The 121,896-nt window shown below is 35.8% G+C and overlaps 6 protein-coding genes and 2 long non-coding RNA genes across 9 annotated transcripts; 3 read left to right on the top strand and 5 right to left on the bottom strand.

Moving 5' to 3' along the window:
- Positions 1–288: 288 nt before the first annotated feature.
- LOC123872214 lies at positions 289–18,145 on the bottom strand. Its single transcript, XM_045916399.1, has 23 exons — positions 17,959–18,145; positions 17,657–17,797; positions 16,853–17,071; positions 14,964–16,200; positions 14,148–14,395; positions 13,428–13,623; positions 12,583–12,721; positions 11,860–11,977; positions 11,142–11,499; positions 10,564–10,702; positions 9,835–9,955; positions 9,193–9,695; positions 8,582–8,699; positions 7,306–7,808; positions 6,573–6,690; positions 5,509–5,866; positions 4,938–5,188; positions 4,226–4,418; positions 3,300–3,438; positions 2,672–2,789; positions 1,920–2,340; positions 1,082–1,227; positions 289–620 (listed from the first exon to the last, which is right to left on the bottom strand). The coding sequence occupies exons 2-23, from the start codon at positions 17,787–17,789 to the stop codon at positions 595–597; spliced, it is 5,802 nt and encodes a 1,933-aa protein (XP_045772355.1). The 5' UTR covers positions 17,790–17,797; positions 17,959–18,145; the 3' UTR covers positions 289–594.
- Positions 18,146–18,833: 688 nt separating this feature from the next.
- Positions 18,834–22,756, top strand: LOC123871511 (transmembrane protein 209). The gene is made up of 7 exons (XM_045915349.1): positions 18,834–18,991; positions 19,211–19,339; positions 19,742–19,917; positions 20,155–20,401; positions 21,282–21,340; positions 21,907–22,013; positions 22,081–22,756. Coding segments are annotated over exons 1-7 (1,344 nt in total). The 5' UTR covers positions 18,834–18,989; the 3' UTR covers positions 22,705–22,756.
- Positions 22,757–23,761: 1,005 nt separating this feature from the next.
- LOC123871514 (pachytene checkpoint protein 2 homolog) lies at positions 23,762–25,375 on the bottom strand. Its single transcript, XM_045915353.1, has one exon. It carries the CDS (start codon positions 25,182–25,184, stop codon positions 23,874–23,876), a length of 1,311 nt encoding a protein of 436 aa, XP_045771309.1. The 5' UTR covers positions 25,185–25,375; the 3' UTR covers positions 23,762–23,873.
- Positions 25,376–25,798: 423 nt separating this feature from the next.
- On the top strand, positions 25,799–28,879 carry LOC123871530 (TM2 domain-containing protein CG10795). Of its 2 annotated transcripts, XM_045915382.1 has the most exons (5): positions 25,837–25,879; positions 25,915–26,260; positions 27,030–27,111; positions 27,694–27,859; positions 28,539–28,879. In XM_045915382.1, the coding sequence occupies exons 2-5, from the start codon at positions 26,035–26,037 to the stop codon at positions 28,659–28,661; spliced, it is 597 nt and encodes a 198-aa protein (XP_045771338.1). In that variant the 5' UTR covers positions 25,837–25,879; positions 25,915–26,034; the 3' UTR covers positions 28,662–28,879. The 2 variants fall into 2 exon arrangements, with proteins under 2 accessions (XP_045771336.1, XP_045771338.1); XM_045915380.1 differs by having other exon boundaries at positions 25,799–26,260.
- Positions 28,880–28,999: 120 nt separating this feature from the next.
- LOC123871528 (evolutionarily conserved signaling intermediate in Toll pathway, mitochondrial) lies at positions 29,000–32,889 on the bottom strand. The gene is made up of 5 exons (XM_045915378.1): positions 32,325–32,889; positions 31,605–31,831; positions 30,975–31,182; positions 30,473–30,595; positions 29,000–30,023 (listed from the first exon to the last, which is right to left on the bottom strand). The coding sequence occupies exons 1-5, from the start codon at positions 32,707–32,709 to the stop codon at positions 29,851–29,853; spliced, it is 1,116 nt and encodes a 371-aa protein (XP_045771334.1). The 5' UTR covers positions 32,710–32,889; the 3' UTR covers positions 29,000–29,850.
- A 202-nt stretch (positions 32,890–33,091) lies between these two features.
- Positions 33,092–52,773, top strand: LOC123871529. The gene is made up of 5 exons (XM_045915379.1): positions 33,092–33,420; positions 41,424–41,547; positions 43,325–43,642; positions 50,039–50,153; positions 51,313–52,773. Exons 1-5 carry the CDS (start codon positions 33,363–33,365, stop codon positions 51,448–51,450), a joined length of 753 nt encoding a protein of 250 aa, XP_045771335.1. The 5' UTR covers positions 33,092–33,362; the 3' UTR covers positions 51,451–52,773.
- LOC123871531 lies at positions 48,330–49,451 on the bottom strand. Its single transcript, XR_006797277.1, has 3 exons — positions 49,310–49,451; positions 48,940–49,090; positions 48,330–48,839 (listed from the first exon to the last, which is right to left on the bottom strand). It is a non-coding gene; the product is annotated as an uncharacterized LOC123871531 (long non-coding RNA).
- A 30,302-nt stretch (positions 52,774–83,075) lies between the features above and the next one.
- LOC123871661 lies at positions 83,076–100,800 on the bottom strand. The gene is made up of 3 exons (XR_006797313.1): positions 100,784–100,800; positions 93,593–93,595; positions 83,076–83,303 (listed from the first exon to the last, which is right to left on the bottom strand). It is a non-coding gene; the product is annotated as an uncharacterized LOC123871661 (long non-coding RNA).
- Positions 100,801–121,896: the final 21,096 nt, after the last annotated feature.

Genomic DNA, 121,896 nt, shown 5'->3' with positions numbered 1-121,896 from the left:
GATCACTTCCGCTTCAGCGGAAACGCGCCTAAAAGTTGTAATATCATACAAACATAAATGTATAAGTTTCAAAGTACATAGTTGAATTTAACAGACTTTAACAAATTTTGTTATAAATCGACTACAAACAGAAGCGGACACTTAGATTTTGATAGGGGTTGCATCACTGCATAATATCTACAAATACATAATACATGGTAAATTATTTTGACAATTCAAAAGCACTTGTAAAAGTTTATTTGATTAAAAATATAATTCTAATAATAATTATTAAAATAAAAAATTGAATGTACATTTATTTTTTAATCCATTTTTGATCCTGTCAATATGGGACAATACAAATTCGATACATCTTATTCTATTACTTACATACAATGAAATCGGAGGTAGACGCTTTACAAGCAATAAGTCACTAGTGTTTTAAATCTAATTTTTTTCGGAAATAGGCACCTAAACTCACATTTCGGTATACTTATTTGTACTTACAGTATTAAATAATTGTTTTTCACACATTTTGATAATAATATCAAAGTAACAACAAAACTGACTGACTTAAATGCGTTTTAGTTGGCCGTACACTTTAACACTTCTGACCTAGTAATTCTTCCATACTTTGTGACCTGTAAACAAAAACATAATATAAGCAAAATACCATAAACCTGACTACTACTCGAAAATACCATCACAGACAACATACTGAGTACGAATATAATCATCTTAATTTTCTGTAACTTCCGAATAATTACTTCAAATTCACAAATAATAATATAACATGTAAATCAATAACCCTAAGCCGTACAAATACTAACATTGGTTAAGTATAAAATAAAATGAATTTTTTAAACCTTTTCGCTGCAGGAATGCTTGCCTGACTTTTTTTCTGCTTACTAGCTACACGCGTCTTTAGGTATTTTATTTTTCTAAAATCTTTTCTTAGTGGAGGATCTCGACTATAGACAGAGCCTCCATAGATTGCAATCTTTTTTTTTATCGTATCGGAACGCTAAATCGCTTGGCGGCACGGCTTAACTAGCCACGGCCGAAGCCTCCCACCAGACCAAACTAAACCTGTGCAACTTACATTTAGCATCGTATTTGCGACGCTGGACCGGGTCGCTGAGCGTGGTGTAGGCCTCCAGCACCTCTTTGAAGCGTCGCTCGTGTCTCTGGCGCTCAAACGTGGAGCGCCCGGAGTGCCGGTCCGGGTGATGCACTAGCGAGAGTTGTCTGGGAGAACAAAAGTGCACGTTTAAGGCCGATTCACACTAATTGCGTACACGTGACGTGCGTAGTGACGCGTGTAAATCCCTAACACACTGGGTTACGCATACGTCCACGCTTTACGCAAGCGAGCGATGTGCCATGTTTCATACATTATAACGCAATGGTACGCGCTACGTCAACGCTTACGCAGCCTGTGTGAACGAGCTAGAAACCCTCGAAATTAATCATAATAACCTCCCTGGCGCGGTGGTGAGCGCTTTGGTCTTATAAGTGGGAGATCCGGGGTTCGATTCCCGGCAGGGGCAATTTGGGAATATATAATTAATTTCCAAATCTCTGGTCTATTCTGTTAAGGCTGTGGCTAGTTACCACCATACCGGCAAAGCCGTGCTGCCAAGCAGTTTCGCATTCCGGTATGATGTGTAGAAACTGATAAAAAGTTATGGGTTCAATAAAACTGCCATGCTCCTTCCAAGTTAGCCCGCTTTCATCTTAGACTGCATCATCACTTACCACCAGGCGAGATTGCAGTCAAGGACTACCCTACCTTGCCATGGCTGAAGCATCCCAGCAGACTAAGATTACTTTAACTATAACCTTACTATACAGATACACCCTTTAACTAAAATGTTAGGGAAATTGTTTTAATTTACCGTATTTAGCGAATTGGATTGGAAGTCAGTTAGAAATATTACCTGTAAGCTCGTATGATGTCCGGTTTAGTCGCAGCTCTATCGACGCCTAGAATAGTATAATAGTTCCTGGTTAGCGATTTCTCATTTTGGGACCGTTTGGCTTTCTCCAATAACTGTTTGATATCGTCGCTGGGATCTATTCTGTAGATTTGTTCGTAGTCATCGATGACGCAATCGTATTCTTTGAGTTCAGTGAAGCAAGTAGCGCGTAAAGTCAGGGCTTTCACATAGCTTTCGTCCAACTCAAGAGCCGATGTGCAAGCGTCGGCAGCCAGCTGAGTTTGCTTGAGCTTCCAGTATACTGTCGCCTTGTTAAAGTGCAATTTGGCATTAACTTTAACATGCGTCATGTCCACCGCTAATGCTTCGTTGTACAGAAGTAATGCTTTCTGCCATCGGCCCATCTTAAATTCTTCATTGCCTGCGGGTCACGAGAAATAAGTCAAGGAAATATTTGAATCTACTCAGGTGCAACTTTTTAAATAAACATTTTTTAGGGGTCTGTATCTCCAGAGAGAAAAGGAACCCTAATAGAATCACTTCGTTGTCTGTCTGTCGTGTCTGTGAAGAACCATCAAGGCAATCAAAACCTATAGGGTACTTCCCATTGACCTAGAATCATGGACAGGTAGCGTTTTAGCACAAGTTAAGGGAAAAATTAGAAAACCGTGAATTTAGGTTACACTACGAAAAAATTAAATTTCTTGTTGATGATGCAGTGAGTTTAAAACCCCTATAAAAATGCATAGTACCTTGTTCTTTCTTCTGTTGCAACAATTTAGCCTTTTTGTATGCCGCCGTAGCTTTCACGTGATCTGGCGACAGACGCAAAATTTCTTTGAAATATTTCAAGGCCTGTTCATGTTTTTCCTGAAACAAGTTTAAAAATTAATTTTTTTTTAGAAATGATTAATTTAAAAAAAAAACATGCAAGACGCAGGACATAACGTCACTACCATTAGGGACGTACATACGATTATACAATGTATAATTATATTATATGCACCAATGCGTAATGTTCATCCGATTGAGCTGAAATTTTGTACAGTTGTGTTTATTGTTGTTACTTGCGCAAAATTTTCTGCCATAGTAGCATCAACGTACAATGATTGGCGCTGGAGTCGTTAAGCTGAAAAAGGCATTACAACGCATGCCGCTAGATTCCTATATTTAATTTCCTACATTTATATGCAACCATACCATCAAAATACCAGCTATATATAAACCGTAAAAAATGCCTAAACCATTGAAAGAAAACAATTCTAAAATAAACGTTTTCAATGTGGCTGGGAGGAAGAATGAGAGGGTAATCTTGCTATTGCATTATATATACTCATTACGAGATATGGTTTTTAATATAAAGTTGAATCATATACATACATTATAGTAAATGCACAGTCCTTTAACAAAAAGAGCGTCTATGTCAGACTGATTTAATCTAATGCAATCATCAGCTATCTCTAGCGCTTGCTCAATTTTTCCGAGCATCGCCAAACACTCAGCCTTTATAAGTTTTACTCTGAAACATAAAGTATATAATTTGACTATTAGATTATAAAAAATACTGTTAGGTAACTGGTAAGGCACAACATTTAAATATAATTTTATTAAAAGTGTCAGGCGACTGCAAATTAGTATAAAAAATATATTCTATTCCTATAGTGAAGTTATTAACTTACATGTTCCTTATTTTTTTTCTCTCATCTGGCTTTACAAAGATTAGCCAATGTCAATTTTGTAGTTATTTGTAACATGTTAGTTAAACTATACAAGTATGGACCCCGTCTGTGCCGGCGCTCGCCGACACACGCACGGTACCCCCTTAGAGCGTTTTCCAGTCAGTTTTAACAAAAAAAAACACTCCAAAAAGGCAGAGCACGCCCGCCAGCTAACACCAACACAGACGAAATCCTCATGATCCAAGGATTTAAGGTTCCATTTTTAATGGAAGTATCATTGTAACTTGATTACTTTAGCGGTACCTATACCAATATCATGACGTTATATCGTTACTTAACTGTGAATGCGCGTCGAGCGAAAATGCTTACTTAATACAAGGCATCTGGTAATTATACGGTTCGGTTAATTATCCGGTATACGTATTGTTACTTTTACCGTTATTAATAAGGGTATCCAGATAACGTCAATGAACGTATGAGTATTGGAATTTTTGTCCTTACTATTTAACGTTATAACGGTGTTTTGGTAACGTTACAAAAAATACCGGTAATTCAATCCCTGGTAACTAGCACTGTTCGAGACTTTGATGTTCAGACACTCGATGGATTATAGACGGCGGTACTCACCTAGAACAGAATGGACTAGTTTGAAGACATTGGTCCATGCAGGCAATAGCGCGGTCGTAGTTTTGTTCCTCAACGTATTTCTGAGCCTGCGCGTGCAGCCGACGCAGCGTTTCCAGCTCGCGACGGTCGTCCGTACAATCGAACCCGGCGTCACTCGCTTTAGTAATAGCTCGATCGGCACCAGATAACTCCCCTAAAATATGATTAAGAAAGAGAAAGAAAATGTATTTATGCGTTGTCAATGTTACAGACATACTGTTAATGTAACATTTTCATCAGTGACATCATCCCAAATGAGTATACAACTTAGCATAATGTCTTGCATGAAATGCGCCAATACGCATAAAATGCATGACACATTTTCAGCTGTAACCCGGTAAAGTCACAGATACTATAGAATACTATTTTTCTTTACCTATTTGTACGAATTACCCCTATTAAGAAATTAGTCAGAGTATCAACTAATGTGTGAGTAACATGTCAAACTCATTATTTTGACTTAATTTCTTAAACTGAACACTTTCAAGTAAATATTTTTATGTAAACCTGTGGAGATGATACTGCTATTGGCGCTATTAGAATGCCATAAGCCTACTTTGTCGTATCAGTTTACAAATTGCGGAAAACCAAATTAAATTTGAATTTCGCGGGCAGACCCGTCTAGTGCACCTTAAGAACTTACAGAACTATGACAACTTTTTTTCATACTCACCCAATGCCAAATAACATTTAGCGATACCGTCAAAACTTTGACTTTGTTTGGCATCAAGAGCAACCGCTTTTTTAGCGGCAACTAATGCTTCTTTTAATATCGACAGGTTAATGTAGCAGGAATATGTTTTGCTATAATATTCGGCAGTTTCAGGGTCCAATCTTATCGCTTCTTTATACATGGCCAATGCATCTCTAAACTTTTTCCGCTTGTATAGTTTATTCCCTATTTCGGCTTTTCCTTGAGCAAATCTACAAAATAATACATACGCATATTTAATCTATAGTAATATCTCTTAGAGGCCCACATGAATAGTCTTTTTGAATGTAATTGATAGGTATATTTTAAAAAATCCGAGTACTCAAGGTCGGTGTTATAGTCTTTTTAGTAACAAACCATCTCAAATTGTTGTAGGTTTAGGTTTATAACTAGTTTAATTTTAATTTAGATTGTACCGATGGGGCTGGCATATAGGACACCTATAAAAGGCCCTTAAAAATATTAGAATAAAAAAAAATATAACATACCATGGACCTATCTAGTCAAATGTACCCAAAGAAATATTTTATACCTGTACTTTTGTCCATCGTATGCTGTTTTGGCCATACTTAATAACTGTTTAATTTCTTCGCTTTGATCAATTGTGTATAATTTTTCATAATCTTTAATAGCGTCTTCGTATTGCTTAACGTCGGTGTAACAGTGCGCGCGGCCACGGAGCGCTTCCACGCATTTATTATCCAATACTAAAGCAATCGTATAGTCTCTAATCGCTGCATGTATATTACTTTCACCCATCAATCTAACTGTCGCTGCCCTTTTACAGTACAGTTTGACATTGAGATTTTTGTTATCTTCATCAATCGTTAGTGCCATATTAAAATTATCCAAAGCTTCTTGCCATCGACCTCTTGAAAATGAATCGTTACCTAAAAGTACGTATCGAGTTGAGTTTCTTTGTAGTTGGTTGAAAACAACGCCCTTATACAGGGTATAACCAGAGCGCTAGCAAAAAAGAAGACAGGTGATAGTACTGATGATTACTGATAAGATACCATAAAAAAAACTACGAATTTAAAAAAAAAAACCTGTATTTTGTTAAAAGTTCCCAATAAATATATTGGGATCTTTTAACAAATAAAACATCTTACTGACGCTAAAGGTCACCGAACGTTCCGTATATAAGTCACTCGAAGTCAATACCGCGTCGTAGGTGGGGCATTGACCCGAGTTTTGCACGCTATACAATGCGGGTTTGAAAAATAATAAATCACTACAACTACAAAATAAGGTAAATGGTTATTGGCATTGGATTATGTTAAGTTAAGATTATGTTATGTCAAGCTAAGTTTTTGTTACAGTTCTGGTTACACCCTGTATAAGTTTCAAAAGGTACGCATTAAAAAAAAAAAGAATATTAGCCATGTTAAATGACTAATATTCCCCTTTCCTCTCCAACTAAGCGTCAGGCTTGTGCTAGGAGTAGGCACGACAATAGTGCAACGGGCGTGGTTTGAACCGTCGACCTTTCGGTTTTCAGTCTACTCCTTTACCGGTTGAGCTATTGAGGCTGAAATATAATAATAATTATAAAAATTACAAAAATAATAATTATAAATCAATACTTTACAATACCTTTCTCTATTGTACGTTTTAGGTATTCAATCTTTCGTGTGTCCTTGACCGCCGTTGGATGCCATGGTTCAAGTACTAATACTTGTTGAAATTGATCTAACGCTTGATCATATTGATCCTGAAACAAGCAATGAAAATCATTTATTCATCCTACCATCGATGTCAAAATGAAATTTATATCAGTTTATGCCATTATAATAACATAATATATGCGTAACTATATTACTATACCAGCGACCCATCCCGGCGTCAAACTGGCGCAATTTTTAGGGTTTCGTACCTCAAAAGGAACCCTTATAGGATCACTTTGTTGTCTGTCTATCTGTCTGTCTGTCCGTCCGTCCATCCGTCGTGTCTGTCAAGAAAACCTATAGGGTACTTCACGTTGACCTAGAATCATAAAATTTGGCAGGTAGGGTAGGTCTTACAGCACAAGTAAACGAATAAATCCGAAAACCGTAAATTTCTGGCCACATCATTAAAAAAAAAAGTGTTTACATTTTCAAAGTAAGAAAACTATACCAAGTGGGGTATCATATTATGAAAGGGCTTTACCTATATATTCTAAAAAGGATTTTTATTTATTTTCATGCATAACAGTTTTTGATTTATCGTAAAAAATGACGGAAAAATTATCCAAGTACGGAACCCTCAGTGCGCGAGTCTGACTCGCACTTGGCCGGTTTTTCATTGAGGCTTTTCCAATATCTGTATAATAATCAATAAATAGTACCTTATAATAGAGGCACAATCCTTTAACGCAAAGAGCTTCTGTGTCAGAACTATTGAATTGCAGACATTCTTCCGCAAGTTTCAGGGCTCGTTTCACATTCTCAGTTTCACGACCCTGAATCAAAGTCCGTGCCAGCCTCAGTTTTTCTCTATAAAAAATCTTCCCCTTAAGAAGTTCTATGGAGCTACGTGCGCATAGTTTATTTATTTCGTTCTTATCGATTACGTGTATTTTTTCATAATCTTCAATAGCATTTTCATATCGATAAACCTTGCTGTAGCACTGAGCGCGCTCATGGAGTGCTTCGACACAGTTATTATCCAATTCCAGAGCACTCGTATATTCGTTAATCGCTGATTGTAGATCTTTTAGTTCATAGTATATTACGGCCTTTTTGCAATGCAGTCTAACGTTAAAATTCTTATGAAACACATCAATGGTTAATGCTTCATTAAAACTATCTAAGGCGTCATGCCAACGGCGATTTTTAAATGCATCGTTACCTGAAAAATACATGTCAAAAGATGATAATTTATTTATATTTTGAAGTCGGTTTAAAAGATAATTTTCAATGTTGTGACAAAGCATGGAAACCGCGTTTGTAACAAATTGTCATTCAAAAATAGGGACCACAACCTTACGTCTGTTAACAGGGCTCTCACCGTCACTCGTTTCCACTCGTTTCATACAATCGTAGTTCCAATTTCATTTGAATATTAAGCAACCAAAGTCCATGAAATTTTGCAGACATATTCTAGAAACTAATATCTGTGTCTGTGGTGTTTTAGATTTTTCTAAAAATATGTAGTTTTAAAATTACAGGGGCTCCAAGATTTGTATGAAAATTTTTAAGACCGCGTAACTTTGAAACCGAATATTTTAACAGAAATCTGGAAAACCTCAGACATAGATATTAGTTTCTAGAATATGTCTGCAAAATTTCATGGACTTAGGTTGCTTAGTATTCAAATGAAATTGGAACTACGATTGTATGAAACGAGTGACGGAGAGAGCCCTCTTAAGCACGTAACTTCAACCAATTAAATTGGCGTAAATAGTTTTTTTTTTACCTAATTTATTATTTGCTTTCATCGTATACAAGTTATTAACAAAGTTATGTGACCTATTGTCAGAACATTGCAGTCTCCAACTTCACTATACTACTCGTATGTTAATGTACGCAAATTTCCAAATAAATCAATTAATATTTAAATAATATTTTTATTATTGTAATATTTTATTAATAAAAAAAATAAAAAATAAAATTTACAAATACCTTTCTCTAATGTACGCATGAGGCATTTAATCTTTTTTGTTTCCTTGAGCGCAGTTGAATGCGATGGTCTAAGTCGTAATATCTGTTGAAATAGATCTAGCGCTTGTTCATATAGATCCTGAAACAAAAATTCGTCATATTAATAAATAACTAGTGCCTGTCATCATCATCTGAACCCATCACCGCACTTAGCATGGGTCTACTCCAAAAATGATAAAGGGTAATACTCCCCTTTCCCCTCCAATCAAGCGTGAAGCTTGTGCCAGGACTGGGTACGACAATAGTGCAACGGATGGGATTTGAACCGCCGACCTTTCGGAATTCAGGCCCCTCCTCAACCGTTGAGCTATCGAGGCTCAGCGGCAAATTATGGAGAACTTTCAGATTTCACGATACAAATCCAACAAGTGATCATCAAAAAGTGTGCAATGTTATCTATTTTGAATAAATGGTTTGACTTTTTATTAAATTTTTGATATTTTCTTTCACCATTAAAGCAAGATAAGTATATTTAATTACTTAAAACGCATATTACTACGAAAAATTAAAAGTGATTATCATCATCAATACCTATACGATGTCAAAAATAAACACACTGCGCGTTCAAATACCTTATAATAGAGGCACAATCCTTTAACACAAAGCGCTTTTGTGTCGGAACTGTCGAATTCCAGACATTCTTCTGCAAGTTTCAGAGCAAGTTCCACATTCTCAGTTGCAGGGGTTCTGATCAACGACTCTGCATTCTTAATTTTTTTCTTGTAAGCATTGTTTTCTTTGAGGATTTTTATAAAGTTTAGAGTAGACTGCTTAGTTTTTTCACAATCATCAATGGCGTATATGGTTAGATAATCTTGAATAGCCTTTTCGTATAGCTCGCAATTGCTATACCATTTAGCGCGTTCACGCAGCACTTCTACACAAGTATTGTCAAATTTCAGAGCGGATGTATATTCAGCAATAGCGGCACATATTTCATTTGTTTTTAAGTACGTCTCGGCCATTCTACAATGCATTCTAAGGGAGAGATTCCAATTCTCTTCATCAATTAATTTCGCGTCTTTGTATTTACATCGAGCATCGATCCATCGGTTGGAATTAAATAAGTCATCACCTAAAACAGATGTTGAGTTAGTTCTGGGGCGTACCTCTGGTGACAGGTGACGGGATTTTAAAAACCTAGATCAACGTTGCCAAAGTTACGGGGATGGATTTGTACAGAATAAAAAATTTAATGATCTCAAAAAACTTACCTTGTTTTATAGTAACTTTAATCGATTTTGTTTTTTTAAACTGTGGGAATGCCTTGCGATGTGTACGAGGGTCGATATTTAATACTTTTTTAAAATACTCCATTGCTTTTTCATATTGACCCTGAAATAAAATTTAATAAAATATGTACTCATCTTGATTTATATTATATGGTGTATGTATAACACCTTATATAATAGTACATAGCGTCAATGGGTGTTTTCACCACTGAAATGGACAATATACAAGTACGCTGGAAGAGATGTGCCACACAAAATGATTTTTTATTGTGCTGATTCGAAGGGCTCCATTGAGCGCATTGGTAATCAAGATTGACACTTTGTGTCAATGGTCGTGTTGATAGATGTCTCATAGTTCCAAGTATGCTCACATGACGTTCTCTGCTGATATAATATCAGTGCCAAAATGGCAATGATCAAGTTGCTACAAGAACCCGACGGCAATAGCAAGTCCAGCGTATTTATGAGTATATGATTCCTATGATCAGTATGATGACTATAGACCTTGTTAATAGGCTGCGTGGTATATTTTTAAAAATGGTGTCATTTTACAATTTGATTTACATTTCCTTGGATGTTGTATTGTTATTAGTAGGTTAAGAGACACCGCTTAAATAATAATAATGAAAAAATAAGAGTCAAGTAGGCACCCTACCAAATTAAAATCCATGCAAACGTATCAACACACTATCTATCAACTATCAAACCTACCGTATAATAAAAGCACAATCCTTTGGAGTAAAGAACATCTGTATCAGAACAACGGATTTGCAGGCACTCGTCGGCTAGCTTCTGGGCTTCTTGAAATTTGTGCTCGCGGACCAAACTCTCAACCGACGAAACCATTTCTCTGTAACAAAATTTTCCATTACAATACTGTGAGCGAATGACGCAAAATAATCAGAAATTAACTTTGTGAGCTCGAATTTGAACGATATTTGAGATGCATGGACCCTCTTCTTTTTCTTCTTCCAGACTTTATCCCATGCTACGTGGGGTCAGCACAACATGTCTTCCTCTTCCACTCTCTTCTGTCATCCATCAACTTATCATCTACCCCTTTTATACGCATATCCTCTTTCACGCAATCCAACCACCTTTTCTCAGGTCGTCCTCTTTTCTTTTTTCCTTCCACATGCATATTTAACATTCTTCTAGTGATATGACTCTCTTCCCTCCGCATTAAATGTCCATACCATGCCAGCCTATTACCCCTCATCTTTTCTACCACTGGTGCTACTTTTAAACTTCCCCTTATTACTCATCATATGCCTAGATAAATAGATAACCTGTAAGCTTTTTCTTTTTCTTGCACTAACGCCTTGGCTTTGTTTAGTAATTCTTCGTGTAATACACTTTTATCAATTTTGTAGACCTTTTCGTAGTCGCTAACAGCGTTTTCGTATTGACCAAGTTGTGTATAGCATTTGGCGCGGTTTTTGCGAGCTGTCACGCAGTTCGTATTAACTTCCAGAGCAGCCGTGTACGCGTCGAGCGCTAACTGTATTTTATTTAATCTTGTATAAATAGCTGCATTGCTACAATACAGTCTGACGTTGTGTTCTTTATTAGTTTTATCAATTTTCAGTGCGTCATTATTTATTGTTATAACTTTTTCGTAATCACCCTCATTATAATTTTTCGTACCTGTAAATATTAGAACTCAATTAAAACCAAAGTAACATTAAATAAAATTAGAATTAAAGGTGCTGGCGAACAAAACCGTTAATTGCGAGAAATTAAATGTACCAACAAAACTGAATGTTATTGACACTGCTGTAATTATACCATTTTATTCAAACGAACTTTGAACTCAATTTTTGCACAGTTTTAGGCAGTTTCGCTTGAAAATGAGTACAGATTTGTTATTCAATGATCCAAATCACGAATTTTAGACTCGAATTGGGTACAATTTTAGGCCGTTTTAAAAGCAAAAATATTTTGATCAGAAGCACAATCACATCATTCTGTTCGCTAGCTCCTCACTATTATATTAAAGTTTATTACTTTCTTCTTCAAAACGTTGGATCCTGTTAGCTTTCTCCAATGAATCAACTGCCCCCAAATGTAATGGAAAAACCGATATAACTTGATGGAAATAGTCCACTGCTTGTTGTAATTGGAACTAAAACAAACTTAAGAAATTATAAAACCAGCCATGAAAACGAGAGTTTATCTTACTTGCACCGGAGCGAGGCCAGAAAATATAACATCATTGATAGACTATACCATAGTACCTAAAATGCGCATTTTCAAAAGAAATAGACTTGTCATATCATCGACATGCTAATATTAAACGTGCTCGGAGTGCCGATAGATGAAAAAACTGATTGAATTTTGAAACTGATGGAATGCTGATTAATTTGAAAATCCAAAAAAAAAACTGATTTTGATAGTTTTAAGTTTTCGCTTCTGTCGGAAGTCCCCACTGACTGCCAATTTCTTTATTTACTCGTATTAAGGCTCTATACATCGAGCCGTGTTGGCCCAGTGGTTAAAACGTCCGCCTTCTATTTGGGAGGTCGGAGATTTGATCCTGGGCACGGACTTCTAACTTTCCGAAGTTACGTACGTTTTAAGCAATTCAATATTACATGCTTTAACGGAGCAGGTAAACATTGTGAGGCAACCTGCATGCCTGAGAAAAAAAAAACCATAAAGTTCTCGCCAGTGTAGACTATGGCTTAAGCCCTTATCGTAGCGAGAGATGTATTCAGCAGTGGTACATACACTATAATAGAGACACAGTCCTTTGACATACAGAGCTTCCGGCTCTGTGGCATGGTGTCGCAGGCATTCTTCTGCTATGTCCAATGCTTGCTCAATTTTCCCAAGCATCGCCAAGCATTTAGCTTTTGTAGCTTTTGTGCTGAAACAATGTTGAATTAAATTTTAGTTTTAATTCCGAAAGCTTCAACATATAGTAAGCAAGATTAAACATCTGCTTGAGAGACTTTCTTCGCTTATGCTGAAGGTTACAGAAAATGGATTTTGTCTATAGGAACAGACAAAAAAGTGATTGTAATCAAAGTTTGTCGGAGAATCGAGCGGAAAATCAGTTCGCGGACATTTGGGAGGAGAATTTCACTCAAAACACTACGCGACGAATTATGCTTCGACTTTACGAGGTTGGTAAAGGTAGTGATTAAGACTAAGGCCAGACGATGCGATTCCGGTGCGTTCATCATCATCATCATCAGCCTGTGGACGTCAACTGTTGGACTTAGGCCTTCCCTATAGAGCGCCACCACACCCGGTCCTCAGCCTTCCTCATCCAGCCAGCCGCTTTATATCGTCGGTCCATCGTGCTGGCGGGCGTCCCACACTACGCTTGCCTAAACGCGGTCCGGTGCGTTGCGTAGGATGAACTCAGGCGCCGAACCGCCAACGCAACGTGTAACTTTACTCTAAGTAAAAGTTGACGAAAATCCGCGTCAAATCGGAAAGTGTCGCGAATGTTTTAGAAACGCGGGTGGATAGCACTCTAACTTTTCCATAATATGACGAGCGGGATTCCAAGGCAGACGTCTCGGCGCGATTTTTTCCGGTAGATTAGTCCCGGGGTTTATACACACTTGTTTGCAGGGCACAGTTCGAGAAATCTTTCGCAAGAGGCCACGGCACGAGCGTAGTCCTGGGCCGCGATGGCGCGCTGCGTGTCGACGTGCAGGGTACGCAACTCGCGCAGCGCCTCACTCGCGCGCTCGCCCTCGGCTTCCCCGCACGCCGCGCGAGCCTTGCTGATAGCGTCATCGGCGGCAGATATGTCACCTACGATTCATTTGTTACTTTAGAACAAGTGCCTACGCACAATTGTAGATCCGAGGTACGTCATCTCCAACGTTTAAAAGTGCAGTCAAATTCAAATTCAAAATATTTTTATTCAATTAAACTTTTACAAGTGCTTTTGAATCGTCAAAACAATCTACTTTGAGAGAAAAATGTTTAAAATCGGTTTACTAGTGTTTATCACATAGTACATAATGTATACATATGAGCCCAATATGCTATCTGTTTTTTGAAGTCGATTAGTAAGTCATCAACAATTCATACTCCTAAAGCAAGAAAAAGTAAGAACTCAAGTATAACTTTAAATTACTTTGTTACTAAGGACTTACTTTTCAAAAGATAGACAACCAGAATCAATTCGTCAGATTGCCTATCCAAAAACAAAAACTGTAACATCTTCCTCAGTTACAAATACATCAATGTACTTACTTAATTAAAAACTATTAATTGGTTATTGAAGTTTTTTCCTTTACTTGAATAATATATATAGATTGTGTGATACTAACCTAAGGCAAGATAGGATTTAGCCAAGCAAATATAAGCGTCAATGAAGCTGGGATCGTATATGATCACTTTCTGTACATCTTTTATTGCTTCTTTATACATCCCTAGCTTCATGTAATAAAGAGCTCTGATTGTGTAGAATGTGTGATTATCTGGACATAATCGTATTGCATCGTCAAACATGGCTAAGGCACCTTTATAATCTTTGTATTGGTACAAATTGATTTTCTTTTGGAGTATATTAGTTGTACTGTGGACAAGAACTTCTATATATTAATTGAAAATAATATTACTTAAAATATTTCCTTGTGATTCTAAAAACTTTTAATGCAAAAGCTTGGTAGGTACTTACCTACTAGGGGCAAATTTTTAACTGCAAAATAACCCAATTGAAGAATAAATTTCCTTTACAAAAAGGTTCTAAACGTCAAATCTAGTGTAAAAAAAGGTGAATTATTATTATTTGACACTTCATTTATCAAAATCTAAGTATGGCAATTAACCTGATGAACCAACTTATACTCGAACATAACTACCAGACCGTAGTCAGGTTATTAGTTTAAAATTAAGAAACCGGTTTCGCAGGCAGCGATGTTCCCTTACCTACCCACTAGATTAAATATTATGTACCTACCTCACCAATTTCTATACTTTTATTTTTTATTTATAATAAGTGCCCGGTAAAAAACGACTGCGGTTTTCGTGGCACTGAATGTAATAAAAATGCCCTGTATATTCTTTAAGTTTAATAAATATTTAATATAAAAATAATAAAAATATGTATGACACTGAAAACACACTGAATTATCTGTATTTACCTGGTCACTTGTTGTTGTGCTGGCAATTTGGCCAAAAATGCCGATGGAGGCGCGCCAATTGTAAACTGAAGTGTTGAGTTCTCTGTCTTATCAAATGTATATGCCGTCGATTTTGGTGAAATTTTAAATATATTTTGAGACGTGGAGGTTTGATCAAACATAGATGCTAGGGTTTCTTGACCTCCAAACACGCACACAGAAGTAGCATTTCCTTGAGCTTTACAGAAAGTGGGTATCATCATCTTGAATTCAGTACTTGCTATGAGTGAATTCTTCTGTAATTTCTTTTGAGAACATGATGATTTCTTTGATGACAGTTCAAAAGACGCAGCATATTTATTTCTAAATGGAAAAGAAGAAACTTGAGAGTTTTTGACAGTGGATATGGGAATTTGTAACGTAGATGTTCCAAATAACTTCTGAGAACCATCAAACATAGCCATCAATGCTGTCTTATTGAATACACTTCTTGTATTCTCACATATAGATGACATTATTGTAGTAGCATTTGAATTCACAGTTGTAGTTTGGCCTTCAAAATCTGTCATGTTTGGCTGAGCTGTGTGGAATTTAGGAATACTTGTTTTAACTTCACAACTTGCTGCTGGTGAATTTAATAAGGAAGATCCAATAATTGGAGAACAAAACACTGAGGAAGATACTGAAGTAGTTACATGTCTTACTGCTTTTTTTATAAGTTTTCGAGTTTTATTTGGAGAAATTTCTTGTGTGGATGTTTCACAAGGTAAGCTTGGTGCTCCTGAAGAGATCTCAAATTTTGAAGATGTTATAATTGGACTCCTAGGCATCATTTGAGATACAGATGTTGAATTAGTTAGTGAAGTTTGCTTTTTTTGATCTCCTAACTCTAATTTAGAAGCAGACTTGAAAGTTTCAGTTTGTGGCACTGTGCTGGCTAAAGATATCGTTTTAGATGCAGAATTTGTTGTGGGTGTCCAATTCAATATTGTTTTGGAAGCCTTCGGTTTAGAGTATAACTGTGCGGGAGCTTTAAAATAAAAGATATCAGACGACATAGCATTTCCAGTGTTCGAAATATCTTTACGGTCTTGCAAAACTTTTGACAATAATGATGCTTTTAAAATTGTATGACTTGACTCCACTAAAGAGATTCTATTTATTGGTGCTAAAGCATGTGTTGTACTTGTGACTGAATTTAGGGAGTCCATCTCCTTTTGATTGTCCGGGAATCCATTTTGAGACTTTACTACAGCACCTTAAAAAAATTAATTGAAATATGTATTTATGCTTGATGCAATGATTTCAACATGTTCAAGAATGTTACCTGAATTTTGTGCATTTATTTTTTACTGCTGGTTTATTTCAGTCACCTACAAAGTTTAATAGTTACTTTGTCAATTTATCACTATTTTTTTACTTACTACTATTATTGTTACACATGATCTTATTCTATTACACGTGTTTTAACTTATTCATCTTATAATTAGCTTTAAGTATGATGATTGATGAGTTTAAAGCAGAGATATTGATTTAACAAAATTAATAATTTAACGTTTTTACAAATATTGTATTACATGAATTTATTTAAATGTTGTGTATAATTTTGTAAGTATATATAATATCTGATTCAAAGTCAATTCTTCCGGAAATTAATTCACAGTTTTCTGTAAAGTCAAGGTATTTTTGAAAATGCAAGAAATTTAGAATAATTGTTGAATATGTCAGTTTTATTTGATAGTGAAACCGCTTACAGGCTATATTTTGGCTGTTGCACATGCCCAAACTTCAATAAATTGTTCTTGAGAAAAAGGTGTTTGTATGGTGGAAGAATAGGTACTAATATTAATTATTTTAGTTTAGGTACATATTCATTTGAACAATTAATAATTATGTGGATAGGAACTTACCATTTTCAGTTTCATTTACTACATTTCTATTACTTGTAATATATTTCTCTTGATCACTATTAACTTTTATTGCTGGAATTTTGTAACATGGTTGCTTTAGTTTGTCAGTAAATAAATAATTTTCTTTAGAATTGCTTCTTGGTGTGCCATTCCGTTCAGATTCAGGTGTAATGTGTAATTGCTGAAGCATTTCAGTTACAGTATCCAGAAGTTGTGATCCTGAAATAATGCATTTGTATAAGTAGTAATGTTTTTCTGAACATTTAATAATAATAATGATAATCTATACTACAGGCATAACACATAGCTGAGTAGGTTCCTGCAGTAGTGGAGTGGTGCGCGAGAGGTGTGATGACATGACGCGAGAACTCAGTGATTCTTCAACTTGTGACAACTGTCACCCCTCCAGCATAATATTATAAAGTTTATGCAAACTAGTTTTAACCACAACTTTACTTAGACTAGAAGCAGGCATCAAAACTTTATTCCTATCCTAGTATGTACATTAAGACACTTTTTTTAAAGTTTGTCTGTCTGTGTGTTTTTACTATGCATTCATGTATCTTTCATTAGATTGAGTTGAAATTTGTACAATTGTTGTGCGGACTTGCGGGTAGGTTTCTGACATACTTGTAGTACCATCAATGTACCATACCAGTCATCAGTTAGTAAGTTATACTTAAAAAAGTAAGAACATATTAGATATTGTCTTTTAACAGTTGCTACAATATTACGCTGCCTTAAATCTATCCAGACATATAAAAATAATATTTTAAACAAAAGTCCAAATATCTAGGTTCAAACCTGTACAGCTAGCTGCATCTCTGCCTTCCACTCGACTAGCATTCTTACAACATATTTTATTATTCACTGCACTCAGCTTAGTAGATTTTGTTGAATTTGATTTATCATATGTTTCTTCTATTTTTTCTTTCATTTTTTGGGCTGGAACAAAAACTTTTCATTATAATATATTGGCAGCATTTTTAGCCTATGCAATTCACACCAACAACCAAGTGGAAATCAATGAATTCAAGTATTAATAAGGCAAATTAATCCTAATAGTATGTTTTTGTTTATCATAATCTTAACCAAAACCAACTTACTTGTTAAATGAACATAGCAATCGTCAATCTATTATTACTTAATATATTTATTGGTATAACAACAGTAGATTTTTGCGGCAAACAGAATAAGTAGATACTTTATTAAAATAATTTCGTAATTATTTTAATTTCAAGTTTCTACCAAATACCTATGATAAAATTATTAAAAAAAAAATTAAACTGAAACAAGCAGAAACTTGAATCATAGATAAGTGATAACTTAAAAGAAAGTTTTTTTTTCTCTCGTCTGGCTTTACAAAGATTAGCCAATGTCAAGTTTGTATTTATTTACAAGTTAGGCAAACTACATATATAAGTATGGACTTCGTCTGTGCCGGCGCTCGTCGACACACGCGCGGCGCCCCTTTAGAGCGCTTCCCAGTCAGTTCCACCACCAAAATCACACACAAAAAACACAAATTCCAGCCACTTTTGACAAAAAAAAAAAAACACTCCAAAAAGGTAGAGCACGCGCGCCATGAAACACCAACACAGACGAAGTCCTGAATGAAAGTTTCCTACAAAGAGTCTTTTTTTTTCTCTTTCGTCTGGCTTTACAAAGATTAGCCAATGTCAAGACGATACAAGTATGGACCCCGTCTGTGCCGGCACTCGCTGACATACGCACGGCACGGCGCTTTCCAGTCAGTTTTAACAAAAAAACACTGCAAAAAGGCAGAGCACGCCCGACAGCTAACACCAACACAGACGAAGTCGTCGTGGTTTTTACTTTACCAAGCTCAAAAGAGTTAGAACCCAGAGCCATACATACATACATTTTCTACTACTGGTCTGTGTTCCTCGTCCATAGATTATCCTCGTCATAGATTGTCCTCGTCACAGACCAATAACATGTCCACAGAGTACAGACCACAGACCACGAATCCGGAGACAGGAATCCACCAGGAATCCTCGTCCTGCATCATGCACACTGGTCCTACAGCATCTCTAACAAATTAAATGAAGAATAAAAATAATAAATAGCGCTGAAGCACTAAGTACGATATCAAGTTCATTAATGTTATAATAAAATGTAAGTAAGAGTTTTATTTAGTAAACATTGTATCTAAAAAAGTTGTATTATGAATTAGCCCACTAAGGTTATGTTTTTGTTTTGTTGCTTTAGTAGGCGGCTTCTCAGTTCTCAGTGGATATTTAAATTTAAACTGGTGGTGGTAAAGTTCTTCTTTGAGAGCAGTTAACTTTAATTAGGTCTACTTGGTACTTGATAAGAAGTTTTTTCTGTTTGCAGGTCTCTCAGCCCAAACTCCCGACTGGTGCAACGTACGATTGAGTTGAACTACACAAACAAGAAACGCTCGACATCGTTCAAATGGATCGTCGTCAATGCAGTATTCTTGCTCGTATTTGTTTATGATTTGTAGGTATATTATTTAATTCAAGTTAGTAAGTTTTTGAAACTAGATAAATACTTTAATGCAGTATTTAGTCATTTCTAGAAATTAGTATGCTATAACTATGCAATACTAGCTAAAACCCGCGACTTCGTTCGTGTGGATTTAGGTTTTCCCTAAAAGTCCCACGGGGGGCTCTTAGATTTCCAGGATAAAATACTTTTGACCCCATCCTATGTTGCTCTTCAGGCCTTTACTCTTAACTATATCCATGCAAAAATCATGGCGATCCGTTGCTCCGTTGCGGCGTGAAAAACCAACAAACAAACACACTCGCATTTATAATGTGGGTAGTGATTCGGCATTAGCTCCTGTCAATTTTTTTTTAAATTAAAATTCTACTATAATCAGTTGAGATATTGGTGCAGGTCGTGCAAGTGCCCAGGCTACACGTCCGTGCTGCACTATGTGGAGCTGGGCTGTGCCGTAGTGCTGGCCGCCAACTTGCTGCAGTACGCCGTGCGTCTGGCGCCGAGCCGCGCGCCACGCCTGCCGCTGTCGCCCGAGCAACAGAAGCTGCTCGGCCTCTCCAGCACTGACCTTGGTAGGGGGCTGCATGCCAATTAAAAATAGAAATTTAGAAGACCAATAAATGTTCTCTTTAATCAAATCAATGGTACCCAATTTGAATAAATGATTTGATTTTGAAATAGAGTGGATGTTGGTCACTAAGAGCTAATTGCGGTCGTCACACTGTAGTTATCATTTTACCGTAATAGAACCCCTGTGATGTACTGGTATAATGTCTAGTGTGTGTACAATGCAATGAATAAACTGGCAGATTCGTCGTTCATCCTGACGGAGCACAATGGCAGCGGCCGAAGTGACAGCGGCGCCGCTACAGCCACAGAGGAGCTGTCGCTGTGGCCGGCGCGTTCGCCGCCGCGCACACCGCCGCGCTCTCCACCCTCGCCGCCCCGAGCTCCCTGCGAGCCATCACCGACGTCGCGCCGCGCATCTTCGTCGCCCACGCTGTCGCCCGCCGCCACATTCGCTGACGACGCGGACTCGCTCGCGGAGTACCTTGCGTGAGATTTTGCGATATCAATAAATAGATGATGCCCGCGACTTCGTCCGCGTGGATTTAGGTACATATTTTAAAAATCCGGTTGGAATCTACTCCAGGATAAAAAGTAGCTTCTTTCAATCTCTGGATGTAAGCTATTTTTGTTCCAAACATAAAAACGCTTATATAATATAAAAAGTATATAAGACTATAAGAAAAGTGTGTAATGTTTTTATGTAGGCACTTTTATCAGCTGGTCCGTATAAATTAGCGGGCACAAGCTAGCACGCATGCGTAGGTCCAGTACACATTAACACTACGCTATCCTGTACATTTCGTTTCACAGAAAATAAGACTAATCACGAATAATGCGTAAACGGTCGTGGGATCTTGCTCTATTAGTATGGACTAGCTTATGCCCGCATTTCGTCAGCGTGGACTACATAAATTTCAAACCCATATTTTACCCCCTTAGGTCTACGTAATAGCAATCTGCGCAATGAATAATAATAGCAAACAGCCTGATCCGTCCAGTAGTTTGAGCTGTGTGTTAAAAGATCAGTCAGTTAATTTTACTTTTATTTGCTGATACATGTCAGTCAGCATTTCTTTTCACATACATACTAGATGATGCCCGCGAGTTTGTTCGCGTGGATATAGGTTTATAAAAACCCCGTGGGAACTCATTTATTTTCCGGGATAAAAATGTGTTAATCCAAGGTATAATCTATCTCCATTCCGAATTTCAGCCTAATCCAACCTATAGTTTTTACGTGAAAAAGTAACAAACATACACACATACACATACTTTCGCCTCTATAATATTAGTGTGAAGTGTGATTTGATTTAGATTAGGTTAAAGATCAAAGGTTGATTGTTTATGCTTGTTTATCTCGATGCAGGCGCTGCGCGTCCAGCGGCGGGCCTGCGCCGCTCTACCAGCTGTCAGCTGTCGACACCGGTGCGTACCCACCCGCACCCCCGTGTGTGCACACCCGCACCCCCGTGCGTGCACACCCGCACCCCCGTGCGATCATCGTTATTAGTCAGCGATTTATAAATGTTCCACAAATTATGTGTGGCGCATAAGTAACAGCATGTTCTAACGAACATCGGTGCCTCACAATGAGATTTGATTCACAGGCAGTTAACACCTCTACCATAGATGGCGACCAGCTCTTTATTTGTTTAGCCATTTTTTCCTAATATAGTATGTTTCCGTATAGTATGTTTTCGTATTTACACGTTTAGCAAATTAAAAGAATTTCATCTAGGTTCTCTGGCTAGTTATGAAGTTTATTTTAGTTAGTGTAGTTATATACTTATTATTACTGGATACATCATACATAATGTAGTACATTGACAATTAAATCAAAATCAAATCAAATCAAAACCAAATCATCATTTATTTGCTCAAATGTAGGTTAGCATAGAAGAATAGCATAGAATTCAGAGAAGATTCATTCTTTGCGATGGACACAGGCAACCGTTTTTTATTTTTATTTTGAAATGTATCACTAATGATAGGCGGCGGGAAGCTGGAGGAGAGCTCGCCGCAGGGCTCGCCCGACACCTGGTGGCGCCTTGACCTCGACCCGCAGCGCCTCACGCAGTACAACCTCAACCTGCGCCTGGTGAGTATCGTGTGCTCGCGAGCACCGCCGTCCGCCCGGCGCGCGACTCACAGTCGGCTTGTTGCAGTGGATCCACATCACCATCCTGCAGCGACTGCTGCGCGAGCTGCGCGCGGCGGACGAAGCGCTGGCGCGCGCGGCGCTGTGCGAGGCGGGCGCGCTGCGCGGCGGCCGCGTGCCCGTGGCGCGCCTGCGCGCGCTTGCGGCGCACGTGCCGGCGCTGGCCGCGCTGGCGCCCTTCCTCGAGCCCTTCCCCGACCAGCGCTATGCGCTGCGGCGCATCGCCGAGCTCGCGGATGGCGGCTGCCTCAGCGCCTACCGCTGGGACAGCGGCGGCGCGGACTGGGAGCCGAGCCAGCCGCCCGACGCCGAGCTGCTGCTGCGCCTCGTGGCCGCCTACCTGGACGGGCAGCTGCCGCGCGGCGCGCGCGCGCGACCCTTCAGCGACGAGTACCTGGTGGAGGGTGCGACGCCGAACAAACAGCTGGCGATCGCGCGGCTGCGCGCGCGCCCGCCGCACTTTGCGCTGGTATGGCGCGGCGCAACGCTGGGCGTGGCGCGCGGCCGCAACAACCTGCTGCACACGCTGCTGCTGTTCCTGGCGGCGGCCGCGCGCGCCGACCCGCCCGCGCTCGCGCGCACGCATCTCGGCCGCGCCGGCCTCAACATGCTGTGGATCATCGGCCGCTAACAACCGACAATATATTTTTACAATATACATCTCAATAAATTTTATCATAATTACTAAACACTTTTTAATTCATATTCCCCACTAAATCAATTAATTTTGTTATGTTGGCGACAAATATCGGTAAAAAAATTAGATTTTATTATTGGATTATCAAGAGCGTAACGACAAAGAAAAAGACTACAAGTTCAAGAATCAACTTGGACTAGTTGCACGACACGGTCATCGCACTGCGACCATACATTTTCTAAGTCTATAACTACCTAAACGCAAAATGCTTCTGTAGGTTCTATAGAGTAGCAACTTTTAAAGTTTCTTGGTACCTAGTAAAAATTAATCGCCTATGAAATTGTCTTTGCGTTAACACAAGCTGTGATAAGTTAAGACGCCCGCCTCCTAATTCGGATGTTGGCACCTCTTAACTTTTCGGAGTTGTGTAATATGCAATTAAATGGCGAAGGAAAACATCGTGAGGAAACCCGCATGCCTGAGGGTTCACCATAATGTTTTCAAAGGTGTGTGAAGTCTGCCAATCTGCACTTGGCCAGCATGGTAGACTATGGCCAAAACCCTTCTCATTCAGAAAGGAGACCTGTGCTCTCAAGTGAACCAGCCATGGATCGATCATGATGTTACAAGATATTTACAGACATGAAGATTATCTACTCACCAGAAACATATTGAAGACTATAGATCCAGTCTCAGTGGCCTTACACAGACAGCTTGTAGCACTTAGTAGAGTGCAAATTATTCATCTCTGTTAGTTAATTGAAGTAGTCATGACTGACTCTTCAAGCTGTTCATATATGACCAGTCTTCTATAATAGGGTGATTCCAAAAGTCCTCGAGGCTCGAACCAGCCATAGGCACAAGCAAACTTGCAAAGGTCCTATTACTGGTCCAACGTAGGACTGGGAATAGGACTTTATAAGTTGACTATTTAATTGCAAATTTCCATAACATTATTGTTATATTGCATTGTTGAGATAGATTTCTAGTGGAAGAAACATCTGGTGATTTGGTTCACCTGGGACTATAATAAAAAAAAAACATGATGCACTAACACTTACAAATTATAGGCATATTTATTTCAATTACAAACTTGCTTAAATTAATTAGTAATAAACTAAAATAATGGAATTTCTCAAAAATATAAAATTCTTTTCGTAAAACTAATCACAGGTCCCATTCCTAACGCTACAGTTATTAAGAGCATGGTCTGGATCATCAGCGTCGCGCATGGCGGCAGCATCGGCGGCGTGCTGAAGCAGAGCGGTGTGCAGTGCGTCCAAGAACTGCGGCAGCGTGGGGCGGGTGCGTGGCGCCACATGCAGTGCACACGCCAAGAATGGCAGGCGCCTCAGCGCGCGCCCCGATAGCTGCTCCGCCGCCGCCTCGCGCGCCACGCGCCACAACCGTAGAGATTGCGCCGTGCCTTCCGTCTCACGGAAGCGCACGCTCTCCAGCTCGCGCAGAGGCAGCGGCGCAGTGCACCCCGCCAGCACGCCGCGCGTCGCCAGCTCGGCGCAGCAGCTACGCAGCACGGCGTAGGCAGCGCGCGCCGACGGCGGCCCTACCAGCCGCTTCACGTCAGCGCGGTCCACGAACGCCACGTCGATGGCGCCCGTCACGTTGGACGTGGCCAGCAGCAGCGCGTTGGGCAAGCGCCGCAGCCGATCCAGAGCCGTCAGCACGGCGTTGACGGCGCGCACGGCGTCCGACGGCTCCAGGCCCCGCAGCGCCGCTTGCCGCGCCGCCGCCAGCGACTCCACCTCGTCCACCAACACCACGGCCAGCAGGCGAGGGTCCTCAGCCAGCTCAGCTACGCGCGCGAACAGGCGCGCCACCAGCTTGCCGCTCTCCGAGAACCACTTGGAGAACAAGCTGTGCGCATCAATCTCCAGAAGGCGCGCACGCGGGAAGCGCTCGGAAAGCCGCACGGCCAGCTTCTGAGCGAGCGCGCGGCACAGACTCGTCTTGCCGGTACCGGTAGGTCCGTGCAGCAGCACGACGCGGTTCACGCCCACCACGTTGGGATCCACGCCGCGCTCCGCGAATGAGAAAGCGGCCTCGGCAAAGCGCAGCGTGTCGGCCTTCAGGCGCGTGTCGTACACGAGGCTCTCCCACAGCCCGTGGAACTCTTCGTTGGGCAGCGCCCACACCGTGGCCGCCGCCAGTTCCTCGCCGGACGCGGCATCGGTCAACGTGTCGGTCTCCGCGCCGAACGTGTCGAGGCGAAACACGTGGTAGACGAACTCGCAGTCGCTCGGGGCGACTTCGGACTCGTGCTCCGCATCGCAGAAGCTGATGGATTGAACGTGCTCCTTGAGACTTCCGGCGTCCTCGAGCTCCCTGGAGAGCGTCGCCCCTGGCGTTATAGAAGCGAAGTTTGCCAAATGACAATGCACCGTTTCTTTTATGAAGTCCTTGCTTGCGCGACTTGATCTTTTTTGTACAATTTCTACATGGAGAGGAGCGCTCATGATACGCAATCAATGATCATTCAACACTCACAAGTTATTGAATTCACCGAGAAAGTTTATTTATAAATAAAGAACCTTCAATGAAAAACAGAAAATAGGAATAAAACAAAATAAGAATTGAAAACTAAGGAAACAATCAAATGGAAATGAACGAAATTTCACAAAAGAAAACAGAAAATCCGTTATTTTTGGATCAATTGACAGTTGTTTTTTTCAACTGGGTTTCTTTACGGGTGGTTTACGGCTCTAGATACTCTTGTTTCTTTATGCTCAGGCTCCTACTCCTGACATTTTTGTTTGTTGCTAGAATCCAGAGCCACATAGCCAGTTTAAGAAAAGAAAAAAAAAACTTTCTTAAACTGGCTATACGGCTCTGGATTCTAGGTTTTTCCGTCAAAATCAAAATGTCATGGTGCTGTCACATGCTTGCTACAAATAACAAGCATTCATAAACTCCACAACTTTATGGCTTGCAGCTATTTGGGTCAAACAACAAGTGCTCGTAAGCGTTGGCAAGCATACGCAAACACCCGTCCCGACGCTGGCCAGTGATTGTTGTTTGCTATGTGTTGCAAGCATGTGGCGCCGCCTACCTAACTGTACCTAATTGTCAGCTGTGTTGACATCCACTGCCGTAAAATTAAATAAATCAAAAAAGGAAGCCCAAAATACGTGCAAAACGTGCAAAATACCGTGATACCAAAGACTACAATATTATACTACCACTGCAAACAAAGGAGCAATTTTGTTTTTTAAAATATGTAAAATATCAAATCAAAATAGCAAAAATGCTGTAAAACGGATATTACTAGAAAGGCAAGACAGTGTCTCGTCCAAGTACCTATTCAGCATGTCACGTTTAATATTTTCCCTTGTCTGTTTACTATTTCTCCATAGGGCGGTACACGCTTCTGATGAAGCCAAGGGTGATAAGAACGTAGTCGTTGACTGTAGTACATTGAGATTGGGACAGTATATTTGTCCGGATCCTAACAAAAACCAAATAGATCCTGATACACAACAGTTTGTTGGATGTGCAAAAGGCAAATCTGTTCCGTCGGAAGGTGAAGCTGATGGTAAAAAAGTTACTTACTATTGACTCAAATACATTTTGTCTATATGACATACTTATCATCTTGTGAACTTTGTGTAGCTCACAAAAAGCAAACAAGGATTATCTTACAGCCTTGAAATCTCCTGTGATTCACAAGAAACATTTGCAGCTGCATCTAAAGAATCTGTTCATCATGGTAATGCAATATGTTGCAAATATGCAACATGTTACAATATACATGCAGCTCTGTTTACAACAGCTTACCTAAGTCAAGAGACCTAATCACTATAATAAATAAAAATTCTTAGGTTGAGATCTGTAGAGTGCACTTTGATTTTGCTCAGACTTCAGACTTAATACAATGTTAAATTGAGACAGCTTTATATATCAACTAGCCGATAACTGCGACTTCGCCCGCGTGGATTTAGGTTTTTCAATATCCCATGGGAACTCTTTAATTTTCCGGGATAAAAAGTAGCCTATGTGCTAATCCAAGATATTATTTATCTCCATTCCAAATTTCAGCCAAATCAAAATAGTAGTTTTTGCGTGAAGGAGTAACAAAAACACACACACAAACTTTCGCCTTTATAATATTAGTGTGATATAAGACTTAAATTGCAGACTTAATGAGACTATGTTAACGCACATAAGTCTGAGCAAAGTTAAAGTGTGTTCTATAGGTCTCAGCCTGTGTTTGTTCCAAGTATGATCAAGTACTTGTATCTTCTATTACATATAATCAAATATTGTATATTCTATTATATGTACATTAAATTTTCCCTTACCAGTGCTATGCTTAGCTGCTGATGGAATTATATGCAATCAAACCAATAATTCAACATTTTGGAGAAAAATGCCTTGTAAATGGACGTAAGTACTAGATTTGTTTCCTAATATAACTGCAAAACTACTGAGAACCCAAAAATAAATGACATGGATAAAAATATCCATAAATAGGTAGTGCCTATTTCTTGTTCTATCCATACTATTAAAAAATAAATTTGTTCATTTGTTTGAGGGGCTGCACACAAAAATCACCAATTATATGCGCTTTCACACCTAAATTGAATGTATTTTCTGAAAAACATTTCAACCCACAATAAAGTCAAAATCACAGATATTTGAAAAACTGATTCCTGCTGGGCGAATTACTGTAAATAGCGGAAAAAAAACGTGATTATACCCTGGATATTTCTTTTGTGATGCAACATGCCATTTAACCATAATCACTCAGCTGCAACTACTTTCTTCATAATATCTCAATTTTGACTTGAAGTGTGGGTTTGTATGTTTTCAGAAAATAAATCCAATTATTATAGTTAAATTGCACTAAGTTTGATCAAAATCTGTTATGGTTGTTTTAATTAAAACATTAAAGCTGATAGCAACCTGTTACAATAGCTGCCCAGAGATGGCTACTACATATATATTATTGTGTTTTTGTATTTTCAGGAATGGTTATTCATTAGAAATTGCATTATTGCTATCAGTGTTCCTGGGAATGTTTGGCTTAGATAGATTTTACCTGGGATATCCTGGCATTGGCTTGGCTAAGTTGTGCACACTGGGATTCATGTTTCTAGGTCAACTGTTGGATATTATACTTATTGCTGCTCAGGTATGAAAATATTCTTTTTCATCATACCTATCATGTTCCCTGTAAGTATATTATTAAAATTAAGTCCCTATGCTGAGGCTATTAATCACATTGATGTTCTTAGGATAGTAATGCAGTGGGGTATCTATACTAAGGCTGCATACAACTACAGTAAAACTCCCTATATTTTGTAATATATGTTATGATTTAGACAATTATTTGGATTAGGATGGTTTTAATTTTCGAAGTCAAGCTCAAGCTATCAAGTTGTACTGGTAAAGTCATCAGTACAACAGTTGAGATATTATCTCGGAAACATGATGCTTTGAAAGATTTTGTCTCATACAATACTTGTTTGTATTGATGCCAGCTATTGATTAATACATACAGGTTGTATGCTATTTTGGAAAAAGTAAAATGGCTGACCACTAGGTAGGCCAATATCTCCACCTTTTGGGGGTTTATTAAGTACTAATTTATCAAAGTAAAAAAAGTTTTTACCTGTAATTGACAACCATACTGAAGTTATTTTGTAATTATTTTTTTTTGTCTTATTTGTATGGAAGTTGTTGGTGTAATAATAATAAAAAAAAAGCATGGATTTTAGTCATACCTTTTTCTAAATTTAGACTAGTGCAGGGCTGCAATAAGACCTGCTGTACTTGTTCATGTAAAAACCAATCATTGATGATGATTTCAGGTGGTTGGACCATCTGATGGTTCAGCATACATAATACCCTACTATGGGGCTGGAGTGACAGTTGTGAGAAGTGATAACGAGACGTATCTGTTACCGCAAGCAGACTGGCATAACATTACTTGACAGTGGGGAACCATATCCTTTGAAGTTGATGAGGATTATGAATGGACTTAACATTTATCCTATAAGTTTAGATCTAGTGAATACTCAGGTCTATAATATTATGTGAGGCTTTATACTATACTAGCTGCCAGCTGGTGCCTGTGACTATAATGATCATACCTTTATCACTAGATAAACAGATTTTACTTACATAAACTTGTATTTTTAACCCCTGACCCAAAAAGACGGGTGTTATAAGTTTGATGTCTGTGGCATCGTAGTTCCTAAACTAATGAACCAATTTTAATTTAGTTTTTTTTTTTTGTTTGAAAGGTGGCTTGATCAAGAGTGTTCTTAGATATAATCCAAGAAAATTGGTTCAGCTGTTTGAAAGTTATCAGCTCTTTTCTAGTTACTGTAACCTTCACTTGTCGGGGGTGTTATAAATTTTTAATTTACACTTGTTATAAGAGGCTGTTACTAATATCTAATCTAATAAGTGAGTTAAAATAGAATCGAAACAAGAATGTGAATCTAATCCTAAATAAAAAGTTGTGGAAAACTGTAAAAATGTAAATAAAACAATTTGAACAGAAACAATTGTTTTATTTCTAGATAAATAACAATTTTATTATAATTTGCCATTATGATCCTGTTCACTAGCATAGTGCTGCTATATGTGCAAGCCCACATTTTATTTTTTACTGTGTTTGTCAAGTAAATGTTTTCTATTTTTAAGTATAAAATAGAATATGTACTATAATATCATTCTCATGGTTATTGTGATAAAATGTAAATAATAAACACTTAGGTAGCCACATTATGTTAGTGAACAGACTATACTCATTATTTTGGAGCCCTAAAGGCTGTACTTTTAAAAAAGTCATTGAATAAATATTCTTATCTTCTATCACTTGCTTCAACAATGAAAGAAAATATGTATTGTGAGGAAACCTGTATGCCTGAGAGTTCTCTTTAGAATTTCATGTGAAGGCTGCCAATCTGCACTGGGCCAGTGTGACAGACCATGGGCTAAACATTTCTCATTCTGAGAGGAGACCTGTTCTCAGTAGTGGGCCGGCTATGGGATGATCATGATGATGAATAAGCCGGGGCAGGTCTGATAACTTTACTATAATGGTCCAAGATACATTTATGTGAATATTGATAGGTTTTTGATGACTTGGCTCAGCTAAAAACACTTCATTTTCTATTCCGTCTTTTCATTTTTCTCATTTTGAGTAGCAGGCTGAGTTTCAAACAGCGACACATCACAAGGTGGCGCCACAAGCGTAAATATAACTGGTATACTTGATAATAGGGGGTTATTATTTCTTTCTAGTAACCTTATCCATGATAGCAGGGAATCTCTTGATGATGTTCCTGAAATAATAAAATTTTATAATTTACTAGCTGACGCCGCGTCCGCGTGGATTTAGGTTTCTCGAAATCCCGTGGGAACTTTTTGATTTTCCGGGATAAAAAGTAGCCTATGTGCTAATCCAGGATAATATCTATCTCCATTCCGAATTTCAGCCAAATCCGTCCAGTGGTTTTTGCGTGAAGGAGTAACAAACATACACACACACACACACACATATACAAACTTTCGACTTTATAATATTAGTGTGATTTGATACCAGATGAAATAATATCTGCGACTTCATTCATATGGATTTAGGGTTTTGAATTCTTGTAGGGATCATTTTCCAGTAAAATAAGAAAATTAAACTTGTTGAACTAATCCTATTGCTATTGCCATAGAATTATTCAAATGTAGGTAAATCTGAGTTGCATGTATTTGTCAATACTAATGAAGTTTTGCTTCATACCTGTAGCGCAGATAGCTACTATTGTACCATCATCTTGCTCATGTATTGTGCTCTTGACTTGGGGTAGTGTTATTTTTCCTATAACACCTGGTATTCCTGGTGGCCTTGGAATATTGGAAACATCTAAACAAAAGTTCAATAATAATAATTAATACACAAATAGCGTCAAGGCAGAGACTTTCAAAACACTTCACATCTTCTTGATAACGACATATGGTCGAAGAACGAAAACAACGTGGACGCCTCATGCTGTTTTCAGTGCTTGTTATATCGGTTAATTCAACGCGCCATGTTTTTTTTGTACGCGCAAACCATGAGCGATATAGCATGAGACTCTTGCTACTTGCTCTTGTTCTTGTGTTTAAAATCTTAATGTCATGCATTAATATCTCTACTAACACTGGGCAAACGAATTTTGCTAATGCGACTTATAAAAGTGTAATTTTAGTACTGTAGTGTAATAGTTTTGTATTACTTTTAATTAGTAGGTAATCATTCATACCATCTGTGTCTGATTCATCTTTATAGTCCGGTCGGGTTTTTCCAAGCAATATAAAGTAGGTGACAACTTGGTCTCGGAGATACACATTGAAAGGGCCTTTTATAACCAACGGTTCATTCTGCGGCTGTTCTGCTAAGAGGATCTGTTGTGTTCTACTCTGGGCACTCACAATCCATGTCTTATCTAGGGAGGCTTCGATTTCTTCTGTCTGACAAAAATAAAATGTTATTGAACTCTGCTTTTTAGTTTTCATTCAAGATTTTAGTTTTTGTTTTAGTATACATACTGTTAATTTAAAAAAAAAAAATTTAACAGTATGTATAAGTCACAACATACTTGTCTAGAAAATGCCTATTCATTATTAGCTTAGTTTTTTTTAAAACAATTATTTTTTGCTCCCATCACACTTTTTTTATATGAAAATAGCAAGCAAATGAGCAGGCTGGTCACCTGGGTAATAAAGATCAATAGAAGCAGCAAGTCAAGTGTGTTTCTTGTACAGTGGCACAGAATTCTCATGTGCAAGCCCAACTTAGACTTGACCGATTTTTGCCATTTAGATCTTCACCTGTCAAAATACTTCGAAGAAGCTTTACTTAAACAAAATTTTGCATGATATGAGGTCATCACCTGCCAAGTATCTATCTTTGTGTCTGGGTCCACTGACGTTATCCTTTGTATAGCAAGTCTGGCCAGTTCCAAGGTATCACCAGGCAGCTCTTCAGGTAAGTGCCATGGACTTAGGTTCTTGAACTTTGGCATCCAGTACATCATGCGCCAGAACTTCCGTAAGGGGATCCCTCTTCTGCCAAATATGTTTAATAACATTTGCTCCAATTCTGAATCTGGCATCACACCTGGAACCAAGAAAATAATTTGAAAATTAGTCATTGATGACACAAAAGTTCTTCATCTTGTTGGTTTGGAGCCTATGCATAGCACTTCCAGACCCTGTATCACTTTGATTGTTGCCTATTATTTATTGTGATCACTACTGTTTTACCATTCCTGTCCAATACTAATTGCCACTAGGAACAGCAGCAGCTTGGTCGAGATGTTTTTTGCCTCTTCCTAATGCAGTAGGTGAAGACTGCATTTATGCATTAGTGCCTGAGATTGACAGATGATGTGTAGGGGCATTTTCGTAACGTCTTTACTGAGCCTACACATATCCGTGTCTTGGAGCTTGAGGTTCAACCTCAAGCTCCAAGATATGTGTCTGTTCAGTCTACAATGCCCTGTTAATGCCCTCACTAGTGTGCATAAATTTTTTCTACTTAGCACTAGTGCTTCCGAAGCCTTCTTGTTGAAGAAAATTGGATATTTTGTATTATCCAATGGAAGACTCACCGTTATCCTCCATTTGTTCTAACAAATCCACAGCACACTGTTGTTGTTTTGGATAATGCATAAATTCTGCCTGAAATATATTAGTAGGTATAAACTTCCCTTTCGGCAGAACATCGACCAAAGCTTTATATACTTCCAAGTCTTTCTGAACGCCGAATTCCTTCATTTTACTTAAAGCGGCATATATAAACTCGACATGACCCCGCCGCCTTGTGTCTTGGTCTTCGAATAACTTAATAACTTCTAAGTATGTTTCTTTTGTCTTTTTCGGTTTGGCGAGAAAGGGATCGTATGTGGCCAGCTTCTTTTCTGAACTATTCCATCTTAGAAAGAATATATTTGTAGGTCTTGTCCGTATAACTTTGCTCAATAGGTTAACATTCATTTTATGTTTCGTACCAAGTATTTTCGTATATTTAGCTGTTCACTTAATACAAACTTAGTAGTTTTAGTTCTAATTATACACTTCCTTCAAATGTTTTGATTAAAATTTAATATTCATTTCAATAATTAAACAAATTAGAAGAGAATTGATATTTATTTTGAGGTTATGTTTGTGGTTATGTTGTTTATGGTTTCGGAAATTATGACATTAGACAGTTGACATATGACATATTTATTTATTATATAAAAAATAGGTATTTAACATGTATTTAAATAATAATCAATATTCGTAAAGGGATTATTTTATAAACGTCATAAAAATATAGTGCTAAACTATTTTTTTCATTTAATCATTCATTATTGGAAAATCTTTCTTTGAATCGGAACGCATCCAACCTCTATTTTTCGCGGCATAATCAACCATTCATTCCTTTCCTTCGCATTTCGCAAGTAGCAAGTAGTTTAACTTTTACATTACGAGTGAGAGGTTGTCTTTGCGGTACACAAAGTTACGTATTTAAACACGTAAATAAGTGCTATTAGTTGTGAATTTTACTGTAACAAATATAAATAGTCATAAGTGGCTTAAGTGAACCATATAAATTAAGTGAATTCTAGAGTGGAGTGGATTTTTTTTAGTTTTAAATTTTGAAAATGCCTAAGGAAGTTATTGTTTTGTGTTTTACCGTCGTCTTGCTGTTCAACACAGTTGGTAAGTATTTTATCAACTTCGCATTGATTTTAATCCTTTTTTCGCTCATTATAAAAATAATTATTGTATTTAAATAGACATGATATCGCAAAAAACCTTTCAGTTACCTACCTTCTGCACCAGAATCCTCCTGAAGATGAAAAGTAACAATGAACAACTATTTTTTTGGGATCTCCAGTGGGACCTCGTTGGATAGGCAGATACATTTTAAAATCATTGAGGTTTCTTGAACAGTGTCCAAAAAACATAGCGTTTATATACGAGATAATGAGCCCAAAGTGGCAATTTTATGAGTTATATGTTCCAATTCCCACCCAGACCCTAACTTTATAGGCTTTATTAAAAAATCTGGAAACTAAGAGTACGAAAATATTAAGTAAATACCTTTTAGACAGATATCTCATGATTATTGTGAGTATAATAACTATAATTACTAGTTAACTAGATGACCAAGATAATATTGTGGCCGGTGCATAAAATACCGGTCAAGTGCGAGTCGGACTCGCACACAAAGGGTTCTGTGCCATCGTACAAGAAACAACACTTTTTTTTAACTTCATGGCGGTAAAACAGTTTTTATTAGCATGCCTACAGAACCCTATCTTATGGTTGTTTGATCAATTATTTACATATAATAATTTTGTGCTACGCCAAAAATCTTCGTTCGACCTGCTTCGTTGTCCTTGATCTATCTACTTATAACTTTCGTTTCGCTATCGATGTCGGTCGCTCATTTCGCTTGCCACCTCTAACTTCGCTCCACATCACAGCTCCACATCTACGGACATTCGCAGGACTTCTGGCTTCACGCTTTACAAAAACACTACTTAGTTAGGAGCACAGTTTTACGATCTGAGGGGTAGGACAGTCAGAGTTATCTGACTTCGTTCTAAGTCATATCATCACCACAATAAACATGCTATGATATATTTTGCAATGAGTAGGAAAACAAAAAAAAAATAGTTTTTTTCTGTCTCAAACTCTCAATGCTTAGATGAGAACATAATTCAGAATTGCCTAGTCCAAAGTCGAATTGATAAAACTGAGTTTAGGTTTTGGACGAAGAATTTAGGTAGGTACCTACTCCATAGATGGTCCGAAAACTCGCCAGGCAGAAGTTTTGGCTTAGAATTAAGTGCTCTTAGCATTCCTGAGGTCCAGGTCAATTGATGAGAGGTGCCGACATTTCATCTATGGACTATACCTTCTAAAAGGAAGGCAATAGTCGGTGTATGTCTGTAGGTGTGTGTGACAGGTGACGATAGGACTTAGACCGGACTTCGGAGATACACACAGAAATCCAAATAAATACATATCTATGGAGTTACAGGTTGGGTAAAAATATGAAGACGAACACAGCAATATAATTTGTAAACAACTTACGTCACAATATCACTACGTAGCTAGGTAGGTAGACTTTTTAAATCAGAGTTCCCTAAAATTTATCCAGTGCAGTTGCAGCGAGCGTTTTTAGTTGTTTGTAAAGACGTCATGTTTTTGGGCGCTTTTCCAAACGCCCACAATAGTTACGAGTATTTTGTTGTGCCCGCAGAACTTTGCGTATCACATGTAGTTTTTTTTTGTAATAGATCCAAATTTCATTCAAAGCGGCGTTAGTGTGATGAACTAATTGGTGAAAATGCGTAGATTCTCAAAAAGAAGTTCGATGACAATAGCTATACTTTGACTGCGGTTTCAGCTGGTAGTAAGTGAGGATGCGGTCTAATATGGAAGCGGGCTAACCGTAAAGGTTTTATGGCAATTATAAATCTTGAATACCTACCTACTCCTTATACTCCTAATCGATTTCTACAGTCTACACAGTATCGTACCGGAACGTTGATAAATAACTAGCCACGGCAGAAGCCTCCCCCAGACCAACAGCAATAAAGTCAAAGTCAAAGCCATTTATAGATAAAATAAAGACAAAATCAAAGCCAGTTATTCAAAATAGGTACCTACCATTGTTTACTTTCTGATTGCCAATTGTTGTAGGTACCTACGAGAGATAAAACTAAGAATTTAAATTACCTCTGCCGGGTCTAAAAACCAAGTTCTTCCATATATATTTAAATCCCACAGCGCTCATCGTTGCACCAGGTGACACTAGAGAGGTCGTCAAAATAGGTATCAGTCTACCCAATATATTCGTACCTACCTACTGCATACCCTACGTAAAAAATAGTTTACAGGAAATTCGTTCGTACGTTTTCAGTGTGGGACTTATATTACCAACAAAACCCATAAAATATTCACCAGCGATCTATTACCGTGAATATGATTCATTAAACCATACGTCGACCTAAAAACATTAATTTTGGAAATGGCTTAATTTATTGACCGCCAATAAATCGATGTTTAACAATGGGTCATCATTATGTATACGTTAACCATTGACTTATGTAATGAAGCACGTGTAATTTACAGAAGTATCATGATCATCATGATTAACTCGCTGGCTCACTACTGAGAACGGTTCTCCACTCAGAATGAGAAGAGTTTGGCCATTGTCCACCATTCTGGCTAAGTGCGGATTGGCAGACTTCACACACCTTTGAGAACAGTATGGAGAACTCTCAACGCATGCAGTATCCTCGTGATATTTTCTTTCGCCGTTAAAGAAAGTGATATTGAATTGCTTAAAACGCACATAACTTCGAAAAGTTAGGGGTGCGTGCCCGGGATAGAAACCCCCGACCTCGCGAATAGGAGGTGGACGTCTTAAACTCTTAATCACTAGGCCACCACAGCTATAAATAAGTATAGAACATTTTCTTTATTAGGAGATTGTTAATCCATACTACATACCTACCTACTCATTATTAAGTAAGAAATTAGTACATACGTGATATAGCATGAAATGATGTTATGAAAGTAATTTCGAAACTACTTAGGTACCTACTGAACCTCCAGGAACTATGTACCTACCTACTACCTAGGTATCCCACTTTTTGCATAATATTATATTATGTACTAGTACTGTGCTAGTACACCGTACCTACTTACTTACCTACTTAATATGAAACACCAGCCAAGTGAGAGTTCGACTCCGCACCGAGGGTTCCGTACTGCAGAAGTAAAACGGTGAGAAACACTTTTGTTTACGAACCGCAAAACTAACTTTGTTTGTAGCGGTTTATTGTTAATATCAAAAAAACTATGATAGTTAGTTAGAGTTTTATTTTTTATGTAGGTTTTATTATTGCAAACTCAAAACTAAAGCCTCAAATTGTCATCGCAGTAGATAGGTATTATTTTCACACCTGTAATAGCAGATACGTACCTTTTCTTTAATTCAGATAAGAGTTTGCCCTTGACTAAAATCTCACGTGGTTGTAAGTGACGATGTAGTCTAAGGTGGAAGCGGGCTAACCTGGAAGGGGTATGGCAATTATTAAGCCCATATATTTGGTTAATGATTTGGTTTCTACATGATATTGTACCGGAACGCTAAATCGCTTGGCGGCACGGTTTTGCCGGTAGGGTGGTAACTAGTTACGGCCGAAGCCTTCCACTCATCGATGTATACTTCCACCAGACAAAAGTACTATCCTACCTACGAGTACCTACATGACAGACGTAATAATGTTATCTTTCACGTTACGATAAGAATTAAAATAAGACTTATATTAGGAGACCTACCTAACTGAAAAAAAAAAAATACTGTAACGTCGCAGAATCTAAGTACCTAATACGATTACGCGACACAATAGCGCACACTACTTAAGTAGATATAATCCTACCTATCTATGTATACTTGATAATTAAAATATCTATGTTATTGATACCTAGGTTACTAATAATAACTTATTGTGCACAACGGCATGCTTGAAATAGGTAAGTCGCTAGGTACATAAGCTTAACTCACCTACATACTTAACTGAATACTGTATTTTTCCAAGTAGTTAACTAATGCCCAACATTTGCGTTGAAAATTGAAATTTTGCCACTTTTAATCCCCCTTTCAATTATTTGAACTAGCACGCTGTCGCCTGGCACTTGTACGTTGATGGTAGACACCTATTGGGCGTCCGCGTAACTAAAAAAAACAGGTAAGTATTATTGAAATATTTAAACGAATAATTGAAATGTTCTCCTAAAACATACGCGAGGAACACAGGCAGAGTGAACGAGAGTGAGTGAGCTCCGGCTTGTCCTTGAATTGACGTTCTGTCAATTCCCAGAGATTGCCAGAAACTCTCTCGGGCATCCTCAGATCACTCTACCAAACTTTCATGGTTTAGCAACGCATAGATTACAAACATACAAACATTGATTTATAATTAGATTTACAAAACTTTTTTCCCCACGCTCGTTGCCATGACAGCTTATGCCGCGTAGCCCTATAATTTTAGCCCACTGAAAGTTACCTTCCATTTGTCATAGACACTCATAAGTCATAGGTTTGTTCTGGTTCCAAGTTCCCTAACTGTCGTGAACTGTGATACAGGTCACAGCACAGCGAATAGAGGTTATTGAGAGATTTAGGTAGGTACTTAATGTAAGGAAACCAATAACAAGACAAATTATTTAGGTAATTCAAGCGCATCTAATAATGCAACATCTAATTATTCAGCTCAAGTTCTAAACACCGATGGTATGTATGTATTCGAATATGATCGTTCCGAGTCTCGAAGGGACACTGAAATAAAAAACGTCATTCTGAGACCGTTGTTTTTTGAAATGCGAAACTAGGTAGCTATTCATAGAGCTTTTTCGCCAATGCGACAAGTACCTAGGTACATAGGCAGGTATACATAATACATATACATATGCACCTGTATGTATAATTAATTACCATAGTTATTAAGGTACATATTATATTATAAATTACAATTTATTTAGGTAAGTAAGCAGGTACATGATAGTGAAAAATAATTTTCTATTTTACACCTAAAAATTAGAGCATAAAAAATTCGCTGCCAGAGAAAGTGCAACTGAATGTGCATCACAGCACACTAGATAAGGATCTCAATGGATATAATTATTATTTACGCTGATATTATAAGTTTGAAGTAGGCAGGTATAAATATCCGGGTAAGCAATTAAATGAATGGAAACTTAGCGCTGTGTCAAGGCAAGACTGTTTTTCTAAGGCATCTATGAGATCAATTCAATCATTTGAAATAACAGAACGAAGTCTAAATTAGTCTCCGATCCACGACATCAATATTCAACACTACTCGATGTTAACGTATAAACGACACGCACACATGCAAAAAGATCATACGATGCCAGCCAACCAATAGAAAGAGCTGACGCCGTGGGCTTGGCTCCCCACCACGCCGTTGGAATGTATGGCGATGTAAATGGCACTGATAATAATAAACTGGTTACGCTGGAGACTCATCGAACATCGTGGTTTTGAGGCCAATGCCATGATATAGTGAAAGGATACTCAATTGTATTTTTAGCACATGAAAAGAAGTCCTAGCGGAATTTCTCGGATCGAACGTTCAACACTTGTTTTTTTGTTACGAGAACGTCATGTTGTAACAATCACAATAATATCATGTAACAGTTATAGCTACAAGGTGGTTGGCATTAGCTAACTAGCTATCACTTGAGTGATCGCTTCTTTTAGCAGTCTGATTTGAGGAGCTTACGAGATGCTTTCTTCGGCACAGTTCGGGTATAGGTATGGCCTGGTGCACTTCGACTATCCGTTACGTGCCAGATCTCTTTAACAACGCACATGTAAACTGTGAATTAACTCCCTTCATCAGTGTTCCCACTAGATTTCAACATGGGATTATTCAAATTCAACAAATTCCTGAAAACATTTGACGGTTCCTCTGCTGGCGTTTGCTCACTATTTAAATAAGTAATATAAAGAAGCATTTGAGCTGCCTGCCGTAGAGAAGCTGGAACTGCTTATTTAGACCCTATAAAAAGGTTTGACGCTCAGACGGATAGCAGCTAATCTGAACCTTCCATGATAGTGCTAAAATTTTGCAATTTAAAAGATCTACATATTTAAATATGTTACCCTGCGTCATAATCAGGCAGAATAAAGTTTTAAAAATAAACTATGGTAAATCCAGGTAACAAAATAATAATTGTGTCTGATACCTATAAACACGAATGTAAAAACGACGCACGCGTCATTAAATTTTCCAATCATACTACAGACAAATATTTATCTGCGCATGCGAGCCTCGTGAAACTAGATATGAATGACGTGAGCCGTGAACGTGATAGCTCCTGTGTCTGGTCAGATAACGCTGAACAACTGTTCGATGCATTCATGTAAGACCACCAGCTGTGTAAATGTTGAAGGAAAATACTCTTTATTTCTGGTAACAATAGTAGTACTTACTTTTTCAAATTTATATCCCTGTTCAGCAGTTCTTGAGTTATTGACTTGTTCGTCTCAAATCTTACAATGTCTTTTACTTTTAAAATTTCTTAAAGGTACCACCTACTTAGTTATTATTATCATCAATGTCAGCTCAAGGCTTGATTGCGTGGATGCCATTGAAATGTGGTTGAATGTGGCTGAAATGAATAGATGAAACGTTAATGTTAAATTCCAATTTTCAACCAAATATGTACTTACTTAGGTTACTCTAAAAATTCAATAAATATATAAAAAAGTGTCTTGAGAAATTCAGGCTAAGTGCTTAATTAATCTCTATAAATACATAGTAGAAAGACTCAGGTCCAAATGGAAAGTAAAGATGTAAGCTTGCTGCGATAAAATGTAAAGGTCCAGGTATAGGTGCCAGATATTGATGTCACAGATACAGATATTGAAATATACCTATTGGAATATTGTAATGAATACAATAAATGTATATCTAGGTAGCGTATGCCGAAACATAAGTATTATTATGTTACGTTTTCAGATTGATTTTTGGCAGCTATTTATCTTACTACTTTACAATGAATGGAATTACTATGTCATAAAGTCTATTTTAATTTTCGAGGGCACTGCGAAGATAGAGTTCTGTGATTTAATAAATACAATAAAAGCGTTCGCTTACAACTCAAATGAGTTTAATGTAGACTAGGTATGTTTGCTTTATTGTAAACCACAAAAATATATACCTACCTACCTACCTAGGTATGTATCTCATTTCCTGAGATAATGCAAGCTGATATCGAATAATGTGGTCACTGACTGAATTGAATATTTTTTTCGCCCAGTATACCTAACTGCTTATTGTGTAAGACTTAAAGAGCTTTTTGGCATACTTATAGGTTCAGATAATATTTTAGTCCTCCTATACATACTTTCCTTCCTCTTTTAGCAATCTACACATGGTTAGCGTGGTAGACTATGGCCTAAGCCCTTATTCTGAGAGAAGATTCGTGCTCGGTATTGAGTCAGTGAAGCGTTGAGATGTTTATGATGATGACATGAGATGATGACGATGAGATGATGTCTGCAAACCCACTCGCGTGGATTTAGAGTTATGTATTCAAAAATCAATGAAAAAGATGACAGACACACAGACACCCTTTCTCAATTAAGTATAATAGTAGTATGGATTTTGTGGGCTTCCGTTTTTACAACACCTAAATCCTTTCATATTCCTGTAACCATGAAAAATAATCCTGCACTGTTCGACGCAGGGGGATCGTTACCGCTTTATATTATGTTGGATCATTATCGCTCGCTTTGTGGCAAAAACAGAATTCTCTATTTCCTTTTCACATCTTTTAGACAGCACAACACGTGTAGACTGTTAGGTAGTTCACAGGACGGTAGCTACTACAATTATTTTTAATCGACTTTAAAGAAGTAACATTTTTGAGGCCTAGCTTTTTCGGCGATAATAGTTTTGCATCTTCGTCGAATTTAAAAATGAGAAGCCTGTTGCCTTTTTTTAAAATTGTGGCACAAACGCATGATATCGATAATCTTGCCTAGATTAGTTTTACTGGTATACACTAAAATACTGGCTTGGCCTTTTTATTACGAGGCTCAGCGCTGAAGGCGAAAGTTTGGAGAATGAGTGAATACCACAATAGTAAGTTTTTCGTTTATTTGTCAACAGATGCCATTAAAGCCAACTGTAACAAGGAAGAGGGGCTGCAGCGGTGCTCAATGGCATTACCAGTTCTTAGTTCACCAGAAATATCGTTTGCACTAACGAGAGAAGAATTGGACAAAACTTGTGTGTAAGTATTACACTTATTTTAATACTTTGATCACAAAATCACATCACATAAACCAGGCAATTTTTGTCAACGTTGTGAATCTGTGTATTGATATGCCCATTTCTCAACTGAAGTGGACATCCAGTCTCGGTATAACCTTCCAGCAGTTAAACAAACATACGTATTACATAAATTATTTTTTTGCGTACTATGGCTAATGGCACCCCTGGTAGCCTAAAACAGTAGGTATGTAATAAAACGCTCTGAGACGACATTTATGATCTAGCAAAAAAATCAGATCAAAAATTAGTCTAGTACGCACACAAACATGAAATCTTATTTTTACCCTAAATGTAAGGTATTGGTATATGGTATGGCTTCACTAGTACTGGTCCATGGTCTATAATGGTCACTAAATATACCGTCTTGTCTATATTATGTTCCAACTTTAGTTTTCCGCAATAAGGCGAGGTATTTTATTTTTCTGGTCCGGCATTTTTGGACTCTGTTTTGCAATATTCGTTTTTTTCTTTCTTTTCTTGAACTTGTTTTCTTACCTGATTTTAATGATTAATTCTATGTAAATAAGCACGTTGCCACGTCACACCACACATGATATTAATGAGAAAGAGTCTGCGTCACGTCTCCAACGAGTAGTACACGTCTTGCTCCTTGCCACTTCGAGTTTTGCGCCTTTTCGTTAAAATGACGTTAGCACACAAGAAAGTTCTAATTGAAACGAGGTGGCACGTGGTATCTCGTTAGTCAGAAGTGTTAGAGCATCTGTGAGTTCATCTTAATTTAGTGTTCATGTTGCGGTAAATACCAATTTGGAACTAGTTGTTCGTCTCGCTAACTTCGTTCACCGCTTGATTGGACCTTTGAATAGCCAATGAGGCACTTAGTTGGGAATTGGAATAGTTAGGTCAATAGAGTTATTGTTTCAGACATTGATGGACGTAATAATATTTCGATGCTCTAATTTTATTAGTATTATATTAGATGTTATTAAGTAGGTAGTTCTCGTAAAATGTACCGATCACGTATAGGTACGTATTTTCCTGCTTGATAAATTACAAGTACTATTATTATAAAAAGGTTTTATTAGTTTGTAGGTAGGGGTAATCTCCTGAACTAATCATCCGATTCTAAAATTTCTTTCACTAATAGATAAGGAGCTATAGTATCCTCGAGTGTTATATGTAGATTATAATTTATATCACGCAGACGAAGTTGCGGGCAAAATCTAGTAAAGGTATAAAGTGAACTTAAACGGCGGCCTTTAAATGTCAGCCTACTTGATATGGCGGGTTACATTTATTCTAGAATTTCCCTCGAGATATGTAGGTTTCGAAGAGCGTTTGATCAATTGTAGATATCATAGGGAGTGGGTATCTACCTGGCTCAGTTTTATACAAACTCAAAAAGGATCCGAAAATTTTTGGCAGTGTCATACAGTACTAGCTGATGCCCGCGACTTCGTTCCCGCGGATATAGGTTTTTAAAAATCCCGTGGGAACCTATTGATTTTCCGGGATAAAAAATACCTAACCTATGTATTAATCCAGGGTATAATCTACATATGTCCATTCCAAAGTTCAGCCAAATCTGTGCAGTACCTACTTTAGCTAACATAAAATCTACTTACTAAAACTTACCTGTATTACTTATGAAAATTACTAACGTGTAACTGAAGTCGGGATTCATTAGCATTTTCCCACGCAAGAAGTTTCTAAACAACAAAGCATCAACAGCAAAGTGCAACGTAAGATGTTATAATTAATTAATTTTGTTCCAGCGAGCTGCGAGTTGGTATAAAGTGTATCGACAACTACACCGAAGTTTGTATGGAGAAGAGCGAACAGGTGATGTTTAGGCGTATATACGCAGGTATAACTGATGTTGTACAAGAACTGTGTACTAGAGGGAAATATCAAGACGAATACTTGAAGCATGCGACTTGCGTGAAGAAAGTGAGACCTGAGTATGAAGTGTGCAGCAAGAACTACGAAGGAACGTTGTCAAAAATCAGCAGTCATGAGAAGAAAGAACAGTACCATACAGACAACACGAATGTTGCAGCCAATCAAGAAGATTATTTGAGGACAGTCTGTTGGTGAGTATATAATATAATAGGTATTGTAGAGCTTATAAACTCAATGCTTTTGTAGTTGATAGCTTATGCATACTAAATAGACGAAGCTGCTTTGAATGGATAGAAATTAGATGGACAGAAATTAGATCTGACTATCACAGGATCTATAATTCTGTGCTTACGATGGGTCTACTTAAGTATGTTTAAAAAGTGTTTAACTATATTTTTTACCATTTCTATTTAAGTATAGTAGATAAGTATTTATCAAGATACAGTACAATTGAAATCTATTCTTAGTAGCGTCTATTAAAGCGTGTCACTCAATTAATTAATTATTCTTGACTGTACAATACAATACAGTGTTATTAATAACTTGGTGGTAGATTAGGTACAGGTAGGTTACAATGCACAATTGTTGCAAAGTGACGACCGTGACAAATGCACCGTCTTAAATAGTCGTTGTTAGTCTGTAATTTTAAAGGCTATATCTCCTGAGGATGCTCCGGTGTCGGGACGAAACGTGCGTCGAGTGGTTTTTGGATTTGTGTGGAGCGTGGTTGTGGTGCGTAATGCGTATTGCTTGTTTGGTGGCTGGCTCTTTCTGCATGTTTAGCAGTGGGAAGGCGCGCGGTGCATATCACACGCTGCATATTGCACCATACAGATTTGTCTGGTTTAGCGGATTACAGCAAATTAAGCTTTTGGTTCTTTGTATATCATGGACTTCCGCAAAGTAACGATTGCTTCTATACAACATTTAATTGGTCATCATTAATCTCCCATAAATGGGCCTCGCAAAAGTAAATTATTTATTAATAAGCAGCCCACGAAATATTCGCCTACAATCTTACAAAACACACACGATACATAAGTAATAAAACTTGTTCAACAGGTGCAACTACACCACATTAATGTTTGCTAACTAAAACCGTAGGCACATACCTACGTCTTGTTTGTTCTAAAATATGTGAAGTCGACCGTCTATTTTATAGTCGTTAATAATCGTTAGTTAATTTTTTTTTATTAGATTGAGGACTGAGGTGTATTTGTTCGTATGTTCGGCTACTTTCAATTCTCCGATTGACTTGATATTTTACAAATGTGTGGTTTGGAATTTGGATGACTGTAGACGATTGTATGTACCGTTGGGTGTTTCTTATGATGGAAATATGAGGTGGGCATTGCTCTGATATGCTATATGTAATGATTAGTCGATTTTGGGATTTGTAAGTGGTAGATATATGTTTTCACTTAATGAGTAAACAATATACTTCTTTTGATACTTAGAGTTTATTAATTAGCGAATGATTTAGAATTAGGTAGTTCGATTTTTTTATGGGAAAAATTCCTGTCCTGGGGCTGTTTTATTTTTTGATTACAACCTTGATGATCTCCTTATATTCGAAGATTAAAGAGATTTATTTTGATGGCACATAACTACAGAAGTTTACTTCGGCTTACCTCGGAATATCTTTTTCTCTATGAAAATCATTAGTTAATGGACGGAAAATTAGGTCAATTCATCCATCAACGATTGCAAAGGTCAAGTGAAGGCAATCATGTATAAGATCGCTAGATCGAAGATGAACCCATTGATCTTTGAAAACAACATAATATCAAACTTGGCACAATGTATTACATAAACATTAATAAAATCGAAGTATAGTATACCAGTTCAAAGGTTTTCATTCCATAATAAAAATATGTACAAATTCTATAATTTGGGTTGTAAAGGACACTTTGCTAGATACAATTAGGTTCGCGGGCATCAGCCCGCGAATTCGTCCGCGTGAATATAGGTTTTTTAAAAATCATGTAGGAACTCTTTGGCTTTTCGGGATAAATAGTCGCCTATGTCGTTTTCCAGGTCTTTAACTATATGTAGATTCCCATGCAAAAAATAATGTCGTTCCGTTGCCCCGCTGCAATGTGGTTGACGTACAAATTAAACAACGAACCAATAAACCAACTAACAAGATACTTTCCCATTTATAATAATATGGGTATGTAATATTATGTATGTATGCATATACCTAATTTATTGCACCACAAAGCACAAATGACCGGTTACAAAAAAAAAATGTAGGCACAAATGGGAAGTGATTTCAATTCAAAAAAACTTCCGTTAAATGATTTTATTTGATCAATATAGAACCACTTATATCTAAAGTTGACGTAGTTACGAGTAGGTACCTACTTGGGACAAATTAATTAACTGAGAAGCCGCTTCGATTTACAGAACATTTTGTTCAAGTAGGCTACCCAATTTATGATTCCTGATCTTTCGAGGGCTTCACTGAAATCTCCTTTGCAAAAGTTCCTTTTCATGACAGAATATTAATTTTCTGGATTTCAATTGAATTGAATAGTTATTCGTGATCTATCAGGCATCATATTAATAAATATTTGAATATAATGTTTATTCCCTAACTACGTTTTTCCAAACTTTTCTAGGGTTCCGTACCTCGAAAGGAACCTATTAGGATCACATCGTTGCCTGTCTGTCGTACTGTCAAGGGAATCAACTTTGTGAACTTTTTAGGTACTTCTTGTTGACCTAGAATTATTATGAATTTGGCAGCTAGTAAAACTTACAGCACAAGTAAAAGGAAAAATCCGAAAACCGTGAATTTGTGCACAAAAATAAATTAAAAAGTGTTATTTTTCGTATGATGGTACAGAACCCTTTTTATGCGAGTTCGACTCGCACTTGATCGGGTTTTTTTTTTCAAAAATTCAATTGACCAACTCCTCTAGAATAGCCGGAAATCTAGCAAGCGAGGCAGGTAAAACGAGACTGTCGTACGAATTGGTAGGTATACCTACACCACGTCCGAGGCAAGCGTGTGTACCGCATCGCTCAAATCGATGGATTGGTTTTGACGGCCTCCCAGGCACTGGTGACAGCTGTGGTCTTATAATGGGAGTACCCAGATTTTATTTCCGGCAGGGACAGTTTGGGAGTTTATAATTACTAAATTGTCTCTGGTCCAGTCTGGTGGGTGGCTACGACCGTGGCTAGTTACCATCCTACCGGCAAAGCCGTGTGCCGCCAAGCGAATTAGCGTACCGTTACAATGCCACGTAGAAACGGTTAAGGAGTATGCTGTATGGATTTAATAAAACTACCATACCCCTTCCAAGTTAGCCCGCTTTCATCTTAGATTGCATCATCACTTACTAATAGGTGAAATTGCAGTCAATGGCTGTAATGAAATTATTAAAAAAAAATAGAGTATTTTTTTATTGCGAGATAGACTTGAGCTTGACGAAAATCATGCCTGAGAAACAGAGAATGATGAGTTCTAAGTTTGCCTAGAAGATGCCTATTCAATCTTGCCTTGAAGGTTCAAGTTATACTTGGCAGGAAACAATTCCACACTAGCGGTTCATATAGCTAGGTCGTCGTAGGCTAGTAGCCGCGGGCAAAAAGAAAGTTTTATAATATAATACCCATTCAAATTCATTTTATCGAGTTAGCATAGCAATAAGTAAATAAACTACTGTACCTACCTACCTACTACCGCTTGACATTTCCATGGACGAGAAACACACGCTGGCCTTGCTTTTATTTTACTATGTTAATCAAAGCCATTTTCAATTATCCATGGAGGCTTTCACGTATTTTTTTATTAAAATTTTATTATTTTGTTTCCATGCACGATCCAATATTATATTTTATTGAAATCTAAGATAAACATGTTGTCTATGTGTGAGATAATTGATTCGATGAATGAATAAAACATTATTTCGGAAAAATGATTTTTCTGAACAGAAACAGCTAAAAAGTGATTTTTAGTCACTATAGGTACCTAAGTGGGTAAGCCCGCACTGCAAAATAAATCTGCATACTGAATCTTGTCTACACGTACGGCGAATTTAACTCACGAATTCCTTCACTTTCAAGAAGGTGTGTCAAAAGGTGTAACCATCACTGGATTTACTTATTTTTTAATGCCTCATGGATTTTTATATATATGAAATACTAAGACTTGCGAGGATAGATAAAAGTTTTTCAAGTGTTTTACTTAAAATTCAAAACATTCAATGAATTTAGGTAATTACTACTACTAAGAAATAAAAACGTTCCATAATTTACGACAGCTAGTTGGTCCAGTTACATACTATTATTATTTAAGATACATTGTGGAAAAAAGCAGAGTGAAAACGGCATCAAAATTCATCCAACAGAAAGTTGGATACAGTAGAATACGAGTAGAACCTAAACGCACATGCCGCGCCGGGCCGCACAGCGTAGTTCCGTCGTGGGTCAAAAGTAAAACCTTGTATCAAAATTATTATTTTCGAAGCTTTGGAGAAGTCACAGTTGCGGCCACTAGTAGGCGCAAAACTGTTTTATATTCAGCGTGAATATCGTCGGATTAAGAGGCGCACTTAAGATTTTTTCCTCGACGTGTTAATGACTTCGTTATCCGCACCATTTACTGGGCCGCAATTAAATCTGGTAAAAATACTCGTTCATTTTTGTTTTAGTTATTTCATCATGTTATTTATGAAACTGTATGTATAATGTTCTTGGTCATTGAAAATATTTAAATTTGTTTTTTAAATAACTAACCTGTGTGTGTTATACAAATATCTCAAGGAGATTTTCCTCTCTTAGCAATAAAATGAAGAGAGTTTCATTACTACGTTCTCAAGGCTTCTTTTAGGTGAACGCGTTCCAACCTGAATCTCGTCATAGCTTTCCACCAGGCATAATTTTCGTCAAGCGCAAGAATATCTTGCATTAAAAAAAAAACAGATATCGACTTAAACAGGGTTAAATGTGATATATTAAAAAAGTCGTTCATTTGCTCTGTTTGTCTGCTTAAGCTTGAAATAAAATGTAGTCCCACAAACTCAGTGAGTAAAAGCACAAAGTATGGCATGTCGTATATTTTAAATGCATTTAACCAGTATCACAGGAATTATACATCGCCGGCCATGCAGTTGCTCTATGAAAAGATAAACAAAAACAATACTATTTCCTGTGCAAAAAAAAAGCCCGAGCGAAATGCTGTGAAACGTGTGAACGGCGAAATAAAAGAATCTGAAATCATTTGCACCGGAATAACGTAGAATACTAATTTCAGTTTTGCGCTAGGTATGCAAGATTCCACAAATTTTTTGGACCGTAGCGTAGTTGAGAATCGAACGAAATTGGAACTGTGTAATTGGATGACATCCTTGCGAATTTGATCATGTCCGTAATTAACTGAAAGTTGAGAAGATTGTACCTTAAGAAAATTAAACTTTTTTTGAATCCTCTATTTAGTTAAATATGTACGTAGTTACTTACTTGTAAATATACTTACTTTATGTAATATTATTAATATTATTCATTTTGTTCCTTTCTTCTTAGACGCTAATTAGATTTATCTACGTTATGTCACGCCAACCGCGGAAGTAAAAAATTTAATACTTCATGTTACGAGTGCTCACTTCCAATCACATACCGTCACGTATCTAAATCAAAACATATGACTTTTACAAAGATCGTTTCACCAAGAAAAGAAAACATATTTTAGCCTCGTTCTACGTCATAGTTCTCGTATTAAATGTGCAGTTAGCAACAAAACTAGTAAGTAGTTTTGCTTTTTAGCGTCAAGGACTGCTAGAAAGAGGCGACTATAAATTGTAATATATTCAATTAATTTTACACTATATAAGCGTTGGCAATATTACAATAATATGAACGTTAGCAATTTGATTATTATCTACTACTTCTTCTATGATGTGGAAGTTTTTGGTCGTGCTTGGATATTTCTCCCGACATTTTGCACGATAAATCAATAACTATTATGCATAAAAATAAATAAAAATCTGTTTTCGAATATACAGGTCTAATATGATACCCCACTTTATATAGTTATCTTATTTTGAAAATGGAAAATACAAATTACTAGCCGATGCCCGCGACTTCGCCCGCGTGGATTTAGGTTTTTTGAAATCCCGTGGGAACTCTTCGATTTTCCTGGATAAAAAGTAGCCTATGTGCTAATCCAGGATATTATCTATCTCCATTCCAAATTTCAGCCAAATCCGTCCAGTAGTTTTTGCGTGAAGGAGTAACAAACATACACACACACACACACACACACACACACACACATACAAACTTTCGCCTTTATAATATTAGTGTGATTTTTCAGGAACGCATTTAAATTTTTTTTGTGTGACGTAACCACAAATTCATGGTTTTCTGATTTATTTCTTTACTTGTGTTTTTTACCTTACCTATTACCTTTCATGATTCTAGGTTCACGGGAAGAACCCCTATAAGTTTTCTTGACAGACACGACAGATGGACAGACAGACAGACTCATAGAAAGACAACAAAGTGATCCTATAAGGGTCCCGTTTTTCCACTTTTAATTTATAGAATGTTCGTTTAAACAACCATTTCGTTTACAGTTCATTTCAAGATTACTTGGTGTGTTCGGAGCAGACGGTGCTGAGATCGTGCGGAGATGAAGCCGCTTTGTTCACCAGCGCATTCCTCAAACGGATGGCCTCCAATATCATTAAGGTATGAGTATTGATTTGAAATATGTTCCACTTTGTTACTGTTCCTATTGGTTGAAGAATTCAGTAGTATGGCGATATATTGAGGTAATTTGTATTATTGGGGCTAATGTTATTGAGTTATTTCATAATATTGTATGTCTGTAGTTTATTATATTGAAGTCTCTGTACAGCTCGCGACTTCTTCCGTGTGGATTTAGGTTTTTTACAAATCCCGTGAGTACAAAGTATTCTATGTCCGTCTCCAGAATGCAAGTTTTGATTTATTTTCGAAATGTCAAAATATGCGGCATAAACGGCCGTATTTTTTGATTACTTTCACTAAGAAGCATAGAAGTTTCATTTTTTTACAACTCTATGTAACCGCAGACCTAATTATTGTTATTAATTTCAATTTGATATCTTTACGCTTTCCTGAGGAAAATAATCTTGACAAACAGATAGACAGACGGCGGAATGAATAATAACTGACCGTATGAGGTTCCTTTTTTCCTTTTGAAGTCGGTAGGTACCCACGGAATCCTAAAAGATAATAAAAACCAGACAAAGTCGCGTTCATAGTCAGAGCTATTACTAAATTACCTTAGGAACTTAGAATGTAGCTAGTTTGATTAGTTTGATAATTAATGTATGGGATTTGGAGTAAGTAGAATGGATATTGCTGCAAAGACATGACAGCACAATAACTAATGTTTCCGTTGATGTATAGCGTTGGTTGAGCAACGTTGATCTACGTTAGTAAACGGATGGGTGAAAAAACTTTGTTTTGGCAATTTGCTTTATAGGCCTAGGTAGGATAAAATTATGGTAAACTAGATGATGCCCGCGACTTCGTCCACGCTGATTTTGGTTTTAGAAAATCCCGTGGGAAATCTTAGTAAAATAAATAAAAGTAGTATGTCCTCCGCCTCCAGAGTGAAATCTACCTGAGAGTGAAGTTATTAAAGAAACTAGTTGTATGTTTAATAACTGGTAAAAATATAATATTTTTGCTCTTAAAAATTTCGACACACTGAAATCAAACTTGCGAATCCTTCGCATAGCAGCATTCCCGCGCCAGATTGCCGTCAAGTACCTACAACTCGGCTCGGACGGACGGACGGACTAAACGCGTTTTGACGGACATTATTTTTTACGTTAATCGTTTCTTTTTAATTTTGCAGAACTTTTGCTTCGAATACCGAGGTAAGGAATGCAGTTTGGCTGGCAAAGCAGCGACGTCGGGCCACAGTTTATTATTAATACCTACCATTATAGCAACGTTGTATTCTTATTTATATGGCAACTTTATTCCGACGTAAAAACCAATTAGAGAAAATAATTTCAAAATTAGATCGTGGCTGAAAGCGTGGGTTGCCAGTAATTACTAGACGGAATTTGTAGCTAGTTGCCGTTGGTGCAACGTTTCAGCTGTAAATAATAATTAATTAATTAATGTAAGTATTGTATCAGTTCCTTGGTTAAAGGTGAAACTGAAGTTTGTATTCAACTCTAGAATGAAGAACCCAACTGGCTAAGCCAAGGTTGTGTATATAGGTAGGTGTGAAATAATTTCAAATTAACTATCACCAAAAATGCTATTATTTCATAAAATATCGTCTTTCAATGATACTTATGCCTAAGCGTACTATTTGCGTGCTAAGTTTGCATGACATGCCTCAAACAGAATTTGACATTCGATATTTTAAAAATATCTCTATAGGGAGAAGTAAGACTAGCGCGCTCTCCAACGCTTACCATTCAAACGTACTTAGTTTGGTTCTCATTTGAATATTAACCAATCAATCAAGTTCTAGAAAGAAAACGTCGAAGTTCTAGTCTCTGGTTTTCCAGATTTCTCTAAAAATTTGTAATTTTCAAGTAATGCGGGCTTAAATATTTACGTAAACAAATCTTTGAGCTAGTGTAACTTTGAAACTCGAAATTTTGCTGATTATAGCAAATTGAGCTTTTGGTTCCTAGATCATAGATTTCGCAAAGTAACGTCTGCTTCTATACAACACTACACATTTTCACGGAGATCTAACAGCACACAGATATACCTACTGCTATTTTTTTCTAGAATGTGTCTACAAAATTTCATTTTTGATTGGTTAATAATATTGAAATGACAACTAAACTTCGTTTGTATGGAAAGTGTTGGGCAGCGCGCTAGTGTTACTTCTCTTGAAAACATTTCTATCTATGTATTTGTTATGCAAATCTTCATGCTTGGAAATTAAACCAAAAGTTCTTTGTACTATGAATGAATGAAAAAGATCCTTTATTATATTTGTTTAGTCTACGCATTTAGTGGTAAATAGTTTATGAAATAGGTGCCTACATTTTAAGTTTTTATGTATGAGCCATAATCTAAAAAAGAATGCATGCATCATAATTTTTAAAAAGTTTCATTCACATATTGTCGATCCATGTTATCGATACATTTTATTGTCATTTAAAAAAAAATGTGGGCCATACGTACAAAATAGGTGGAACTGAATATTATTGCCCGTTTTCAACGCTGACGCAGCGATGAAATGAGGCGTAGGTATTATTAGATATTTGATAGGTAGATCCTGTTCGACAACGAAATCGTCGACGAATACACTCCCGATCATCATCACTAATGAGGTCTAATAAAAGGTCGCGACACAAAATAACTCTGTCCTAAAATCGGAGCTGACCCAATCGGTCCAATCATGTTAGACCTTGAAAATTATATTTTATCAGAAGGAGAATACCTATACTTATTTTTATTATATTTTTAGGGAGCCGTATAATGTTATTATGATTCAACGTTACTGTTGTTGTAAGGGCGGCCGCACACGAGCAGCGTGACTGCTTCAAGTTGCAAGTGCACAGCGAACTATATTTTTTCTTTCGTTGTCAAGCATATAATATGAGATCGCTGTGACAGTTGCGATCGCTTCGAACAGTCAGCATATTTTTTAGTGAATATTAAATAGAGGGTTTTCAAAACTATGTAAAATTTACGCCCTCTGTTAGATTTAAATAATAAATAAATAATAATAAATTTTATTGAGCAAAACATAAACACATAAACACACAAATTTAAACACTGTTGAACAATGTACTAAGACTAGATTATTATACAATTTAATTAATTTAAGTTTAATACTTGACCATTTTAATTTATCAATAAGACGAAAAAGTACATCAAATGTTTATGACGTCACACTTCACAATTTTATACAAGCTCGCATAGTAAGCGTGCGCAAGCAAAATAAGTAGTAGATTGGATTAGTAAGCCGTTAATCGACAAGTTGCTGAGATACTGCACTCAACTTCTCGAGCTGTCGATTGCTATAACATAGTTATCTCGGAACCTCGTCAACTGCTAGCGGTGATAGCGACTGCTCGAGCGATCTGTTTGTTCAACGATTAACTGCTCAAGCTGCCCGTGTATGGCCGCTCTAAAAAAAATACCTAATATTGTTTTAATTATTCCAGCCCTAATCTGAATAATAACAGAAATGTTTGTAAATATTTTCTATAATAACTTTTGGATATTAGAAGCGGCGGCCTTTCAAATTACGATAATATTAGTCTCGCCCCCATTCCTATATCTCTTGGTATTTATATTGTAATAAACATTTTCAATATTATCATTATGTATTGGGTTTGTAAATTGATTTTACAGAAATTGTTGAAGTTTAATTTAATTTTAACTACATTAAATTTACGGAAAAATTATACTAACACCTAAGAACTAAAAGTTAACCAGTAGTAACGCCATCGAATGGTACCAAATGATGGTGGGTAGGTAGACACATAAGCATTCTTTGTATTATTTTATAAATTAATGCAACATAACTATTTTCAGAAATAGGAATCTCCAATGATCTTGCCTATGATTTAGTTTTGTCATATTAATAATCTTTATAATTTTTCTGAAATTTCATACGATAATTCTCTTGTATATTTGCCTTGCTACGGGTAAGAACTCAAACAGTCAGGTCTTTACGAATGTCGATTTATGACTCCTCAAACTACCTAACATAACTATTACTGTTGATTATGAATTCGTTTATTTTTAAATATTTAGCTCAGAACGTCCTGTGATAGTTACTAGCTATGTTAAAAAGTTGAAAATTAATGAGATTTTGTTATTAAGCTTTTGCTTGACTAAGTTTGTTGAGTTCATGTTTGTGTATAATTTCTAGTGTAGGGATGCCATATGAATTTTGGTTCACTGAGACATGTCGCCATAAAATATTTATTTTTATTTATCCGGATCAACAAACGGTAGCACGTAGTTTCTAAAAAAACAGTAATATAATGTCATATTTTTTAAGATATTCGTTTTTGATGTCATTTTTGATTTTGATCTAAAAATAAAGCACATTTTTTTAAAAAACTTAAGTTTAAAAGAGTCTCCTAAAAACTTGTGACTTCCACATAGCGGAATTTTCATGCGCAGCGACGATAAGTAGGTAGTTTTAAACAAATTCATTCGACTTGCAAAAACAGGTATCATTTATGAACAGATTTCAATCTTGTTTGTTGAAGTTAGTTTAGAGTTTGGTGGAAAATTATTTTTTACTAAGAAAATCGTTAATCGAAAAGAGATATTCATATAAAGTTATTCATAAGTACGTACATAGTACATAGTATGGGTACTTAATTTCAAAGAAATGTTTTTTAATATTTTTGGCAAAAATCGTTAATTGGCAATCATGGCCAGTAACTTAAATTTAAAGTGCTTTAAAATATTAATAAAATAAACCAACATAATTACATATATTTTGTGTTCTAGAAAACTAAAAATATGGCAACCCTACTATATTAGGTTAGGTTAAGTAAATGTGAATATTAATTTATGTTAAGTAGGTAACTACTAATAGGTATACTGAAAATGGTAGGTGAAATTATTATTGTTAGATAAATTTATTATTATAATTTATATTGTGTACCTATTAAATACATGTTAATTCATTGAAGTCATGAATATATCTTGTCATTTTAGTTGTAGTACGTATCAACAGTTTTTAAGTTGTACATAATCTAGTAGGTAGGTATATAATGGGTACGTATAACCTCATATTAAAATAGAAAGTTTAAATCATGTTTCAATTTGAGAACAAGCAATGCATAGGTAGTTAGTTGAGTATTTTACGTAGCGAAATAAAAACCTGTTATACTTTATTAAGTATGTTTTATTCGAATTAATTTAATGTTATTTTTAGTCTAAAGTATCTTTTGGTTAACATTTACATACATATTTATAAAAACATTACTATTAATTTATCATACTTAAAATATTGTTATAACAGTTGCCTACTGAAAAACAGCACTTAATATTTGCACTTGAATATCCTTCTACTTCTATTATTATCATTTTATTTTATTAATGTGATCTTATATAAACTAGTATTATGCGTGATATTAAAACATCACTATTTTGTAATGTAGTTTGTATAGTATTTGTGTAGTTTTTCCTAATGTATAAGAATAAATTACGTACGTAATATGGAATACAAATTGGTATATTGATAAGGTAGGAGTGCCTAGGCCAACCGCGATACGCCGCGTTTTGGCTTTGGACTATAAAAATATAATAAAAGAGAAAACTGACTGACTGACATATCAACTTACAACTCAAATTGCTTTGTCTAGAAACATGAGGTAAAGAACTTAAGTTTTACCGAAGCCAAGACGAGTCAGCTAAATACTGCCGCACTTTAACTAAAAAGCCGTTAGGTATGTGAAAATTATACTTTTTGAGTTACAATTTTTTTTTTTCAAAAATGAACGAAAGTTATGTACATATGGTATGATCAAGGTTTTAGTTAGTTTTTAGTTTGGTTCTACGAAGATTTTTTTAGAAACACTGTTTTAAAAAAATCCATATTTTTTGGTTATAACTCAAAAAAAATATTTGTTGCACTTACGGCTTTTTGATCAAAAGGCAGAATAATACCTAATACACCATAATAAATTCACGAAAAGTGGCAAAACAAACTTCTCCCCGTCGTTAGATATGTATTGTCGGTTTACCTACTTACGTTAATGAGCTACACGGTCGAAACCTCGTATATTAAATTATACAATTAAATATTCCATTACTTTATTCTCCTGTTTGAACTCGAGTTACATTTATAGGTACTTATTTTATGCTCTTGATGTCTCAAAATGTATCTACGTATACCTTGTCTATTCCTCTTTTCATCTTTAAGACGCAAACACACCTTGTGGATGTGTTGTGAGTGATTGGTGATGAAATAGAGATCAATCGATAAGAGTCATACATTTTGTTCCAACTAAAAGACGAGCAACAAGATTCAACCGCATCACGCACATTGAAGAAATGCCAATAACTTTATGGGAACATCAATACTTACGGGATACTTACGCACGCCGTTCCTGCAGATTCGACATTTTTCGCCCGGTCTGTTATTCGTAACGGTATGCCGTATCTTACGAGCCAATGCTTTGGCCCATGTTGCTACTTCTTGATTCATTGCTGGCCAGAAGAACTTCGGGTGCAGGAACTAAGTAAATATCCTGTAAGTAATGATGTTCCCATAACTTCAATAGAGGCGGTGCCTTTGCTCATACATTTTTGCCCAATGGTGCTGACGTCACTTTCTTTTTAATTGAAAGTTGTGCCTCTTGCGGCTCCCATGGCTCTTTTGTCAGTGTTTCATCTTTTCTACAGTGGATATTTACACTGCATGTTGGTAGAATAGGTACACGCAAAATAAGTAGTCCAATCTGAAGAAGAGGCGCATTGTGTAAAAACAAATCTCAGCTAGGTTTGTGTATTTTAATCCTTAGTATAAATAACATGAATTAATTATTATATATAATAATTAATATTGTAAATATTATTGTAATAAGATGTTGGAAGAGTATATCATGGCATGTGGTTAAAGAATTTATTCTCAGAAATTATAGTAACAAACCTAAGCTAATTTTATTTTTCGGCATTTTGTATGCGAGCCATCTATCCGATCGGGAAAAGTGCTAACTTAAGTAATGAATTTAAATGGCTTAGCGTATTTATCTAAACTAGGCTAGAAAATTATGTAATATGTATAGCTGTTTGTTTTCCTAGTGAAAAAATAAAGCAATAAAATATGATCTGCGTAAATCGCCGTGTTGCAACTTCAGATTGAAATACCTACTTGTTTTGCGGTCACTATACAATCCGTAAATAACATTTTTGTTAGGTACATACCTTGTATGATTCATATATTTTATATTAAGTATGGTTTTTATTATTAAATTTTTTATAAAAAAACTGGTATTTTGTACTTGATTTTTTACCTGATTAACCATGGAAGTAACGTTTAATATATCTACTTAATATTTTAAACTTTTTATACATACATTTAAGTGCAAGCTCTAATCATGTGACCAAGGTATCATAATTATCCTCTATAAACGAATACCATTGTTATGTACCTATTGTAAATATGTACCTAGACGATAAATATCTAATATTTTATAATTCTAGAGAAAGTAAGTCGTATTCATTAGATATGGGAAGAGATTACTCAAAGTAATAAAAGCACGAGCGTTAAAATGAATAATTGAGTTTTATTTTTTATTTCTATCTTTGTGCTGAGAGCTTTATCTACTAAAGTATTAAAGACTACTTCTGCGTACATTGAGGGTTTTTAATAATCCCGTGAGAACTGTTTTATTTGCTGTTACAAGAAATGTAGATACTATGGCCGTTTTCAGAAAAAATTGGTTCCGTAGAGTTCCCTAACTTCGTCTGCTTTTGACCGTTTTTTCAAATTTTCCGCCAATCGGATGTAAAAAAATCTGTTACGTCTGACAAACATCGTCCAATGGTAATAGTTCTTTTTATGTGTGTATGAAAGTGTACCTACTGTTTATAGTTTAGGCAAGCTAATGACCGTTAAAAAAATAGACGAAGTTAAGGTGAAATTCCAAACTTCATCTATTCATAGGAAATTAATTTTTGAACATAATGCCAATTTTATCAAAAAAATATAAATAAGATAAAATTATCCAAAAGTCCAACTACACTATCTTAATGCCTTTTAATTTTATATATTTTATACTTTTATTTAGGTAGACGAAGTTAGGGCGTACTTTGTCCAAAATCGTTCTTAAATTCAGGGGTGGCACAAAGGTATCGTAAATAAAAATGAAATATGATGAATGAATTAAACACTTTAATCGTAGTGATTAACTGTCTTTTTCTTAGGCATTCTAATGCTAAATCCAGCATGTCTTGGCTGTGAGCAACTGTATATGATCGTTTTTTCTTTTTTACGAATTCTCGATTCATGTCTAGAGTTTTTGGATTACCTGTAAAAAAATTAAAATAATCAACTATTGCAAATATAAAATAGTGGTATATTTTGTAATTGTTAATTTTCTTCAAATATAAAAATTGAGTTCATTTCTAGCACTTTTAGTTGGCGCATGTCTGTTAATAAAAGTTTTTTCTTATAAAATTTCTAGGTTTTGCCCGCGGCTTCGCTCGCGTGAATTTTGGTTTATCATAAATCCCGCGGAAACCGTGGATTTCAGGATAAAATATACTCCTTCAGGAGTTCTCCTACATCACAAGTCTCAACTGTTTATCCTATTTGGCTGAAATTAGAAATGGAAATAAATTATACCCTGACTTAACACAAAGGCTACTTTTTATCGTGAAAAAGTCATGGTTCATGCGGAATCAATAAAAAAAACAACATTCACGCAGGCAGCGCCGCAGGAAAAACCTAGTAACTTTATATTTAAAGAAACCTTTTATTATCAAACATTAATTTAAAACACCTTAAATGCGCCAGAAATCAACTCTTTTATCAACTTACTTTACATTTTGTTATGTAGGAAATACATAGTTATTTATACAATATATCTACGTTTTTGTAATTATTCAGATACATAACAGTTTTAAATAGGTATAGAGGGTATAGAGTAAGAAAAAATACAGACCAGGTACTTTTTCATATAAGTATAGTACATAAAAAAAAAGTTCTTATTCTAATTTTGACGACCCTAAGGGCAGACGAAGTTAGAAAAACATCACATTACAGATTGTATCCTAACATTGTCTGCCCTAATATTTCTGTAGTTAACGAACATATCTGAATGATTTTTTTAATTTTGGTAATGGATTATATGAGTAAACTGTAGTAAAGATTTAAAAAACTTACCTCCAAGCAGTATTGAGTAATGACACAAATTTTCGGGGTCGGTAAAAAAGAAGCGTGTGTGCGATCCGAAGTTACTCACGATTGTGACAAAATGGCCACCAATATTTTGACAAATGACATTGCAATGTTGCCATGATTAAATATGTATACTTCCCAAATCACTACAATTAGTGTTTCCATAAAAGGAAAAAAAATATTGATTTTTTTAAATTTTAGCCGATGTTAGGCATATAAGTTGAAGTTAGGAGACTCTACGGTTCCTATCTAGGTACCTCTACCACTGTGCCTTTCGTCAGATAGGTTCAGCAACGTAAAAAGATTATTGATTGTTGGACACGTTTGTAGTGTCAGTATTAATTTAAGACTTTCAAATCGTAGTTTAGATAACTACTTCCATCTTAATAATTATGAAGTAAGTACACAATATAGGTATTCAAGCTTTCCGTATGAAGTCTCAAGAAAAATCATACCTGTGTACTTACCTAAAAGCTCAAATTATCAGCTTCTAGCAATGCTTTACATACGCCACGCGGTCTTTTCTCACGTATTAAAAATGCACGAGATGTGAAAAATCTCGAGAATAAAAAACCTTTCACGGCAAGATATCCGCTGGTCGGTGAGAATGAAAATAGGAAAGTCGGTCAGCAATGGGGAGGCAAAGCTTGCTATCGTCTGTTGTGGAATATTCTACTGTATTTTTATAATAATTACTAGATGATGCCCGCGACATTTTACTGCCCGTATGACGATCACCCCCCTAGGCGCAGTGGTGAGCGCTATGATCCTATAACTGGGCGGTTCCGGGTTCGATTCCCGGCAGGAGTAATTTGGGAATTTATAATTTCATAAGTGTATCTGGTCTGGTCTGGTGGGAGGCTATGGCTGTGGCTACGTACCACCCTACCGGCAAGGCCGTGCCGCAAAGCGATTTAGCGTTCCGGCACGCACAATGCTGTGCTGTTCATCTCGGAAACTATTCATCAGATAGGAATAAAACTTTAATTGGTTTTCTCATTAAACGTTAACGTTTTCTCATTAAATATATTTTGAAAATTTGAATCGGAGGAAACAATTATTGATAAAGACGCCGGCACCATTTTTATGGATTTTTTTTCAAATTTTTGTCAATTTTTTGAATTCATAAAAATCCTACGGATTTATAATTTTATTGTAAATAGGTAGGTAAAGATAGATTTACCCATCATTTATATTATCATATCTATTTATTTATTACTAGGGGATGCCCGCGGCTTCGCCCGCGTGGATTTGGATTTTTTTAATCCCGTAGGAACTCTTTGATTTTTCGGGATAAAAAGTAGCCTATGTCCTTCCCCGGGATGTATCCCAAGTCTGTACCAAATTTCATTAAAATGGTCTCAGCGGTTGGGCCGTGAAAACGTAGCAGACAGACAGACAGACAGACACACTTTCGCATTTATAATATTAGTATGGATATATCCACTGCTGGATTTTTTATGGTAGCGTCAACATTAGAGCGAGCGCCAAAAGAAATTAAATTAATTATATCTGATTAATTAGCGGTAATTAGGTATGCTACATGTAAGTAGATCTCATCATTTCTTTGCTCGATGCTAGTAACTTGTGTTGACTTTTTCAATTAAGTAAGTACTTATCAAGTTCCTTGGTGAAGTTAATTTAGTTCCTCGAGGAACTCTCTTGCCTCTGTTCTCACGTCTGTGGTGTTTTCGGGCGTCCGCGTCGGAACGTTTGGTCCATTTCCTGCCCCTAATTACTTTCGCAAATATACCCGCTTTTCGGCCACATTTCATGAACGCTTTTATTTATGGCTAAGTTAGAGTTTAGACATTTCTTGAATGTTTATGTTGCCGTCTTTTTATGAGATTTATTATGATTATTTTGATCTTTAATATTAACGGTTGCTCGTGACTTTGTTCGAGTTAAATTACTATTTGTCTTCTAATTGTAAATTCATTTACTTGCCTGTGTAAGTTTCGTCAAAATCGGTTAAGTAAACCTTTTCTATGGGTGCTGACAAAAATATGCAGACCGAAAGACAAAAATTTTAAAAACGTAGGTAAGTAATAAATAAGTAGATAGGTATATGTTTTTGTTTTAATAACGTACAATTGTTATAGTTATGTGGACAAGGCCCATTATTTATTGCTTTGATACATAAAAATAGGAAATCTGTCATCTCTCGAAAGTTAGTATCGGCTTACCTACTTATGTTTTCTGTTTTCTAAATATGGCAAACCAATAACCATTAAAAAACTTAATGGACGCTGGGAAAATGTTAGCTCAATGATATTACAATGCATTCACAAATTCCACACTAGCTCCTGTTCGCACGAGTAAAAACAAACAATGCAATGTGTACTAAAGAATAAAAAGAAATTGATTGCAATTTTCATTCCCATACACCACAGGTAAAAATGCATATCATTCTAGAAATAATAATTTTCACTGGGAATTTAATATTTATTTTAGCCAAACAATTTCAACATTTCGCATTGATTGCTATACGGATATAATTCTCTGGGATAATACCTAGGTACATGGGATGGATTTGCAGTTTAATAAAATATAGTCACTATTGGAAATTAAATCTCTTCAAATAGGTAGCCAGATAGTAGATACCTACCTGACCTAACTATAAACCTTTGTATCTACCTAGTCATATTTTAAAATTTTCTCTAGATAGGTACCTTTGTTGTCCTACCCATATACACATTTTGAGATCCTTGACGATTTTTGTAAGTTTTCAATAGCGATCTCAGAGTAAATAAAATAGACCTTAATAGAGATAGATTATATGCCGGGGAGGGAAGTAGGCTACTTTTTGTCCCGGAAAAGTAGAGTTGCCTCAGGATTAAAAAATCTAAAAAAAACATCATTTTGGCAGAAAGATAGTAGGTATGCATCATGTGGAGAAGGGCCTAGGCAAAGGCCTAGGCTGCTATTTTTGTCGGAAAAGTAAAGACTGGGACCCCCCAGAATTTTAAAAACCTAAATCCACACAGACGAAGTGATGGATATCAGTTACTGTAAAATAATAACCTGCAATTTTAAATCTTAGTGGGTCAGTTACCTATTATGTAGACTGGGAAGAGTGGATTAATCATGAATTGTGGGTTCCTAATGACCCCAACACATAATATATGAAACCTGGATAGACAAAGCGGGGTAGATCGCGTACACAAATCAGGTCGACCGATCGCATTCATGTGACAGCGTCTACTAATTTCCACCCTCAATGGCCATTGTGTGGTGTTAAGCCTATTACGACGACATGAAATTGTATATCTCCCATTTCTGTATAGGTATAAGAGTCGAGAGACTCAAATACTTAGCTAAAATGATAAAAATATAAGATGTATAAAAATGCAATAAATTGGATGCAAGCAATAAAGTAAGAACACCCGAAAAAATTAGTGACAAACTTCGAATACATTTTATATTATGATGCCCACGACACTGTCCGTGTGGATTTCGCTTCTTAAAACTCGCGTGGGAACTCTTTGATTTTCCAAGATAAAATGTAGCCTGTGTTAATTCAGGGTACCTACATAAACTATCTTCATTCCAAATTTCAACCAAATCGGTTCAGCCATTGCGGCGTGAGGGAGTAATATACCTACTTTCACATTTATAATGTTATCTCGTAGGATAAATGAATTTTTCTGAAATGTCATTATTCTAAAAAGATCGGTTTTGGAGGTGGATCAGTTTTGTTCTGAAGATATCTTTAGAAGCAAGAAGAATATGTGACTTATGTTTTAATTCATTTAGGTACTTACTACACATAAATGTGGCTGAAATCCAGCTGCATCGCTAAGCTGGCGAAATAAGCAACGGAACTATGTAGTTAATTCCGGTAAGCGGCGCAAACAGGTTTCTCTCAAAGCTACATATTTGTGCTATTAGCAGAAGGGACTTCATAACATTTTGATGCCTTTGGCGCAATAGAGTACGCTGTGGCTTTATGGGAAGGCCCAGGTATAATTTAACGTGGAGGTTAATTAAATATGAAAGCAAGGAATATGCGCCGCCCAGGAAAATAATAAACTCTAGGCATGGTAAGTATTTGAAAGGGTCCATTTTGGAGCCGGTTCAGTTTTGTTCTAATGAGATAACTTTAGATGCAGATAAGTATACCTACTTATGAATAATTATTTTTAGGGTTCCAAACCTCAAAAGGAAAAACGAAAAACGGAACCCTTATAGGATCGCTTAGTCCGTCCGTCCGTCCGTCCGTCCGTAGCACAAGTACGGAACCCTCGGTGCGCGAGTCTGACTCGCACTTGGCCGGTTTTTTTAATATAAAGATACATGCTTACTTACCCATTTTGGCTAAAATTCAGTTGTATAAGGTTGCATCGCTAAGCTGGGGAAATAAACAGCGGAAATAGCTGATTCCGGTAAGCGGCACAAACATGCCTCTCTCATAGCTATATGTTTCTGCCGTTCCCAGCCTGGGGTTTCATAACATGTTGATGACCTCTGGCGCAGTAGAGTTCCCTTTAGAATGAGATTTCGGTGTGATTTCCGCTTTGTAAAGCGTTGTCTCTGTCACTAAATACTTAAATGTGAATTAGTCTCAACGAAAGAGAAAACAAAGATGTATGGGGACTGTAACATTATAATTAACATTTTAATTTAATCATACCCATAGATCATACCTATACAATATGAACGTTGATAAAATTTTTCGTTTTGAATATTAATATCAAATTCTAAGGATACCTACCTACTGATTTTTTAAACCTAGTAAGCGAAACTAAGTTAAAAGTCCATGCATAGCTTTATAAGCCATGGGAATTTCTTTTCCAAACAATACAAATAAAGCTCTTAACAATCGAAATGAGCAAGTATCTTGTTTCGGAAACCAAACCAACAGTGTCTCCAATCAGCTACGTAAACAAAATTGATAACGGAATTGGTACAACGAACGAAGAGAATTTGGCAACAGGTACCTCCAAGCTAAACACAGCAGCTGTTGCTAATAATTTTAAGGGTTCCGTATATTCAGAGAAAAAAAGGAACCCTGTCGTGTCTGTAAACAACACTCGTCAAGGAATTTAGGTACTTCCCGTTGACCTAGAATCATGCAATTTGGTGGGTAGCAATATCTTAGACTTAGTACAAGTATTGGAATTATCCAAAAACCGTGAATTTGTAGCTACATAACAAAAAAAAATATCAATTTTATTTTTTCGTACTATGTATGGTACGGAACCCTTCGCGTGCTAGTCCAATTCTTGACCGGCTACTGCACTAAAACTCAGTATAAAAAGATAAAGTTTGTAAGTTTGGATGTAGGCGGTAATCTTCGGAGTTAATGATCCGATTCTTAAAATTCTTTCACTGATAGATTAGGTACAATATCTCCGAGTACAATAATGTATAAATTATATCACGCGGACGAAGCCACGGGAAAAGGCTAGTATTGTAACATCTGAAGAAAGGAGTAATGCCATTCTTCATGTGGGGTCGAATGGTCACAGTCAGTGTAGGGATTTAACACTGAGTAGGGAAATATAGGGGATTTTATGTTCGAGTATATCGAGTGTAAATTGCTCTACTCATATGAGTGGGCTAAGGTGGTAGGAACAAAGCAGCAATCTCATTGCCACAGATCCAAAATTCTCACGTTCAAAGTTTTGTGTTCCGAAGTTAAGGCTGTTTTACGCCGGAGTAGCAACATGCGGCAATGCGGTCTGCTACAAATAGGAACATTAATTATTAATTTGGGCCTTGAGAGTCTTAATTTTGGGTCTATTTTATGCCGAGGTAACGAAACGTCGTCGTGCTGTAGAATTCGAATCGGAATATTATGTATAGGTATAGTAGAACTCTACACATAGGTACAAAAGTAGGGATTTGATTCTTGAGCTGCTATATTGGTAGGTACATAATGACCACAACTGCCAAATTAACAACCAAGTATTGACACAATATTTAATTAAAACAGTCCCGGTTTTCCCGACCGCAAACCACCAATTTTGATCGCAAAACGCAGAACTTTAAAATTCTATCACAATTATACTTTTATAAAAAAATGTTTCAGTTTTTACAAGTTCTAGAGTAACTTTTCCATTTAACTCTATCTTTGCGTAAACCTGTAAATTAGTATGAACGTGAAAAGGAACGGGAAAACGTTGTTATTTGATTTCTCCATACTATAATATTTTGGCTCCATATACCTAATATTAAAGCTGTGATAGCCTAGTAGAACGTCCACCACCTAATCGGAGGTCGGGAGGTCTTTTCAGTTAAGTGCGTTTTAAGCAATTAAATATTACTTGCTTTAACGGTGAAGGAAAACATCGTGAGGAAACCTGCATGCCTAAGAGTTCTCCATGTTCTCAAAGGTGTGTGAAGTTGGGCCAGCGTGGCAGACTATGGCCTAAACCCTTCGCATTCTGAGAGGAGACCCGTACTCAGTAGTGGGGCGGAAATGGGTTGATCATGAGTGAGTACGTGTTAACACTCAGGCAGAGTGATTCAGGGCTCCGACAGGTAGGTAGGTACTCCTGTTAGATACCTATAGGTATGATCCGCTACAGTCTACACCTAGCTATGTATGCAATATAGAGCCTGAACGGGAACGGTCTAATTTAACTAATCGGATTACAACTATTATGGTCGACATCCTATACGACGTGCTCGGGTGGTTCGTTAAATTGAAATGAATTTGCGTGTAATATAAATCTGTTTTAAAAATGAGGTTATAGTTTGAAAGATGACCCAGTGTTTTCGCTTTTTATAAAATATAAATAAAAAAGGAAATTTGCGTGTAAAGTGGAGATTTTCTGATTTAGGAAGTCGCTAATTCAGGTAAGGACGTTGAATAGTTTATGCGCTTTAAATAAGTAAGTACCTATGTCACAATAATACCGTTACAACAGAGTGAAATAGTTACACTATAATCAAAAGGTACAGGTGTCCGCGAGATTGTAAACTGTTAAAAAAATACACAACAGGACTGTACTGTGTGTACTTCAGATGAATATTATTATTTCAGTTTTCACAAGTCAACACAGCAGTGCGTTAACCCCTTTGGTTTATATTTACTTAGTTGAAAAGTGAAAACACACGAACAGGGTCGAACTACCAAAGAGTCCCTTAGGCACCGTAGCACGAGGAAGCTTCCATAACCCAGCTGATATACTCAAGAGTAAATGTTAACACTCTGAAATTTTACCCATTTACGTAATGATATTTAAATTCGGGATGGTCAAAGAGTTTTCTGCGAAAAGGAGACTGCAGCATTAGAAATTATAATTTTTTGTAATAAAAAATGTACCTTAGAAAGTTATTTTTGTATAAAAAGGGTTACGACCCCGGCGGGTTACGCTGCTGTAATGAAAGCTACGTATTAAGAATTCATTTTATTGATAAAGTTTTTATAAAAAGACATCCTATTCTTTGTTTTATTTCTATCTACTGTTTATTTTTACAAATATTTGTTTATAAAGAACTAAATGATGCTCTCGACTTCGTCTCCGTGGATTTACCTAAGTTTTTGAAAAATCTCGTAGAGACAAGGTAGAGACCTTTAATTTTCAGAGACAAAAAGTATCTGGAATGCAATATATACAATCTATCTCTGTAGCAAATTTTGTCAAAATCGGTTAAGAGGGGTCTCTCCGTCACTCGCTTCATACAAACGTAGAATTCCAATTTCATTTGAATATTAAGCAACCAAAGTCCATGAAATTATGCTGACGTATTCTAGAAACTAATATCTATGTCTGTGGTTTTCCATATTTCTGTTAAAATATTCGCTTTCAAAGTTACGCGGTCTTAAAAATTTACATACAAATCTTTGAGCCCCTGTAAATTTAAAACTACATATTTTTAGAAAAATCTAGAACTATTAGTTTCTAGAATATGTCTGCAAAATTTCATGGACTTTGGTTGCTTAATATTCAAATGAAATTGGAACTACGATTGTATGAAGCGAGTGACGGAGAGAGCCATGGGCCATAAAAAGCTAGCAGACTGACAGATAAACTTTCCTATTTATATAATAAGTAGTAGTAGTACTATTAAGGATTTCTATAAAGAAAGTTATGACTTATCTATCCAACATGTTTGAAATTATAAGTACATAGTTGGTTTTTGGGTTCTACAAAAACAGAATTCAATTTTGATACTTTATACGTACTTTTAAATTGCGTTTCTATTATATAAGATATCTATATCTAAGATATATAAGATCTATCGTATAAGATCCTGTATGCAGGTATGACGTCACGCTTGCGTGTAAGTTAGTTGCTGCGTTAAGCTGGCTGGCCAAGTGCTGTTTGGCAGACTTTACACATCTTTGGAGAACTCTTAGACGTACAGGTTTCCTCACGAACATGTTAGTTAAAGGTAATTAGTAATTACGTCGGTTTAAATAACTAATTAGGTATTTATTTTCCCCCCTTACTCCTGTTGATGATGTTTTCAGTTAGGAGAAAACTTTAGAGATTCGAGCGTCTAGTGAATAATTAAATGACACACCAACTCTTTTGGGCGGGCGAGTAATTAAATATTTCGGCAGCGAAATCTGCATCCGTTGGGAGAAAACTGGCTGAATAATTTAGTTTTTCATCCTGGCTTATGTTAGGGAAATTAGTTTTTTTGGAAATTAACTGTTAAGAGCGTTAACGCATGAGCCTGCTTGGCAAGTTTAGGTATTTACCCGAGGTTCTTTGTTTGTTTCCGTGAACGGACGTACCGAGTTCAGTTTAGTTTATAACAAACCGTTTTGATCCTAGACGATTTTCAAACGGATTATTTTTTCAATATTTTTAAGTATGTGGTGTTAGTTTGTCGTTTTTTTTTAAAACAGTGATGTTTTTTAAAACAGTGTATTGTCTTTATAGATTAAGTACGAGTGAATAAAACTTATAATTGTAGTCAGTACTTAATACTAATCTTTTATATACTTGTGTAAGTATAAGAGAGTCAAGAAATTATACAAAATTCAACTTTCCTTATCCATATTTACGAAAATATGGTTCCTTTATCATGCACAGTATAAATAATTACACCTACTATATTAATTTTCACATATATATTTATAAAGGCTGGTAAAATAAATGTGAAATCCGTCTAAAATTTAAAAAGTCTTAAATATTTAATTTGCAATATTATCGAAAATATAATGCAATGCTACTAATACTCATAAAGACATTGAGCAATTTTTCTTATTTATGGTCCTTTACAATCTTTTCAAATTTTATTGTTAGTACTAAATCGTACTTACCGTAAGCGCAAAACAATGGACAGTACAATGAAAGGGATTAACAGGTACAAAAATGCAGATGTTACACTTGAGTAGGTATTTATTCATCAAAAATAAGTGCACTGCTACGCGAGTCAGCTAGGGATACAAAAACAAAATAAGATAAAGTTCAAAACTGAAAGTACAAAAACCCACCAACTACTTTTAAAGACTTCACCGCAGATGATTGATTTTTATTTGAATATGTATAAATCATTATATACATGTATTCGAAATTTTCATAGTAACTGCTATGATTTGATATCGAACTCGATCCATCTATTTCAAGTTTATTTTTTCTTGATATACATTTCTTTTTCATGTCTTGTGTAGGTAATACCAATTTCGATATACTTTTTGGGTTTTGTAGGTTATATCTTGTAGGTTATATATCTCGTTTTGATTATGATAAGTTCTTTTATGACATATCAGAAAATTTTATGACATATGACAATATAGCCTCTAACATACGGAATGGTAAAGCTAAGCCAAAGAGAGATCTCATTTATCAAAATTTAATGTGCAGTTTGGCAGTAATAAGTGAATTGATGAGTTGATAAACAAACAAACACGCAACACAACACGTGACAGGTTGTGATGGCAATCAAGGTAGGGACGCCCCGCACACCCACACAATCCCTGGGCTAATCCGGTGCGGGATAGCGCGGGTGACGTGTGGGTGTGCAGAACGTCCCCCGCCTCATACCTCGAGTGCCATCTCGACCTGTCACGTACTATACATAGCTGCCGAAAACTCAGTCCTCCCTTAGTTGGATAAAGAATTGTTTTATTCAAAAATAAAACCATCATAAAGATCCACGAGGGATGACCACGTGCAAATGAATAGTAATTATCCTATTGTTTCAGGTGTTATGCTAGAGTGTACAATGTATACAACCAAAATCTAAATACAAAATACCGTACTAATGCTGTAAAAGACAATAAACTAATGCTATTATGCAAATGCAAAAAAAGAAATCATAATGGAATACAAGAAACCGCGCTAATGCCATAAAAGGACGATGAATCATCAAAATTTTATTTAGCGGCTAGGACAAATAGCAAGGGTATTGGCATATAGCATTGTCAGCCGGTAATAACTGTAAAACTATAAGCCTTTAAGAATATTTAATTCTGAAAAGTTATAATTCTAGTCAATAACTAATTATACAAAATTCAACTTTCTGTTTATTTAAAAAACATGGTTTTCCTTATCACAAACAGTATAATGAAACCTTGAGTATTGAGTTTTACAAATTTATAAAAGCTTTTGAAATAAATGTGACACCCATGTAAAATTTAAACAGTTAAAAATTTAATTTTTAGAAATTATTAAAAATATAGATCAATGCCACTGCTCTGATAGGCATTAATCTATTCTCTACCGAAATCGCGTTTTACTGTTAAATTGTTCCCTTTCAATGAAAGGGAACAATAGATGCAGCTATTTGCTCGAGGCAATACTTATTTATTAACTAGCTGATGCCCGCAGCTTCGCCCGCGTGGATTTAGGTTTCTAAAAATCCCGTGGGAACTTTTATTTTCCAGGACAAAAGTAGCCTATCCGTAATAGCACGTCCCCGGGATGCAACGCATTTCTGTACCACGTAAAAACATCGGACAACACACAAAAACGGATGATCCTTTAAAAATCCCGAGGGATCACCAGGATTTAGGAATGCAATTCCTTACAGCATCATATACACAATTTAAAAACATACAAAAAGTTTTTATCTATCTTTAAGAAAAAATAGCGAGTATTAAAAATACCTAGTATTGAGAAGTGATAGTCGCACTACAATTTCAGGTAAATCGTAAATAATCCGATAACAATTGCTAAGCAAACAAGCGTTACGTCCGTTCTCGGAGAGGCCTCGGCCGGTACTGATTTCCTAGTTCAATTTACTATTGCTCGTTGCACGGTTTTGTAGTGTGTTTCAAGATTATTTTTTGGAAAAAAATATTAATTAAATTTAGATTTTTTTTTCTGTATATATTGCCAATATGTTCTTCTTTAATGAGTACTTAGTTTTATTTATAAATGAAGATAAATAACCCACCTAAATGACAGTTTTATGTGTCTGTAGTTTTACGAAATTATGACTTTTTTGTTTGAATTTTTATAATGTAAAAAATGCCAAACGAAAGATTTGGTTCTGTCATCTTATTAGTTCAGGACCTTTTCTTTGGTAAATATAATTCTTTGTGAGAATCTACCAAGTAACTTTTGATGTAGTGAACGTCAAAGATGACACGAAATCCAAAATTCAGTAATAGTCTTTTGGTATTTTAGGCAATAAAAGATAAACTATGAATAAATTGCAAAATGTTGTCTGTCAATTTAATAAAACAGGAAATATTCTACAAAGTAGTATATAAATGTTTTACATAAATGCAGTGTTTAATAAAATATAGGGGGGCAAAATAGCTTAAGAATAGCTCATACCGGTTCAACACTCTTAAGTAACACGGGGTAGGTAAGGAAGCTGAAAACGCTAGCGGTCAGGTAAAGCCCTTTCATAATATGATACCCCATTTGGTATAGTTATCTTACTTTAATAACTGATTGAAGCACATTTTAATTTTTTTTTAATGATGTAACCACAAATTCAGTGTTCAGATTTATTCCTGTATTTGTGCTATAAGACCTACCTACCTGCCAAATTTCATGATTCTAGGGCAATGGGAAGTACCCTATAGGTTTCTTGACAGACAGACAGACATACAGACAACAAAGTGATCCTATAAGGGTTCCGTTTTTCCTTTTGAGGTACGGAACCTTAAAATAACACTTTTTGGATTTTTCCCTTTACTTGTGCTATCAGTCATTGCTACCTGCCAAATTTCATGATTCTAGGTCAACGGGAAGGAACATTTTGATTCCCTTAAGGGACAGACAGAAGGCGGACAACGGAGTGATTCTATAAGGGTTATATTTTTCTTTGGTGATACGGAACCCTAAAAATCAATATGGCGGTTACCTACTAGATGCTAAAATTCAAGAATTGGGACAAACAAAAAAGCGAAATCAAATACCTATATGTCAAGTGGGGTAGGTAATAAAGATCATTAGGTATCATTAAATTCATTCATTTAAATTCATGTTTAGATTTCTTAACCCCCTTAAGAGAGCTCTCTCCGTCACTTGTTTCATACAATCGTAGTTCCAATTTCATTTGGATATTAAGCAACCAAAGTCCATGAAATTTTGCAGACATATTCTAGAAACTAATATCTATATCTGTGGTTTTCCAGATTTCTGTTAAAATATTCGGTTTCAAAGTTACGCCGTCTTAAAAATTTTCATACAAATCTTTGAGCCCCTGTAATTTTAAAACTACATATTGTAAGGTTATTTTTAAAATATTGATTTGAGTTGTCAAAAATAATATAAAATTATTAATTTACCTAATGCAGGTAGTTTGATAAAATCGATATTTGGCTCATTCGATGTCATACAATCTGTTGCTAGGAGGTCAACAAGATTGAACTTGCATAAATACGGGTGTTTCGAAGGTTTTAGTTGAGTCTCCTTCCGAGATTCGGGGCGATATCGCATATATTCGGTTTTTGTATTGTGAACTGGATAATTAGATGTTGTGATAGCAATCACGCTCTAATGAAATTATTTATTTTGGCATTAGTTTTTTTTAGATTAAAACTCTCGGATAACCTCTACACATTGAACCTGATGTTTTTTGTGTTGGTTTGAGAGGACATTCCAATAATTCGATAAAAATATTTAAATAATACCTGCTTTTCTGAGTGACGCCAATAATTCAGAAGTGGGACGTGTCTCACGTTGTCTTAATTTCGCTTTGGTATCTTTTTGTAAACAACCCACATTTGATTAAAATTTTTATTGAGTTTGATTTGGTGATTAAAATTTTTAGTTTTTTTTTTAAAGAATTTAGTCTTTTGTGAAGTGGAAAGTAACTTGCAGTAAGTAATTCAGATTTCGTGTACATCGAATGAGAGGTTAGTCGTTTGGATTTATTATTGATTTGATATTAAAACTGATAGTTCGGCAGTTCATGGATAGGTTTTAATGATTTGACGGAGGGCAGGATAGCCCATGATTTGGATTTGACTTAGGGCAGGGAAGCCCGCGACTGACATGACAAGATTGATTAGAAACACGAGGACGTGTTAAATTCAGGACGGCCGAACTGTAAGGTTATTTTTAAAATATTGATTTGAGTTGTCAAAAAATAATATAAAATTATTAATTTACCTAATGCAGGTAGTTTGATAAAATCGATATTTGGCTCATTCGATGTCATACAATCTGTTGCTAGGAGGTCAACAAGATTGAACTTGCATAAATACGGGTGTTTCGAAGGTTTTAGTTGAGTCTCCTTCCGAGATTCGGGGCGATATCGCATATTTTCGGTTTTTGTATTGTGAACTGGATAATTAGATGTTGTGATAGCAATCACGCTCTAATGAAATTATTTATTTTGGCATTAGTTTTTTTTAGATTAAAACTCTCGGATAACCTCTACACATTGAACCTGATGTTTTTTGTGTTGGTTTGAGAGGACATTCCAATAATTCGATAAAAATATTTAAATAATACCTGCTTTTCTGAGTGACGCCAATAATATTTTTAGAAAAATTTAAAACACCACAGACACAGATATTTTCATGGACAAATTTCACGGACTTTGGTTGCTTGATATTCAAATGAAATTGGAACTACGATTGTATGAAACGAATGACGGAGAGAGCCCTGTTAAATCATTTTTCTTTTTAAATGGCCATTCAGATTCTATAAAGCTTCAAAGTTGTCTGCTATCAATTTCACAAGAAATAAGTACCTTCCCACCTTCAAAGTTCCAGCTCTCTTGCCATAGTATTAATCCGCGCGAAAGTGATTAATGTTAAATACTTTAGCCTCGTACAAAAGGAATCCCAGGTTCGACTTGGTTGGGTCGATCTTCCTACCAAAAACTTCCTTTCTTTTGAAAAAGAAATAGAGAGATTTTTTTTATTTTAGGAAACTTTTACAGGTAGGTAGTAGGTACCTATAACTTTTAAATCGTCAAATGCTACACTGGCTCGGAATGCCATTCTCACCGAGTAGAACCAGCATGAAACTCGGCAGTTTTTTTAAAAGATTCGCTTTACTATAATATGATAACATGTACCGACCAATAAAAGTACTAACTTAATTACACTCCCAAGTATTGCTGGCGCGAACTACAAGGGAAATCTGGGCTCTTTTATCATTTACATAATCGTCGATTGTATAATCTGCTTGTTTCGGAAGCCAACATATTTTAATAGATTTTTTAATCTTGTGTAAAGGCAAGTTTAAAATTCACCATACTTCCCCCTATAAGGTTTATGGAAGAAAAAGACTTTAATGGAATAATTGTAAGATTGAATAAAGTTATATTATACTTAATGCAAATTATTTCTAATATAAGTTATTGTCTTATAGTCTATGTCTCAGGACTTTGCATGTCTGAGTTGGACACATAATACATTTAAGCAGCTTTGTACACTCGTATGTAAGCCGATTATAAGATGGACGCTACGTGCTATTTCTAGCACGAGTAGGTTGCTAGTGAATTAATCGTTTCTCAAACAATTCGCGGTGTCAAATGACGATTTTAGTAATGCCCAGACCGTTAATATTCAATTTCCATTATAATTTGCGTAATCATCACTTGAATGAAAGATCCTATCGGTTAAAAATTTAAAAAACACGAGTGTTTTTATATATTTCATGTATTCCATATCGAATTTTCAAACAATCATAGCGAAAAAATTGTAAGTCTATGGTTAGCAGTGTCACTTGGTATGATGTAAAGATTATAACGATACTTACGATACCATCCAAATACAAATATTGTTCAGGCCTTTAAAAATTTATACTCTAAATTTTGAGGACCTTCCTGGCGCTGTGGAGGCTTGTGTGGTGGTGTGGTAGTGGGAGGTCCCGGGTTCGATTCCTGGCAGGGTTCTGAATTCAATAATTTCAAAATCACTGGTCTGGTTTGGTGGGAGGCTTCGGCTGTGGCTAGTTACCTACCACGCTACTGGAAAAGCAGTGCCACCAAGCGATTTAGCGTCTCGGTATGATGCTGTGTAGAAACCAAAGGAGTTTAATAAAAACTGTCATACTCCTTCCAGGTTAGCCCACTTCCATCTTAGATTGCATCATCACTTACCACCAGGTGACATTGCAGTCATGCAGTCATAAATATAATAAATACGTAGTAAATATACATACATAAACCTTAAAAACATTACGCTCCTTGTTTATAAACAGTCGTGTGATAAAAGGATATGTATTTATTTGGTGTTTAACAGTACTGAGCTTTCTGGACCGCAATATCCATGTTGATCCGTGTTATGTACCCCGTTCATTGCTACTTCAGCCTTGGAACTCAATAAGTTGGTTGATCTGGTTCTTCTACGGATTTTTGTCAAGGAGGAAGGACCTTGCCGAGTCCTTGCTAATTCAATCGACACCTTTATGGTTCTAGGAAAGATGTACCTACGTCTAATCTTACAAGCTCTATCTTACTTTTATCTCATTATTTTATATACCAAAATTTTACTTTAAAAACAATTCCTTTGCTCAAGGGTTAAGGCGATAAACTTTATTATTCCACTTTAGCACTTCATTATTGTTTTGAAGTTTTCTTTTAAGTTGTTCTGCGAAATTTTTTGTTAAGTTTCTGAACTCTAAAGTGAGCTCGATCAAGCAATAACCGCTTTTACGTTTAGATAATTGCTTTACTTTGTTTACTTGGTCGAAATTGGCATCTGAAAGCAACATGCATTCATAAAACAGTTTGCCTGTTAAATACAGTTGCGTACTAACCTACTTTAAAAATATTTTATCAAAAGCACCCAGTAATCGTACTTTAAAATATTCGTCCGCACAATAAAATGTTAAAAATGATTTCATTTGTAAAAGCTTCGCGGGCTCGTTCATACCTTTTCCTCCCCAATTTTATTTTCATTTCAAGTGAAATTTGCGACCATTGTCAGGTGATTTGGAGAAAGGACTAAAATAGAGTTTGGGGAACAGAAACGTGTTCGCATTAGAAGCCGGAGATCTTGTATAGAATAAGTGATAGCATGATGTGGCGTGAATAAAAAACCTAAGCAAATATTAGTTTGTTTCTGAGAACTTTCTTAAGAGATTTTTAAAAACCTAAATCCACGCATACGAAGACGTAGGCATCATCTAATTGACTAATACTTTAGTTTATTAATAGACTAGAGGATGTCCGCGACTTCGTCCGCGTGGATGTAGGTTTTTAAAGATCCCGTGGGAACTGTTTGGTTTTCCGGGATAAAAAATTGTCTATGTCAATAACATGGACTTCGGTACAAAATTTCATACAAATTGGTTGAGCTAATGGGTCTTTAGGAATCCCGTGGGAACTCTTTGCGTGGGAATTTTCCGGGATAAAAAGTAGCCTATGTCCGTCCCCGGGATATAAGCTAACTCTGTGCCAAATTTCGTCAGAATTGGTTAAACTGTTGGGCCGTGAAAAGGTAGCAGACAGGCAGACAGACACACTTTCGCATTTATAATATTAGTATGGATGGAAGGATATAAAGTTAGAATAATCTGTAGCACTAATTTTTTTTTATTTACGAGTATTGTCCCTAAAGCAAAGTGTATTGCAACTTATAAAGTTATAATCCACAGAGGGCGGGCTAGTAATTAAACATTTCGCCAGCAAATCCTGCGCCCGCCGAGATTATCCGTGAATAATTTAGTGTTTCATCACAACTCACTTGTGTACCTAATTTCGTGTTTTGTGACATTACTCCCCGGGGAAGTTGATTTGGAATCTAATTGAATTACGCCGAGTGACTTAGCGTTCCAGTGCGGCGCCGGGTGGAAGTAAATTAAGGGTTTGGATCTCTAGAGTTGCCTGAAACCTTTCCAAAGTACCTACCTGTAAATTACCATGCGAAATATCTTAATGTTTAAACTATCGTGAGTGATTTTTGCTGATAAGTGTCGCGCGTGCGACTTGCAGTCTCAACCGCGATGCGCAGCGAACTGAGACCCTATGAGACAGGACCCCGAATAAGTATAACTGTAGCCGTTACATTCTATACTTATGCGAAATATCGTTTCCATATTAACTTCACTCCTGTATTCACTAACGTGATGATGCAATTTACATCAGTTAAAGCTTAAGATTAAAAATAGGTCCTATTTATTAATTATTGTTTCTTCTATATCTCAACTCAATCAATCGCTGGCCCACTACTGAACACAGGTCTCCTCTCAGAATGAGATGGCATAGGCCGTAGTGTTCACACAGACGGACAGACTTCACATACCTTTAAAAACATTATGAAGAACACTCAGGCAGGTTTTCTCAGGATGTTTTGCTTTACCGTTAAGGCTAGTGATATTTTAAATTGCTTAAATTACACATGACTCCGAAAAGTTAAAGGGATCCGGGATCGAACCCCGTACCTACCCCCCATATAGGAGGCTGAGGCTTAGAAGTGGCTGGCGATGGGTTGTTGATGATGAGGAATATGATGTAATATTAGGTGTATTACATATTCATCATCTACTTTAAAAAACATAGACAACACAAAAAAAAATATAACGAAAACTGGTGAGAGATACCAGTTTCCATATTTATAAAGGGGAATCAAGTAGGTAGATGCTTTTACGTTAAAACGGTTTCCCACTTAAGATTAACGAATTATCACGTTGAATAGAAAGAAAAACATTTCCAACACATCATGTGAGCGTTCCCGAGGCCTCAGACAAAGGGTAAATAAGATTCTGTTTACTCAGTGCGTACCTGCGTTGTATCGCTATAATGTAAAAACATTACATAGTCATGAGGCTGCTTAGAGGTGGTAAACCTATCGTTAGTACTTTTTATATAACGTTTTCTATATATCTACATACCTACCTTTTATTAAACCTATCGCTACGTAATCGTACTTTAAAACATGTTTCCATGCAAAACCGATATGAATCAGCTAGGATTCATACCGGTTTTGCATGGATGTGAATCACTGAAAACACAAACAAGCCATCCATCCATCCATCCATCAGCCTGTATGCGTCCACTGCTGGACATAGGCCTTTCCAAGAGCGCGCCACCAAACACGGTCCTCCGCCTTCCTCATCCACCCGCTCCCCGCCACCTTCTTCAGGTCATCGGTCCAGCGGGCAGGAGGTCGTCCCACACTGCGCTTACCGGTACGCGGTCTCCACTCCAGAACACGTCTGCCCCATCGGCCGTCGGTTCTGCGACAGACATGACCTGCCCATTGCCACTTCAGCTTGCTAATCCTTTGAGCTATGTCGGTCGCTTTTGTTCTTCTGCGAATTTCCTCGTTCCGGATTTTATCCCTGAGAGTAATACCCAACATAGCTCGCTCCATAGCGCGCTGAGCGACCTTTAGTTTGTGGACGAGGCCAACTGTCAGTGTCCACGTTTCTGCTCCATACGTCATCACAGGTAGGACGCACTGATTGAAGACCTTAGTCTTAAGGCTTTGCGGTATCGACGATTCGAAGACCTGACGTAGCTTTGAAAATGCTGCCCAGCCCAGCTGAATTCTTCTGTCAGCCTCCTTGTCGAAGTTGTTCCTGCCGAGTTGTATAATCTGGCCGAGGTAGTTATATTCTTGAACAACTTCGATGCTAACATTCCCGACGGTGACGGGTCTTGAGATAGCGTGCTCGTTAAACATTACTTTCGTTTTGTCTATGTTCATCTCAAGACCTACTCGTCTGGAAGAACAGCTAAGCTCAACAAACAAGCCAATGGTCATGATTAGGTATAAAAAGCTTCAACTAAAAACTTACTAAAGGTGTAACTAAAATTGTCTGTGTTAAACAAATAAGAATGTTCCATAAACCGATTTAATTGGATTATGTGATAGTCCTTTCAAATTGATCCAGTGTTCACGTTCTAATGAAAACCCGAAACAGATTTCTGCTACGCCACGAATGAAGGGTTGCATTATAAGTGGCAGACTTCGTATTTTTGCCTCTATGCAAACCACACACCAATTTCAAACCGCAGCGCGCAGTTTTGTTTCACCACCTGCCGGGGCCCTAAAAAAACGCTGAAATCATATTCTAAAGCAAACGATAGAGGTATTTTTTTCCACACAGTACCTACAATAACACAGAATAAAACTTTTTGAAATAACGTAGTAGTTTTCTATACATTACATACAATTATATTAAAACTGTAACTGGAAGATTTACGTAAATTAAAAATATTTTGAAAATTTTGATCGGAGAAATCATTATTATCGATAAAGGCCTCAATTTTTTTTAAATTTTGGTCTGTGAACTCATAAGATCGATCACCATTACAGAATTTAGTAAGCTAAATTCAAATTTAGCTAAATTCAATTCAAGTTTTACTATTTTAATTGAACAAAACCCAAAACAGGTAGGTATTGTGAATTCATTAAGCCGAACACTACAGAAATCTTGAATTGAAATACAATTTAACAATACATTTCAAATACGGTGGTGCTTTTCTTGATTGAAATGCATACCTAATATTTGAATTTTAAACAGTGCAGCGGTCTGCTTAGTAATTAAATTTACTCTCTGTGCTAATTAATTCTAATCTGATAATAATAATTACTTAATTGAACTATTTTCATTGTTCCATTATTAATAGATTTATACGCACAACTGCAGTCTGAAATTTTCTGCACCAGATTATATTTTATTTATTTACTGAAGAAATTATACTTTCAAAATAGTATCTTGAAACATCACAACAGTATTTTTAGCTTACCTATGTACGTACTCACTTTTGAATGTGCTAATTGAGGCTAGAGCTCTGTTACAGTTGTACTAGAAGACATTAGGAAAGTAGGTAATATCTTGACAATTTTCTTTTTATTATTTTATTGGCTTACTCTTGAAGACTATAGCTAAAATTACACTGCTATTGCACTTACATTGAGAGAAAAATGTTTGATTGTCTACCCAAGAACTGGCACCAGTTTGCATATTCAGATAGTAAACGAAATACACACTTACCATTAAAAAAAAATCTAGAGTTAAACTAATTTTTTTCCATAGTACTATGTATGAACTACGAGCTTTGTTGCTTTCAATGTCTCAAATCACACACTCGCTGCGATAGGATTAGATGTAAGGTTCGATTTTATATTTTGTACCTAAATTCTACAACATAACCAAGCGCGGTGTAGTTTCAAATGTAGTTCAACAAGCCTATGAATATTGAAAAGTGAATATTCACTAAAAATAATAACATGCATTCGATAAAAATCGGCTCAGTGCGAATCGGACTTACGCACCGAGGGTTCCGTGCCTTTTTTGTTGCTTAAATTATCTCCAATTGCAAATATAAGTACTTATGTGATCGCTGCAAAATGGTTTTCGGATTTTCCCTTTTATTTATGATATTTACTTGTGCTTAATTTCATGAATCTAGGTCAACGGAAGTTACCCTATAGGTTTTGGTTCCCTTTCGAGTGTCAAATATGGGACATAAACGGCCGTATCTTTTGATTGCGTAGACTTAGAAGTTTTGTTTTTTCACAGCCTCCAAGAGACTGTAAACCTGAGTATTTCATATTGATTTTAATGTGATACCTCCATGCATTCCTGAGAAAAAGGAAGACCATGCGTAATGTGTTTAAGTGTTCCTTCTTCATTTTGAGGTACGGAACACTAAAAATGTAAGCCGAAGTCAGCCGCAGCACTCCAACTATTCTGACGGCATAACAATGAACGTTATTGATTTGCAACCGTTCGATTGTACTGGGCAAGGACTGCCCCGTGAAGATACAGTCTTTTTCGTTTTTCCAGCTGCATCGAGCCTGTTACCGATAACCGGAGTGAAATCCGTGAGTTATTTACCAACAGTTAGAATTTTCCTTTAAAAATCCCTCACTGGATTAACTTACGTTTTCACTAACTTTTTTAGTAACGACTATGCCGCGTTTTTTTGAAAATCCCATGGGAATTCCTTGATTTTTCGAGATAAATGTACGTGGCCTATTTCACCATCAAGGTATTTAATTAATGCAAAATCAAATGATCAGTAAAATTACGGCAATCCATTGCTTCGTTTTGAAGGAGAAATCAATAAACAAAGACACTTTCTCGTTTATAATATGGGTCATTATACGTAGTAACGATTATGATATTTATATCTTGTACTTAATTAGAGCAATGATGTCTAAAATTATACACACTACTCAGTATGCTTTATGCTTATTCTTTAATCCTGAAACACACAATTCGCGCTGGTGTCAAGTCCAATGTTTCTCCTCAACACAACGAGCTGTGAAGTGCGTATACCTACTATAGGAACCGCGCTTCTGAAGTCACGCGGGCGACGCGTTGCATTGTAACATGCTTCATACAATTGTATCAGGACCACTTACCAACCTTTTTAACCCCCGACCCAAAAAGAGGGGTGTTATAAGTTTGACGTGTGTATCTGTGTATCTGTCTTTGGCACCGTAGCTCCTAAACTAATGAACCGATTTTAATTTAGTTTTTTTTTGTTTGAAAGGTGGCTTGATCGAGAGTGTTCTTAGCTACAATCCAAGAAAATCGGTTCAGCCGTTTGAGAGTTATCAGCTCTTTTCTAGTTACTGCAACCTTCACTTGTCAGGGGTGTTATAAATTTTTAATTTACACTTGTATATTTTTATACGTTAAGTGTATAAATACTTTCGCTGTGATAAAAAATTCCAATATAACAGCATACCACAGCATCCTAATGTAAAAGCCAATCGCCAATCAGTGTAGAAGAATATCCTTAACTTCGTGTAGATGCAGTGAATTAGGTTAACTCGGGAACGTTAGATCGTTTCATTATTTCCTGCTGCAACCTCACGTCTCCAGTTTCCTTAAGGCTCCCAAATGTTTAGTGACCTTCCTTTTCATGTATAACTAGATGATACCTGCGACTTCGTCCGCGTGGATTTAGTTATTTAAAATCCCGTGGGAACTCTTTCGATTTTCCGGGATACAAAGTAGCCTATGTTCTTCCTTCGCGCTTTTCTCTTCAAGCCCAAAGTACAAAATAGCGGCCTCAAGAACGCTTTCATAGATTGGTATCCAGGATAAACTAACAAAATAACAGTTAAAATTTAAAGTTCTCTTAAATTTTAGCACCAAATGATTTCCAGCCTTGCTTTGTAGACAATTTGCTACGCCGGATGCTACGCATGGCTCTACGAGCTACGGTGATGTTAAATTGAATAGACCTTAGTAATGAGTAGGTATTATAGTTTAAGCTTGAAATAGAGACCTATTAGAAATAGAATGTTACTTTGGATGTCAGTGGAAATATGTTTTACACAAAATTTTAATGTGTTTTTAGAACTGTCAAACGTCAATTTACTCGTAGTTATGAGTTGAACCAGGATTCAGCGACTCTATGCAAGTCGATCTGCTACTCTTTCCGGGCGTGATTGTAAATATTATATTATTATGTTTACTGTATTTCAACATAAGAGCGCTTCATAAAAATACAGAAGAAAATTACAAGAGCTCTAATTTCCTGTAGATAAATACACGGAGCGACGTGAATTTCCTCCACCAGCCTCCCACTGAATCTGATTACAACTCTGAATTATTTTTCTTAGTAAAATGTTCTTTACTTTGTAAATGAGTAAACATTGAATTTATTGATAAGGCAAGTCAATCATACCCTTGTCATGACTTCTTACATATTTAAAATTGTCAAGTAGAATCCAATACTCTATCTAAAATACAGGTCTCAATCATATCGGAATAGTCTATCGATTTTACTTAGTGAAATTGTTATGACAATAATCTTTTTTACATAACGGTTTTTTCGCCTATCTCTGAACTTTTACAATAGTTATTTTCATAATTAAACTTAACCACGTTTGTTGTGCCTAATGGAGTATAACTAAATAAATGTGATCGATACGGTATATTCGTAATGAGATAATTAATTGGATCAACTGTTTTGGTGGGTTGCCAAAACACATTGACCTCATAATATAAATTAATTATTTATATTAGTTAATATAGTAAGTGCAATACAAAATATAGCGTTCAAGTTTTCCATTTATTTCATGCTAATTATTTCAATATTGTGACCGAAATATTCGGGCCAAATAAATACTGACAAGGATTAAGTTTACTTGGGCAAATATTAGGTACCCCTGTATATATATTTTTTCATATTAATAACGATACAATAAAACTCGAAGCTAGCCTTATCTAATTACTGCACAAACCACGCCCGTGTGGAATGGTGCCATGAATACTGGCTGCATTTCAGTGTTGGGCAGCCAAGCTGATGATTTACGCAAAGAATGACGCAGGCCTTCTGTTACCAGATGAGGCAATTAATATAATTTAAGTATAATTATTATGGTAATATAAGTTCCAATCCATCATGCCAGATACGCCAAATATATGGGTGAGTCAATCCAGAAACACAAAGGGAGGAAGACACCTGTCAGACACGTCTAAACGTTTGAACTTTGGGGGTGTCTGGCAATGCATTACATGATTTCTATACTATTCCGACGAAAATACAAAAAATTAGTCTTCATACTTTGGCGTAAGTTTTTTTACACCTTTAATAGGTTATTTTCCAAAGCCACCATGATCCAAATTTCATATTCGCTGATTGTTCCTCCCTGTGATGGGCATAATACCCAGAGAATCTTTCAGTTTTTATAAAATGACGAAGGTCTAGCCGCCCTGGCTCTTAGTCCATGACGCCACCAACTGTAATGAGTACTATTTCAAAACGCGCTGCGCAGGGTCAGATGGTGAATGCCGTCATACAGTTCCTTGTATTACAATTTCCTAAAAGGTCCCGAAAGTTGACACTCTACCGTCGTTCTTTCTGCTCATTTCAGTCTTCAAAATTCTAGCCAAATAAAAAGAAGTTTGAGTCAAAGCATCTAAGGAGTAAGTGCGTAAATAATGTGCTTGTATCTATGTGGTCTGTATATTGCAGCTTACGTATTCACTTTCTGGAATACGAACATAATATTAGCTTTACCAATCTGAAGGCTTATAATATCTTAGAGTCAAAGCAATTTCACATTTTCTAGTCTTTACCAGGAAAGCAATTTTCCATTGTAGATGCTACTCCTATAATATCAGGTGATAATAAAAGAACGTGAAATACACCCGTAAAAAGGACACTATTCCAGTAAATGCCGTAAATATAACAAAACAAAGGAAAAACTGTGCCAAAGTAACAATTTACTACATACAAGTAAGTCTCCGAGGACATTAATAAGAAGTATTTATCGCTCTCAACTGCTATAAAACCTTACAAACACGCATTAACAGAGACATACGTGGGCCGTAGTGGCTCACATTTTAGGCTGTACGTATGAATTTATCAAGTTATCCTTCGTCCGTAATTTTGCCTGTACTATCATAACAAGCGGAATGAAATTTTGAAGATTTTTATACAATTTATAAGTTAGTTCTGTCTGTAAACTTAGGTATCTGGTGTAAAGTAGAGATGCAGTTAAGAATACAGAAGTTGATTAACCTGGAAAGGGGTATGTCAGTATTATTTATTGGACGCATACTCTTAAAATGAGTTTCTACGTAGCATCGTACCGAAACGCTTGGTGCCTGGTGGGTATATACCTAATGATATACTTGATATTAGTATGTGACAATCAAATTCATAAATCCATAGTAATTTTATACTTGGATATCTATTGATTTAGGTGATAGGAAAAACTTAAAAATAAAATTGACGGTGGAATAATACCTACCTACGCTTGACTCTGTCTATTTTTGGTTTATTTTGGGAAGCGATATAAAAATGAATTCGCAATATTTGTGAGGATGAAAAATAAAGTTTCCGTGTTGTTTGATTTAACTGCAGTGTGAATAACTTTCTTTATAGGATGGTTTTGAATTGCCGAGCTTTTGGTGTTATTCAGCATGTGGCCTAGACAGGCGAATATATATTTTTGTAGAATTATTTTTCAATGCGTTTTCACAAAATCCTTTGTAATTAAAAACTGTTACTTTTTATAGATACTAAAGTGTTTACTGTTTGGCGATTTATTTAGTAATGTAATTTAGGTAACGATGGGTCTGGCGCATCAACATAATAAAAAAATTGTATATGTACTCCATTGTGTACGTCTTAAAGAATCAGTCTCACAAAAAGTGATATTATACTCAATTTTTGGATCAAAATCGGTAGGATAGAGCCCGATATACACCTACGCTTGAATTTCACGAAGCGAAGCTGGTAGGACGGCTTCCAGCCGCTTCCGCTGCACTGAAGGCCTTGAAGAAAGTGGCGGGAAGAGTTTGGATGAGAAAAGCGGAGGACTGTGAATAGTGGCGCGCACTCGAAATGCCTGTGAACAGTAAAAAAAAATGAATTATTTATTTTCAATCATTCTGTTATATCTATACTAATTTTATAAATGCGAAAGTGTGTTTGTCTGTCTGTCGGTCTGCTACCTTTTCACGGCCCAATAGTGTAACCGATTGTGACAAAATTTGGTACAGGGTTAACTTATTCCCGGGGACGGACATAGGCTACTTTTTATCCCGGAAAATCAAAGAGTTCCCACGGGATTCCCAAAAACCAATCCGCTTAACCGATTTGTATGAAATTTGGTACCGAGGTAGCCGGGCGGGCATTCTCTAGTACCTATATAATGTGTTTGATCTCTAACTATGTAGGTGTGATTAGTAAATAATATTTAGGCCTAATAGGAGACTTATGGGTCTATTCATACTTAAGACAGAGTTAATAAGCCAAATGATGATGATGATAATAAAGCTGAGGACGAAAAAAGTGAAACATTTATTTATGCAAAATATTACCTATTTATTTCTGAGAAAACACCCAAAAAATAAAGTTTAAGAGACTTAACATCAACAATAGTTTCCCTAAAGAACACAACAATGGCCACAAATTCTACCTTAAGTTTATGAAACTTTACCTCACCGAGTAATCATAACAAAGTGCTGTATAATATAACTCGTCATAATATAGGCACCTAAATATTATTATATTGAAGTGGTTGTTTTTCTTGAAGGGAAACATCGTGAGGAACATGAATGTTTCAAAGATCTGTGCTGTGAGGTCTGCTAACCCGAATTTAGACATGATCATGAGACTTAGATTATGATTTCTAGCCTCGGTTGACGTAAAAAACCTATTCTCATTCCGATCGCGTCGGATTGCCATCCCAACGGACTATGAGGGTGGGGGAGTAGAGAATGCATGTGTGTGTGTGTGTGTGTGTGTGTGTGTGTGTGTGTGTGTGTGTGTGTGTGTGTGTGTGTGTGTGAGTGTGTGTGTTGTAGCACACACATTTTCTACTATATCTTCGTTGAAGTTGGCTGCCTTGATCCAAGTTCAGTCAGGATTTTCCCAATCTGCTGCCCGATAGGAAAATGGTCCCCGAGTCAGGACAAGTACCTACCTTTGTGATTGTGGTGACCCTAGGACGGTTTTAACAACTTATTTGTGCCGGCTTACCCAGCCATTGGTGCCTGCGTAAGTAGACTAGAGGGTCTACTTCAACAGGCATGAACCAATGACTGGGTTGCACTAACGCATGCCGTAGCCTTGCCACCAGGCGACGCGTGGAATATCCGTGGTGACTTTATAGTCCGTGCCTCGCCGGGTGCGGTGGTATATCCATTGAAATTTCTCCACGAAACAAAAATAATATACAAAGTAAAATGAGAATTACCTTATAACTAACTATATTCCAATTAGTTTCGACCATCATGCCTCTCTCCCTATTATGTGCATTTGTAATTGCCTTAATACGACAATATTAAATTAATTATAATGTCCATTCGTAATGCGCATAATAATTATACACTATCAAGTAGGCTCTTGCGAGCGTGGATAAATACGCTTAAAGCATATTAAACGAAGAGAGTGCTTTTAATCAAATTAAAATACTTTGACTACGACGGGCGTTTATTGAATCTCCCTTTATTATTTACTCTTATGAATAAACAAGCTTCTTCCAGCGATTTCACCCGCATTAATTTCGATTTTTAGGGTTCCGTACCTCAAAAGGAGAAAACGGAACCCTTATAGGATCACTTTGTTGTCTGTCTGTCTGTCTGTCCGTCGTGTCTGTCAAGAAACCTATAGGGTACTTCCCATTGACCTAGAATCATGAAATTTGGCAGGTAGGTAGGTCTTATAGCACAAGTACAGGAATAAATCTGAAAACCGCGAATTTGTGGTCACATCATTAAAAAAAATTAAAATATTTTTCAATTTTCAAAGTAAGATAACTATACCAAGTGGGGTATCATATGAAAGGGCTTTACCTGTACATTCTAAAACAGATTTTTATTTATTTTTATGCATAATAGTTTTTGATTTATCGTGCAAAATGTTGGAAAAAATACCCGAGTACGGAACCCTCGCTACGCGAGTCTGTCTCGACTTGGCCGGTTTTTTTATCCTTTCACAATTTCTTTAAATCCATCTGCGGTGTATCGAGAAAGAGATGTGTGATGTGTTTCCACACAGCTGGCCGATACGGGATCAAAAAATCAATAGTGTTTTAAAAATAATCAATATGCCGTAAAATAATATTCCCGCTTCTATTGATAGATAGCGGTAATATCAATGTAATATTATTTACGTATTCGAATAAATAAATGACAACAATCAAGAATAAAACATTGTAAAGAAATTCTCGTAGACTCGGCAGATAAGTGGAACTTCAAGAATCTCCAGTTATTGACTATCGTAAGTTTAAAATACACTGGCAATAAACCTATTTGCATGACAACAGAATTGTCTCTGTAAAGGCAGTATAAAATATGCGAAATAACTTTTAAAACGTAGCCAGTTTCAACAAGCCGGAGTAAGGGTGCTTCAAACGCTTTGATGGGTCCGCGCGTTGTTTTTTTAAAAGCCTGCATTTAAAAAAAACGATCATTCTCTATTTTACATATTAAAACAATGCACATATGTTATGTACCGTAGAATTTAAGGTAATAGAAACACGACACCGTATTGGCGATTTTTAGCAAATCACTTACTATTCTAATATCTTAAGCAAGGTAATCTAAAATGTAACGCTAAAAATACGTTTGTTTTGATAATACCGTGTTCTGTATGGTAGTACAAGATTTTATATTTCCTTGAGACGTAATCTATACTAATAAATAAAATTGGAGTGTCTGTCTGTAATTTCGAAATAACTACCTCATATTAAGCTCATATGGTTATTTGAACGATACCATAACTGAATCACACGTTTTTAAAATTTTTGTCTGTCTGTCTGTCTGTCTGTCTGTCTGTCTGTCTGTCTGTCTGTTTGAAAAGGCTAATCTTTGGAACGGCTGAACCGATTTTGACGGGACTTTCACAGGCAAGTAGAGGATTGACCAGGGCGTAAAATAGGCTACTTTTTTAACCGACTTTCAAAAAGGGAGTTGTGTTTTTCTACCTATGTACACCGAAATCTCCGAGATTTCTGAACCGATTTGCGTCATTTCTTTTTTAATCGATAGAGGAACTTTGCGACATTGTTTCATAAAAAATTTGGAGTCCAACTCCTCAATCCTGATGCTGCAGGGGATCTGACCAATCCACGCGGGCGAAGCTGCGGGCATCAGCTAGTCTTACAATAAGCCTACTGATGTTTCACTAGAGATTAATTGCGCGGCGACAAGCTTACGATCCCTGTCACTTCTACCCCTATTCTGAATTCTGTGTTATGTATATTCAAGAATTGCATTAGCTTGCTTTTCAGGACATGTTTTCTTTGGGTATCCTTGAGGTAGGTAGACGGTCTTCAAGACCCATGTATGTAAATTAGAATTGCTAACCTTTTTGTTTTTACATGACGTGTTGTATTTTTATTTGTTTCAGGGTGCCCCGTGGGTACGACGTATACTCGTAGGTACGTATAGTGCGCGACAGGTTGAGATGGCAACCAGGGTGGGGACGCCCCGCACACCCGCACAGCCCCCGCGCTAACCCACTGCGGTTGAGTGACAAAATATATAACAACGCTGCTAAAGTAGTTTATCGACAGATTACAGTTAGTTTGATTAAAGTTAGGTTGAAGTTTAACGTATTGTAATACCAACCTGTCCACAGTTCAAGAATAGATCATTCGGAGGAATCATCATAGTTTTGATTCCCGTTTGTGATTGAAACAATGGAATTAAGTATATATACTTACTGTAAACACAATATTTTTTAGACCTTCTTTTTTACCCGATTATGGTAAAACCAAAAGGAAGGGTTGTGATTTTTGGAGTCTATGTATGTATGCATTTATGTAGGTATGTTTGTATTAGATTCTGTGTGTTCCACCGTAGCGCTTAAATTACTGGGCCGATTTTGATGAATGAGGAGGGAATCAATTCGTTATTAAGGTCCGAGTAGCATAGCCTACATTTTATACGAAAAAAATTGACCTGACGGATCAAAAAACATCCAAAAAAGTGGGGGTCTCCAAAATTTTTTTTGCTATTGTATCGAGTGGGATATCAAATGAAAGAGGAAAAAAATTCGGCAGTTTGCGGATAGTACTCAAGTTTAATTTAGAGATTGTAACTGTACCTAATTAATCCTTCATGCAGCGAATAATAATAATACTCAGCGTATATGTGTTAAGTTTCTGTATTGTGTCAAGTCAAGAAGAGGTGCTCCCTAGTGAGCTATAATCACCAACTTACCCGCAAGTTGCTGTATATGGTGCCGGCCTAAATGGCCCCCAAATGTTGAACTATACAGCTAACTACAGTGCGTAGGACTTCACAGAAGCTTAAAGAATTTAATTGTTTACAAACACAATTCTAGGTAGCTTTGCCCAAGATTTTAGGGTTTCGTACTTCAAAAGAAAAAGAAGTAACTTAAATAGTATCACTTCATTGTCCGTCCGTCTATCTGTCTGACTGTCTGTCCGTCAAGACCTTTTTTTTTTTCAGGAATTCGCAGACGTACCAAGTTGAAATTAAAAGGTATGGGACACTCACGACTCCAACTCGCATTTGACCGGTTAATTTTTTATGTAGGTATAGCGAGCAAACGAGCAGACAAATTATGTGATACTAAGTGAATACATTTAAAGCACTAGAAGAATAAAAACATGAATGAGATGGAACTCACAATTTCTGTTTATTTCATTATTAAATCGTAATAAATACCTTTAAAACAGACCGATAATTCGAAAGTTCATTTGTTGCGGATTTATTGTTTTGCTCCAGCAAACATACTGCCGTGTTAAGCTTCGAAACTGGGCTATAAATATGGTCAAGCTCTGACTAATGGTCCCTGCTCAATTAGTCTTCTCTATTAGATTCCTAATGTTATCACTATTTACTGAACTCTAGAAACAACTGTTTTTTATTATCTATTTTTAACTTCGGACGCAAATAGAAGGGATTAGTAAGATAATTATACCTGCATACCGGTCAGACGGACCGATTTGAATGTGCTTTTTTATCCAAAAGCGTTTTAATCAAGATGGTATTTAATTTTAGATGAAAGTTTGTCGAGCTATTTGAGGATTATTGCTCTTATTATAGCGAGTGTATGGATCGCAATCATACAATGGATATATTTTTATAGACATCTATCTAATATTATTATTTTTTTAATTAAAAAAAAAAGGATATTAGCCATTTTAATCATGACTAACATTCCCCTTTCCCCTCCAACTAAGCGTAAAGCTTGTGCTACTAGTGGGTACGACAATAGTACAGTGGCTGGGGTTTGAACCGCCGACCTTTCGGAATTCAGTCCACTCCTATAACCGTTGAGCTATTGAGGCTTAAATATATAATATTAAACCCGGTCAGCCCAGTTTGTACTTGTAAGATTTACATTTAGAAGTTGGTATACACGTTATAGTGATCAAAGCCTCATTTTGGAGTTGTTAACAGAGTCTCCTAGGTTTAGCTAAAGTAGGTCCACCACACCACCCTCCACACTATAACTGCACCGTGCGATGCGTGGTGTGACCGTAGCACGCACCCATTATTATCATTACAAGGATTAAATGCTTGTTTTTTATATGCACTCCAGTGTCGCAAAATTGGAGCACGAGCGTAATAATTGATCGGATTATACCTTTCATCTGGTTGCGACGTGATCTCCGTACATGATTGTTGGATGCGACGGAATTTGTTCAGTAACTGGTACAATAAAACGTTTTAACTTTTTGTACAGATTTACTCATTCGAAAGTTCGAGCCGTGATGTGAATGTCAATATGGTAACGAGCGCGCAAATATATTGAGTAGTTTTATTTATACAACCCAGATACGACAGTTTATATGAAGCGATTGAGTTTGTTAAGCAAAGTTGCCTACAATTTGTTGACCCATCTCTTTTTAAAAATCTAAATAGAGCTACGTATGAGTGTATAAATAGGTTCTTAATATAAAGTTAATCGGAATGTGTTTGAAAATGCAAATCGCAAAAGTTACTGTGTTTTGTTCAAGTTTTCAACAAAAGGTAGTGTCGCTTAGAGAAGGTACCTGCCTAGTCGAATTTGTGTAAAGCCGGAGCGAGTCAGCCAGGATTTTTTTTGAAATCCTTGACGAGTTTATAACATAATGATTTTCAGTGAAGTAGAGTCCTGAAGTGATAAAACGTAGGTAAATTGTAATTCAGTTTGAGGCAGTAAAGCTGTCACTGTCCATAGCGGCAACCTAATTGTTGGTCTTTGAATAATTTATACACTTAACGTGGATTGTAGGTACATTACGTTCGCGTGTTGTTCGCGGAATATAAACAGAACCTCATTTACTCCAATCACGGTTAATTTGTAAATGCCAAAAATTACTTTGTTCGCTGCTGCATTCATTGGAAATATATTATGAGTAGGTGTTTTGTCTAGAAACTTTTTAAGGGTTAAATAATGCAGCGAGAGACCTCTAGGTGAGCAGATGAAACCAAATAAGTCGTAATGAGCAACTGCATGCATGACATAATACATTATAATACCTACTTACATAGACAAAATACAGGAAAACTGACTTCACCTAGGTGGTACAACGCTAAGTCGATGTAGAAGAATACTCATAAAATTACATCAGCATGCATGAATACATGAGTAAAAGAAGAAACAGACTGACTGACAACAAGTGTAAATTAAAAATTTATAACACCCCCGACAAGCGAAGGTTACAGTAACTAGAAAAGAGCTGATAACTTTCAAACTGATTTTCTTAGATTATAGCTAAGAATACATGAGTAAAAGAAGAAACAGACTGCAGACTGACATTTCAGCGTACCTACCTACTTTCAGCTCAAACCACTCGGTCTAGAAACTTGTGACTTTGCATGTTTTTGCGATAACGTAGACCAATACCAAGAAAGGAATTTCAAAAATCCCTAGCCAAAATTGCTGGGTCTATGTAACGTAGGTTTTTTCAATAACCGTCCCAGTAAGAAAGCATTTTCAGTTATTTCATAAGAACGAAGTCAGGCTAGATCAGCTAATGAGGTGTATAATGGCTTCGAAATAATTTTGTTATGCATATATTTTGGTAAGGGGTAATGCGAGTGCGTGTCATTTCATATCTTGTGCAGTCATGTCCGCAAACTAGTTTGCGGTTCACCGCTGACAACGAACACCGTGTACCCCAGCCCTAACTTTGAAATTTCGATAAATATGATTATCATAATATTTACAGGCTGAACAACAAAGTAAATAATAATTTCAACCTAAAAATACTTCAGTTTATTAGTTTTCACCCTTGTTAAGTCGGAGTTAAAATATGCTAAATGAAAAAATAAAATAAGATCATTTGATATAATGTAGCGGTAATTATTAAAAAATCCAGACTAGTAAAAAAAATTGTTTAAGTTTAGAGGTTCAAAGTGAAAGCATTTAATTTTCTTTATTTTCATTTACCTATTAAAATTTTTCATTCATTTCTATTGAAAGTGAAACCCAAGAGAACGATCTTATTTATCAAGACTACGAGTACATTAGAATTTATGAAGAACATTAAAGCTATTTTTAGAGACTCGATAATTATATTTTGATATTCAAGAAAAATAAGTCAGCCAACGGAAATTTATTACTATTGTATTGATATAGACGAGGGAAAAATAAGTACATAAGGGGAGATACACCTAGGTACTACGTCCCGTAGCATGTCCGTAGCGTCCGTGTGCTACGGGGGACACAAACTTAGGTGTGGAAGGATCTGGGACATAACCACATTATATTTTTTTCGTGAAAACCCTTTCTTATAATAAAGTGATAATGTGAATTACTCGCAACCCTCATGAATGAGAATAAGATACACATGGATAAAGATCCTTTAGAGACGAAACAGTTGGTCAATTTTTAATAATATTATTCTTGCAACAATAGTCACGTTGTCAATCCATACTAATATTTTAAATGCGCAAGTGTGTCTGTCTGTTTGCTAACTTTTATAAATTTAACTGATTTTGGCAAAATGTTGTATCGAATTTTCTTTTGTCCCGGAAAATAAAAGTTCCCACGGGATTTCAAAATTCTATATCAAAGTGGGCAAAGTCGCAGACGTCATTCCTATATTTACACGTATACTACTACTATAGTATAGAGATTACTATAGTATAGAGATAGCTTGCACCCTGGAGGATAGATATAGGCTACTTTTTATCCCCGAAAATCAAAGAGGATTTAAAATTTATTTAAAACAAGTGTAAATTAAAAATTTATAACACCCCCGACAAGTGAAGGTTACAGTAACTAGAAAAGAGCTGATAACTTTCAAACAACTGAACCGATTTTCTTGGATTATAGCTAAGAAAACTCTTGATCAAGCCACCTTTCAAACAAAAAAACCTAAATTAAAATCGGTTCATTAGTTTAGGAGCTACGATGCCACAGACGGATGCACAGACACACAGATACACCTCAAATTTATAACATCCCTCTTTTTGGGTCGGAGGTTAACAAGACTTACCAGGCGGGTTTTATTTTTGAAGTCTTCATTTTACTGTGCGAGTTTTGTCAACACTTCTACACTATGCTATACTTTCTGTGCAAACCTTTATCTGTGCTGTCTCTTATGGTTGCAATATATTACTCTCTATATTAAGCTCCTTTACACTTGGCGGAGGTCCAATTGGACCTATGCCTTTGTTTGACATGCAAACAAACAGAACAGATAAGTTTTATTACTTATACTTCAAGCTTATAATAATAACAGTGACAGAACTACTTTTATATCATACTATTTGTAAATAGAGATTATCACCATTCATTGAAGCTATCTTCTAAAATTTGCACTAAAACTTTTTGCCGTGCGATAGGAAACCTCGTTAATAATGTTCTCCGACAGACTTATCCCGCCCGCAGCTCATTAGTCTGAGTTGGCACAATACTTTTTAGATACCTTTAAAACACCGTGCCGAGACGAGCAGGCTGCAATTAAAAATTCATTTTATACCTACTTAAATTAGTTTCAGGAGGGTTCTGCGTCGTATTGATCATTGCTGAGGGTTGTGACCTCTTTCAATTAATCACTTAATGATAGCTAAGGGTTTGCTCGGGATACCTATTTCATACAGCTGTGGGTCCCAGATCCTTTCACAAACGACTCGACCAAAAGAACAGGATTTCGCCTCGTAGGAAGTATCATATTATTTTTAATAGTTGTCTACCGTTACGAGCCGTGGCATACTGGTCCTAGAGGCATAAAAGCACTGCTTTCCTAGATTGAAATCTCACCCAGGTTGAAATAGCTCATTGCTTGTTTCTCAATGAACTGCCTTTAACTAGGTTATTTAACTAATGCTTCCGTGGTTCAAACCTGTGCACGCCACTGGTTACGAGTATCTTCTTGTTTGAAACTTGCACGAGGCGTGATGGCAAAGTGTCTAACGCAGCTATTAGAAGTTTTAATACACTATAGTGTTTCCGACGTGCTTTGTGTATGTTTGTGCACTAGCCATGAACTTGCAGAAGTCAACTGTAACTGTTGTCACATTAATAATTTTTAACCCCCGACCCAAAAAGAAGGGTGTTATAAGTTTGACGTCCGTATCTGTGTATCTGTCTGTGGCATCGTAACTCCTAAACTAATGAACCGATTTTAATTTAGTTTTTTTAGTTTGAAAGGTGGCTTGATCGAGAGTGTTCTTAGCTATAATCTAAGAAAATCGGTTCAGCCATTTGAAAGTTATCAGCTCTTTTCTAGTTACTGTAACCTTCACTTGTCAGGGGTGTTATACATTTTTAATTTACACTTGTTGCATTGAAAAGTCACTTCTGCAATTTCTTGCGCAAGTGTTTACAGAGTGCAAGTGCCTTACCTGCAAGCTTTATTGCTTGTAAACACTTATCATGAAACTAAGTTATAAAGAAACTGAAAAGAAGCGTATAATAAAAATAATAATTTTTAAACAAAACTGCTATTCTCAATTATAACTTGAATAGATCCTCTTGACACTTAATCTTATCTAAAACGATTCATCACTTCACGCTTTTCATTTCATTTCCACTTGCAATTGCGAGCAAAGAAAAACCTAGTTGGATATAAGGCCACTAACGATGGCCTAGAGTTCTGAATTCAAACTTTTGACAGGCTGATTAATTATTATTATTATTCAAACGGCTGAACCCATTTTCTTGGATTATAGCTAAGAACACTTTCGATCAAGCCACCTTTCAAACAAAAAAAACTAAATTAAAATCGGTTCATTTGTTTAGGAGCTACGATGCTACAGATAGATACACAGATACATACGTCAAACTTATAACACCCCTCTTTTTGGGTCGGGGGTTAAAAACTACATCCAAGCGATCACATAGATATACGCTGATTGAACGGATAAAAACTTGAAACTCTGGGTCTCTTGCAGTGGGATCTACGCCTTAAACGTTGAAATATTTTACCAACTTAGGTGCCTACTCGGACCATTTAGGCGCCTGAATAAATACGTTCTTCGGAATCCGCACCGACTGTTTTGTCGTTTAATTTAATGTAGAGAAGTGTTGGAACAAAGAAAACAAATGAATGTTACACTGAGAGCTGGTGAACAGTTTCCTGTTGCTGTTTCACAGTAGCCCTTGCAAAGCTCGTAAGTGTGTGCATGTGTGTGTGTGTGTGTGTGTGTGTGTGTGTTTCTATGTGCGCGTGTGTGTGTATGCGTGTGCGTGTGTGTGTGTATGTGTGTGTGTGTGTGTGTGTATGTGTGTGTGTGTGTGTGTGTGTGTGTGTATGTGTGTGTGTGTGTGTGTGTGTGTGTAGACGTACCATAATTATGTCTAGTAAGATTAATTTATGAAAATTAACAAATGCATTTATATTTCAGATGTTCCACTGACACTAAACGATTCCAATCCTCTGGAAAGGAATGAGATGGCAATTTATGATGATTATGGCACCATTGAGATATTCTGATGATTTTTTTTTAATTTAATTAATAAAATATAATATTAATTATTAATTCTAATGAATATATTAATTTCTGTGATCCTACTTGTTGTAAAATTTTGACCGGTTTAACTGTCTGAACAAATCAATGACCAGCTCTCGACAAATAAACGAAGATTGTTAGCTGATAATAAGATACCATTGTACATAATATTGTTATTATATTACTTCAAGTTTCAATTGTTCGCAATAAAACAGAAGTTCTGTCTGCAAACACAATATGAGAACGTGCGGTTAACTTTGCTGCTAAGATGTTTTGTGATAAAACATCTCGTTCCATCAGAGATCAGCTATTGGATTAAAGCTTTTTTCTTAGTTTCTATATTATTGAGTGAAACGAATATTTATTGTATTTTTTAACCCCCGACCCAAAAAGAGGGGTATTTTATGTTTGACGTGTGTATCGGTGTATCTGTCCGTGGCATCGTAGCTCCTAAACGAATGAACCGATTTAAATTTAGTTTTTTTTTGAAAGGTGGCTTGATCGAGAGTGTTCTTATCTATAATCGAAGAAAATCATTTCAGCCGTTTGAAAGTTATCAGCTCTTTTCTAGTTTTTCTTATAGAGGTTTTTGTGTCGGGGGTTTTTTAAAGTATTTGAGTTATGTTCAGTGAAGATAATTAATATTGAATAGAAATATTGAAATCTAGCTGGCACTGTTTGTATAAAGCCAAGTATCCATTAGCAATAAAACTTATGGAAGTCAAATTCCGCAGAATTTACACGAAAAAATTTGTAGAAATTAATCGCTGCGAGTGTATTACCACATATTACACTGTTCAAGTGATTTGCTAGAGCTGATTTCTGCAAGTTTAATTGCTAGTGGATTGTTCGGTACTGAAAATGCGAAATACTATAATGCCAAAGAAGTTTGTTCGTTGGTTTATCTTTCAATCATGTCGCAACGGAGCAAGAGTTTGATGTAATTTTTCTTACCCTGGAGAGTGACATAGGCTATTTTTTAGTTCCCACGAGATTTTTGAAATTTTGTACCTATGGTTTACAAAATTTAGCGCAGGCAAAACCGTAACTAAATACTCGTGAAAATAAAACGTTAACGCAACGGTTCGTTAATGAGATGATTACTGCGAACACACTGCGGGCAACTAATTTTAAGCGGCTAACCGAAACACGTTGTATTACTATTTGTTTTATTGATTTACTTAACTATTTATTATTGATTTTGCATGCGGCATTCCTTATGTTACACCTATCTACAGGTAGGACAAGTAAAATTTTCAAAATTTAAAACCCCCGACACATTTTTGTTAGAATTTGGCTGGACACTAATTTGTATTTGTAACTAGAAAAGAGCTTAGAACTTGTAACTTCCTTATATTGATCTCTATTGATATTTAATTTGATTATAGCTAAGAAAACTCTCGATCAAGCCACCTTTTAAACAAAAAGAAAACTAAATGACACGTCAAACTTATAACACCCCTCTTTTTGGGTCGGGGGTTATTAAAATACAAGGAAGCACAAACTTATTTCAGTATAACCGCAATAATAGACAAATACGGTGAACGTGCAATAAGCACCGCCCGCTCTCGCGACACGACAGGTCTTTATTATGGTTCCCAGCTCCTGGCTTTTTATCATCGTTGTACAAACAGAAAAGTTAATCGCTTGACAGAGCATACTAATGCGCGCGTATATATAACACACAAAGATACGACGCGATGCTATCCGATAATAGATACACTCACACTTACTTACACTCACTCACACTTCTAGATAACCTTACCAGTCGTATAAGGTTGCAAATTTCACACTGATTAACATAGTTCTAATGGCCGAGTGGCAATAGTGTTGAAGTTCACGAATATGCCGTGAGTTCGAAACCTAGTGGTGGATTGCTTTTTTATTTTTTGTAATTATTTATTTTGTCTTCTTTATACAGTTAAAATTATTATACTTTCAAATAATACAATATAAGCAAGAAAAAACAAAAATAATAGAACTTTTCTATTTTAGAAGTTATTTATTTGTCTTTTATGCAGTTCATAATTTATTATAATAATCAAGAAATATATAAGACGCTTATCAAAAAATTAATACATCAAGTTAACAGTAGATACACAAAAGAGGAAAAAAATTAACATACTTTATCTACTCCTATTATTCCTATAGTAATTTAAAACCAATATCGATGTTAAGTATGCTAAAAGTCGGTCAAGTATGAACGTAATGTTTTATTTACGTTTTGGGTTACTCTTAGGTTTGTGAGATGAATCAACATGTTAATTACTTAGTTAGAAATCAAAATCAAATAACTTCTAACTGCAATAACAATAATATCACTCACTAATAGAATTAAATTAATTATCTTTACTTTATTTAATAATTTATAAAGGTAGGCCACTCTCGTAAGCTATTACTTTTTGTAATCGGCTCGTTATGTTAGTAACCATATTCCAGCAAGTCTATGCTGCCCCGCAGAGACTCCCAGGTTGAAGTTACCACTTTATTCAAAGTATATATCGTTTGCCTGTTGTTCTATTATAGTATTTTACGTCCATCCTTGCCCGACTCAAAAGATTTTTCATTGGTAAAAATAACAACGTAATTACATCATTCAAAGTTTATATATTCCATTGCAAAATGAAAGTCTATGTTTCCGGTGCAAACCATTCGTAATATTTTCTTCGTAATGTATTCCGGCAGCACGCAAATGGTTCCGCACAGTTTGCAGAGCCACATTGTGCTTGGTCGCTGTTAACCAAGTTTTTAAAAAGGAATCCACGCTATGCATTGCAACGATGTCTTGGTGGCGATGTGACTCCATCTTATAAGCTGATGGTTTGGGCCCAGGTCAACAATTGTCTACATGCCCCGATTCTCCGTAGTGACAGATCCACAACCGCACGGTTTTCATCTGTAAATGATTATACCCTGGATTAATACATAGGTTACTTTTTATCCCGTAAAACTCCCCACGGGATTTTTAAAAACCTATATCCACGGGAACAAAGTCGAGGACATCAGCTAATATTTAGTATATTGATTACATTGTTATATTATAATACGTCTGTATAAGTATTAAATGGTTTAAAAACATTACGCTAACATTTAAAAAATACTAAATACACAGAATTAAAAAGAATAAACATTATTTCAATACGAGTAGGTTATATTTGTTTACTTACCGATATCATCGATTTTGGTTATCGAAATATTCCGCTCAAATATCAATCTCTGCTTTTTAAACAAAGATAAATAAGTGTTCCACGGTGGTGAGAAGTTCAGTAGTTATTCAGTTCAAGTGTGAAAAATAACACAATACACCATAAATGAATTCACTACTAGGATCTATAAATCCCCGTGCTCAAGTTCTATTTCACAATAATTTATAAAATAGGTAGGGTAGATTTTAAAAATATGACATCAACTTGATTTTGCTATTCTGTAATCTGTAGGTATACCTACACCGCATAATTTATCGTTTTGTAAGCTCGAAACATTTCAGCGATAATAGACCTTATATGACTTGTTTTAAAGCTGAAATTCGTCCACATGTCTACAGATAACACTGCAAGTGTTATTAAAGTCGTGAATCCTAGACGTTATCTCAAGGTGGTTTAAGGCCATTTTACTCTGACATTATTGTGCTTCGACGATCGGATTCTATCAGCGTGGGTAAGCGGTAATTCTACACCTAGTGCCTGCTGTGGGGAAATCAGCGAAATATGTAATTTGTAATTATTGCAAGTAGGTATGGTGAAAAGAGACCGACAATACATTAAAGAGAGATAGGTGTAAATAATAGGTAAACGAGTTATGCACACATATAATGCTTCGTTGTGTTGCGTGGCAAGCGATTTGTTTTGCTTTGTGTACAACGGTAAACTAAAAAAATATTATCAAGTTAGTAAGTTTTACTAGTAATAATTATTTGATGCTTTCATTGAATTTTTGATCCATACCACATAATATTATACTCAGCCCTTTTTAATTTCTAGTTTACAGTTGTTAGCACTTAGCAAAGTGAGCAATAGGTACTCTACTTCACAACTGCAAACTCTGTAAAATGATAAAAGTATAATAAAACTTTAAGTTACTACTTAGGTAATACTACTCTTTATCCGAAATCTCTCGAAATAACCATAATACTATACTTAAGTAAGTGCAAGTCAAATTCAAAATTTGGGTATACGCACAGATGCTTCAGCTTTTGGATTTACAAGAGAAACATAAGACAAAGACAAACAAACTGCGCTCTGAATTAAACAAATATTTGCATGCCGAAGAACATCCCCTGTGTATGTGGTTCGGTTGTTACATGCTATACTTATAGTTGTTTATATTATTCATTTATGTTATGCATAAATACAATTTTAAAAAATAGAAGTCAGCAATTCAAAACTTTGTTAGAAATTACCACTCACAGATTGGGAATATTGGAGAAAAGTACCTAAGTAGGTACTCATTACTAATATAAGAACGATTTTTACTTTTTCTAATTTTAGACTAAGAGACTAGTAGTGATGTCACAGATAGGATGAACTTCTAGAAGTATGAGGTTCTGCAATATTTTTTTTAACTTTTGAATCCGTAAACTTCGGATATAATGTTTGTTAAAAAAATGATAATAGGGTTTGTCTCTCTTTCGGACTTTCAGATTTCGGCTTTAGAAGGATTTTTTCTTCGATATTAAGCATAAATATTTCAAATATTAGGGTAAAGAATACAGATATATAATTAATATTATGAACTTAGACAAGGTTTGTCTGACTAGAACAGGTTGTTAGGACAGCGTCCGCTTACCGAGAAAGTTTCTACGTTTAGAAATGGCATCTCTACAGAATTATATAAAGCCAGTGGATTGTTAAAAACACATTAAGTTTGTATCTTCATACTTTTGCTCAGTTATTTAACTTAAGGAATTATTACCACTGTGAAAACTTCAACGCTTCTACTCGCGAGAACTATGGGATTTGCGCGGTATTATTGCCAAACTTTGTAGAGTCTACAATTTATGTACTAACTTGTGAGTGAAAATTATACTTTTCCGCACAAATGCAGTTTTCTGTTTTATGACTTTAACCACTGCCTTCCACATACAAACTATTGCATCTATTCAATATTTTCATTTTATATTGTAAGTTATACCTACCTACTGGATTTTAAAAATAGATAGAAAGAGCAGAAAATAATTTTGAAAATGATTTGGGAAGCTGATTAGGGAAATAAAAGCTTAGTACGAATAAAATAGTAATAAAAACCGGCCAAGTGCGAGTCAGACTCGCACACAGAGGGTTTCGTACTCGGGTATTTTTTCCGACATTTTGCACGGTAAATCAAAAACTGTAATGCATAAAAATGAATAAAAATATGCCCTTCCATATGATACCCCACTTGGCATAGTTATCTTACTTTTCCACAAATTCACGGTTTTCGGATTTTTTCCTTAACTTGTGTTATACGACCTATACCCACCTACCAAATTTCATGATTCTGGGGCAATGGCAAGTACCTTATAGGTTTTCTTGACAGACACGACAGACGGACAGACAGACAGACAACAAAGTGATTCTATAACGGTTCCGTTTTTCTTTTTGAGGTACGGAACCCTAAAAATGGTGACGGCTTTAGGATACTATTAATGCAAATGTATTATTACAAAGCCTAGCTCTTGAGTCACGACACGATCTGCGACCTATTCAGTCATTGAATCGGATCAAAATTGTTTTAATAACACCTCAACTATTCTTGCAACAGTTGATTAATAAAACTATGTCACCTACTTCTAGTTTCAGCATGAATAATACTGTATTTAATCCATATTCCATGCATATGGATGGAGCACAAGGATCGCCTCTTGTCTTTCATGCATAAAACAGACCTTTTTAGGATAAAATGTCTTTGCAGTTTTATGCATCCTGCAGGAAAATCGAAGAAAATATCGAACATTCAGCTGAATCTATGCATCCGATTTAAATGCAAAGCTTTGAAAACGACCCGTGATCCTAAAGGACGTTACCACTTCTGACTTTACTCGTTATTTGCTTAAATCCGATGTACTGTATGAAGTGGTCATTTCGAACTAGTGGTGTCTAAAAGAGCTATAATTTGTTGAGTATACTTACATAATATATCAGTACATCTGATAATAATTAATTATTATAAAAAAACTATAACCCGACTACGGAAAAAATGAGACAACTTGAACCCGACTTGGTACAAGTAAAATAAACTGAAAAGAAAGAAACAAGATAGGTGCTTAGTGCTATCATCGTCTTCATCGTCTTGAGTAAGATTCAATATAAATGCCGTAGTTGCACTAATAAATAATTTATGTGATATAAATTAGTTGGTACTAGAATTTATATTCAATAGAAGTCAAAACCTTATACGAAAACATATCTTAATCCACTTACAAACGTGTAAGGAAAACAATAAGGAAAGTTCAATTTACTACAAAGGTCTTCAGCAGTTTATTTAGGATCCTTATAAAATAAAGTTTGACCGTCTTTAGCACGACGAAAGAACTTTTCTTGTATTTTACTCAGAAAGTGTACCTATTTAGTAAATAAATTAGTTAAGTAGGTACACACATAAATTACGATTAAATTGCGACCAATTACATCCATTGTAATTGGTCGCAATTTAATAGTAATCATCAATCGCCTTCCAGAACTTGACAAGTCTAGCGTTGTAGTTTATGGTATAATGTTGATCTCGAAATTGTTTACTACATGTAGGTCTAAAAAATGATTTATACGAATAGACTTACCTATAAGACTTATCACCTAAAAGACTACCTATAAGACTATTTTCAGTGCAAGAACGCTTAGGTACGAGTAGCTAACCTGTAGGTATTGTGTCTGGTTTGGGATGACGAAGTTGAAGAAGATAACAGAATGTAATGTGATTTGCTACGGATTTGATAAAAAATCGCCGACTTTTGGCTGTTAACAAGCGTAGATAGTGACAGACTTGAATAATTAAAAAGTTGTGTGAAAAGTTTACCTTTTTGAACAAGACTTTGTACCGAGCGGGAAGGCTGGGTGCACATCGTATATTTATCAGGGTCCACGTTAATTAGGACCACGGACGCCGACGCGGCGAGTTTCACTCAAACAAGTCTGGACCTACTGAGTCGCCGGATTTTCAGCGGTAGTAAATCAAAAACTATAATATCCAGCTAAAACTTTGAATTCCAGATTAAACTATTTTATTTCTAAAGCATGCTAGATATGTTATGTTTCTTTTTAACAGTTTTAAATGTTCTCCTATATTCTGTTGCCGTAGCTGTTTAACAACAGATCAATAGAGCAAGTTTGCAATAATAACCATAATATTGTAACTAAGTATAAAGAAATATTACAAAATGTATTTTAGCAGTGGTAAAACTGTATTTTTAGTCGAGGCGGCAAATAGATAGATACGAAACTCTAAGCGGTCATTGATAATGATTTATCTCTGTTTTGTTTAGTATTTTCTGTTACAATTAAGAGCGTTCTTATATCTATAGCTGTATATGACTAGAAATCTAAAATTAATAACTGAGATATATTAAAATTGAAGAAGATAGGTGATTGCCTAGTGGTTGGGAGATCAGTCTTCTACTCGGGAGGTCGGAAATTCGATTCAGGGTACCTAGGTAGGTACAGTACAACCAAATTAATAATGCGCATAGAAATCTTCGTCACTGTTCGGCAACGGTCGTATGATACACATGATATTGACTCCTATTTGTTTATAACAAGGTGCAAAATGCAAGTGCATTGTTTAGGGCTCTTACGATTCAATGATTCGGAATACGACAATTAGCGAAGATCTGCATGCGCATTATTAATTTGGTTGTACTGTACGCACCTCTAACTTTTTGGAGTTATGTGCGTTTACGGAACACATCGTGAGAAAACCTGCATGCATGACAGTTCTCCATAATGTTCTCAAAGGCCTTCAAAGTCTACCAATTCGTATTGAGCCATCGTTGCAGACTATGGTCTATAAGCCCTTTTCATTCTGAGAGGAGACCTATACTCAGTAGTGCAACGGCGAGATTGATCATGAGATAATGATTGAAATTTTAAAAAAATTGTCCGGGGAAGCTGATTCAAATACACCGATTATTTTATAAAAGAAGAAAAGTCAACCCTTTTAAAAATATCTTCTATAATATATGGCCATTATTATGATAAAGAAAACACTGGGGCACCGCAGATAGCATAGACAATACCCTTTTACTATGGGCCATTACATCAGCGGAATGGTGATGACGTCATAAAATGAAATGCCTATTTACTATCACAATAGTAGCCGTTCCGCTTCAGCCTGCTAACTCGATAATCGCCTAAGAGATAAGCTTGCAATGCACATAATGAGCTTGTACAGCCTCGCTAACTGGGTATAAATTTAAATGGATTTTTAGCTTACTGAGGGTGTTACTGTGGAAAATATGTTAAAATAATATAAGGGAATAATGTTATTGGAAGCTCTAATTCAAAAAGTATCTAAGTAGGTATATATTATTTGTATAGTTAATAATTTTATTAAATTTGAAGATCTGATGAATGTCTTGGGGTGGAGAACGAAACTTATCTCTCCTCCAATGAGGTTAAAATCAAAATCGTTTATTCAACTTTGTTCTGTACACTTAATTGTACACCTTTTGTTTGTCAGATTTGGTAGATGATATAGAGGTGATAATTAATTTCGTAAACTTAAAACTAAAGCTACGAGGGTTCCAAACTCGCCCAAGTCTGAGAAGAGCCCACTATAAACTCAGCTGGGTATTCTTTTTTTTATTATCAACACTTTACAAAGTCGCTTACATAAGTCGCGAAGAAATATTATAAAGAGTAGACGGTTCGTGCGACTAATTGGCATGGGCTCCAAAAAAAATATTAAGTATATAGGTATACCCTAACTATTGTTACATAATATATTATATAAATTTCGTGGTGTTGGTTATTGCAGTCGATTTTTTATTTTTTTTCTATTTGGTACTGTACTTATTGTCTTTATTCCTCAGGTTATCTAGATTGAAAAATCAGCCTTTAAAGTAGTAGGTTAATAAATGAGCAAAACTAGAACTAATACAAACAACTTAATTTAACTAGTATACAATTTAACTAACCCATTCTTAGCTGAAACTTGAAACGCACTGTAGATGTAGTTGCTACGAGTATGTTTCGTAGTACTGTTTACCCAATTTAGGTGGTGTAGTGAGACAGAACATAACTCTCCCCCGTGGCAGATGAATGGCTCGCAATCTAATTGAATTATGTCACCTGGACACGACACTGGCTCAATTCAACCCCACATATAATTTAACCTTAATATCCTTCGCTTTGGCATAGTTAATGTATCGGTTGATGATGTGGTAATGGTCACTTATACTCATCACGCTCGAACGGAGTGCTGACGTTATTTTAATAAACAAGTGTAAATTAAAAATTTATAACACCCCCGACGATCCAAAGTATCTGAGTTCTCCAAAACATCATTTTCAAATAAATAATTATGTATTTAGGCAACGTCCATCTTGACAGCTTGACATTTGTCTATTGACATAATATTATGAACCTAACGGTTATCTTACCTTCTTTTCTACAAGAAAACTAGAAAAGAGCTGATAACTCTTAAACGGCTGAACCAATTTTTTTTAGATTATAGCTAAGAACACTCTCGATCAAGCCACCTTTCAAACAAAAAAAAACTAAATTAAAATCGGTTCATTCGTTTAGGCGCTACGATGCCACAGACAGATACACAGATACACAGACACACAGATACACAGACACACAGATACACACGTCAAATTTATAACACCCCTCTTTTTGGGTCGGGGGTTAAAAATCAACTTCCCATTAGATTACAACTCAAGGGTTATCCAAGGGGCGGGCCAACAAATTCCTGAAACACACGTATTGCATTTATAATATGAGTATGGATAGTAAATTCATAACATTCATATAGGTACATTCACAAGGACGCAAAGTTATGTAAACTGAGTAAATAGGTTTCCGTTTACACAGTGCGTGGGTACGCCACTTCGTCATAATGCAAAAGCGTTACATAGTCATGAGCTCACTTTGTTATGTTTTTGCATTATGCTTTGCGGCGGGTACATTAGCGGCAGCACCTGCGCTATGCTGGAACGTAATAGCAAAATAGTTTGAAAGTTTAGTTTATTAATAGCATCACTGTACAAACCCTTGTTAAGTAGTCGAATAATCGACTTAAAGGAACATGAGCTTCTTTTTAAGTGGGCTTGGAACTCTGCATTATATTCATAAGATGATATTTTTAACCCCCGATCGAAAAAGAGGGGTGTTATAAGATTGACGAGTGTATCTGTGTATCTGTCTGTGGCATCGTAGCTCCTAAACTAATGAACCGAGTTCAATTTAGTTTTTCTTGTTTGAAAGGTGGATTGATCGAGAGTATTCTTAGCTATAATCCAAGAAAATCAGGTCAGCCGTTTGAAAGTTATCAGCTGTTTTCTAGTTACTGTAAACTTCATTTGTCGGGGGTGTTATAAATTTTTAATTTACACTTGTTCTCTACAGGTGGTCCTTTCTGTCATAAAAGCGCAATAACAACACAGTTCACTCCGTCAATACTGAATTACTACTGCAGTTTGATAAAATATATTTATCCTGACCCGCTGTCAGTACAAATATATTTCATTTTACAACGTGCCCAGATGGGACATGGATCAGAGCTTAGTAGTGGTAGTATGATTTTGTATAAAGTAATTCGTACTTGATAGGTCGTTCGCAAATATGTATTGTAATGTGCGTCTTGGTCGTGCAAGGCATTCAATAAATCATAATTAACCGACTTCCAAAAAAAGGAGGAGGTTCTCAATTCGTCGGAATGTTTTTTTATTTTTTATGTATGTTCCCCGATTACTCAAAGACCCCTGGACCAATTTGGTTTGAAAGGGTATACTGTGCAGGTGGTCCCATATAAATTTGGGGAAGATCTGATGAATATCTTCGGAGATAGAGAACAGAACTCCTCAATGGATAGGAGCAAATTGCTCGCGATCAGTGTAATAGCTTAGTAAACAGTAGGGTTTTAATTGGGCATAGCATATTATAGTACAGTGGGGCCACTAAAAATTGTGAAATAAAAAAATTTCAAAAGATAAATAAAACCGACTTCAAAAACCACAAACACTAAAAAGTAAAAAATAACTTTTGTTTAGCTACACGTGTAATGTACCCAGGTATGAAGTCGGGCGAGCTTCACTCTTGGATTTCTAATTTTGTTTTAATATGCTCGCTCGAATTCATCCCTGGGTACATTACACGTGTAGCTAAACAAAAGTTATTTTTAACTTTTTAGTGTTTGTGGTTTTTGAAGTCGGTTTTATTTTTCTTTTGATTTTTTATTTATTTATATAGCAAGTCAGAGAAACCAGAATTGATTCAAAATCCCAAAAACTGTAAGCAATCATGGTACGCTGTTCATTCCCAAACTTTATCTATTAAGCAAGTAATAAAAATGAAACTGGAGATCGTAAAAAATACGAAACAAAGTTAAATAATCACCGTCTAGCCTTTTAGCTGTAAATATTACCCGAGTTGATTCAATATTTACCGGTTCAGGTAGAGGGTTAAAACTGGAAGTTTAAGACATTAAAAAACGTGAAAGAGTGGAAAATCCCTTGATTTAGTGTTTTATAAATTCTGATATTTTTTAATCGTCAAATAAATTTTAAAAACTGAATTTTGATGTAATGACAATTTTTCTATACTTTAAAAATCCACCCTAAATGTAAACAAGTGTAAATAAAAATTTATAACACCCCCGACGATCCAAAGTATTTGAGTTTTCCAAAACATTATTTTTCAAATAAATAATTATGTATTTAGGCAACGTCCATCTTGACAGCTTGACATTTGTCTATTGACATAATATTATGAACCTAACGGTTATCTAACCTTCTTTTCTACAAGAAAACTAGAAAAGAGCTGATAACTCTTAAACGGCTGAACCAATTTTTTTAGATTATAGCTAAGAACACTCTCGATCAAGCCACCTTTCAAACAAAAAAAACTAAATTAAAATCGGTTCATTCGTTTAGGCGCTACGATGCCACAGACAGATACACAGATACACAGATACACAGATACACAGATACACAGACACACAGATACACAGATACACACGTCAAACTTATAACACCCCTCTTTTTGGGTCGGGGGTTAAAAAATCCACTTCATTGAGAGTATGTTTTTGATAACAGCTAATCGAATAACAACAAGTAAAATTTAAAAAAAAAAGTTCCATATTGATTTTCTTAAAAAAGTCACTTGTGGATACATACCGCAAAAGCTACTCGTAAAATATAAATCAGGATTTGCAAGTGACTTGTTAAATCTTTAGAAAAATCCGGCCATGGTGAATCTTTTAGTGTATCCCAGATTTGCGTCTTACTTTCTTGAAAGTTATAGCATAGTTTTTAGTTTGTCATAAACTTTGGCCATTATCGGCGAGGTATTGAATCGTTATAAGCCCCAACAAAAAGACATCTGAATTGAATGGATTTCTCATACTTATTTTAAATCTTAGATACCGACCATTTGTACCAATATTTAGTTTTCATTTCCGCTCTTTTTTGAATCTCTAGTAGTAAATAATATTCATGTTATACTTATATTTGATTACGGCTGTGCAGTGTGCATATTAATTATCTAAAAATAATAATAAAATTTATTTAAAATTGACCATTCTTTGATTGGCAATTATTGAATTTGTAGGATAAGTTATTGATGACATGGGACTAGGAATCAGCTTAGCTGTGAATAGTGATAAGTAGTTACGCAAAATTAAAACTAAAGCTACGCAGGTTTCAAACGTGCCCCAGTAGGTATTTTAAGCAGCCATATTATTGTGTACTACACAAACACGGTATATCGTGATTTCGAACGAAATATCCATATAAGGGCTCCGTTCAAAAGGTATTTGGTTACTTTTTGTGGTGAAATCGAGATCTTCGAATTTTCGATTTCAGCCTAAAGCCTTTGCAATAAAGTGTTAGAGATCGCCGAACAAAGGTCGAATGAGGGAAGCAAACAGCTCGCGGCTATCACTATAAAGTAAGTCGGAAATTCGTTCTGTTTTCCGTGGTACAGTTGAACGATTTCTATACCTGAAATGAGCTTTTTCGTAAACAAAAAAACATTCTCAAGAAGTGGTGGTCAAAATGGTCTATATAAAATAAAATAAAACTAACCTTTGGCCGCGATTTCATCCACGTGATAGAATAAATCTTCAAGTAAAGTTTTGTTCAATTAGAAAAAAAGTCATAACTTTTGAAATATTCGATAATTTATTTCTACTTATAATAATTAATAAGACTCCGTCCGCGTGGATTTAGGTTTATTTCAAAATCCCGTGGGAACTCTTTGCTTTTCCGGTAAGGTAACCAACTGTACCAAACTTCATATAAATTGGTTAAACGGATAGACTCTTAAAAGTCCCGTAGGAACTGTTTGATTTTCCGGGATAAAAAGTAGCCTATGTCCGTCCCCGGGATATAAACTCTGTACCTTTCATTCAAATCTGTTCAGCAGTTGAGCCGTGAAAATGTAGCAGACAGACAGACAGACACACTTTCGCATTCATAATATTAGTATGGATTATTATATTCTGCATAAAGTTTCGGGTCATTGAGGGAACCACGTATTAATTTAACTAATCCGATTACAACTATTATAGGCATTATCCTCTAAAGTCTAAACTATCCTTAACGTTGAGACTACCGACCCGATCCCATTATATTGCTCTCTAAATTTGGAAACCGGACCGTGTGAATTATTTTGGTTATTAGCAAAATGTTTTGGGTTGATCCAGTTTAAGTCTCAATAGCCCAGCGGTTTGGAGGAAAATCGTGGATAATATACATACCCTTGGTACAATGGACTATAATGTCGTGACGTATTTTAGTGCTGAAATGATAAGGTTGACGAGTTTTTTCTATATTACTGCTTTACGTTTTACCTACTCAATAACTCAATAATTTCAGCGACAAGCATAGTTTATATAACTAGTTTATGTCAGCAACTTCGTACGCGTGGACTACACAAATTTCAACCCCCCTATTTTATCCCCTTAGGAGTTGACTTTTCAAAAATTCTTTCTTAGCGGATATCTATGTCATAATAGCTACCTTCATGCCAAATATCAGCTCGATCCGTCCAGTGATTTGAGCTGTGCGTTGATGGATCAGTCAGTCAGTCAGTCAGCTTTTTTTTTATATACGTATGTATATATTATGTATTTAGATTATCAAGCTTGCGTCCTGGATACAGGCAAATCTGGAATGACAAAATAGTCAATAGTTATTACGGATTTTTTAAAAACCTACACAGAATCCCACGCAAAACAGTTTACCTGTACGTTTTTTTTCTTTACATAATTATTAAGCTTATATTATGATCGTATAATTCGTATACCTAATAGGTATTTAATTATTGCATCGATAAATTATTGTGCTTTAACGTATCTATAGCATAGATATTGTTATTCATGTTATTCGTAGGCTTCAAGCATGCTTGAACTTAGTGATGTAGAAATGTAGATTGGAAATATTCATAGGACTGCGTTGTCCGCAATCGAGTGGTATCGAATCAATAAAATTCATTGTTATGCAGACGAAATAGTTTTCACTCAAATTGAATCCCGTGGCGGTGTAGCTAACTTTTGAACTGATTGTTATGCCCTTTCAAAACATTTTTTTATTGGACTGCATTTCACAAATATTTTTGTTGGGATTCTTGGTTGTATTTTATTTATGCGACTGTATTGCTTTAAAATATATGTGTATTCGCTTTAATTCCACTTTACTAATTCACTTTAGTGGACTTCAATGCAATTTTAACTATTATTCAAAGGTTTATGGGCCCATAATATTAAAAATGTGCTTATATAGAAACGTGTAAACATTTCTATCATAGATTTAAAGTATGTAATGTTACTAATATTATAAACATGGAAGTGTGTTAGTAGAGAATCGTTAGTAGAGAAACCTGTGTAGAATTTAGAATTTAAAAACTTAAATTCTACGCAGACCAAATCCCGGGCATAATCCAGTTTTTTATTAGTAATATCTCTACAGTCTATACAATAGGTAAGCCCACCTACTCCAGGCCACCTAGTTTTTCTGTAAGTAAAATGGGTAAGAATTTTTGCTTCTTCTAGCTATTTATCCTCTGGTATCCGAAGCCTTTGATCAAGTCAACGACAATGGGGTGACGTGTGATTGACGGTGCTCATCGGAAGCACAGTTTTACGATGGAAGTGAAGCGAACATATTATATTATAACACACATATTATACTCGCACAGTAGTAATTTCTGAGAAAACATCTGAAAAAATAATGTACCTAGGCTAATTTTATTCTTACTGGCATTACACTATTTTTTATACATTATATAACTAAATGTTGCCCGCGACTTCGTCCACGTAATTATATGTTTTTAAAAATCCCGCGGGAATGCTTTGATTTTCCGGGTGAAAAGTAGCCTGTGAAAAGAAAACAAATATAAATAACTATATCATTTGGATAAGGACAGGATATAATTTACTTAGCTGTGTAGCATGTACTTACCTAATTTTTAAAATACATAGTTACAGCCATGAGATACAAATGTACCTGCCTAGGAATTTCGGTCCACAAAATTAATTGAATCGAGCAATCGACCGCAATACTTTTATGTGACTTTTCTTATTTACTGTCTCGAACACGACACATTTCAAGATAGGAACTTGGCAAATGGGTATCGCTGAGTGCTGTTCGAGGCATCCCATTGAATTGTTTCCTGCCAATGTTTGTACCCTCACTTTATTAGGTATCTATACTAGCGTGCTAAGGGCTGGATTACCTTTACGGTATTTCTTATGCCTGTAGTGAATATATTTAGTGACAGACGGTCAATGATGAATAAGCAATAATTACGAAATCAATAACATAAATTTAAATATTAAATGATTTTATAGAGCTTCATTGATCCAGCATCAAAAATGAAATTGCTTTCTCGGGCATACCTATTGTTTTTATTGGATTTTATCTTTCTCATCTAGCCACTTCCCATTCCTCTCAATATGTTATCATCAGTCATTAGATCTTCCTATCATTAAATATTATAACTATAAAAAAATTATATATGAGGTTTAAATAAAATTAGACCAGAAATACTGCACACTTTTACAGAATTAAGTACGAGTAAGATAAAAGAGTCTTTCGAGATAAAGTGACTTTTGAATTTAACTTCAATTGTAACATTGCTCATTGAGATCTAAGATTTTTCACTAGAAATCCTTGATTTGTTCTCGTAGTGCTCGCTGCAATTCGATCGAGAATAATCGTCTTCATTGCAATCCACTTCTTTTTGACTTCAAACTAGAGTTAAATCAAAGGTTTTATATGAATATCTGCTTACTATACCTACTACTACTATATGTACTACTATATGTATTATGTACTATATGTAGCTAATATATGTACTATACTATAGGTACGTACTTACCTAGAATATTTTTTCACTTTGTAATGCTTTTGTTGTAAGTAGGTTTATTCTGAAGGAACTAACCACACAGTATTATTATTTACTACAGGATAGATGATGCCCGCGAATTCACAAGGACCCTCGCTTCAGAATTCACAAGGGAGTGTTCCGGTTTTTATAATCCAATGGGAGTTCTTTGATTTTCTAGGATGAAAAGTATCCTATGTCCAAAATACAAATTATCTTCGGAGATTTTGTCAAAATCTGTTAAACAGATGGGCTGTGAAAGGCAAGCAGACAGACGAAAAGAAAGGAGGACTCTGTATATAGTATGGGAGGGAAAACGTCGTGATTTTATCTGTAAATATGGAATTTGGGCATATTATTTCTCTATTATAGTCCATACTAAATGAGAGATTCTTCGTACAGTTAACGTTAATGTGAAGAGTTACAATAGAAGCTCAGAGGAACTTCAATACCGATTTTAAAATACCATACACGAAGCGCGAACAGATTTATGAAACGTTGTGAAATGTTTTCCAGCGCAAAGATTGGAACTGTCCAGGCTAAATCAAGAAAATCTTCCTTCTTACCAAAGGTTACAAGTTGCAACCTATAAGCGCGCAACGTTTCGGTCGACGGTGATTGCCTGTATTGTTGCCACTATGCTACATATAATAGACGGAGAGCCAACGTTCTTCAGCGGCGTTTGAAGTGTACCTACTTATTGTTGTACCTTTCAGAATCTAGATGGTACTCCCAACTTCATCCGTGTGGATTTATGGTTTTAAAATTCCCGTGGAAACTCTTTGATATTAGTGTACTAAACATAATCATCGAATGGAGAATCTCCACTAAAAGTCTGTGGTTTCACTACGTGTAGGTACATATTATTGTCTAAGTATATGTGATAGAAAAGATACATTCCGGCCCAAAAGCCTTTCCTTACCAATTAAGACATGATTAAGAACTAGTTTTTATTTTCCAGGAATCCAGCAACTTGTACCTACTAAAAAATGTATGGCAAAAATTCTTTCTAATTTAAGTATTTTCAGCTAGAGCCACTCATTAGAGTGCATTTTAAAGCATATCTCTTAGTAGATTACTTAGTTAATACGCTTTTGCGGAAAAGCTCCAATTCCTGCAGTTGGTAGCTAAGTGAGGTTTTGTTAGGATTCGAATGAGGTTTAAATTAAACTGTGCCCGAGGCTTGGACCACCTATATCTACTTATCGATGTAATTACAATAGAAAGATGCTATTAGCAGTGAATATAATATTATCAAAATAAATTAATATTAATCTCTATCAATTCCTATTAAATATTCCTATTCGTTATTTAATAGATATTATAAACTAGATGATGCCCGTGACTTCGTCCGTGTGGATTTACGTTTTTGAAAGTCCCGTGGAAACTCATTGATTTTTCTGGATAAAAAATACCTTATGCCCTTCCCTACAAGCTATCTCTGTAACTATCAAAATCAAACAGACACACTTTTGTAATTACTACATTAGCATGGATGAGTCTGCTTTTCAATTTTTAGCCGCTGAACCGATCTTGAAGAAATTGGGACATAGAATAGATTTCCAAGGGAAAAGTTTCCAACGGAATTTACGAAAACTCCACCAGAATAGCTGACAAAACTTATAGCTTCTCTAAAAAACTATGTATTATATTTGATTTTACATAATTTCGGTAAAACGGAAGAGAACCTGTAAAAAAGTTAAAACCTAGGTAGGTACTTTGAGACGTGATTTCGGAAAATGGTAAAAAATATGTTGGAACAAAGTAATGCAAGAAGAAAGGGTAACGCGTCTTGCTAACTTGCCGTACCAATACAATAAAGCTCTTTATAGACAAAGTTTTCACATTCCAAGCTTTCTTTGTAAGCCTGTATCTAGGCCTCGGAAAGTAGGCAAAAACGCATTTGAATACCTTGAACTACATGGCGGCATTGTGAGGAAACTTTGAAGAACTAATCTCGCCCGAAGTCGGCGAAAGCAAGTTGAAAAACTCTAATGCAACTCTCAGATAAAAGATAAATAATGCTGAAGATTCAGTCAACTTTACTATTACTATACTTAAACAGATATATTTTTAAATATGTATGGTAAAAATTAAAAATATTTTTTTTTTACGTATAGCTTCCTTTTAACATAGATCGTGAGCTTAAATTAATTTATAACAGTAATGTAGAACTATATTTCTATTAAATTAAAATATTTAAGTTAGTGCAATGGATATTTCATAATATATATACCATACTGTAGTGAATCTGAATATTTTATAGCCTTTGTGTCGAAGTTGTTGGTGTACCGTACCTACTTAGATAAATAAAATAAAAGTATGTCGATAGAAAAATATTTAGAAACGAAGTAGGTACCTACTTGTTTATTGTAAATGTACCTACACTAATTACTCTACACACACTAATTAAAGAGCTCTAAATAAAGATTTTTCATTTTTCATTTTTTTCAAACTTGTACAAGTGTTTTTGAATCGTCAAGGAAATCTACCACCTGGTACAAACTGCCCTTCCTACCAAGAAGAACCAAGAGCAAGAAACTCGGCGGGTGCTCTTTTCTATTTACAATATTCTGCCTTGTATATAAGTAATTATAACTTCAGCAACTCTATGCTTAGATACACAATATATAATAGTAACACAATTGTATATAAGTAATTATAACTTCAGCAATTACTATGCTTAGATACACAATATATAATAGTAACACAATTGTATATAAGTAATTATAACTTCAGCAATTACTATGCTTAGATACACAATATATAATAGTAACACAATTGTAATCACAATTCATATTCTAATTTTGGTAACTTGATAAAACTAAAAATCAATCAGTTGTAACTATTATAAGCTGATTTCCGATAAATCGATTGGTAAACATGAGATTCTATAATAATATCATAATGGTGCCATAGTATTTCTTAAAGAACGAGATGGAAAATGCCAATTTACCATTGAGATTTACGTAACGTTACAAGAAAAATGCCAATATCCACAAAATATCCCAAATTGAAGGTCCTCAAACATCTTGTTCAGATTGTATGCATATAAATAAGGTGTTTGCGGCTTTTGTTTACGTATCAAATACATATAGCATAGGAACATATTCGTATGGTTCCATGCCTTAGTATTTAGAGTTCTGTGGTTCCATCCTTCATCCTTGGACTTCATACCTACAGACATCCTTCATCTACCGATCCTCGAATGGCGAAACCAAAGCATACACCTGAATCAGACAACATTTTTAAGGGGCAGAAAGAACCTAAGAACAAGGGTTTTTTATTTCATAAATATGTATTTGTTTATTTTTTCATAAATTTTACGTTTACGTTCACATGATGAAAAAGTATCTATTGAGTAAAATTGCAGACATAGTATAGTAACATGAAAAATAGTTTTTGCCTGTTTTACGATATTTATTTTTTCTTAACCCTTATCAAGTGAGTTTCAGTATTTCCTGGTAAATCATCAGGAAATATTGAAACTCAATTATTTATTTGTCTTTATCTTTATAATGTGTATCTAATATCTATGTTTAGAAACGTCCCTCTCTCACTATTGAAGACCATAAATCAAACCAGCATCTTGTGTTCGGTTACAGTCAGTATTTTTAATCGCTGACCTGAAAAAAACATTTTAGTTGTTGTGGATAGAATTATAGACAAAAAAAATATATGCTGTTTTTGTTTGATATATTAAATATCACTCCATTTTCAACAGCAAATTTTAATACCACTATAGCTATATACTATAACGTATCATATTATGGTAAAGAGTATTTTAATAAATATAATACCACCCATTCTGCGGATCTTGTATAACAAAAACACCATGAAATATTCTTTAGGAAAGAATTAATTAACATGTTAATGAAGGTGTTAAAATTTCGGCTATTACCTCGTGCTAATTATTGTAATATTGAATACAAAAAGAAGGTAGATTACCACGCTTCCAACCCTATTGAATCAAATAGGGTAGCTTTTTCAAGCTGATAGTTCTTATAAGTACCTACCTACTAAAACATTACTTATCAGGTCTTTTTACCCGACTACGGCAAAGCCAAAAGGAAGGGTTATGATTTTAGCGGTCTATGTATGTATGTGTTCCACCGTAGCGCCTAAACTACTGGACCGATATTGATGAATGAGGTGTCAATCGATTTCTTATTATAGTCCAGGTGACATAGGTTACATTTTATACAAGAGAAATTAATTTTTTGGGATGTTACATCCAAAAAAGTGGGGTCCCAATTTTTTTTTTTTGCTATTGTATCAAGTGGGATTATCAAATAAAAGGGGGAAACAGTCTGAGTACATAAATATAAAATATAGTACAATGTTAAAATACACCGAGCGTCAGAAAACCAATTTTACTAATAGTATATAATATCTAGTATATCTATCGGCAGTCGGGTTTTAGCTCTGTTTTTCAAATTTCGATTATTATTTAAGATTGTTTGCTTCTTGTTATTTTGAATTTCTTATTATATTATTATTTACTTTACAGGTCAGTTACAAAAAAAAACAAAATCAAAATATAGTTTTACGGATAATATCAGAATATTATATGAAAAATGAAAAGTTTTACTTAGGTATATTTCAAAAAAGTATCGTTTTTATCCAAGCTATACGAGTATCTCCGTTGCCATACTTGGTCAGAAGTAGTTATTATTTTCTTATAGAAACTAACTTTTGTATAAAGAGAGTCAGGAAAATTAAAATACGATGGGAATACCGCAAAAGCTCTAATTTCCTGCAGATAAGTACGGGCGCGACGCGAACTTCCATCGCCAACTCTCCCACGACTCAATTACAATTTTTATACAACTATGGTATTATGTAGTGTTTTTAATATAGTTAGGTGTATTTATTTATTTGACGCGCTCTTATTATTTTGCTTATATTATAATTTTTACTGTTTTTGTTAAATAAATGTTTTTCCTGTTCCTAGAATATAATAGATTCTTAGAATAGAGACTACGAACTAAATCAGAACAATCGCTGTATTGTACTTATTTATCTCCTAAAATAGGTCATAATAATTCAGATTGGGGCGAGGAGCAAAATTAATTAATATGTCCCGCCCAAATGACGACGATTAATGGAAAACGATAACATAGATTCCATAAATCAATTATTTATTTGTATAATGTTTAGCCTAAAGGGAATACTAAAATTAAACCTGAAATGTGGGTGCAAACTGAAGATATTACCAGAGAGATATAAAGTCTCAGATTTCTACTACATTAATGAAATATAACTTATATCTATTGATTGTTAATTAACATAGTCAGTCCATATAAAATCAAAAATTAAAAGTAGGAGCATAATATGTCCATCTCCAGCACGTAAACTGTGTCAAAAATGTCATCCAAGGCCAGTTTAAAGCATGGATCAAATGGTATAAAGAGGCATTCACTTGGCTGCCTTCCGCCAACTATAAATACCTAAGTAAGTGCTGGGTACCAACTTTATTCTAAGTACCCAAAAAACAAAACTGCAAAAGAGTGTATCTTCGCAATTTTGTTTTTAAAATAAGTCTAAAACGGATACTTGAATACAGACTAGGGGGATGTCGTAGAATCCACCCGAAATGTGTAAATCTAAACTTTAAATAAATTTTAAGCACAATTTGTTCGCGGTGCGCTTTATTCTGTATCGAATATGCAGGTGACTCCATAAAACTGATTTAAATGCAAAGCTTTGAAATGGAGCCGCCTCGAATTCTGATCGCTTATTGGTTTTCGGTTCCAACGACGCGACGGTTTGAAACTGCATGAATTTCTTTTACATTAAACAATCGTTGCAATTTTACAGTCGACAAACTGTAAGTAAGAATATTATTGTATACCTAGCTACTGGAACCTTATAATTTTTAAGTAGGTACTGGAGAATATTTTTGCGAATTCGAATCTAAAAGCAATATTATTACAAATACCTACCACAAGACAATCCGGAGGAATAGCTAGTGCCCCTAGTAGTAATAATGCAAGAGCAAGAGCTTCGGCTGAATCAGGCGCATCTAAAAATTGAGTCGAACCCTGGACTCCCCGAATTGGAGGTCGACTTTTGTATAATAAATGTAAACGGGAAATGTGTTTTCTATTTGCACAATATACCTACCTAAAACGAATGTAACTTGAAAAGACAAAAGAAAACATTGAACCTACTAAAACATTTTCCCGATCCCATCAAAACAATGGAAGAACAGCAAGAAAGTTCCATTTATAAAGGTTCTCTTCTCAGTAGTTTATTTGGGACCCTAAAAATAAACTTTGCAAATTCAGATAAAAACTTTAACTTGTTGTTACTAGGAAAAATAAATACCTCCATTTTAATTTGGACAATAAATTCGCAAGTTAACTGAAAATTATCAAAAAGTAATGCATGCAAGTAGGTATACATTCTTATAGTAAAATAAACTCTATTATAGCTAACTTCTCCTACAGAATAAAGCTATAAATTTAAATTTTGTTTTTGTTTTCCCCTGGTTTAGTATGCAACAAGGGTAAATTAAAAATTTATAACACCCCCGACAAGTGAAGGTTACAGTAACTAGAAAAGACCTGATAACTTTCAAACGGCTGAACCGATTTTCTTGGATTATAGCTAAGAACACTCTCGATCAAGCCACCTTTCAAATAAAAAAAAAAAAACTAAATTAAAATCGGTTCATTAGTTTAGGAGCTACGATGCCACAGACAGATACACACGTCAAACTTATAACACCCCTCTTTTTGGGTTGGGGGTTAAAAAATGATTTCAATCTACTTACCTACTTGTCTGTCTATTTTATATTGTAGTAAGAAGAATGAGATAAAACAAAACATGAACATGAAAAGTTAAAGTTATTTTCATGCTTACAGGATATGTAGATATATTTGTTTAACTTCTCAGTTCTCGTATGAAATAAAGCAAGATATTTATGTATGTGTCCGTTTTGTAGAACGCTTCCAAAACAACGAAACACAACGACGAAGGTAATTTATTGCCTTGAAAGTGTGAAACACTAGTATTCACGACGTTTAGAAGCAGGACAAATCGGGACAACAGTTGAATAACAAGAGCCTTAAATGTAAAGGCAAATGTAAAGTCCATACTAATATTATAAACTAGCTGATGCCCGTGACTTCGTCCGCGTGGACAGACAGACAGGCAGGCAGGCAGACAGACAGACAGACAGATAGACACACATTCGCATTTATAATATTAAGTATGGACTAGCTTACGTCCGCGACTTCGTCCCACGCGGAAGTTTTAGGTTTTTAAAATCCTGTGGGAAATTTTCGATTTTCCCGGATAAAAAATAGCCTATGTTACTCTCCGTCCATTCAACAATATCTACGCCAAAAATCAAGTCGATTGGTTGCTCAGTTAGGGTGTGAAGGAAGGACAAACAAATTATAAACAGACACACTTGCGTATTTATAATATTAGTATCAAATTACGGTTTAGAGTCTACTTTTTACTAAGGTATTATACTGATCGCAATCGATTTGTTGTTACCCGTTGTTGAGGAATTCCGTCCTCTATTTCAAAAACAATTCATGAATCTTCACCAAACTTACATAGTAATAACCTGACAAAGAACTGTGAAAATTGGTTCTTTGACGGAGTAATGGAGTAAAATAGATATATTATAAATCAAAAAGTGTAGGTATCTATCCATCTGTCTGTCTGCTACCTTTTTCGGCTCAACCTTTTAACCAATTTGGATGTTTGATGCAGAGTTACATCCCGGGGATGAACGAAGGCTACTTTTTATACACTTTTTTATTGAAAAATAACAAGTTCCCACAGAAAAACAGAAAATTTAAAAAGCATAGGTAATCTGTTTACAACCGTTTTGTATAAGAGCGGCTTTTAACACACGGCGGGAACACTGCATCGTGCAGGTTAATTTTCCAACAAGTACAAATTAAGTACTAATAAAAATTCATAAAAATAAAAACTCAAACTTCATCAGTTAATAATTAATAAAGTTTCCCGCTCTTCAGTCCTGAGAACTTTTCAACGACTCTATTAGGAGATCTGCAAAGACCGGCGCTGGCAGGGTGAATTAAAAAATAATTATAAAGTTCTGACAAGAATAAAAATTGGTTATTATTTTAATACCTTCACAGCAATCAACACCAATGCAGTGTGCATCAAAGTTTACAAGTGTAAATGTACACCCCCGACAAGTGAAGGTTACAGTAACTAGAAAAGAGCTGATGAATTTCAAACGGCTGAACCTAATTTCTTGGAATATAGCTAAAAACACTCTCGATCAAGCCACTTCAAACAAAAAAAAAACTAAATTAAAATCAGTTAATTAGTTAAGGATCTACGATGCCACAGACAGATACACAGATACACACGTCAAACTTATAACACCCCTCTTTTTGGGTCGTGGGTTAATAAGAATAGCTTCTGTAGCTGACCTGCCCGCCCTTTGCGGCTTACTTAATCTAAATGTAAATAAGTAGGTTATACATAATATTAATATTTTTAACGAATTATTGGAAAAACATCCTAAACCTACGCGAAGAATACAGGTTCAACGCGTAGAGGTTATCCGAGAGTTTTAATTTAAAAAAAGTAGTAATAACTAATTTTTAAAAATAACATTACGCTATCGTAAACCTTTCTCGTAAATTGTTTTCAAATATAATAAACACAGCATTGAATGCCACTGGAAAATTTAGAAGTAATAATAAAATTTAAAAATAATGTTCCCAGGAGATATTATTATTGTGCAAGTGGGTGCAAATCACTGGCCCAAATGAGACGGAAATCCGACACGACCATAGACAGATCAGGTGCAGTACCAATAGCTTGACATGTTTTCGGAGTCACAGAAGGATGATGTTTGTTGTAATAACATAGTAACTTGTATAAGTAGACATTGTTACCTACCTATGTTTTTTTTTAAAAATCTCAATAACAAAGAAATTGAACAGTCTTCAATCAACACATAACGAAAAAATACGTGGATTGCCACTTTGTTATATACTATTAAAAAATGTAGAGATTGTAGAAAAGAGATTTACAAATGGAAACTCTACCAAAATTGTTGTGATTGTATTTGTCACATGATTTCCGATTAGCTCATTCACGTATGTATTCCTGGATTGGCACATCTTTGATTAAAGGCATCCGGTACAATTGTATAAATAGCGCCCCAAAGCAATAATCTCCCTCATTTGTACCAAAGGGGATTGAAATAAGGAAATCTCGCTCCAGTGATTGAAGATCTTCAGTGTTAGATTAGTTTGGTAACTGTTTATAATATATGAAACTCAATTTTTTTTGTTAATAAGAATGGGAGGCTCCAATGCAAAAAAATCGATTTACAACATTTAGCTGTTGTATTGCAATGTATAGTGCTACTAATACACAAAATTGCAAAATAAACACGAGTCTGTTTATGCTAGAATGATTAAAATTGGCCTACGCTTTTGTAT

Source organism: Maniola jurtina, chromosome 14 (assembly GCF_905333055.1).
Source record: "Maniola jurtina chromosome 14, ilManJurt1.1, whole genome shotgun sequence".
Taxonomy (NCBI): domain Eukaryota; kingdom Metazoa; phylum Arthropoda; class Insecta; order Lepidoptera; family Nymphalidae; genus Maniola; species Maniola jurtina.
The sequence above is the reverse complement of the archived record's forward strand: the minus strand, read 5'-3'. Positions and strand labels throughout refer to the sequence as shown.

Excerpts from the sequence above, each read along its gene's own strand:
- LOC123871511 (XM_045915349.1), top strand. Across the intron at positions 21,341-21,906 it reads GCTGTCAGCTGTCGACACCG|GCGGCGGGAAGCTGGAGGAG; the intron begins GTGCGTACCCAC and ends CACTAATGATAG. Across the intron at positions 22,014-22,080 it reads ACAACCTCAACCTGCGCCTG|TGGATCCACATCACCATCCT; the intron begins GTGAGTATCGTG and ends GGCTTGTTGCAG.
- LOC123872214 (XM_045916399.1), bottom strand. The coding sequence starts at position 17,789 with ATGAAAGAAAAAATAGAAGAAACATATGATAAATCAAATTCAACAAAA. Across the intron at positions 11,978-12,582 it reads GACTGTGTCTCTATTATAGT|TTCCAATTACAACAAGCAGT; the intron begins GTATGTACCACT and ends AGTTTGTTTTAG. Across the intron at positions 3,439-4,225 it reads ACTAGTCCATTCTGTTCTAG|AGTAAAACTTATAAAGGCTG; the intron begins GTGAGTACCGCC and ends TTTATGTTTCAG.
- LOC123871514 (XM_045915353.1), bottom strand. The coding sequence starts at position 25,184 with ATGAGCGCTCCTCTCCATGTAGAAATTGTACAAAAAAGATCAAGTCGC.
- LOC123871530 (XM_045915380.1), top strand. The coding sequence starts at position 26,035 with ATGTCACGTTTAATATTTTCCCTTGTCTGTTTACTATTTCTCCATAGG. Across the intron at positions 26,261-27,029 it reads GTCGGAAGGTGAAGCTGATG|TGCTATGCTTAGCTGCTGAT; the intron begins GTAAAAAAGTTA and ends TTCCCTTACCAG. Across the intron at positions 27,860-28,538 it reads TTATACTTATTGCTGCTCAG|GTGGTTGGACCATCTGATGG; the intron begins GTATGAAAATAT and ends TGATGATTTCAG.
- LOC123871529 (XM_045915379.1), top strand. The coding sequence starts at position 33,363 with ATGCCTAAGGAAGTTATTGTTTTGTGTTTTACCGTCGTCTTGCTGTTC. Across the intron at positions 41,548-43,324 it reads GAATTGGACAAAACTTGTGT|CGAGCTGCGAGTTGGTATAA; the intron begins GTAAGTATTACA and ends ATTTTGTTCCAG. Across the intron at positions 50,154-51,312 it reads TGGCCTCCAATATCATTAAG|AACTTTTGCTTCGAATACCG; the intron begins GTATGAGTATTG and ends TTAATTTTGCAG.
- LOC123871528 (XM_045915378.1), bottom strand. The coding sequence starts at position 32,709 with ATGAATGTTAACCTATTGAGCAAAGTTATACGGACAAGACCTACAAAT. Across the intron at positions 30,596-30,974 it reads AGATGAATCAGACACAGATG|ATGTTTCCAATATTCCAAGG; the intron begins GTATGAATGATT and ends ACTTTTGTTTAG. Across the intron at positions 30,024-30,472 it reads AGTAGCTATCTGCGCTACAG|GAACATCATCAAGAGATTCC; the intron begins GTATGAAGCAAA and ends TTATTATTTCAG.